The sequence below is a fragment of the Oncorhynchus clarkii genome, chromosome 24 (genome assembly GCF_045791955.1).
Source record: "Oncorhynchus clarkii lewisi isolate Uvic-CL-2024 chromosome 24, UVic_Ocla_1.0, whole genome shotgun sequence".
Lineage (NCBI taxonomy): Eukaryota > Metazoa > Chordata > Actinopteri > Salmoniformes > Salmonidae > Oncorhynchus > Oncorhynchus clarkii.
In genome coordinates this window covers 32,141,131-32,276,351 of record NC_092170.1, presented here as the reverse complement: position 1 = coordinate 32,276,351, position 135,221 = coordinate 32,141,131, and the positions used below count along the sequence as shown (strand labels likewise).

At 45.5% G+C, this 135,221-nt stretch overlaps 1 protein-coding gene across 1 annotated transcript; it reads right to left on the bottom strand.

Moving 5' to 3' along the window:
- Nucleotides 1-13,994: 13,994 nt before the first annotated feature.
- Nucleotides 13,995-125,262, bottom strand: LOC139382474 (roundabout homolog 1-like). Its single transcript, XM_071126550.1, has 27 exons — nucleotides 125,053-125,262; nucleotides 112,167-112,287; nucleotides 109,236-109,374; nucleotides 108,942-109,069; nucleotides 94,864-94,988; nucleotides 92,578-92,749; nucleotides 89,445-89,650; nucleotides 86,996-87,077; nucleotides 86,566-86,731; nucleotides 85,983-86,149; nucleotides 84,881-85,002; nucleotides 75,363-75,594; nucleotides 72,883-73,004; nucleotides 69,092-69,263; nucleotides 65,130-65,333; nucleotides 58,312-58,338; nucleotides 52,372-52,414; nucleotides 45,627-45,781; nucleotides 40,826-41,218; nucleotides 39,854-39,970; nucleotides 35,811-35,955; nucleotides 35,249-35,503; nucleotides 34,093-34,610; nucleotides 31,730-31,894; nucleotides 15,736-16,011; nucleotides 15,353-15,561; nucleotides 13,995-15,213 (listed from the first exon to the last, which is right to left on the bottom strand). Exons 1-27 carry the CDS (start codon nucleotides 125,170-125,172, stop codon nucleotides 15,199-15,201), a joined length of 4,596 nt encoding a protein of 1,531 aa, XP_070982651.1. The 5' UTR covers nucleotides 125,173-125,262; the 3' UTR covers nucleotides 13,995-15,198.
- Nucleotides 125,263-135,221: the final 9,959 nt, after the last annotated feature.

Genomic DNA, 135,221 nt, shown 5'->3' with positions numbered 1-135,221 from the left:
GGGTTAGGGTTGAGGCTAGAGTCATGGTTGAGGGTTAGGCTTGAGTGCTAAGGCTAGGGTTGAGTGTTAGGGTTGAGACTAGAGTTAGGGTTGGGTGTTAGGGTTATGGTTGAGTGTTAGGGATAGAGTTAGGGCTGGTTGTTAGGGCTAGGGTTAGGGTTGAGGGTTAGGGCTAAGTTTTGGGTTAGGGTTGAGGCTAGAGTTAGGGTTGGGTGTTAGGGTTATGGTTGAGTGTTAGGGTTAGAGTTAGGGCTGGTAGTTAGGGCTAGGGTTAGGGTTGAGGGTTAGGGCTACGTTTTGGGTTAGTGTTGAGGCTAGAGTTAGGGTTGAGTGTTAGGGTTTAACCAACATGTGGACATGAAGCTATGGTTATTGTTAGTGTTACTACTGTAAGTACCAATCTAGGGTTAGGGTGAAGATTAGGGATAGTGCTACTTGCCGGGTCAACCCTAACCCTAGCTTCATGTCCATGTCCCGGTTCAACTCTAACCCTAGCTCCATGTCCATATCCTGGTTCAACCCTAACCATAGATTCATGTCCATGTCCCGGTTCAACCCTAACCCTAGCTTCATGTCCATGTCCCGGTTCAACCCTAACCCTAGCTTCATGTCCAGGTCCCGGTTCAACCCTAACCCTAGCTTCATGTCCCTGCCCCAGTTCAACCTAACCATAGCCTCAACTACAGGTTGACACAGGAGTGAAAATGTATTTCTGTCCCGTCTTGTCCTGTAAAATCTTTCTCGTACTGCCCCAATCCTGCAACAATTCTATAAACCAACAACTTTTCTGTCCTGTCCTGATAAAAATCACTCCACTCCAGAAATACCTTCTCCATTAGCTGCTTGTCTCTGCCTGCCCCCCTACCTGCACTCTGCTGCATGTGTGAGTTTCCATAGCAACGGCTCCGTTTTGGGCTGCTCTAGAGATGAGATGGGAGAGCGAACTGTTAGCTTGCTCTTAGCTAGCTACTTTTCATTGCCCTGCCAGCTGATAAAGACCTAAATAGTGAAGACTGAAAGATATGTGCTACAGTTGGAAGGAGGGCCAGGGGAGAAAAACATTCAAAACAATATGTCCTATCAAAACTGCTTAAAACAAACAAAAATATGAATTATTCCTGTTCTACCCGTTCCTGTGGACTTTTAATCCTGTCCCGTCCTGTCCAGAACTTGACTATTCAATTTCACTCCCATTCCTGCAGGAACCCCGCAAGACCTGTTCCCGTGTCAACCTCAAGCCTGATCCTAACCCCAACCCTAACCCCAAACTCAACCTTAACCCCAACCTTAACCCTAAGGTTAAGCAGCAGCTATGCAAAATTACCTGTGTGTAAAATAGACAATCCCGAGCATGCACAGAAGCTTTGGTTATTTAGCTATTGGGAATAGGCATCCAAAGCATTCGGCAAGCAGCCAATCACCCAAAAAATACATTTCCCTGATACAAATATATATTTTTATATAACAAAAATTATTTTACGTTTACACAATTCCAAAATATGTTTACCTTACATTTTTTTTAACCCATATTAAAAATAGAAGTTTAACTAATCAAATGTATTATTTACCATTTATTGGGGTAGGAAGTAAGCACATGACACCAGGATACCATGAAGTCCAACAGTGGTACTGTTTCTAACAGCATCGACTATTGACGTTGACATATCACACTAATGACTCACCCAAGGGCTGTTACCCACCCAGAGAAATGAAGACCTGTGTTCACCTGCAATGTGATGCTTGTCTTTCCTGTTCCCCAACACGATGGTCCTGAGGCAATGCAGATGATCTTAACACAATACATGATCTGTGAGTTGTTTTCTAAGAGTGTGGTGGTAATTGTCTGATGTGTCATATTGAAATGGATATAGGAGATATTCACAAGCCCAGGTTAAAATGCATTAATTACAGTTGACACTACGTAACAGTGAATAGAGCTTTGCGTGCTGAGCCCCCCAGTGAAAAATGAGATGACAAAGAAGGTAATTTCCTCTTTCTGTCAAGCTGGTGTGTAATTGTGTGTGGTACAGATAGTAGGTGAATGGGCAGGGGAGGGTCTACCGTAGCCCTCTCCCTCTATGCTCACTATGACAGACTTTAATTCAGCCTAATTATACAGATGGATTGAAATATACAGAAAGACAGGAAATCACTCCATTTAAGCCAACTTGATTAAAAGTTGGAGACCACTCCATGGACCGCTGGGAAGGAACTGGGAGGAGTCCTCTTTTACAGATAGGAACAGGACCATTACTACACAGCCGACTGCATGACACAAAAAAACAACAATGATGTGGTACTAGTGAGGGAGACGGTTAAAGCTCTCTATGGCCTCAGACCTGAGACAGGAGGTTGAGTCTCTCTATGGCCTCAGACCTGAGACAGGAGGTTGAGTCTCTCTATGGCCTCAGACCTGAGACAGGAGGTTGAATCTCTCTATGGCCTTAGAGTTGAGACAGGAGGTTGAGTCTCTCTATGGCCTCAAGAGTTGAGACAGAGGAGAAACCAGACTGTTGGTGCCGGAAGACATATCACTTTTCTCCCACAACAGATTCCTTGTGGTTCCAATCTCACAGCCCACTAATGAAGATAGATCAATGCTATAAATTTACTGACATTAACACAAGAGGCATACAAACCCATCTGCTCTATTGTCTCAGTGCCATGATCTTTTACGCACATTTTGGCCAAAGGCCGGGATTCAGTCCAAGACGCATTGTTATTTACCTTTATTTAATTAATCAGGGAATCACCATTGAGACCAGTGTCTCTTTTACAAGGGAGCCCTGCATATACAATTTGATGAAATACCTCAAACATCTAATACAATATAAAACAAACAAGTTACAGCACAACACATATTGCACAGACACACATTCATGTTCACAATATACATAAAACACAGTCAACTAAAACAAAGACATTGTTCATTATAAGAATCCTCTGTCTGCTGCCTGAACTGCCCCTAGGGACACTAACTCATCTATTCTAAATGTATTGTCGAGGTCAACTAAAGGCTGACTTATCTAACTCTGTAGAAACCAAAGGAGTCTCAAGAGTTAACCAACCCTGTGAACAGGTTTGATAATTAGTCATTTTAAATCTTAACAGTGAAGTTAGGTACGTCGGAAGCTTGTGGAGCAGGACTTTGTAAACAATAAGAGCGTAATGATGTGACCGACGTGACTTCAAAGAGGTCCAGCCAACCTTTTGGTAAAGAATACAGTGATAAATAATGAAACTGTCTCCTGTCATAAAACGAAGGGCGCTATGAAAAACATCATCCATGGGGTTAAGAGTAGAGGCAGCTGAACTTTGATAAATAGTATCACCAAAATCAAGACCAGGTAGAAGGGTTGAATGCACAATTATAGAGCAATGGACAGAAGACAATGTGCATTTTAGAGGCATTTTTCCAGACGTTCGCAGAGTTTACATTCAAAGCACATTGCCAGACAATACGACCTCACTAATGCTCTTGTGGCTGAATGGATGTAAGTCCCCACAGCAATGTTCCAACATCTAGTGGAAAGCCTTCCCATTAGAGTGGAGGCTGTTAAAGCAGCAAGGGGGACCAACTCCAAGATTTTGTAATGAGAGAGAGAGAGAGAGAGAGAGAGAGAGAGAGAGAGAGAGAGAGAGAGAGAGAGAGAGAGAGAGAGAGAGAGAGAGAGAGAGAGGCGCAGAATGAAAAGGGCAAAGCATTTGTCACCCTCTTCTGCAGGAACATGAGGGGACAAAACATATCATTAATCTCTTGACATTTCAATATTGTATTAACCTTTCTAGTGGAAATACTGGCCCTCATTGGTGTTTTTCGATATAAGGTCTGGACATTGTCTGAAATACAATGCAGTCTGTTAGTGCACATCCTTCAGTCATTGATAATAGGCTATTGTACTGCCCTAAGCAATTATACACATGTTCCGCATTACCTTAGGTTACCATACAGACAGACATCACATGAAAGGAAAAATGAGAGAGAGAATAACAATGCTACTCTGAAGTAGTTCAGAATTATGAATTATGCCCCAACTAGTAAAATAAGTATGTGACGAAAAAGCAGTGGGGGAAAAGCTGTGAGCATTGACAGCCATTTTACATACAGAGAAAACATCTCCAAGGCCAAACAAAGCGTGCAGTGGCTGTGTCTATTCTCCCTGTCAGTCACCAACCTGTCAGAGAGACAAGAGAGATATTTGCACATTGTTACAACACTGTGTATAGCCATTTTATTATCTATTTCACTTGCTCTTGCAATGTAAGCATATGTTTCCCATGCCATTAATGCCCCTCGAATTGAATTGAATTGAGAGAGAGAGAGAGAGAGAGAGAGAGAGAGAGAGACAGAGAGACAGAGAGACAGAGAGACAGAGAGACAGAGAGACAGAGAGACAGAGAGAGGGAAGACGGGGAGATAGAGAGGGGGGTGAGCTCGTGGGCTCCTGAGTTCTTCTGCAAAAAATATAGAGTTATAGTTGGATAAATGTAGATCAACTAGAATTTCACAAGGACTTATACAGGATACTAACCTCAACATTAAAACCTTCAATCCAAATCAGAATTCCAGGCCTAAAAACTTGATTTTGGACAAAATTACCTGAATGGACTATTACTACCAAGAACTATCATTAAAAAACTTCTAACAAACCAACCTGAATGGACTATTACTACCAAGAACTATCATTAAAAAACTTCTAACAAACCAACCTGAATGGACTATTACTACCAAGAACTATCATTAAAAAACTTCTAACAAACCAACCTGAATGGACTATTACTACCAAGAACTATCATTAAAAAACTTCTAACAAACCAACCTGAATGGACTATTACTACCAAGAACTATCATTAAAAAACTTCTAACAAACCAACCTGAATGGACTATTACTACCAAGAACTATCATTAAAAAACTTCTAACAAACCAACCTGAATGGACTATTACTACCAAGAACTATCATTAAAAAACTTCTAACAAACCAACCTGAATGGACTATTACTACCAAGAACTATCATTAAAAAACTTCTAACAAACCAACCTGAATGGACTATTACTACCAAGAACTATCATTAAAAAACTTCTAACAAACCAACCTGAATGGACTATTACTACCAAGAACTATCATTAAAAAACTTCTAACAAACCAACCTGAATGGACTATTACTACCAAGAACTATCATTAAAAAACTTCAAACAAAATAAAACCTGCAGAAGAAACAAAGCGGAACCTGGAAAAACCATCCAACACAAACTGAGTAATATTCATTCTGAAGCTACTTCTGAAGCCAAAAAGTAAAATACAATAATTGTAAACTAATCTACCAAACTGGAGACAGTATTTGCTGACTGCTACAAAGAGGGATAACCTAATTTTCCACACAGACCATCCCTTATCATGGAACAGTGCTATAAGAGCACATTACCCCTATGTCAAGAGAGAGAGGGTATTGGCCCAGAGTGGAACCTCACAATACTAGACACTGAGGAAATTGAAACAACATCTGTCAACGTGTACAAGTCTGGGTCAGTAATGGTGCAGGGCATCCTCATGCAGTTCCAGCAGGACTTTTACAGCATCAAAGAGAGAGCTCAGCAGGAAAAGCTCTCTCCCTGTGACCATTCCCCCATCCCGAGTGAGTCTGATCCCACCTCTTCAAACTGTCCTGCAGTTAAAAATCATACAATGTGATTTTCTCGATTTTTGTTTTAGATTCCTTCTCTCACAGTTGATGTGTACCTATGATAAAAATTACAGACCTCTACATGCTTTGTAAGTAGGAAAACCTGCAAAATCAGCAGTGCATCAAATACTTGTTCTCCCCACTGTATATAATCAAATAAAATCTTAGAATCAACTATTAAAGACTAACAAAACCCACAGGAGTGTACAGTTACATTGACTGAACTACAGGACAAAACAAACCCTCCAACTCAAAAAGGCCTTTGGGGTTGATGGTATCCTAAATGAAATGATAAAATATACAGACCACAAATTCCAATTGGTTATACTTAAACTCTTTAACCTCATCCTCAGCTCTGGCATCTTCCCCAATATTTGGAACCAAGGACGGATCACCCCAATCCACAAAAGTGGAGACATATTTGACCCCAATAACTACCGGAGGATATGCATCAGCAGCAACTGTCACGTTCTGACCTTTATTTCCTTTGTTTTGTATTTATTTAGTATGGTCAGGGCGTGAGTTGGGTGGGTAGTCTATGTTTGTTTTTCTATGTTTTGGGGTATTTCTATGTTTCGGCCTAGTATGGTTCTCAATCAGAGGCAGGTGTCATTAGTTGTCTCTGATTGAGAATCATACTTAGGTAGCCTGGGTTTCACTGTGTGTTTGTGGGTGATTGTTCCTGTCTCTGTGTTTTGCACCAGACAGGGCTGTTTTTGGTTTTCCACGTTTATTGTTTTGTAGTGTTCGTGTTTATCTTTTGTTATTAAACATGAATCAAAGAACCCACGCTGCATTTTGGTCCGCCTCTCCTTCACCACTAGAGAACCGTTACAGCAACCTTGGGAAAATCCTTGACATTATCATTAGCAGCAGACTCGTACATTTCCTCAGCGAAAACAATGTACTGAGCAAATGTCAAATTGGCTTTTTACCAAATTACCGTATGACAGACCACGTATTCACCCTGCACACCCTAATTGACAAACAAACAAACCAAAACAAAGGCAAAGTCTTTTCACGCTTTGTTGATTTCAAAAAAGCTTTTGACTCAATTTGGCATGAGGGTCTGCTATACAGATTGATGGAAAGTGGTGTTGGGGTAAAAACGTATGATATTATAAAATCCTTGTACACAAACAACAAGTGTGCAGTTAAAACTGGCAAAAGACACACATTTCTTTCCACAGGGCCGTGGGGTGAAACAGGGATGCAGCTTAAGCTCCACCCTATTCAACATACATATCAATGAATTGGCGAGGGCACTAGAATAGTCTGCTGCACCATGATAGTAAATCTCAGTAAGACAAAAATAATAGTGTTCCAAAAAAAGTCCAGTTGCCAGGACCACAAATACAAATTCCATCTAGACACTGCTGCCCTAGAGCACACAAAAACTATACATACCTCAGCCTAAACATCAGAATCACAGGTAACTTTCATAAAGCTGTAAGCGATCTGAGAGATAAGGCAAGAAGGGCATTCTATGCCATCAAAAGGAACATAAAATTCAACATACCAATTAGGATCTGGCTAAAAATACTTGAATCATTTACAGAACCCTATTGCCCTTTGTGGTTGTGGGGTCTGGGGTCCACTCACAAACCAATAATTCACAAAATGGGACAAACACCAAATTGAGACTTGAGAATTCTGCAAAAAGATCCCCTGTATGCAGAGCAGAATTAGGTCGATAACCGCTAATTATCAAAATCCAGAAAAGAGCTGTGAAATTATTCAGCCACCTAAAAGGAATCGATTCCCAAACCTTCCATAACAAAGCCATCACTTACAGAGAAATTAAACTTTTTCTACCCCTGCCTGTCCTGACCTTGAACCTGCCCACCTGACCCTGACCCTGAGCCTGCCTGTCGTCTTGTACCTTTGCCCTTGTTGCTATAATAAACTGTTGCTTTGACACGGTCTGCATCTGGGTCTTACCTTACCTCCTGTCAAACGTATGACCTTATTAGAGACACACATTTCTCTCAGATTACACAGACCCACAAAGAATTTGAAAACAAATGTAATTTTGATAAACTCCCATATCTTTTGGGTGAATAGATACTGCCATAAGAAAACGCCATTGTAAATACAACCCATACAGTTATTTCCCCTCATTTTCACATCATTAAACACTGCATACAGACATAATATGACATTAGAAATGATTTTGGAACTTTTGTGAGCATAATGTTTACTGTCCATTTTTTAGTGCATATTTCACTTGTGTTTATTATCTATTTCTCTGGCTTTGGCAATGTAAACACATGTTTCCCATGCCAATATATCCCCTTACATTGAAAATGAGAGAGAGAGTGGGGGAGGGGGTGGCACATTGGAGGTGATATGTGGGGAGGAGTAGAGGCAGGGGAAGAGTAGTACCCCCACCTCTCTGAATCCTTTAACACCTCTGCTGCCCACTCACCCCTGCCTTCACCTCCCATCCATCAGTGCCTGACATTCACATCCCCACCGCCTCTCCCAGGTCGTCTGACTGAGGAAACACTAACTGAGACCTATTATGTAGCCACACAGCACTCAGCATTAAGACCTACCAGACCTTCTGTCATCATTGTGCTACATCTCCCTGATTGCTTGTGTCAAGGTCTCGCTAGGCACGTTTGACAATGTTGTTACAAAAACAGAGCATTTTCAATGGCTTGATTGTATGTTTGCTTTGGACATTCCTAACCCGGAAGAATCGTACGGGTTCAAGGGTTACTTTAATTCTAGCACTACGACAATACCTACCTACCAGCTGTATGTACAGTCATTAAAGTTAAATGATGTATTGACATTAATTTATTTAGTTATTCAGGGAGGAACAGTCTCTACTTGCTGATTCATCCCTATTCTAAAATAACTTTTAGAACAGTTTTTATTCTGTTGCCAAAGCTACAGGGAGAGTTAAGAAAAAGTTGAGTCCACAAAAAGATGATATAGCGGTTGTCAATCCATTGAAGTGTAGGTCGGTACATCTAGATCTTGGCAGCAGACTGTTGGTGCAGTTAGTCTGACTAATCACTTCATATGATGTCCGGTTGGTAAAAGAGAGGCAGTTTATAACATGAATATTGATGGAAGGTGTACCCATGACTCACTGGGACTTTAATAGTAAGGGTGACGTCAGCCTATAGATGCAGCGAGACAGCAGGGGGATAGCAGAGAAAGAGCTGAGAGAGAGAAGATTCTTTGGGCTGAGGACGGGCCAGGGAGGCTATATAACTCTGGGTTAATTGTGCGGACCCCGTGGGCACTAAATAAGGATGGTTAGAATGACTGGCTAAGTGACAAATGGATGTACAAATTACTGAGATTACTTCAGTTATTAAAAAAACTGTGAGCTGGCCCTCTTCCAGAATCACCCTCTCAGTTACATGAAGGAAACTGCCAACTGATGGCTATCTTTTACAATTACTCAAACTCTACTTTCAAAAGTTAAGTTGAAATATTCTTCAGTGTGTAAATCCATAACAACATCGATGAGGAGACAGGTGTGTGAAGGCAAACCCATTTCTATGAGCTCTGATTGATTAGCTTGCGAAGCAGCCACTGAGACTGGGGCGTGCCCTCCAGCTGCATGGTGAAAGGTTGTGTATGAATACTGCTAAAATCTGTCTAAACAGTGTGCACATGTGATGGATCCCTCCCTGGCATGGTGGTGGAGGGTGGAAGGAAGAATGGAGGAAGAGTTGTCAGACAGCATACAGCTGTTCAGCTAATTACCTAGCAGGTTGGGAACGAGGTTAATGAAGCAGTTTGTAAACGAAAAACAGAAAGATCTCCTGAATTTACACAAAGGAAATGACTTTCTCATTAGTGGAATTAGTTGGGGAGCGACAGGTCTCAAATATCTCCTAGTAAAACATTTTGGGGAAATGTGTAAACAAAAAGTTTAACTTTTAAAAGTTTAAAAGGTAGCTAAATATTAAAAAGTACCACAAGAGGAAGATCATCATTTCATGGGATGTGTGCATCTTCTTGTATTCTGACAAGAGTCCATCGTAGAGAGAGCTGGGTCCTGGGCCCAGTTTTTCAAAAATGATCTACCTGGATTTTAGATAGGATAGGATTACATGCATATAAATAAAACAAATAGAATGGACAAATCATTGTCTTGATTGGTTATATTAATTCTACACCTTTTGAAAGACTGGGTCCTGAATATCAATCCTGATCCCTCTCCACCAGCAGACAGATAGTATACAGAGCCTATCTCCTGGTTAACAAACATCTCCTCACAATTCAGTTGGAACTAGCTCATCTGATTCACCTATTCAAAAAAGATGATTATTAGTTACCAGTTGAATCAGGTGAGCTAGCTGTGAAATCGTTCAAATACATGGAATGTCTGGGGGTCCCAGGTTTGAAAACCCCTGTACGAACTCATAATGCCCAAGCAGGATGTATGAATGCTCTGGCCTGCCTCATCTTATAACCTTCTGCATATTCAAGTCCTTATGGGGGGGTCTGGTCTGCATTGTAACCCGGCCCAGTCAGCCTGTACGTGTATCTATCTGTCTAATGGGCTCCCAAGTGGCACAGCAACCTAAGGCACTGCAACTCAGTGCTAGAGGTGTCACTACAGATCCTGGTTCGATCCGGGGCTGTATCATACCGGCCATGATCGGGAGTCCCATAGGGCAGCGCACAATTGGCCCAGTCGTCCGGGTTAGGGGAGGGTTTGGCCCAGCATCGTCCGGGTTAGGGGAGGGTTTGGCCCAGCGTCGTCCGGGTTAGGGAAGGGTTTGGCCCAGCGTCGTCCGGGTTAGGGGAGGGTTTGGCCCAGCGTCGTCCGGGTTAGGGGAGGGTTTGGCCCAGCGTCGTCCGGGTTAGGGGAGGGTTTGGCCAAGCGTCGTCCGGGTTAGGGGAGGGTTTGGCCCAGCGTCGTCCGGGTTAGGGGAGGGTTTGGCCCAGCGTCGTCCGGGTTAGGGGAGGGTTTGGCCAAGCGTCATCCGGGTTAGGGGAGGGTTTGGCCCATGTCGTCCGGGTTAGGGGAGGGTTTGGCCCAGCGTCGTCCGGGTTAGGGGAGGGTTTGGCCAAGCGTCGTCCGGGTTAGGGGAGGGTTTGGCCGGGGTAGGCCGTCACTGTAAACTAAGAATGTGTTCTTAACTGACTTGCCTATTTAAATAAAGGTTCAATAAAATGTCAGTAATCACTTGCATCTCATTGAGAGGTGTGGACACACCCCTCCCTCCTTCCCTCTGCTCTTTAGAATGACGGATGATGGCATAAGGGATGCTCTCCCCCGCTCAAAATGTGTTCTCGTATAGAAAGGTGCTTATTAGGGAACACCTGGGGGAATGGTGGTGGAGTGGCCGGCTCAGAGCACAGACTACAAGGGAGGAGGAGGAGCAGGAAGAGGGGAAATATATTGGAGACCACCACAATACTACAGTACCTTACTGACTTTAAATGTTCATATTGTTGTTAAATAATATAGTTAGAAAACAGTAATATTTTTGGGGACATGTTGAATACATATTGGCCTAGAAAAGTTCCATTAAGCCCACTGAGCAGTGCATTTAGAATAGACAGCAGACTCCTGCTTTGGACTGATTTTGTGCTGTTTAATTATTTCTATGGTTATGTTCATACTATTAATTGTGCACATCTTACCATTGTATTAAGACCTGTACATTTAACTGTCAGTCTGTTGGAGATAGCTGTAGAATCCACTTCTCTCTCTGATCGGTTTCTATTAGGAGTTTCAGAGGCCTCCCCCAGCAGAGGTGTGCGGTACTGATTATTCGCTTATGAAAACACAACTTCCATCCAATTCTGCCTAGCCCAGAAGGGAGCATGATAACGGGACATGAGTCCTTATCAATTCAGTGAATTGTTTTTAAATTACCCCAGACAGAGAAAGCGGTCCTCACAGGAGTCCCAACTGTGAGGTTATGGCCACTGTGCGATCAGAGAGAAGCTAGGTTTAGGTTCAATAAACTGGAACAAATGCATTTCCCTCTCCAATTAGGCTAAACCACTATCCAGAGTCACACTATGGAGACACTGGCATCTTTCATCTTCATGGACACTTTGTTTAGCTAAGTCAGCAGCTAAAGCAAGTGATGGGGAGATGAGACTAGTCAGCTTCAATGGGAAGGCTACTACTGTCTGTAGGCACTTAACCTCATAAAAGCACTTTGGCTCCATACGCCTAAATGAAAACAATCTAAGCTTGTCAATAAGCTTCGCTCAATATAGGTTTATTACATGTCATAAGAAAAGAGATATCGTGATTAATGGAATGGAATCATGGAATTGGCATGGTATGTCTCATATTTTATATTATTATGTTGTAAGATTATTATCTTGTTTTGTTCTATGTTTTTGATAGTTTCACATTCACATTAGCATATTGCCTGAGTGGGGTTGGGATCCTACAATATATTGCGGGTCAGGGTGGTGTTCTGATTCTACAGTATATTGTGGGTCAGGGTGGTGTTCTGATTCTACAATATATTGTGGGTCAGGGTGGTGTTCTGATTCTACAATATATTGTGGGTCAGGGTGGTGTTCTGATCCTACAGTATATTGTGGTTCAGGGTGGTGTTCTGATTCTACAGTATATTGTGGGTCAGGGTGGTGTTCTGATCCTACAGTATATTGTGGTTCAGGGTGGTGTTCTGATTCTACAGTATATTGTGGGTCAGGGTGGTGTTCTGATTCTACAATATATTGTGGGTCAGGGTGGTGTTCTGATCCTACAGTATATTGTGGGTCAGGGTGGTGTTCTGATCCTACAGTATATTGTGGTTCAGGGTGGTGTTCTGATTCTACAGTATATTGTGGGTCAGGGTGGTGTTCTGATCCTACAGTATATTGTGGGTCAGGGTGGTGTTCTGATCCTACAGTATATTGTGGGTCAGGGTGGTGTTCTGATCCTACAGTATATTGTGGGTCAGGGTGGTGTTCTGATCCTACAGTATATTGTGGGTCAGGGTGGTGTTCTGATCCTACGGTATATTGTGGGTCCGGGTGGTGTTCTGATCCTACAGTATATTGTGGGTCAGGGTGGTGTTCTGATCCTACAGTATATTGTGGGTCAGGGTGGTGTTCTGATCCTACAGTATATTGTGGGTCAAGGTGGTGTTCTGATCCTACAGTATATTGTGGGTCAGGGTGGTGTTCTGATCCTACAGTGTATTGTAGCCTTTGAGGCAAGTGAAGGGGTTAAACCAAGGCCTCATACCTTTTATAGGGTTAATAAATTGTGTTATGATAAACTGTAAAGTTTCCTCTTTAGGAGACCTCTGTGTGTGTGATAACACCTGTTTTGAGTGTTGTGCCCTTCAGACACTATCAGAAGGTGGAAACCTCCTACGCTCAGACTCCTCCTGTCTGGGCCCCACCTGGCTATCTGAGGTTCTGAGAATACGACCGGTTTTCTGAAAACACAAGGCTGCCGCAGGCCTGATGAAAACAGCCACCTGTCAGAAGATGCTTAGTCTCGTTCACCTTGTTATGACCCTATACTTGTGATGAAAGGTCAAGTTTCGGTCAAACCCACTTCTGAGCTTTTAATTGCTGACAAGATGGTTGCTGCTGTCAGGGGGAAGTTAGATTTATTAAAATGTTGTTGCCAGGGAAACTCACGCAAGGGGGACTGGGGAGGCTATATGAGTTACAGGATATCTTAGACATTTTACAGAACCTGGGGAGAGCTACCATATACTGTATTCTGTACCAACTTTCTGCCTACAATTGTATTACTAAAGGATCATTTTAATACTTAAACAAAGATGATGTTTCATTTCTATTACTAATGTATGTTTGATAATTATATAGACCTGATTATCTGTTGAAGAAATTGACCAACACAAGGAAGACTCGAATGGATTTCAATTGCTTTTTCATTATTTCATGATGAAAATGTCAATACAAGTAGTGTCATCTGTCAGAATATTATTTTCCTATTAATTTGATGAATAGTGTTGTATGCTATGGTTCCTCTCTAAGTTTCTTCCTAGGTTTTGGGCCTTTCTAGGGAGTTTTTCCTAGCCAACGTGCTTCAACACCTGCATTGCTTGCTGTTTGGGGTTTTAGGCTGGGTTTCTGTACAGCACTTTGAGATATCAGCTGATGTACGAAGGGCTTTATAAATACATTTGATTTGATTTAGGAGTAGCAGACCCAGGCGTCACACACACTTCAAATATCAACCAAAATGCCTGAGCTCTGATCTTCAAATGTAGCCAGGAGAGCTTCAGCGAGAGAGAGGCCCCAGGGGACACCCTAGGGGACACCCTAGGGGACATGCAGTCCCCCCATGTCCTTCTGATATCAGAAAAAAAGGAGGGAGCGCTAACAGTTTGAACATTTTTTATTCATAAAGTTATTTAGCTTTTTGCTTTACGAAACAAATGTTTGCAGATGTCCTACGAATAAACAACAGAACCCTCTCTCCTCAGAGAAGGGATCCACCGACCAAACCCTTCTCTGGAAAAGAGACTCTCCTTGTCCAATCACGGCCTCTCCAGATTCACAAGGTGTCGCCCATTTTCTGTATGTTACATTCTTTTAAGTGCATTAGTAGACAATGTCACCGCTTGAATTAATGTGCAATGGCTGGAACTACGGTCAATTCAAAAAGACATTTACATTGCTGCTATGAACCACAATAACTGTCTGTGTTGAAGGCCCTCACATGAGCTAGCATCAGAATCTGAAATGAGCCAATCGTGACACAGGAAGTCTCCTTTCAATCCACGCCCATCATAAACAGACTATCACCTTTACCAACATCATCATCATCATCATCTTCGTCATCATCAGGATTAACAAGACTCTTTTGTCATACCTGTATTCCTCCAGTAAGACAAAAAGGTTAATAGATAAAATGGCTTAAAATAAAGTTTAGTGATTGTGCTTTTAAAACCAAAGTAAAACAAATAAACATTGACACAAAAAAATAACAGTGCATTAGAAAAAGAACAATCCCAAAGTGGCACTTTCTTGGGACAGCTAAATAATATAGCGATTTACAACATGGATGGAAAATGATAAAATAATTAAATTTACGGGCATAATAAAATAATAATTCACAAAATAAAACAATGAACACAAAGAAAACAAAGTACCACGATGGACGCTATACAAAAGGACATTATGTGTACAGGTATATTTACAAGACTCATCTCATTACAGTAACACCTGGCTGTAAGGTCAAGGCTTCCCACAGTGCTTGCTGAGACAAGCCAAGTCGATCTTGTCAATACTTGGAGTCCACTGTTACTCCCTATTGCCTTGGAATAAAACATTACATACTACTGGGTATTTTGCTTGGCATTTTTTTTTCTTGTTTAAAATGGACATAGAAAACGATAAACTAGAAAAACAATTGGTATTTTTTCCAGATGTATTGAAACACAATTGATGTACAGTATTTTTCAGCAAACATGATGGTGAGATACTGAGATATTTAAAAGGGGCAGAGGAACGGTCACAGCATTCCTCTTCTTGGAAACTTAATTCTGGACAGTACTTCCTGTTCAACCTCGTCTAGTACTTCAGCTCTCCACCATCTGGGGAAAGACACAACAAAACAGACATTTCAGCAAGCATACAAATATACACACAGCATGTAATCTAAGCCATTGCTCAGTAACCTACCAATACTAAATCTGCGGTAACACCGAGTTAGCCAGTCGGCAAGTGTTGTACCTCTAAGTCATCGTCTCCTGGCTGGAAGGCTCCCAAGGTGTTGAGGCCCATGTCGTTAGGGTTCCTGCGGGCCCCTGCCCCCCCCTCTCCTCTCCGCCGCCCCCCTGAGCCCCGGGAGGACATAGAGCTGGGGGATCTGGGGTCAATGTCTCGGGGACTGTGGACCGTGGGGAAGGAGGGGCGGCTGTAGGGCAGGATGTCCTCTGGCCCTGGGACAAAAGAGGAGAGAAGACACACTGAGAACTCATGTCCTTCAACACAATACATACAGCTATTCACAATCTAAAGTTGCACTGTCAGAGCGGCATGTCTACAGAGCAGAAAGAACAATATGCTGCTAGGTTAAATGTCATTAGTTCCATGTCCCTAGGTGTTCTCTGTACCTGGGTGTTGGCGTGCCTTGGTGCTGCCCCCCTCCTGTTTGTTCCCTTTCCCTGTGCGAGGGTTTTTCTGTCTGTCCTGGGTCTCCCGGCGCTCTGAGGAGCTGGTACGGGGGTCTGATCCCTCCCGTGGCCGGTACCCTCCTCCTGAGCCCCCTCTCCTGTCCCTGCCCTCGCCTGCCTTGGGGGACATCACCCCCCGGGTCTCCAGGGCTGTCTTGGAGGGGTGTGTGGGGGACTTGAGCCCCGCTGGAGGGGGGATGGGAGGGGGGGGCAGATCTGGAAGATAAAGACAGGAAGAGGAGGACATTAGATACTCAGTTCAAAACTCATGTTAGGGTGTGTGATGTAAGAGACATGAGTCAATATGCTCTGGATTAGAGCCTAGCCATTAGAGCCTAGCCATTAGAGCCATAAGAGCCATTAGAGCCTAGCCATTAGAGCCTAGCCATTAGAGCCTAGCCATTGGAGCCTAGCCATTAGAGCCTAGCCATTAGAGCCTAGCCATTAGAGCCTAGCCATTAGAGCCGTTAGAGCCATACGAGCTATTAGAGCCTAGCCATTAGAGTCTAGCCATTAGAGCCTAGCCATTAGAGCCTAGCCATTAGAGCCTAGCCATTAGAGCTGTTAGAGCCATAAGAGCTATCAGAGCCTAGCCATTAGAGCCTAGCCATTAGAGCCTAGCCATTGGAGCCTAGCCATTAGAGCCTAGCCATTAGAGCCTAGCCATTAGAGCCTAGCCATTAGAGCCGTTAGAGCCATAAGAGCTATTAGAGCCTAGCCATTAGAGTCTAGCCATTAGAGCCTAGCCATTAGAGCCTAGCCATTAGAGCCTAGCCATTAGAGCTGTTAGAGCCATAAGAGCTATTAGAGCCTAGCCATTAGAGCCTAGCCATTAGAGCCTAGCCATTAGAGCCTAGCCATTAGAGCCTAGCCATTAGATTCTAGCCATTAGAGCCTAGCCATTAGAGCCGTTAGAGCCATAAGAGCCATTAGAGCCTAGCCATTAGAGCCTAGCCATTAGAGCCTAGCCATTAGAGCCGTTAGAGCCATAAGAGCCATTAGAGACTACCCATTAGAGCTACCAAATAACATAATGTACATTAACGATCACTCAGTTGTTTTGCACCTGCAAGGTGAGACCAAAAAAAGCTATACTATGTTCACACAACCTGACCAAGTGGAAGTACTCTGGAATTTACTGTGTTTACACAACCTGACCAAGTGGAAGTACTCTGGAATTTACTGTGTTTACACAACCTGGCTGAGTGGAAGTACTCTGGAATTTACTGTGTTTACACAACCTGACCAAGTGGAAGTACTCTGGAATTTACTGTGTTTACACAACCTGGCTGAGCGGAAGTACTCTGGAATTTACTGTGTTTACACAACCTGGCTGAGTGGAAGTACTCTGGAATTTACTGTGTTTACACAACCTGGCTGAATGGAAGTACTCTGGAATTTACTGTGTTTACACAACCTGGCTGAGCGGAAGTACTCTGGAATTTACTGTGTACACACAACCTGACCAAGTGGAAGTACTCTGGAATTTACTGTGTTTACACAACCTGGCTGAATGGAAGTACTCTGGAATTTACTGTGTTTACACAACCTGGCTGAGCGGAAGTACTCTGGAATTTACTGTGTACACACAACCTGACCAAGTGGAAGTACTCTGATATTTACTGTGTTTACACAACCTGGCTGAATGGAAGTACTCTGGAATTTACTGTGTTTACACAACCTGGCTGAGCGGAAGTACTCTGGAATTTACTGTGTTTACACAACCTGGCTGAGTGGAAGTACTCTGGAATTTACTGTGTACACACAACCTGGCTGAGTGGAAGTACTCTGGAATTTACTGTGTTTACACAACCTGACCAAGTGGAAGTACTCTGGAATTTACTGTGTTTACACAACCTGACCAAGTGGAAGTACTCTGGAATTTACTGTGTTTACACAACCTGGCTGAATGGAAGTACTCTGGAATTTACTGTGTTTACACAACCTGACCAAGTGTAAGTACTCTGGAATTTACTGTGTTTACACAACCTGGCTGAGTGGAAGTACTCTGGAATTTACTGTGTACACACAACCTGGCTGAATGGAAGTACTCTGGAATTTACTGTGTTTACACAACCTGGCTGAGCGGAAGTACTCTGGAATTTACTGTGTTTACACAACCTGGCTGAGTGGAAGTACTCTGGAATTTACTGTGTTTACACAACCTGGCTGAGTGGAAGTACTCTGGAATTTACTGTGTTTACACAACCTGACCAAGTGGAAGTACTCTGGAATTTACTGTGTTTACACAACCTGGCTGAGTGGAAGTACTCTGGAATTTACTGTGTTTACACAACCTGGCTGAGTGGAAGTACTCTGGAATTGACTGTGTTTACACAACCTGGCTGAGCGGAAGTACTCTGGAATTTACTGTGTACACACAACCTGGCCAAGTAGAAGTGGAAGGACTCTGGACTATAGTGTGTACACACAGCCAGGCCAAGTGGAAGTACTCTGGACTGAGACGACAGAGAGGGGAGATAGTGTGGAGATAAGGTGGAATAGCAGGAAGAGAGGGATAAATGGAATATGGAGGAAGGGAGAGAGTAGTGAAGGGAGAGAGATGAGAGAGAGGAGAGGAAGGGGAGATAGAGGTGAAGCAGACATGGGAGATAAAGTAGACAGAGGAGAGAAGGAGGAGAAAGAGAGATGGAGGAGAAAGAGAGAGATGGAGGAGAGAGAGAGCTGGAGGAAAGAGAGTGGGAGGAGAAAGAGAGAGATGGAGGAGACAGAGAGAGATGGGGAGAGAGAGAGATGGAGGAGAGAGAGAGAGATATGGAGGAGAGAGAGAGATATGGAGGAGAGAGAGAGAGAGAGAGAGAGATGGAGGAGAGAGAGATGGAGGAGAGAGAGAGAGAGAGGAGAGAGAGAGATGGAGGAGAGAGAGAGAGAGATGGAGGAGAGAGAGATGGAGGAGAGAGAGAGAGATGGAGGAGAGAGAGAGATGGAGGAGAGAGAGAGATGGAGGAGGGAGATGGAGATGGAGGAGAGAGAGAGAGATGGAGGAGAGATGGAGATGGAGGAGAGAGAGATGGAGGAGAGAGAGATGGAGGAGAGAGAGAGATGGAGGAGAGAGAGAGATAAAGGAGAGAGAGAGATGGAGGAGAGAGAGAGAGATGGAGGAGAGAGAGAGAGATGGAGGAAAAAGAGAGAGATGGAGGAGAGAGAGATGGAGGAGAAAGAGAGATGGAGGAGAGAGAGAGATGGAGGAGAGAGAGATGGAGGAGAGAGAGAGAGAGATGGAGGAGAGAGAGATGGAGGAGAGAGAGAGATGGGGGAGTGAGATGGAGATGGACGAGAGAGATGGAGATGGAGGAGAGAGAGAGAGATGGAGGAGAGAGATGGAGATGGAGGAGAGAGAGATGGAGGAGAGAGAGAGAGATGGAGGAGAGAGAGATGGAGAGAGAGAGAGATGGAGGAGAGAGAGAGAGATGGAGGAGAGAGAGAGAGATGGAGGAGAAGAGAGAGAGATGGAGGAGAAAGAGAGATGGAGGAGAGAGAGAGCGATGGAGGAGAGAGAGAGAGATGGAGGAGAGAGAGAGATGGAGGAGAGAGAGATGGAGGAGAGAGAGAGATAGAGGAGAGAGAGAGAGATGGAGGAGAGCGTGACGATCAGCAGCTGGCTTTCTGACCTGCTCCACTTCCCCTGTCGATGAATCAATGTCTGTCCTTGAGCTATTATTCATATGAGCCTGACTGGTGGGCTGCCTGAGTGCTCAAACATCTAGACACACACAGACACACACAGACACACCCACCCGTCCAAGCAAAACAAGCTGCCTGAGAAAAGCCTTGTCTGCGTTGCTTTCGATCGATGGCTTTTCATCTTTTAATCAGCCTCCCAGTTGAGTGACGGGTCAGCTCTGTCGGCCGGCACGGCCCATAATCCACACAGGATAACAAAGTTAATAAACATAGCAATCAGCCATTCCCGCCGCTCACTTCCAGCATCTCAACACCGCTCACACCTACCATCCCATTGCTGCTCACACCGAATACTGTTCACAGTCAGCATCCCAATGTCGCTCACACCCAGCATCCCAATGTCGCTCACACCCAGCACCCCGATGCTGATTAGACCCAGCTTCCCAATGTCGCTCACACCCAGCATCCCGATGCTGATTACACCCAGCATCACAATGCCGCTCACACCCAGCATCCTGATGCTGATTAGACCCAGCATCACAATGCCGCTCACACCCAGCATCCTGATGCTGATTACACCCAGCTTCCCAATGTCGCTCACACCCAGCATCCCGATGCTGATTACACCCAGCTTCCCAATGTCTCTCATACCCAGCATCCCGATGCTGATTACACCCAGCATCTCAATGCTGCTCACACCCAGCATCCCAATGCCTATTACACCCAGCATCCCTATGCCGCTCACACCCAGCATCCCAATGCCTATTACACCCAGCACCCCTATGCTGCTCACCGCCAGCATCCCAATGCCTATTACACCCAGCATCCCTATGCCGCTCATACCCAGCATCCCAGTGCCTATTACACCCAGCATCCCTATGCCGCTCACACACAGCATCCTGCTGCTGATTATACCCAGCATCCCATGCCTATTACACCCAGCATCCCAATGCCTATTACCCCCAGCATCCCGATGCTGATTACACCCAGCATCCCTATGCCATTACACCCAGCATCCCTATGCCACTCTCACCCAGCATCCCAATGCCTATTACACCCAGCATCCCAATGTCTATTACACCTAGCATCCCTATGCCACTCACAAATAAATAAACGTAACACACACACACACACCCAGCATCCCAAAGTCCATCATGTTTTCCACCACTATTCCACTGTGTATGCTGTGAGCTGAATCACACTGTAGGAACTTTTTACATACTCGGGGTCTAAAGGTGTTGCCATTGCGTTTTTACTATGGAGCTTTGGTTGAATCAGGAAGGTCTAATACACACATCTCCAAACGAGCTTCAACGCCATACAACTCTCCTTCCATGGCCTCCAACTGCTCTTCAACGCTAGTAAAACTAAATGAACGCTCTTCAACTGATTGCTGCCCGCACCCGCACACACCCGACTAGCTTCACTACTCTGGACGTGTATATATATGTGGACAACTACAAATACCTAGGTGTCTGGCTAGACTGTAAACTCCTTCCAGACTCATATTAATCATCTCCAATCCAAAATTAAATCTAGAATCAGTTTCCTATTTCGCAACAAAGCCTCCTTCACTCATGCTGCCAAACATACCCTCGTAAAACTGACTATCCTGCTGATCCAAAGCCAACACCTCGTTTGGCCACCGTTCCTTCCAGTTCTCTGCTGCCAATGACTAGAACGAATTGCAAAAATCACTGAAGTTGGAAACTTATATCTCCCTCACTAACTTCAAGCGTCAGCTGTCAGAGCAGCTTACCGATCGCTGCAGCTGTACACAGCCCATCTGTAAATAGCCCATCTGTAAATAGCCCATCTGTAAATAGCCCATCCAACCAACTACCTACCTCATCCCCATATGTGTTTTTGTTTTTCTGCTCTTTTGCACACCAGTATTTCTATTTGCACATCCTCATCTGCACATCTATCACTCCAGTGTTAATGCTAAACTGAAATTACTTCACCATTATTGGCCTATTTATTTATCCTTACTTCATTTGCACACACTGTATACAGATTTTCCTATTTCCTAGTGTTTGTTTATCCCATGTGTAACTCTGTTGTTGTTTGTGTGGCACTGCTTTGCTTTATCTTGGCCAGGTCGCAGATGTAAATGAGAACTTGTTCTCAACTATCCTACCTGGTTAAATAAAGGTGAACTAAAAATAAAATAAAAAAACAACACACCTCCTGAATACACATTGGGTCAGTCGATATCATACGGCAGAAAGTGTCTGCAGTTTCTTTTATGTCTCCCTGCCTCCTACCTCAGTCAGGATCCGATCAATGCCACTTTCTGTGAGATATAGCCCCCTACAGGAGGAGGAGGAGAGGAGAGGACAGCCAGGCAGATTTATGGACACATGGAGGTGAGGACAAAAACCTCTTTTAAGACTTAAAAAACTCTCAGCTCAGAGTAGGTTTTAGGATGACATTAAGACACTGCTCACACAAGCTCTGAGGCAGGAGTAAAATCAACTCATAAAAGTTTAACTCAGCTGGTAATCATGATCGAAGTACCACAAAGGAAAGATAGTGATGACGCTCAATGACTTGCAAATGATGGGGAATAACAAATCCCGATGAGGCATCCACAGCTGTGAACACTATAGCACGTGAGACAACCACAGAGAAAGTGACTTTACATCAAATGTTGCAATGCTCAAAAAGTTGGATAAAATCTTTGCCTGACACGATCACTTTGCCTAATAATTGATTAATATGTTGGCATGTATAACCTTTTTTAACCAATGTGATAGGTTAAGGCTTGCTAGGACAGAACTGATCCGGCTGCACTGAGTTGTGAAGTGTGAGGTGCCCTTGAGGCCAACAATAGCAGGAGATTGTATTACTGTAGATGATATCTGGAAATGTGCATGTACACCCTGGCCAATCTACAGTAGCTAGTCCCAATTATTCCTTGTGCTCTGATATCTACTTCACTGATTTCTGCTCTTGTAAAAGCCTGGGTTTTCTGCACTTATTACCTAAAATGTATCAATTGAAAGTGTGGGTTCACAGCTCCATTTCAGATGTGCTGGTCATTACTGAAATGTGGTTAGGAAAGAGTGTTTTGAACACTGATATTAACCTTAAACTTTTTTGGCAAGACAGATCTTCCAAAGGTTGTGGAGTGGCAATCTTTACCAAGGATCACCTTCAGTGTTCGGTTGTCTCCACCAAGTCTGTCCCCAAACAATTTGATTAGCTGGTTATAAGCATTACACTTTCAAATAGCTCTTTGTTGACTATTGCTGGGTGTTATCGTCTACCATCAGCACTGGCTTGTACCTTAAATGCCCTAAGCTCTCTCCTGGCCCCTTACACTAAGTCTGAATTTGTCCTGCTAGGTGATCTAAACTGGGACATGCTTAAACCACCTGACCAAGTCCTAAAGCAATGGGACTCCCTAAATCTTTCTCAGACTTTTACCAATCCCACAAGGTATGACTCCAAACACCCAGAAAAAGCTAAACTCCTTGATGTTATTCTCACAAATAATCCTGATAGGTATCAGTCTGGTGTTTTCTGTAACGACCTTAGTGATCACTGTTTTACAGCCTGTGTTCGTAAGGATTGCTCATTGAAATGATCTGTCCTGATTTGTCATAGACGCTTGCTTAAAATCTTTAATGAGCAACTCTTTCTTCGTTACCTGACCTCTGTAAATTGATATAGAATCAGCTTGTCGAAGACGCTTCAACTTTGTTTTGATATTTTCTGTGGTATTGTTAACAAACACGACCCCATAAAGAAAAATATAATTAAAAACAGGTTCAGCCCCTGGTTCGACCGTGATCTGGCAGAGTTACTCAAGAATTGCATTTGGTGAAAGGCTCAGCACATGCATACTCAAGCTGACTGGCTCACATTCAAGAAAATGAGAAATAAGCGCACTCAGGCTATCCGGAAGGCCAAAGTTATTTTAAGGAGCAGTTCTCTCTCTGTGGGTCTAACCCCAAGAAGTTCTGTAAAACGATTAACTTCTTGGTGACAGGGAGGCAGTATTGAGCAGCTTGGATGAATAAGGTGCCCAGAGTAAACTGCCTGCTACTCTGTCCCAGATGCTAATATATTATTATTATTATGCTACATATTATTAGTAGTATTGGATATAAAACACTCTGAAGTTTCTAAAACTGTTTGAATGATGAGTGTAACTGAACTCATATGGCAGGCGAAAACCTGAGAAAAATCCAACCAGGAAGTGGGAAATCTGAGGATTGTAGTTTTTTTTAACTCAGACCCTATTGTAGATACAGTGGGATGTTGGTTATGTTGCACTTCCTAAGGCTTCCACTAGATGTCAACAGTCTTTAGAACGTTGTTTGAGGATTCTACTGTGAGGTGGGACATATTCAATCAATCCCTATACCAGTCTGCTGTTCCCACATGCTTCAAGAGGGCCACCATTGTTCCTGTTCCCAAGAAAGCTAAGGTAACTGAGCTAAATGACTACCGCCCCGTAGCACTCACATCCGTCATCATGAAGTGCTTTGAGAGACTAGTCAAGGACCATATCACCTCCACCCTACCTGACACCCTAGACCCACTCCAATTTGCTTACCGCCCAAATAGGTCCACAGACGATGCAATCTCAACCACACTGCACACTGCCCTAACCCATCTGGACAAGAGGAATACCTATGTGAGAATGCTGTTCATCGACTACAGCTCGGCATTCAACACCATAGTACCCTCCAAGCTCGTCATCAAGCTCGAGACCCTGGGTCTCGACCCCGCCCTGTGCAACTGGGTACTGGACTTCCTGACGGGCCGCCCCCAGGTGGTGAGGGTAGGCAACAACATCTCCTCCCCGCTGATCCTCAACACTGGGGCCCCACAAGGTTGCGTTCTGAGCCCTCTCCTGTACTCCCTGTTCACCCACGACTGCGTGGCCACGCACGCCTCCAACTCAATCATCAAGTTTGCGGACGACACAACAGTGGTAGGCTTGATTACCAACAACGATGAGACGGCCTACAGGGAGGAGGTGAGGGCCCTCGGAGTGTGGTGTCAGGAAAACAACCTCACACTCAACGTCAACAAAACTAAGGAGATGATTGTGGACTTCAGGAAACAGCAGAGGGAACACCCCCCTATCCACATCGATGGAACAGTAGTGGAGAGGGTAGCAAGTTTTAAGTTCCTCGGCATACACATCACAGACAAACTGAATTGGTCCACTCACACAGACAGCATCGTGAAGAAGGCGCAGCAGCGCCTCTTCAACCTCAGGAGGCTGAAGAAATTCGGCTTGTCACCAAAAGCACTCACAAACTTCTACAGATGCACAATCGAGAGCATCCTGGCGGGCTGTATCACCGCCTGGTATGGCAACTGCACCGCCCTCAACCGTAAGGCTCTCCAGAGGGTAGTGAGGTCTGCACAACGCATCACCGGGGGCAAACTACCTGCCCTCCAGGACACCTACACCACCCGATGTCACAGGAAGGCCATAAAGATCATCAAGGACATCAACCACCCGAGCCACTGCCTGTTCACCCCGCTATCATCCAGAAGGCGAGGTCAGTACAGGTGCATCAAAGCTGGGACCGAGAGACTGAAAAACAGCTTCTATCTCAAGGCCATCAGACTGTTAAACAGCCACCACTAACACTGAGTGGCTGCTGCCAACACACTGACACTGACTCAACTCCAGCCACTTTAATAATGGGAATTGATGGGAAATGATGTAAATATATCACTAGCCACTTTAAACAATGCTACCTTATATAAATGTTACTTACCCTACATTATTCATCTCATACGCATACGTATATACTGTACTCTATATCATCGACGGTATCCTTATGTAATACATGTATCACTAGCCACTTTATACTATACTATGCCACTTTGTTTACATACTCATCTCATTTGTACATACTGTACCCGATACCATCTACTGTATCTTGCCTATGCTGCTCTGTACCATCACTCATTCATATATCCTTATGTACATATTCTTTATCCCCTTACACTGTGTACAAGACAGTAGTTTTGGAATTGTTAGTTAGATTACTTGTTATTACTGCATTGTCGGAACTAGAAGCACAAGCATTTCGCTACACTCGCATTAACATCTGCTAACCATGTGTATGTGACAAATTAAATTTGATTTGATTTGATTTGATTTGAATGAGAGAGGAATGAGCCAGGTGTCTGGCAGATTGCCCCAGGCTCTGAGGCACAGTCACAAGAGAGTTAGCTCTCGTTACATTGCTTTTCTACAGACATAGGAATTCTCCGGTTGGAACATTATTGAAGATTTATGATAAAAACATCCTAAAGATTGATTCTATACTTAGTTTGACAAGTTTCTACGGGCTGTATCGGAACTTTTTGTCCGACGTTCGGCTGGACATGAACGCGCTTTTGGATTTGTTTACCAAACACCCTAACAAAAGAAGCTATTTGCACATAATTGATGGACATTATTGAACAAAACAAACATTTATTGTGGAACTGTGATTCCTGTGAGTGCGTTCTGATGAAGATCATTAAAGGTAAGTGAATATTTATAATGCTATTTCTGACTTATGTCGACCACCCAATATGGCGGATATCTTTTGGGCTGCTTAGTTGTCTGAACGCTGTACTCAGATTATTGCATGGTTTGCTTTTTCCATAAAGTTTAAAAAAAATCTGACACAGTGGTTGCATTAGGGAGAAGTACATCTCCAATTTCATGTATAAACTGTTGTATTCTCATAAACATTTATAATGATTATTTCTGTAAATAGATGTGGCTCTCTGCACAATCACTGCATGTTTTAGAACTACTGAACGTAACGTGCCAATGTAAAATTAGATTTTTTTGATATAAATATGCACTTTATCGAACAAAACATACATGTATTGTGTAACATTAAGTCCTATGAGTGTCATCTGATGAAGATCATCAAAGGTTAGTGATTAATTTGACCTCTATTTGTGCTTTTTGTGACTCAGACACTGTGGCTGGATTAACAAGAATTGTATCTTTAAAATGGTGTAAAATACTTGTATGCTTGAGGAATTTTAATTATGAGATTTTTGTTGTTTTGAATTTGGCACCATGCACTTTCACTGGCTGTTGACGAGGTGGGACGGTACCGTCCCAAATATCCCAGAGAGGTTAAAGACCTGGACAGTAAACCCTCCTCCTCACATCTGCCCATGTCCCTTAATGTTGATTATGTGGTTGTTGCTAACAAGGAGCATATGGCTGAGCTCTTTAATCACCACTTCATTAAGTCAGGATTCCTATTTGACTCAGCCATGTCTCCTTGCATTTCAACATTTCCTCATCTCCCACCCCTTCTATTGCGTCTAGCCCCGATTCTCCTCCCTCTCTTTCCCCTGCCCCGCTACAAAGTTTCTCTGTGCAGGTGTAACGGATGTGAAACGGCTAGTTTAGTTAGCGGTGCGCACTAAATAGCGTTTCAATCTGTGACGTCACTTGCTCTGAGACCTTGAAGTAGTGGTTCCCCTTGCTCTGCACGGGCCGCGGCTTTTGTGGAGCGATGGGTAACGATGCTTCGCGGGTGACTGTTGTTGATGTGTGCAGAGGTTCCCTGGTTCGCGCCCGGGTATGGGCGAGGGGACGATCTAAAGTTATACTGTTACATTGGTGCCGTGACCCGGATCACTGGTTGCTGCGGAAAAGGAGGAAGGTCAAAAGGGGGGTGAGTGTAACGGATGTGAACCGGCTAGCTTAGTTAGCAGTGCGCGCTAAATAGCGTTTCAATCTGTGACGTCACTTGCTCTGAGACCTTGAAGTAGTGGTTCCCCTTGCTCTACAAGGGCCGCGGCTTTTGTGGAGCGATGGGTAACGATGCTTCGCGGGTGACTGTTGTTGATGTGTGCAGAGGTTCCCTGGTTCGCGCCCGGGTATGGGCGAGGGGACGATCTAAAGTTATACTGTTACATTGGTGCCGTGACCCGGATCACTGGTTGCTGCGGAAAAGGAGGAAGGTCAAAAGGGGGGTGAGTGTAACGGATGTGAACCGGCTAGCTTAGTTAGCAGTGCGCGCTAAATAGCGTTTCAATCTGTGACGTCACTTGCTCTGAGACCTTGAAGTAGTGGTTCCCCTTGCTCTACAAGGGCCGCAGCTTTTGTGGAGCGATGGGTAACGATGCTTCGCGGGTGACTGTTGTTGATGTGTGCAGAGAGTCCCTGGTTCGCGCCCGGGTATGGGCGAGGGGACGGTCTAAAGTTATACTGTTACACAGACGGTCACTGTGTCCGAGGTGCTTAAAACCTCTCTGGGATAGGCGTACCGCTAGCGACCCACCTCGACAACATCTGATGAAATTGCAGAGCACCAAATTCAAAATACAGAAATAGTCATAATAAACATTCATAAAAGATACAAGTGTTATACATCAGCTTAAAGATTAACTTCTTGTTAATCCAGCAGCTGTGTCATATTTCAAAATGGCTTTACGGCGAAAGCATGCCATGGGATTATCTGAGGACAGCTCCCCGCTTACAAAAGCATACAAACATTTTCCAGCCAAGTAGAGGAGTCACAAAAGTTAGAAATAGGGATAAAATGAATCACTTACCTTTGATGATCTTCATCTGGTTGCAGTCACAAGAGTCCTAGCTACACAATAAATGTTTGTTTTGTTCATTAAAGTCCCTCTTTATATCCCAAAAACTCTGTTTTGTTGGCGCGTTTTGTTCAGTAATCCACTGGCTCAAAGCTGGTCAAAACATGCAGATGAATACATCCTAATAGTACCGGTAAAGTTCGTAGAAATATGTCAAACGATGTTTATAATTAATCCTCAGGTTGTCAATTGTCTAAATAATTGATAATATTTCAACCGGACAATAGCGTATTCAATAGAAAGGAAAAACAACGAAGGGTGCGCACTTAGTCACGCGCAAAACCAGCACTGCATGCTTCCGCAGTCCACTGACCAAAAAGTCTCATTCTTTCTAATTTTTCAGAAAACAAGCCTGAAACAATGTCTAAAGACTGTTGACATCTAGTGAATCCATAGGAACTGCAATCTGGGTCCTAAACCCATTAGATACCGTATAGGCATTCAATTGAAAAGCATCCGCATCAAGAAAATTCCACTTCCTGGATGGATTTTCCTCAGGTTTTCGCCTGCCATATCAGTGTTGTTATTCTCACAGACATCATTTGAACAGTTTTGGAAACTTTAGAGTGTTTTCTCTCCAATACTACCAATTATATGCATATCCTAGCTTCTGGGCCCGAGTAACAGGCAGTTTACTTTGGGCACCTCACTCATCCAAACTTCTGAATACGGCCCCCTATCCCTAAAAGGTTTTAAAGAGAGACTCAACGATGGCTCAGTTAGTAAGAGAATACACCACCAAGTATGTAGATTTATTTCCCACATTGGACGCCTATACAGATGTATGGATACATGTGTTTGCTAAATTAAGATTTTAGCAAAGACGGAATGGAAAGGGTTAACTTGAGTGTGGAAGTTAAAACAGGCATTACACCAGCATGTGAACCACATGGGGAAATAACCTCAAACCTGGTCATCTCACCATCCACTGAGTAAACAGGACTAAATGAGAATCAAAGAGGGGGAATGGGGGGGGGGGGGGGGGGTGGAGAGTGGAGAGAGGGGGTTTGGTCCACTTGTACCCCTTTCTTTTAATTCCCCTGCTAACTGATGCTTCTGGGTATTTATGGCTGTCCTGTCCTGGGTGGATTACTGCTCTCGCTTTGACCTCCAATGCAATGGACAGCAGGGGGACACAGCTAGCAGGGGGGGGGGGAGGCAATCATCATACTACTATGGAAATAAATACATGAAGATACATCAACCTCTCTCCTCACGTCACCTCTCTCCTCCCCGTCACCTGTCTCCTCCCCGTCACCTGTCTCCTCCCCGTCACCTCTCTCCTCCCCGTCACCTCTCTCCTCCCCGTCACCTCTCTCCTCCCCGTCTCCTCTCTCCTCCCCGTCACCTCTCTCCTCCCCGTCACCTCTCTCCTCCCCGTCACCTCTCTCTTCCCCGTCGCCTCTCTCGTCCCCGTCACCTCTCTCCTCCCCATCACCTCTCTCCTCCCCGTTACCTGTCTCCTCCCCGTCACCTCTCTCCTCCCCGTCACCTCTCTCCTTCCCGTCTCCTCTCTCCTCCCCGTCACCTCTCTCCTCCCCGTCACCTCTCTCCTCCCCGTCACCTCTCTCTTCCCCGTCGCCTCTCTCGTCCCCGTCACATCTCTCCTCCCCGTCACCTCTCTCATCAACGTCACCTCTCTCCTCCCCGTTATCTCTCTCTTCCCCGTTACCTCTCTCTTCACCGTCATCTCTCTCCTCCCCGTCACCTCTCTCCTCCCCATCACCTCTCTCCTCCCCGTCACCTCTCTCCTCCCCGTTACCTCTCTCTTACCAGTCACCTCTCTTCCCCGTCACCTCTCTCTTCCCCGTCACCTCTCTCTTCCCCGTCACCTCTCTCTTCCCCGTCATCTCTATCCTCCCATCACCTGTCTCCTCCCCCATCACCTGTCTCCTCCCCCATCACCTCTCTCCTCCCCATCACCTCTCTCCTCCCCATCACCTAGCTCCTCCCCATCACCTATCTCCTCCCCATCACCTCCCCATCACCTCTCCCCTCCCCATCACCTCTCCCCTCCCCATCACCTCTCTCTTCCCCATCACCTCTCTCCTCCCCCATCACATCTCTTCTCCCCCATCACCTCTCTCCTCCCCCGTCACCTCTCTCCTCCCCCGTCACCTCTCTCCTCCCCCGTCACCTCTCTCCTCCCGTCAACTCTCTCCCTCCCCTGTCACCTCTCTCCCTCCACTATCCTCTCTCTCCTCCCCATCACCTCTCTCCTCCCCATCATCTCTCTCCTCCCTATCACCTCTCTCCTCCCTATCACCTCTCTGTCACTCACCCAGCCCCCCACTACAGTGCAATCAATATATTCAGATGGAATACAATCAGCGACCAGACCAGACTGGGGCTGGAGAACTGTCTTGTCTCCTCTCCTCCTCACTCCTCTCAGACACACATAGGGAACAAAGATTGGGAGTGAGGGAGGAGGGAGGGAGAGGAGATGGAGGGAGCTGCAAGAGAGCAGAGTGAGGGATGGAGAGTTTACTTCAAAGGGAGGGGATGGGGTGGAAGGCAGGATGAAGGGATGAAGGGAGAAGGGGTAGGATTTGGTGCAGTGATAGCTGGTCTGGCTCAGAGTGGGGCTGGATATTAAATCTGCCTGTCAAGTGCTTCCAACACACAAGGACACCTCACAAATGCACACATATGCACACACACACACCTACACGGACGCATCCATTCACACACACACACACACACACACACACACACACAAACAATGCATAGACACACACAACAACACGCATCCATTCACACACACACACACACACACACACACACACACACACACACACACACACACACACACACACACACACACACACACACACACACACACACACACACACACAAACACACACACACACACACACAATCCCAGAGGAAAACAGAACTAAAACTAAACACATAGGCCACAAATAAAGCAACAATAAATACCCTTAAAGTTGACAACCTTCATTTTGACAAGGATAAGCATATTCCCGGTGCTGTGCGTTGTTACTCTGTAGTTAGCCTCTGCTTTGTTTATTCCTGGCTTCTGGAGTGGAGGCCAGGGGGCCACTTCAATAAGAGCCAGAGCACCTGGGGTAATTTCATTAGTGGCTGGCTGGAGTGGAAGACATTCCAGTTTCAGCAGCAGGAGAACGGGCTGGAACTGGACAGTAGTCCCCTGAGACAGGCCCCCTCCACACCCCTACCATCTAGGCTGCTCTGCTCAGCACCACCACAGATTGGAAGTGATCTCACACACACAAGGGGAAGATGATTAAAAGCTCTGACTTATGACACACTCACACTCAGTCCTGGACACTGTCTCAGGCAGGCACCATGCCATACATCACATGGGTGGGGCTGGGTACTGAGATATGACAGTATTAGTGGACTAGATTACAAATGGATCCATGGTACAACTGCAGTCCTCATTATGAGGTATTACAGAATTAGTGGACTAGTTTACAAATGGACCCATGGTACAACTCCAGTCCTCATTATGAGGTATTACAGATTTAGTGGACTAGTTTATAAATGGATCCATGGCACAACTCCAGTCCTCATTATGAGGTATTACAGATTTAGTGGACTAGTTTACAAATGGATCCATGGTACAACTCCAGTCCTCATTATGATATTCCACCTCGTACAGTACTTTAGTGATTAATAAGCAGAGTGTGGTTCTGTACTGTACCTTCAGGGTAGGCCTCTCGTCGCTGGAGCCCTGGGTGGCCCGCTGCAGGGTGCTGTTTCTGCTTCTTAGGAGGCCTCTTCTGCATGTTGGCCGTGCTCATGTTGCTGTCTGTGGACAGGGGGCTGCCAGGACGGTGGCCTGAAGGGGTCATTTGATACTTTCGTCCTGAAGGAAAATACACATTTGGTAAGGTACATGAAACCATGAAAAGGTTTCCCCTCTGTCAGTGGGCTTTCAGAATAAGAGATTCATAAACATGAGATATCAGTTTCATAAACTAGAGATATCAGTTTAAGCTAGAGATATCAGTTTAAGATAGAGATATCAGTTCAAACTGGAGAAATCAGTTTAAGCTGGATATATCAATTTAAGATAGAGATATCAGTTTAAGATAGAGATATCAGGTTAAGTTAGAGATATCAGTTTAAGCTAGAGATATCTGTTTAAGATAGAGATATCAGTTCAGCTAGATATATCAGTTTAAGCTAGAGATATCAGTTTAAGCTAGAGATATTACTTTAAGATAGAGATATCAGTTTAAGCTAGAGATATCAGTTTGAGCTAGATATATCAGTTTAAGCTAGAGATATCAGTTTTAGCTAGAGAAGCTAGAGATATCAGTTTAAGTTAGAGATATCCATTTAAGATAGAGGTATCAGTTTAAGCTAGAGATATCCGTTTAAGATAGAGATATCAGTTTAAACCAGAGATATCAGTTTAAGATAGAGATAACAGTTTAAGCTAGATATATCAGTTTAAGATAGAGATATTAGTTTAACCTAGAGATATCAGTTTAAGATAGAGATATCCGTTTAAAATAGAGATATCAGTTTAAGCTAGAGATATCAGTTTAAGCTAGAGATATCCGTTTAAACTAGAGATATCAGTTTAAGCTAGAGATATCAGTTTAAGATAGAGATATCTGTTTAAACTAGAGATATCAGTTTAAGATAGAGATATCAGTTTAAGATAGAGATATCAGTTTAAGCTAGAGATATCAGTTTAAACTAGAGATATCAGTTTAAGCTAGAGATATCCGTTTAAGCTAGAGATATCAGTTTAAGATAGAGATATCCGTTTAAGATAGAGATATCAGTTTAAGCTAGAGATATCCGTTTAAGCTAGAGATATCAGTTTAAGATAGAGATATCCGTTTAAGATAGAGATATCCGTTTAAGATAGAGATATCAGTTTAAGATAGAGATATCAGTTTAAGCTAGAGTTATCCGTTTAAGATAGAGATATCAGTTTAAGCTAGAGATATCTGTTTAAGATAGAGATATCAGTTGAAGCTAGAGATATCCGTTTAAAATAGAGATATCAGTATAAGCTAGAGATATCCGTTTAAGATAGAGATATCAGTTTAAGTTAGAGATATCAGATTAAGATAGAGATATCAGTTTAAGCTAGAGTTATCCGTTTAAGATAGAGATATCAGTTTAAGCTAGAGATATCTGTTTAAGATAGAGATATCAGTTGAAGCTAGAGATATCCGTTTAAAATAGAGATATCAGTATAAGCTAGAGATATCCGTTTAAGATAGAGATATCAGTTTAAGCTAGAGATATCCGTTTAAGATAGGGATATCAGTTTAAGAAAGAGACATCCGTTTAAGATAGAGATATCCTTTTAAGATAGAGATATCTGTTTTGTATTGGCTGCGTCTCAATCCACCACGTCCTCCAGTGTCATACTTCCGCATCTGCGGTGAAGGTGCAGTGTTTGTCAGATCATGAAACATCCTGAAAATCAGTCTTCTCACGAAAACGTCTGTAGTGTCCGAACAGCGTTCAAACTATTCTGACTATTCTATGGAAAGGGGAGACTCTCACGAACACGATGGTGTTCTCCATTTGGCTCTACAACCCCCACAAGTGTCAAGTGACTCGTCTGAAGGTAATCATGTTTTTTTTTTTTATGGAAGTTTGAAGGTAGTTTTGTGCATACCGTAAACATGGGTTAAATATGTGTAAATAAATATATACAGTATACTGTATTTTTAATTTCTCTTAGATTTAGGACAGACACTTCAAAACCTTGTTTCTTATGATTTTGTTTTTCACTGTCCATTTTGACATTTATGAATTTGTAGTTCAATGCATTTCCATTGGCTTTAGTAGTAAAGGCCAAAATCAATATTTTATCCCCCCAAAAATGTATACCTAAAGGGGCCCTCAAATAAAAAATAAAAGAGCTAAATGATCCATAGTATGACCATCATACCGTATATCAATACCATTTGTCAGCTTAGCACCCACCCTCTTCTAACGTCTTAGACTCTAAGGAATTAAGGTGCTCATTATCTTGTATTCTCTTCTTCTTGATAAAGTGACGTTATATTAGTGAGGAACAGATGTGCTTACCTCCGGGGCCTCCCTCCTGGCCTTGCGTGGGGTTGGTGTACTTGGCCACCTTCAGGCCTGCGTACTCTGCAGCAGACGCGACTGCCTGGGCAAAGTCGGCATCTGTGAAGAAGGATCCGTCTGAGGAGCTGACAGCGCTGGAGCGCCCTGACGAGGCGTTATCCTCCTCGGATGCCGAACCCCAGCCGTTGATCATGGATCCCGTCACAGAGCTCTCCAGGTCCCCCATACTGGAGGCTGGCGTCTGCTCCAGGCCCCGCAACAGCAGCCTCCTGGGGTGCATCTGCTGGGGGTGGTGGGGGTGGTGGGGGTGGTGAGGGTGGGTGTGGTGGTGGTGCACCTTAGCCACCTCCGCGTCTGTCTCGTCCCCTTCCTCCTCCTCCTCCTCCTCCTCCTCTTCCTCCAACATCTCCCCCTCTTCCTCCATGCCGTCTGTGTCCAGGGACATGGGGCTGGAGATGTAGCCGTAGGTGTGTGAGGGGGAGAGGGGCCGGGGAGGGGGGCTCACTGCATGGCGTCTGAAACAGCAGGAGACATGTTCTTAATGTAGGGTATGAGAAATCAATTATATAAATCAATTATAAAATATGATTGCATTTTTTTGCAGAGACTATTGAAATCATTACTACAGTGGGTATCACCCATTTATTGTCTTACAAAGTGGGAATAAAATATATTTAGTATCGTTTTTTGTCAACGATCAAAACAAAAGATGAATGAAAGATAAATCAATAGTACACCTTGAATAAATGAGTACTAACAATATACTTCAGAAACAGCTCTTTGCATGACTTTAGTGCCTTGCTCCATAAAGGATACATGTTTTGATATATTCTGATTCTTTATACTTGATTCTGTATATGTTTCACTCTGTCATTTAGGTCTAACTGAACTCATTTATGGGGTGAATACTTACGCAACGACCATATTTTTATTTTATTGTACATTTATAGAATGTTCTTTTCACTTTAACATTATGGAGTATCTTGTGTAGATCAATGACCCCGAAAAAAAATCACATTTAAATATATTTCATTCCCACTTTGTAACACAATAGACTGTTAAAATATCTAAGGGGGAGGGTGAATACTTATGATACCCACTGTATATCAGCCAATCAGAGTCTATTTTAATCCAGAATAACACCTCCCAGTACCTGCGCTCGTGTCCAGAGCCAATGCTGTCTGCAGTGTCTTGGAGCATGGGTTGCAGCTCATCCTGGGGCGAGGGGGTGAGGGTGGCTGTGGACTGGTGGCTGTAGGACACCGCGGCGGGGGACGAGGCAGCCCCTCTGACAGGTGGAGTGGGACCCCTCTCCATCTCCTCCTCCTCCCCTTCCTCCTCTTCCAGTTCATCTGGCTGCAGGTACATGCGGGAGGGGGGCAGGGAGCACTGCATGTCTGGGTCATAGCTGTCAACACAGTGAAACACGCTGATTAGTTGGATGTCACTCAACGTGACAATAACATTCATAGCTGGAACAATGTCGCTAGTATATAGTCATGTTGTGCTTCTACCAAGGTAAAGGAAAAGGTTTGACATGAACCTAGCATTGATACACAATAGAACAAAAATGCTTAGGACAAATCTAACACTGTTTCAGTAAATGAAAGGAAAGGGTCGAGTGGCAGGGAGGTGTGTGTGTGTGTGTGTGTGTGTGTGTGTGTGTGTGTGTGTGTGTGTGTGTGTGTGTGTGTGTGTGTGTAGACATGTCCCACCTCTCGTCCATAGACAGGGAGTACTCCTCCATGTTGCGGCAGGGAGGTGGGTTAACTGGGGGAGGAGGCAGAAGGTCAGCCCAGTTCATTGCACTCTGTTTGGGTAGTTTGGGGGTGCGCACTCCCTTCTTTTGACCTTGACTCCCTGGAAAAACATGAACAAAGAACTCCTTCAGTCAGAAACATGCAGACACACATCCCCACTCCCACATCCTCCTCTGTCTCACAACCATCTACATAGTTGAATAATGTTAAATCAGCAGTGAAATTAATACATCGACAGCAGATAATAGAATAGGAACAAACAGGGCTAATTACAGCGTGGGATTTACACAGATAAAAAATGGTATAATTTTACACGAGAGCATGTCAGCTAATGGCAACCCCTTACTTTATGGACGTTGCGAAAATGCACCACGCACATTATCTCTCAATGTGTAATTAATGCCAGCCATGCCATCAAAAACACAGTCATTTTTCAACTAATGTTCACCATTGCCAAGAGAAAATAGAAAAACGTGAAAAAAAGCAGAAAACATCAGAGGCCAATTAACAGCAGCCAATTAGAATGGGAAACCAATGAGCTGTGAGCTCAGCGAGCACAGAGGGCTGCTCTTTAATGAGCTGAACTTCATATACAATATCAGAATGGATCCTGGGCGTTATGGAGGCAGTGTTGCATTCCCTCTGGAATGTGTGTGTCATTAGTCCTTGTCCAGAAACAAACACTGCAGCTCTGATGAGATTATCCTCCTCTTTGCCGGAATGAAGGGGACGGTAATTAATGTTTTTTTACAAAAAAATGTGTGACTAGCTCACACGACAGAAAAACACTCACAAACAAGGTATTTCATTTTCTGTTAACAACCCATGGGATTGAATTTTGCTCACACACACTTCAACTTCAGCATATGTGGACACACACATACTGGAATACTGACACTTACTGGAAAACTGACACTTACTGGAAAACTAACACAGACTGGAAAACTGACACTTACTGGAAAACTAACACAGACTGGAAAACTGACACAGACTAGAAAACTGACACAGACTGGAAAACTGACACAGACTGGAAAACTGACACTTACTGGAAAACTGACACTTACTGGAAAAACTAACACAGACTGGAAAACTGACACTTACTGGAAAAACTAACACAGACTGGAAAACTGACACAGATTGGAAAACGGACACTTACTGGAAAACTGACACTTACTGGAAAACTAACACAGACTGGAAAACTGACACAGACTGGAAAACTGACACTTACTGGAAAACTAACACAGACTGGAAAACTGACACTTACTGGAAAACTGACACTTACTGGAAAACTAACACAGACTGGAAAACTGACACAGACTGGAAAACTGACACTTACTGGAAAACTAACACAGACTGGAAAACTGACACAGACTGGAAAACTGACACTTACTGGAAAACTAACACAGACTGGAAAACTGACACTTACTGGAAAAACTAACACCGACTGGAAAACTGACACTTACTGGAAAACTGACACAGACTGGAAAACTGACACAGACTGGAAAACTAACACAGACTGGAAAACTGACACAGACTGGAAAACTGACACAGACTGGAAAACTGACACAGACTGGAAAACTGACACTTACTGGAAAACTAACACAGACTGGAAAACTGACACTTACTGGAAAACTGACACTTACTGGAAAACTAACACAGACTGGAAAACTGACACAGACTGGAAAACTGACACTTACTGGAAAACTAACACAGACTGGAAAACTGACACAGACTGGAAAACTGACACTTACTGGAAAACTAACACAGACTGGAAAACTGACACTTACTGGAAAAACTAACACAGACTGGAAAACTGACACTTACTGGAAAACTGACACAGACTGGAAAACTAACACAGACTGGAAAACTGACACAGACTGGAAAACTGACACTTACTGGAAAACTAACACAGACTGGAAAACTGACACAGACTGGAAAACTGACACTTACTGGAAAACTAACACAGACTGGAAAACTGACACTTACTGGAAAAACTAACACAGACTGGAAAACTGACACTTACTGGAAAACTGACACTTACTGGAAAAACTAACACAGACTGGAAAACTGACACTTACTGGAAAACTGACACAGACTGGAAAACTAACACAGACTGGAAAACTGACACAGACTGGAAAACTGACACTTACTGGAAAACTAACACAGACTGGAAAACTGACACAGACTGGAAAACTGACACTTACTGGTAAACTAACACATACTGGAACACTGACACTTACTGGAAAAACTAACACAGACTGGAAAACTGACACTTACTGGAAAACTGACACAGACTGGAAAACTGACACAGACTGGAAAACTGACACTTACTGGAAAACTAACACAGACTGGAAAACTGACACTTACTGGAAAACTGACACTTACTGGAAAACTGACACTTACTGGAAAACTGACACAGACTGGAAAACTGACACAGACTGGAAAACTGACACTTACTGGAAAACTAACACAGACTGGAAAACTGACACTTACTGGAAAAACTAACACAGACTGGAAAACTGACACTTACTGGAAAACTGACACTTACTGGAAAAACTAACACAGACTGGAAAACTGACACTTACTGGAAAACTGACACAGACTGGAAAACTAACACAGACTGGAAAACTGACACAGACTGGAAAACTGACACTTACTGGAAAACTAACACAGACTGGAAAACTGACACAGACTGGAAAACTGACACTTACTGGTAAACTAACACATACTGGAACACTGACACTTACTGGAAAAACTAACACAGACTGGAAAACTGACACTTACTGGAAAACTGACACAGACTGGAAAACTGACACAGACTGGAAAACTGACACTTACTGGAAAACTAACACAGACTGGAAAACTGACACTTACTGGAAAACTGACACTTACTGGAAAACTGACACTTACTGGAAAACTGACACAGACTGGAAAACTGACACAGTTTGGAAAACTGACACTTACTGGAAACACACACAGACTGGAAATTCACAGACTGGAAATTCACAGACTGGGAACACACAGAATGGGAACACACAGAATGGTAACACACGGAATGGGAACACACAGAATGGGAACACACAGAATGGGAACACACAGAATGGGAACAAACAGAATGGGAACAAACAGAATGGGAACACACATAATGGGAACACACAGAATGGGAACACACAGAATGGTAACACACAGAATGGGAACAAACAGAAAAGGGAACAAACAGAATGGGAACAAACAGAATGGGAACACACAGAATGGGAACACACAGAATGGGAACAAACCGAATGGGAACACACAGAATGGGAACACACAGAATGGGAACACACAGAATGGGAACACACAGAATGGGAACACAGAATGGGAACAAACAGAATGGGAACAAACAGAATGGGAACAAACAGAATGGGAACACACAGAATGGGAACACACAGAATGGGAACACACAGAATGGGAACACAGAATGGGAACACACAGAATGGGAACACACAGAATGGGAACACACAGAATGGGAACACACAGAATGGGAACAAACAGAATGGGAACACACAGAATGGGAACAAACAGAATGGGAACAAACAGAATGGGAACACACAGAATGGGAACACACAGAATGGGAACACACAGAATGGGAACACACAGAATGGGAACTGAAACCGGACGTTTCTTTTCTCTTTCTTTGTGTTCTCCATTTTCCCTCCACTGAAGGCTGCTTTTCATTCCTCTTCAAGAGACTGACATGGAAATTAATCAAAATTACCATTTTAAAGCATCATGCATTATTAGTCCCACTATGATTTATTGCTTTTGAGGAAAATAATGATTTAGAAATGGAGCTTCTGGGTTGAAAGTGATTAAGTGGTTTTATAGAAATAATAATGAACTGGAAACAACAACAACAAGAGCGATTGACTGAACATCCAGGCAGTAAAACACCAGCCATCTGGCTGTGGATCTGATAACCCCTGTCTACCCCTGTCCCCCCTCCTTCCCCCCTCTCTCACCAGAGGTGCTGCTGCTGCCACGGTCAGAGCTGTTGTAGGATCCCCCTGTGTGGGCCTCGTGGGCCTGGTTATAGAGGATGGTGGTAGCCATGGGACTGTCCCCTCCTCTATAGTGGTCTGGTAGGGGAGAGGAGGAGGATGGTAAGCATGATGAAGGTGGGTCGCAGGGTAGCATACACTACATTATTGCATTAGAAAAGTACAGATAGCTTATGAAAATGAATGACAGAAGGGGACATTATGATATCAAAAGATGCATAGAGACTGTTTGAGTTTTAACTGACTAATGATCACAGTTAGGCTAACATAAGTGCTAACATTGTAACAACACATCTAAATAATGATCTTAACCAGCGATGTGTTTAAATGTGTGTCATACACCTCTAATAAGTTTAAATGTAATTTTAAACTGTCACAACAAACAAAAACATGATGTTGTCTTCCTAATAGTGCTGAAAGAGAAGACATGCAATTTCTGTTCCACACAAGAGACCATGACCAAACTGAAAACAGTGTTACTAAAGCAGCAGCTCTTTCCTGCAGGTAAGAACAAGGTGACGACACTTTAGATCAGTGCCTGTCAGTTCCAACAGAAATGTTTCTTTCTCCTTCAGATACCTGACACCTGGAGAAAATCCTCACACCTGTTGCAACGTGACTTTACCCATGAAGAACAACCCAGACTGAAAAGACAGAAACTGACCCAGAATGTAGAGCAGAGATTATATATGAACACAGAGAGGAAAGAGGAGCTAAGTAAATGCATAACAGACAATGAGAGAGAGACTGATGATGGTCTCTATCAATATGACTGAATGTGGGGCAGCAGGGAAGCGAGTGAAAAAAGGAACATTCTTCAGCATGGTGGGTCCATCCACAGAGATAAAGGGAAAGAGAGAAGGGAAAAAAGAAAGATGGAAGGCGGCTATGTTTTGACCTCCTAACCTCCACCGATTCCCACCACACACTCACCCTTGTTTAGCTTGTTCTGCTCCATGATGTTATACTGGTGGAGCTGTGAGGTCATTTCCTGTTGCTTCTGCAGCTGAACCGGGGTGGGTTTCCAGCCGTGTTTCTCGTTCATCTCCCCTCCCCCTCCTCCTCCTCTCCCTCTGTCTCTGTCTGTGTTGATGTTGTTGCCCAGGATAGACGACTGGATGAGCTGTGTGGTGGCGTACGGGGTGGGCTGTCCCCCTGGTCCACCCGGCCCAACGAAGCGTCCGTCCTTCAGGTTGGGGCTGTTGAAGGTCTTCATCTCATTGATCTTGTTGGAGAGGTCCACGTCTCCGTACACTCCTCCCTCCGGCACCATCAGGTTGGTCTGTTTGCTCTCCATCTGGTTGTTATAGTTGGCGATGCAGTCGGCTGGATAACATGGGGAGCGGGTGCAGGGTGCAGGGCTTAGTCAAAGACCGGACTAGATTCTATAGCTAGGTTCAGAAGAAGAGGTTTGCCAAGTGCACGAACGGCACGAATGGCATTGTATTCAGTTGTATTCACTGGCATCACATTCCAATAAAAAATAAGATGAAAAGATTAACATTTCAGAATGACACAGAAATAAATCAGCCCGAGTCATTTGTACCTTTCAACAGATCACTGTGCCTTCAGTCTAGACATATATATATATATATATATATATATATATATATATATATATATATATATATATATATATATATATATATATATATATACATATATATATTTCAGTGCAAACTACAGTTCATTATGTCAGATATCCCCATCTGGTTCAGTTGACTGGAGCTTTATTACACTTCCCTGTCCTTCTGTCTCAATAATGCCTCCGTCTTATCCACAGCTCAACGTGGGTGGCGTGTCTATCCTCCCTGTCAGGCGCCAGGCGAGGAGGCTTTGCTCATTGAGAAGGACAGTGGAACATGTCTGTATCAGAAGGTTGGAGGGAAGCGTGCAGCAAAGAACAAAGCTCCACTGTCAGATCCAATGTTCTCTGGCTCATAAAATATTCAAATCCTCCAGCAGATCTGAGAGACAGCCTTGCGGTAAATATCAAGGACGGCTGTAGGTGGAACAACCGAGCGCACGTGAGCCTCACATTTCCAAGAAGCGAGGGATATCTGAGGCACTTCAGAGGCACTTGTGGAGAAAGGGCCTCTATGTGGTAGATAAAGGGACATTAACTCGTATCCCTCGGCTCCGTCACCTAGCCGCTGATCCTGTTAAACCTTCACAGGGTTTAGGTTGGCCACACAAAGCAGCCAGCACCAGGCATGCTCCTTAACGTCTTATACTGGGGATGAGTGAGAAGTGATTTTAGCATATTACCCCTTCTCAAACAAACTCACACAATGTTAGGGAAATGTAAAACACAGCAAGGAATGGAAAATTGGATTAGGTTTTCTCTTGTTGACTGTCATGGATAACTTTAGAAGTTGGGTATGTATTTGATGGGTACAGTGTTTCTTTGTCCTTGAGTAAGATGCTTAACCCAGCGGTAGCACAGCACTTAGTACAACACTACATCTACTACAATAAGAGAGTGGATAAGATGCTTAACCCAGCAGTAGCACAGCACTTAGTACAACACTACATCTACTACAATAAGAGAGTGGGTAAGATGCTTAACCCAGCAGTAGCACAGCACTTAGTACAACACTACATCTACTACAATAAGAGAGTGGGTAAGATGCTTAACCCAGCAGTAGCACAGCATTTAGTACAACACTACATCTACTACAATAAGAGAGTGCGTAAGGCTGTTTGAGGAGACGGTTGAAGCCAACAATGTAAATGAATCAATGAGTGGGTAGGCAATACTACTGTAGTATGTGTCACATGTTCAAACGACTGTCCTGTATACCCACGTCTCTTTTACTTTAGTTCAACTTCTAAGCCTACTGTATGTCAAAGGGAGGTTCAGGCCTGGGGTCGGGTCCAAGGCTTCTAGTTAAGTCCTACCTATGTGTGTGTAACCTCAAATCCCTTGTCCCATACCTCTCCCCTCTCTGACAGTTGTTGGTCCTTTATCTCTGTACAGTGTGGAAACTTTGCTCTTTCGATGTGTGTGTGTGTGTGTGTGTGTGTGTGTGCCCATCGGACTTCAGAGCCAAACTCACTCTGTATTGTTTATAGAAAGTACTGCTGACTGAGAGGCCACCTGGGTGTGTACCATAACTCCCTCTCTGTCTCCATCACTGTCCATCATCTCGTCTGCTCTCTCTCCTTTCCTCCCCACTCCCTCGCTCTTTCTCTCTTCCTTTATCTCTGTTTATGCTACTTATCCTCCCCCATCGTTCTTTTTCCTCCCCATTCCCTTTCTTTCTATGCACTCTTCCAGGTACCCCCCCCCCCTCTCTCCACCCATCTCTCCATCCAGTGTTGGCTGCAGTCTGCAGTCCTGCCCTGACCTCAACCATTGCTCCACATTTCTTAAATAACTGAGCACTTAGTGGGAATGACATTATTGGCTATAACAACAGTATGGAAATTAGCAGAGCAATTCGATTTGCAGCAGAGTAAACCAATAAGGACCTTCCAGGGCACTCCTTTTATTTCCTGCCTAAAACAACCCTGCTTTAACCTGAAATAAATCAAACACACACACTACTCCTACTCCTAAGCCACATATCCCAGGTTTTTCTTCTAGAGACCTCTCAAGGAGAGAGGTATAGAGAGACTCCAGGGAGCTAACCCAGATATGAGATTTCACTTCTCTCTGTTTTCTACCAAATAGATCCGCTTGTTTTGATGATTCTTATCTATGCTTGGTTTTGAGAGCATGTGCGTGAGTCATGCAACCTGGATATCTGAGGAGGCACAAAGTCTGTGAGAATGGCTGGGTGGTGGTCCTGAGGAGGCTAGGCCTCATGACCCTGAAATATGTTTATTTGTATGCATATCTAAGCATACCTCTGTCTGTATCCTCCAGGTAGTTCTTAAAAAATATATATATTATTAAATATGCTTCACTTTATCTCTGCTAGAATCTGGGTAAAATATTTTTCAATATATTTAGTTATTGCTTGCTTTTCTGAAGTCTTCTAACCTTGTTATGAGATTGGGAACCTATCTGGGCTAAAGACAACTTTTAACAAGGCTAGTAGTACTACAAAGAAAAAACTAACACAAAATAAATTAATAATAATATATACAGTACCAGTCAACATTTTGGACACACTTACTCATTCAAGGGTTTTAATGTATTTGCAACATGTTCTACATTGTAGAATAATAGTGAAGACATAAACACTATGAAATAACACATGGAATCATGTAGTAACCAAAAAATATAGTTGATTTTTCAAAGTAGCCATCGTTTGTCTTGATAACAGCATTGCACTCTTGACATTCTCTCAACCAGCTTCACCTGGAGTGCTTTTACAACAGTCTTGAAGGAGTTCCCACATGTACTGAGCACTTGTTGGCTGCTTTTCCTTCACTCTGCGGTCCAAACCATCTCAATTTGGTTGAGGTTAGGTGATTGTGGAGGTCAGGTCATCTGATGCAGTATTCCATCACTCTCCTTATTGGTCAAATAGCAATTACACCGCCTGGAGGTGTGCTGGGTCATTGTCCTGTTGAAAAACAAATGATAGTCCCAATAGTCTCAAACCAGATGGGATGGCGTATTGCCACAGAATGCTGTGGTAGCCATGCTGATTAAGTGTGCCTTGAATTTGAAATAAATGACAGACAGTGTCACCAGCAAAGCACCATCAAACCTTCTCCTCCATGCTGAGTTCATCTATTCACCTACTCTGCGTCTCACAAAGACACAACGGTTGGAACCAAAAATCACAAATTTGGACTCCAGACCAAAGGACCGAGTTCCACTGGTCTAATATCCATTGCTTGTGTTTCTTGACCCAAGAAAGTATCTTCTTCTTATTGGAATCTTTCAGTAGTGTTTTTTTGCAGACGTTTGACCATGAAGGCCTGATTCAAGCAGTCTCCTCTGAACAGTTGATGTTGAGATTTGTCTGTTACTTGAATTCTTTGAAGCATTTATTTGGGCTGCAATTTCTGAGGTTGGTACCTCTAATGGTCTTCCAATCCTTTTGGCGGTCCACATGAGAGCCAGTTTCATCATAGCGCTCAATGGTTTTTGCGACAGCACTTGAAGAAACTTCAAAAGTTCTTGAAGTTTCCGGATTGACTGACTTTCATGTCTTAAAGCAACGATGGACTGTTTCTCTTTGCCTATTTGAGCTGTTCTTGCCATATTATGGACTTGGTCTTTTACCAAATAGGGCCATCTTCTATATACCAGCCGTACCTTGTCACAACACAACTGATTGGCTCAAACGCATTAAGAAGGAATAAAATTGCACAAATTAACTTTTAACAAGACACACCTGTTAAATTAAATGCATTCCAGGTGACTACCCCATGAAGCTGGTTGAGAGAATTCCAAGAGTGTGCAAAGCTGTCATCAAGGCAAAGGGTGGCTACTTCGAAGAGTTTCAAATATATAATATATTTTGATTTGTTTAACACTTTATTGGTTATTGCATGATTCCATATGTGTTATTTCATAGTTTTGATGTCTTCACTATAATTCTACAATGTAGAATATAGTAAAAATAAAGAAAAACCCTTGAATAAGTAAGTGTGTCCAAACTTTTTACTGGTATTATTATTATTATTACTATTTAAAAAAAAATAACATGACAAACCTGAGGCGGCACGTGCCCCTGTGCCCCCTCTGGGCATGATGCCTCAGAGTTATTTTGATAACTGTTTTAGTCCAGTTTATGTTTGGGTGTGTTGTTCCAGTGCGTAGCGTACTCACCTGGGCGGCTGTATGTAGCCAGGTTGCTGTCACTGTTGCCCTGTCCTGCGGTGCAGCAGTTCATGCTACAGTCATTGTGATTGGAGCAGGAGTTGGGCCACGTATCAGCCAACCAGGGCTGGGTAGCAGACTCCCCAATGTTCAGCAAACCTGGCCTGGAAGGATGGGGCACATAACAGTCAACACTGACTAACAATGGAACATGCTGCCCCACTGTAACACAGGTTTTAGGCAGATCGATGGGGATTCAGTCAATACTAAATTATTATTTTGAAATTGTCACACTTCCCTATGGCTAGGTCCTAGGCTGTTGTTTTATAGAAAATATCACTCCCTCTCCTTCTCTCTCTCTCTCTCTCTCTCTCTCTCTCTCACCTTTCTCTCCCTGCTCCATTGGCCTTGGATGCGTATTAGAGGAGAGCTCAGCTAAATAGATTATGTGCGCTTGACTTGTCCATGGCCAATGACACTGTTTCACTGAGCCCTCGTGAGCATTAGCGATCCGCTCGGATTAGAAAGCCAGATAGAATTCACTCCCGGCATGCACCACAAACGCTCCGCCAGTAGATTCCATGGTGTCACAGAACATCTTTATCATCCTTTAAAGTTTAGTATAAATACACAACTACAGTCAAGGACTGAAAGTACTGAACAGAACGGAGATCAAAGGAGGTCATGGACATCTCAACTTTCCCACTACATGCTTCAGAAGAGGAGTACAGTAGGATATCCATCTCCTGTCCTGGATTCTATCTCCTTTACACCGTCTGAACAGACTACCATCTCACTACTGTCTGAACAGACTACCATCTCACTACTGTCTGAACAGACTACCATCTCACTACTGTCTGAACAGACTACCATCTCTCTACTGTCTGAACAGACTACCAGCTCTCTGCTGTCTGAACAGACTACCATCTCTCTATTGTCTGAACAGACTACCATCTCACTACTGTCTGAACAGACTACCATCTCTCTACTGTCTGAACAGACTACCATCTCACTACTGTCTGAACAGACTACCATCTCACTACTGTCTGAACAGACTACCATCTCTTTACTGTCTGAACAGACTACCAGCTCTCTGCTCGTTAGGGCTGTCCCCGACAAAAAAAAATCTTTGGCGATCGAAAGTCGTCTCTTCTTTCGACCAATCGATTGCTTAAATTTTTTAAATGTGTCATTTTCCATATATAGACACACCCTATGGGTTTTAATAAAATTAACTATATGCATTGAGCTTGTCTGATGCTTTAAGCTTACGGTTTGATGCCTCAAGAGGGCACCAGAGATGTAGATAACCAGACAAAAAAACTTAACCTGACCCAACTATTCTCCTCCAACTCCGGCTGGCTTTCACAGATTCTGCAAAATCAAATCAAATCAAATTGTATTGGTCACATACACATGGTTAGCAGATGTTATTGCGAGTGTAGCAAAATGCTTGTGTTTCTAGTTCTGACAGTGCAGTAATATCTAACAAGTAATCTAACAATTCTACAACAACTCCCTAATACACACAAATCTAAAGGGATGGAATAATAAGAATATGTACATATAAATATATGGATGAGCGATGTCCGAGCAGTATAGGCAAGGTGCAAAAGATGGTATAAAAATACAGTATAGACAGTGGGGAGAACAAGTATTTGATACACTGCCGATTTTGCAGGTTTTCCTACTTACAAAGCCTGTAGAGGTCTGTAATTCTTATCATAGGTACACTTCAATTGTGAGAGACGGAATCTAAAAGAAAAATCCAAAAATCACATTGTATGATTTTTAAGTAATTAATTTGCATTTTATTGCATGACATAAGTATTTGATCACCTACCAACCAGTAAGAATTCCGGCTCTCACAGACCTGTTAGTATTTCTTTAAGAAGCCCTCTGGTTCTCCACTCATTACCTGTATTAACTGCACCTGTTTTAACTCTTTACCTGTATAAAAAACACCTGTCCACACACTCAATAAAACAGACTCCAACCTCTCCACAATGGCCAAGACCAGAGAGCTGTGTAAGGACATCAGGGGGAAAATTGTAGGCCTGGGATGGGCCACAGGACAATAGGCAAGCAGCTTGGTGAGAAGGCAACAACTGTTGGCACAATTATTAGAAAATGGAAGAAGTTCAATATGACGGTCAATCACCCTCGGTCTGTTGCTCCATGCAAGATCTCACCTCGTGGGGCATCAATGATCATGAGGAAGGTGAAGGATCAGCCCAGAACTACACGGCAGGACCTGGTCAATGACCTGAAGAGAGTTGGGATCACAGTCTCAAAGACAACCATTAGTAACACACTACCCCGTCATGGATTAAAATCCTGCAGCGCACGCAAGGTCCCCCTGCTCAAGACAGCGCATGTCCAGGTCCGTCTGAAGTTTGCCAATGACCATCTGGATGATCCAGAGGAGGAATGGGAGAAGGTCATGTGGTCTGATGAGACAAAAATAGAGCTTTTTGGTCTAAACTCCACTCGCCGTGTTTGGAGGAAGAAGAAGGACGAGTACAACCCCAAGAACACCATCCCAACCTTGAAGCATGGAGGTGGAAACATCATTCTTTGGGGATGCTTTTCTGCAAAGGGGACAGGACGACTGCACCCTATTGAGGGGAGGATGTATGGGGCCATGTATCGCAAATTCCTGGCCAACAACCTCCTTCCCTCAGTAAGAGCATTGAAGATGGGTCGTGGCTGGGTCTTCCAGCATGATAACAACCTGAAACACACAGCCAGAGCAACTAAGGAGTGGCTCCGTAAGAAGCATCTCAAGGTCCTGGAGTGGCCTAGCCAGTCTCCAGACCTGAACCCAATAGAAAATCTTTGGAGGGAGCTGAAAGTCCGTATTTCCCAGCGACAGCCCCGAAACCTGAAGGATCTGGAGACGGTCTGTATGGAGGAGTGGGCCAAAATCCCTGCTGCAGTGTGTGCAAACCTGGTCAAGAACTACAGCAAACGTATGATCTCTGTAATTGCAAACAAAGGTTTCTGTACCAAATATTAAGTTCTGCATTTCTGATGTATCAAATACTTATGTCATGCAATAAAATGCAAATGAATTACTTAAAAATCATACAATATGATTTTCTGGATTTTTGTTTTAGTGTACCTATGATAAAAAATTACAGACCCCTACATGCTTTGTAAGTAGGAAAACCTGCAAAATCGGCAGTGTATCAAATACTTGTTCTCCTCACTGTACTATGAGATGAGTAATGGAAGATATGTAAACATTATTAAAGTAGCATTTTTAAAGTGACTAGTATCTATTTATTAAAATAGCCAAGGATTTCAAGTCTGCATGTAGGCAGCAGCCTCTCTGTGTTAGTGACGGCTGTTTAACAGTCTGATGGCCTTGAAATAGAAGCAATTTTTCAGTCTCTACATTTGAACCGATCTGCGTGCCAGGTATGGTCTTCGCATGCACATTTTTATGAAAGAGTTTAATTTAATTTAGAATAACGTCTTCATATCTCAAAATTACTGTCATGTGGTTAATATATATTATATCTACATGTAAATGAAAATGACACAAACCTAAAAAGTATATTCTATTGCCAACTATATAAAATCATTGCAGCCTGCAGGTAGAAAATATCCTGATAAAAATAAATATCCTATGAATCATATTGGCTACACATGGCCTGTCTGCAACAAACTTGAAACATTATATCAACTTTGGGTCCAGCCCGAAGATTGTGCAAGCAAACTTGCAACATTGTATAAAAAATTCTGGGCTCTCAGAGTTTCCCTGTCAGTGAGCTTGGGACAGACACAGCTGTAGGCTATTTGCACGCAAGGGATAAGAAGCAGTGCTTGACTTGGGCAGGATCTCACCAGAGCTGAGTTCCAGCACCTCAAATGTTCTACTGCTTGGGCTCCTGTTCTTCTCATAGAATATTAGCTCAAAAGTATTGTGGAGCACCTGGACGTAAACATAAACAGCACCAACACCCACAATGAGTACCGGAACCTATTTCAGTCCATGTCAAGATAAGAAGCCTATTTAATGACATTTCCACTGGATCAGAGTATGACATTTTTCCCTTTCACGCTGAGTGGTTATCGAAACGGAGAGATAGAAAGATTTTTCAAATACATCGAGGAACTATTGTAATTCTCAATTTATGTAAAAATAGACTTTGTTTGCTTGCTGTTTCAGGTGAAGAAAACATCACTTTGTGCAAAGCTGCCATCAAGGCAAAGGGTGGCTACTTTAAAGAATCTCAAATATAAAATATATTGTGATTTGTTTAACACTTTTTTGGTTACTTCATGGTTCCATATGTGTTATTTCATTGTTTTGATGTCTTCACTATTATTCTACAACATAGAAAATAGTACAAATAAAGAAAAAGCCTTTTGACCGGTAGTGTATATATATTTGCGCACACACACACACACACACACACACACACACACACACACACACACACACACACACACACACACACACATACATACATACATACATACATACATACATACATACATACATACATACATACATACATACATACATACATACATACATACCTACATACATACATACATACATATACATATATGTATATATATGTTACTGCTCAACTAAAACAACAGCCTAACTAAAACAACAGCCTAACTAAAACAACAGCCTAACTAAAACAACAGCCCAACTAAAACAACAGCCCAACTAAAACAACAGCCTATCTAAAACAACAGCCTAACTAAAACAACAGCCTAACTAAAACAACAGCCTAACTAAAACAACAGCCTAACTAAAACAACAGCCTAACTAAAACAACAGCCTAACTAAAACAACAGCCTAACTAAAACAACAGCCTAACTAAAACAACAGCCTAACTAAAACAACAGCCTATCTAAAACAACAGCCTAACTAAAACAACAGCCCAACTAAAACAACAGCCTATCTAAAACAACAGCCTAACTAAAACAACAGCCTAACTAAAACAACAGCCTAACTAAAACAACAGCCTATCTAAAACAACAGCCTAACGACCAAACAATCAAACAATCGACCAGTCGACTAATTGGGGTCAGCCCTACTTCTCGTCCACACTTCCACATCATGAACCCAGGGCTGACATTTTACATTTGAAGCAGCCGGACTAAATAGCCTTATAATTCTCATGAAATGGGGTGATTTATTAGAGCCCAAAGGCTATACTAGCACAACATCACAAAAGCCTTTACCTGTTATTTCTCTCCCATCACTACCACTTGAACAATCACACTTGTCAGACATTCGCATTGTGCTGAGTTTTTTTCCCCATTTCCTATTCAGATGACTTAGTCTCCGCTTACAGTCTCCACATTCATTTTGCGTAGTGAACACATTTGTCTTGGAGAGACAAATACAATCTCAAAATGGCTCCTCAATCATCTGAGTGGTTCAGAGAATGGACATTGTCGTTGAGCAGAGCTCCCATGTTCAGGCTGTAGACCTGACTCAATCACAGAGCAGGGTAATAACATGATTGTATAGATAGACACATAACGGCTATAGAACAATAGGCAACCATAGAGATACCTTTAGCACAAAGAGGGGACAATACCAAAACACTGCTTTAATTCAAACAAGTCTGAAGATACACTGCCATCAACGTGGGTTCTAGATGATTGAGGAGACTATAACATCAGTGTCTGAATGTATGAGTGTCTCAGTACGCGTGACTAGTAGGTAGTCTGGAAAACAACACATAGGCTACTGGTTACTGTCACACCCTCTCCTGTATCAATCCTCCCATCTATTTACATAGGGCCCTCCATTCTAAAGAGTAGGGTGTGTGCAAACTCAACTATCGTCATCTCTGTGTATGTTAGAGATGATGCTATGGCACAGCCTTGTGGCCAGACATGGTGCTCTTCTCTGTGGGATGAGGAGGTATCAAAGTGCTTTCTGCACCTCCTTCCCGTCTCCTCCGCTCCCATCCTCTATTCTCTTCTCCCTCCCCTCTGCTCTCCTCCCTTCTTTTCCACCCCCTTACCTCTCCTCCTCTCCCCTCTGCTCCTCTCTCTCCCCTCTCCTCTCCTCCTCTCCCCTCTACTCCTCTCCCTCCCCTCTGCTCTCCTCCCTTCTTTTCCACCCCCTTTCCTCACCTCCTCTCCCCTCTGCTCCTCTTCTCCCCTCTGCTCTCCTCCCTTCTTTTCCACCCCCTTTCCTCTCCTCCTCTCCCCTCTGCTCCTCTCTCTCCCCTCTCCTCTACTCCTCTCCCTCCCCTCTGCTCTCCTCCCTTCTTTTCCACCCCCTCCATCTCCTCTCCTCCTCTCCCCTCTCCCTCCCCTCTGCTCTCCTCCCTTCTTTTCCACCCCCTCCATCTCCTCTCCTCCTCTCCCCTCTGCTCCTCTCCCTCCCCTCTTCTCTCCTCCTTCTTTTCCTTCCCCTCCCTCCCACTCCCTCCCTCCCTCCTCTCTTTCCCTTCCCTGCCCTTTCCTCTCCTTCCCATTTCCTTCCTCCTCTCACTCCCCTCTCCTCTCCTCCCTTCACTTCCCCTCTCCTCTCCTCTCCACCTCTGCCTGTGCTGTAAGCTTTATGAAGTAAAAGCCCTCCCCCTAGTGCCCTTCAGAGGAAGGTACACCTTCCCTCACATTCTACCATGTACCCACTCCTCACCAAATGTCCATCTGTCTCTTGGAATATGATACTATGATATTTTATTTGATGTCTCATATTCATACAGAAGAGCTTAATATACATGTAGATAACACCCCTCTCATAGTAGACATGTATTCTTACCTTCCAGCACTGCTGACAGCCTCTCCCCCTCTCTGGTATGCCACTGAGAACAGAGAAAATGTACAGACATGAACACCATTATCACAATCGTCATCAGAGTAACAGGCTTATCAAAACACAATAACATGGACTGTGGAGTGTGTTTGGCTCTCCTGTAAGCCTGTGTTTGCATGTGTGCGGTGTGCGGTATTTTTGATAGTGTGCGTGCATGTTTACGCATGTATGTGTGTGTGTACTACACCCTGTGTGTAGATCGATGGAGACTGAGTCACTGTGTGTGTGTGTGTGTGTGTGTGTGTGTGTGTGTGTGTGTGTGTGTGTGTGTGTGTGTGTGTGTGTGTGTGTGTGTGTGTGTGTGTGAAAGGCTTAGGGGGCTGCACAGTGCTTTGGTCTCCTGCCATGGCTGGCGTGTGTTTGAAGCTCAGCACGCTGGAAGTTGGACTCTTTCAAGGAGCTTTAAGCTGCAGGTGTGAAGGAGAGATAAACTCCAACTTTAATTACAATCTCTTCTCTGAGGAAGGGGTGGGAGGGTTTTTGGGCTGGCTGGCTGGCTGGCTGAGTACAGTAGTACAGTACTTTGGCTTTCTATCACTGGGACCTCAGGACATACATGGCTCACTAAGATTAATTTGTGAATTTATACTCCCATCAAAACATGACAGATGGAGTTTTTTTAAACTCTGAATTCCTTTGGTCATGGTTTTGTGAAGACTCATAACTTCATGGGTGAGGAAATACAGCGCTTTTATACTGAGAGAATGTTTTGCAATGTTAGGCTTGTTGTTTTGTCCTCTCAAGGTCTGACCCTTTCTCTCGTTCCTCAGATCCGGGGAGGAAAGCTGATGATAACCAATGCCAGAAAAGGCGACGCTGGGAAGTATGTGTGTGTCGGGACCAATATGGTGGGAGAGAGGGAGAGTGAGATCGCTGGGCTCACTGTGCTCGGTAAGTAATCTTCCCCACAGTCTCTGCCTCTCGCTCTCTCGCTCTCTCTCGCAGTGCATGCTGGGAGTTTTTGGGAGTTTGAGTGTTTGGTGTGGTGCGCTCTGTCCTAACCTTTTTCTGGATTCTGTCTTGGTCTTTTCTTAAAATGTTTATTTTCTATGGTGGAGGGTTAATGCACTATTTGTTTCAGCGGTATCCACAGATTTTTTCAAAATTAGAGTGGAAGAGGACAGTTAGTTTCCTGGGGTTTGGAAGGTGTGGTGTGCGCGATGGCTTCTCAGCCTAGCGCGGAGTAGATGCTGTCATTACGGCATGAATTCAGGTGTGTTCCTGAGAATGGAGTTAAGGTGGAGGAGGTTCTGCTCGCAGTCGGTGAACAGGTAGGAGCTGAATTTATACATTCTGCTTGTGTTCATGAAAAGACATTGGGTTGGTAGGCCAATTGCTAGTAAAATACTTGTAAGGGTTGTGTTGGTGTCAATTTCGCCTCTTTCTACCCCTTTGACAAGGGTGGTAGTTGCACATTTGCCTCAGTTTATTACGGATGATCAAATCAGGAAAGAGCTGAGTCGTTTTGGTAAGTTTGCTAGCGGTTTTTGTGTACCGTCGGCAGGTTTTCAGGCGGCTGCTCTTACGCATGTTGTTTCATTCCGGAGGCAAGTGTTTATGTTTCTGAATAACAATGAGCAACAGCTAAATGTGCATTTTAAAGTCAGGCATGGGGAGGGGCTCTACGCAGGGGTTGCCAGCACAGATAGTCTACGGTGCTTTGAGTGTGGGGATTTGGGGCATAAGAGCTTTGCGTGCCCACATAAGGTCATAGACAAGGTGAGGGTACAAGCGCCAGTGGGGGAAATCGAGGTCAACGTGCAAGGGGCAATGAGACACAGACTCAGAGGCTGGGCCTAGTCATGCCAGGGATGATGGTGTAGATGAGCCTGGGCCTAGTCATGCCAGAGATGGTCGGGTAGCTGAGGCTGGGCCTAGTCATGCTATGGATGGTGGTGTAGATGAGGCTGGGACTATTCAGGCTTGAGATGGTGGTGTAGATGAGGCTGGGTCTAGTCATGTTATGGGTGGTGGTGTATATGAGGCTGGGCCTAGTCAGGCTACAGATGGTGGTGTAGATGAGGCTGGGTCTAGTCAGGTTATAGATGGTGGTGTAGATGAGGCTGGGCCTAGTCAGGCTACAGATGGTGGTGTAGATGAAGCTGGGTCTAGTCAGGTTATGCTAGTGGATGAGGAGAGTATAGTGGGGAAGTGTAAGAGACTGGGGGGAGGAGGAGGGTGTCAAGCAGAAAGGAAAAATGGGGAGAAAAAATAAGTTGGGAGGGGAGGGGCTGCTGTGGTCAAAGTCCCCAAGGAACCTTTGCCTGGTACTGGGGGGAGGCCCTGACCAGAGAGGAAGGGCAGGTGGTCAGGATGGGAGATGGAGATGAGGAGGAAAGTGAGTCTGAAGAAGAGGATGATGAGGAGCCTAGAAAGTTTGTAAGATCAGTACAACATGCTATGAAAAATGAGGGGCATGGTGTCCTCTCACCCAGGAAATGGTTTAGGTTGGAAGTGGGTCAAAACAGTGCGTGAAGGTCAACCTTCAGACACTGTTTAGATGTATTTTTTCCTTCCTGGCACTGGGGCTTTTTGAGCTTTGCTATTTGTCTCTTTCTTTGCTGGCTTTTCTCCCACTTCTTATGGAGACTCTTCGGGTAGGCTCGCTCAATATAAATGTCGCCAGAGATGCGGGAAAAACAAGTTTGTTGGGTGAATATGTAAAACCAAAAAAAGTACAGGTGTTGTTTCTGCAGGAGACACAGTGATGTGGTGAATGAAGTCGATTTGGGGCTCTGGTGGAAAGGTGTTGAATTTGAAATGGGACAAATTCTATTGCAGGGGTGGCAGTCCTTTTTGTACCGGGTCTGTCTGTAAAAATTTGCTGTGTAGGTGTGTAGGGGTAGGCTGCTTGTTGTAAAAGCAGAAATTAACAACATGGGTTTTGTCTTTATAAATGTGTATGCACCTAACACAGGGAGAGAAAGAGGGGTTCTATTTGGGAGTCTTAGACAGGAACTCTCACAGGTAGCGCTTGAGGAGACGCTGGTGGTCGGCGAGGACTGGAACTGTACAATGGATTTTACGAAAGACAGAAATGGGGAAGAGCCTCATTCAGTGTCAGTGGGAGTGTTAAGGGACATCATTAATCAGTTCAACCTAGTGGATGTTTGGAGAACTAAACATCCCAACACAAGACAGTATACATTTTTACAAGTCCAGGAATCAGAGCAATGGGCTGTTGGTACCATTCTCTCGGTGGGGTTTTTGGATCATCACATAACCATGGATCAGCTGTCTATTTCACCAGGGCCTCGGCAGGCATCCTATTGGAAGTTTAATGTGAAGCTCTTACTAGATGCTACTTTGTGCTCAGGTTTCCAGACTTTTTGGGAAAGGTGGGGGCAGCGAAGAGAGGATTATGAGTCTCTCAGTCAATGGTAGGATGTGGGGAAAGTCCAAACAGTTTACAGCTCTCTTAGAGGCTAGGAGAGAATTGGGGGAACTAGAGCATTGTATCAGTGATGTGGAGGTAGAGCTGGTGGGGCAAGGCAATGTAGGCCTCCAGACTAATTTAGCTGAATTACGTAGGGACCTGGGCAGGTTTTTCCCAGATTTTTCTTTTTTACCTTTATTTAACTAAGCAAGTCAGTTGAGAACAAATTCTTATTTTCAATGACGGCCTAGGAACACTGGGTTAACTGCCTGAAAGACAGAGTGGTGAAGACAACTTGTTCTTAATCAGGGACATGGTGGACTTGTCAAGAGGTTTTAATGTGAACTTTGGACTGGTCTCTTTAGATCAAGAGAAGGCTTTTGATAGAGTGGACCATGAGTATCTGTTTAATGTGATTTCTGGTGTGGGTTTGGGGAAATGTTTTTTACTTTGTGAAGATGTTGCATGCTGGGGCGTCATGTATGGTCAAGTTGGGAGGGGGGCTCAGTAGGCCTGTCTCGGGGCAGTTATATACACAAGCCATTGAGCCTTTTTTTGGCCTGCTACGCAGGAGACTGCAGGGAGTGTGCTGGACCGGTATGGGTGTGGTGACAGGCATAGCAGTGTCAGCGTATGCAGATGAAGTTTCTGTGATGGTCAGGGATGGAGCCTATCTTCCACAGTCCAGCCATTCATTTGAGATCGGTTCAGTCGGCCAACCTGCAGAGGCAGCTGATGGCAGCGGGTTTACAAAGGCTGAGTGACATGCGACTGCTGAGAGAGGAGGGGTGGAGAACCCCGGAAGTCCTGGCACAACAGGAATAATGTCTCTTAGGTTGCTGGAGAGATTCCTGGAGGAGGTCCAGGAGGCACTGTGTGAGCCGGTAAGGGGGTGTTTGAGCGACCAAAGAGGGAGGGGCCACCAATATTGCAGAGACTGGAGACTGGCAAGGGGGTCTGGAGGACTTGTTCGATTTTAACACTCCGAGCCTGGGGAAGTTTGAGGGGGTGGGATTTAAAGTCCTCTACAACCTCTGCATTGAACATTAGGAGCCTAACAGGAGTGAAGGCACATCAGTGGCAGGGGGTATGTGGGGCGGAGAGTATGGTGGGTTGGGGAAGATGTTTTGGAAATATGTTTGTAGAAGTGGCAAGGTTTTTTGGATATTGTGATGTGTGTTTTTGTATCGTGGGGTACAGGGAAAGGTGAGTATGGTACATGTATGCTGTACAGGATATATTTTGGTGTTTTATTTTAAGGGGGGATGAGATTTTAATGAAATTAGAATGTTTCATTAAAGAAAGACAAAAAGTCTCTCACTCTCTCTCTCGCTCTCCCCCTCCTGTTGAGAGAGAGAAAGTCTACATTTGGCATCTGTATATAGGGCATTCAGGAATTCCACAACAAAAACCATGTAGTGCCTCTCAAATCTGCATCTATTGGAAGATTAGCACTGACAACATCCTGCCTTTTCCTTCAGCGTCATGGCAGCTTCTAGGATTGTAAACTTCAACAAGCAGAAACTCTAACCTCAAGCATTAAGGAACTGGCCCAAAACTAACCAGCTGACTCAATAGGTTTCACCTGAAAGAGTTCCAGCAGTTCAGAACAGAGGACTGAAACACTCAAACTATTAGACGTGATCCTAGGGCCCGAAGCTGATGAGGAGGAGAAAAACAACACGCAGTTTAGATACAGCCTCTGCTCTGCACAGATGGGATTAGTCACCATAACCACAAGCCTCACATAACTCCCCCTCTCTCTCTCTCTTCTTCTCTCTCTTCTCTCCTCTCACTCTCTTTTGCTCTCTCTCTGATTTACAAGGATGAGCACAGGTGTTGTGACACAAGTGCCAACTACACATGCATCTCGGTGGGGGAGAGAGATAGAAAGAGAGAGAGAGAGAGTGAATGAGTGAGAAGAGAGATAGAAAGAGAGGGAGAGCGAGAGAGAGAATAGAGAAAGAGAGAGAGATAAACACACAGAAAGAGAGAGAGAGAGAGAGAGAGAGAGATAAAGAGAGTGCTCTGTTATGTCCGTGTCAGTCCAGTTCACATCTACCCTCAGTCGCTCCTTTCTCCCTGTCCACAGCTCTGTCTAATCGGTCCGTGTGACTGGAGAAGTGTCATCATCCTAAATGCCATCAGAGGCAGAGAGGCGGGCAGCAGCAGCCCTTTGATCAAGTCCCCGCCAGTTGTAACAGTTTCGTGGATGGCACGGCTCGCTCCTCTTTAAGTGCTTACCTCTGAACGCACTGCCTGCACCAGTTGGTAAAACATCTCTGTTATAGTTCTTTAAACCTGACACCACACTGCTCCCTTTCTTGTGGCTTAGTATTTTTAACTAAAGAGTGTCTCTTCCGACTGACTGAGCAGAATGACTGCTGGAGCTGTTCAGGACATCACTGTGTGACTCAGTGTGTGCAGTCTTGTATTGAAAGGCAGACTGTTATGAGATTTTATAGAGAAGGTGCTATGAAATTAAATCAAGAGTTATCAGGAGTGTTTACCTGTAGGAGTGAAGGTAAAGGATGGCACTGTAGGTTGAAGCAGAGGCCCAAGAAAGAGGAAAGAGAGAGAAAAACACCATTAATATAAAATAGCAACATGTGAATTCCTCTTGAATCAAATGAGATACACACAACAGGGCTCTCTTCATTGTGTTTGTAACAAAACTAACTTGAAGGAGACAAACCTTAACTTTGCTGGAGTATTGAAACACATCATCCTGAGATGTTTTGAAACATGACATGCTGTGTTGTAACATTACTTGTCCAACACCTTGCCAGGGACTAAGAGCTCTACCGGAAAAGGTTGAACATGTTGGTGATTCAAGTCTTGTTTAGTGCAGGATTAGTTACCTTCTCTTTTGGTGCCATTTCCTCTCTCTAAATCTTCTAACACCACTACAATGTTTCAAATCCTGACTAGTACAGAATTAGATCTGAGTATTTTAATGTATATACAGTATGTATCTGATCATTGGCCAATTTAACCCATTTTGGAGGCATTGTTAAGCACCGTGCTCAATCCATCAGCAGTAACCGGCAGCACATATTAAACATTAAACATTTGTGGGAATGGGTTGGTCTCACCATTGAACGTAATTTTGCCCGACGGTTTTGATGTCCGTTCATCATGATCCATTACACCTCATATCACAACAAGCTGCTTAATACTCATATGGAAGTGTACCATTCCATCTTCAAACAAGATAGGAGGAGATTAAAACCCAACTTCAAATTAGTTCAATGACTCAATTTTCTCTATCTTTGCTTATCCTCTTATAAAATGTATTTGGTTGGATTATTATTATTATTTATATATTAAAAAAATGTCATTCATTTTTATTAAGTACATGTTAGTTGTTGTTTTTGCTGTTGCCAATTTCAATTCACCCCAGAATAATTGAATATCCCTTTGAATATGGTGAAGTTATTAATTATACTATTGATAGTGTATCAACACACCAGTCACTACAAAGTTAAAGGCATCCTTCCTAACTCAGTTGCCGGAGAATAAGGAAACCGCTCAGAGATTTCACCATGAGGCCAATGGTGACTTTAAAACAATTACAGAGTTGAATGGCTGTGATAGGAGCAAAATGGGGATGGATCAACAACATTTGAGTTACTCTGACAATGTAAAAATCTGTCTTTCCACCCCTGAGCAAGGCAGTTAACCCACTGTTCCCAACCTTGGGTTAAATGTGGAAGACATATTTCAGTTGAATGCATTCAATTGTACAACTGACTAGGTATCACAGAGTGAAAAGAAGGAAGCCTCTACAGAAAAATATTCCAAAACTGGCATCTTGTTAGCATAGAAGGCACTATAGTAATACTGCAAAAAATTGGCAAAACAAACAACTTTTTGTCCTGAATACAAATTGTTACATTTGGGGCAAATCCAACACAACACATTACTGAGTACCACTCTCCACATAGTGGTGGCTGGATCATGTTATGGGTATGCTTGTAATCGTGGAGGACTGGGGAGTTGTTCAGGATGAAAAATAAATAAATTGGAGATAAGCACAGGCAAAATCCTAGAAGAAATTCTGGTTCAGTCTGCTTTCCACCAGACACTGGGAGATGAATTCACCTTTCAGCAGGATAATAACCTAAAACATAAGGCCAAATCTACACTGGAGTTGCTTACCAAGAAGACAGTGAATGTTCCTGAGTGACTGAGTTACAGTTTTGCCTTAAATCTACTGGTTGTCTAGCAATGATCAACAATCAATTTGACAGAGCTGGAATAATTGTGAAAATAATAAATGGGCAAATATTGCACAATCCAGGTGTGGAAAGCTCTTAGAAACTTACCCAGAAAGACTCACAGCTGTAATCACTGCCAAAGATGCTTCTACAGAGTATTGAGTCAGGGGTGTGAATACTTACTTTTGTAATTAGATATTTCTGCATTTAATTTTCAACAAATTTGCTAAAATGTCTAAAAACATATTTTCACTTTGTCATTATGGGGCTTTGTGTGTAGATGAGTGAGAAATGTTTTATCCATTTTGAATTCAGGCTGTAACAAAACAACATGTGGAATAGGTATGAAGGGGTATGAATACTTTCTGAAGGCACAGTAGCTATCACTGATGTACAGCGGTCCTCACCTCTTCAGCTCCTTTTATTTATGTAAACACAACCTTTCAAATGTCCCTTTAATGCCGCAATTATTTCCTCTTGTTTGGAATCCTGCTCTTTTCCCCTTGAAGCTCAGAGCAGCTGAATAGATTGGTCCGTTTGGAATCTTTTATCTGTTTGCGTTTCGACTTTGAAGAGGAGAGAGATTGACACTTGGCATGCAAGGTGCTCGTGAGAAATATTAACATGATTGAAATCAATCAAATAACCACAGAGACAAGAGACCATCACAGACAATTTATTCACTGGCTGGATGAGACATCTTGGTGGTGTTACTAATGTCACACAGACCCACCAGACCCACGCACACACCCAAGAACAAACACAGGCGCACACGAGCACGCGCACACGCACACACACACACACCTATATCTCCTCTTCCAATTCTCCACAACTCCAATTCAACCCACTTCACACTGAGTGCAGCTTGTTGCTTCATGTGGTTGCAATTATCCTCTTCTTCTCTTCTCAAAACATTCTTGGTTACCAGTTCCAACAAAGACCATGGCCTCTTGTGGTTTTAAAGAGCAAAAAGAGGGGGTTGAGAGAGAGAGAGAAAGACATATTTGCCTGCTGTGCCCACATGAGCTCAGAGAGTTACAGAGTTAATGTGAGGAAACACTGATGCACTGCTCGGCTAATCTGGAAGAAGGAAGGGCTCCTTAAAGGTGTGTGGAGCCAACCTCATCCTCTACAGTAGCCTCTCTCTCTACCAACCTCAGCCTCTACAGTAGCATCTCTCTCTACCAACCTCAGCCTCTACAGTAGCATCTCTCTCTACCAACCTCAGCCTCTACAGTAGCCTCTCTCTCTACCAACCTCAGCCTCTACAGTAGCCTCTCTCTCTCTCTACCAACCTCAGCCTCTACAGCAGCCTCTCTCTACCAACCTCAGCCTCTACAGGAGCCTCTCTATCTACCAACCCCAGCCTCTAAAGCAGCTTCTCTCTCTACCAAACTCAGCCTCTACAGCAGCCTCTCTCTCTCTCTCTCTCTCTACCAACCTCAGCCTCTACAGCAGCCTCTCTCTCTACCAATCTCAACCTCTACAGGAGCCTCTCTCTCTACCAACCTCAGCCTCTACAGCAGCCTCTCTCTCTACCGACCTCAGACTCTACAGCAGCCTCTCTCTCTACCAATCTCAGCCTCTACAGTAGCCTCTCTCTCTCTACCAACCTCAGCCTCTACAGTAGCCTCTCTCTCTACCAACCTCAGCCTCTACAGCAGCCTCTCTCTCTACCAATCTCAGCCTCTACAGTAGCCTCTCTCTCTACCAACCTCAGCCTCTACAGTAGCCCCTTTCTCTCTACCAATCTCAGCCTCTACATTAGCCTCTGTCTCTACCAACCTCAGTCTCTACAGTAGCTTCTCTCTCTCTACCAACCTCAGCCTCTACAGTAGCCTCTCTCTCTACCAACCTCAGCCTCTACAGTAGCTTCTCTCTCTCCCAACCCCAGCCTCTACAGTAGCTTCTCTCTCTCTACCAACCTCAGCCTCTACAGTAGCCTCTCTCTCTACCAACTTCAGCCTCTACAGTAGCCTCTCTCTCTACCAACCTCAGCCTCTACAGTAGCATCTCTCTCTACCAACCTCAGCCTCTACAGTAGCATATCTCTGTGTACCAACCTCAGCCTCTACAGTAGCCCCTCTCTCTCTCCCAACCTCAGCTCCTACAGTAGCCCCTCTCTCTCTCTCTCTCTCCCAACCTCAGCCTCCACAGTAGCCCCTCTCTCCCTCTACCAACCTCAGCCTCTACATTAGCCTCTCTCTCTACCAACCTCAGTCTCTACAGTAGCTTCTCTCTCTCTACCAACCTCAGTCTCTACAGTAGCCCCTCTCTCTCTCTACCAACCTCAGCCTCTACATTAGCCTCTCTCTCTACCAACCTCAGCCTCTACAGTAGCCCCTCTCTCTCTCCCAACCTCAGCTTCTACAGTAGCCCCTCTCTCTCTCTCCCAACCTCAGCCTCTACAGTAGCCCCTCTCTCTCTCCCAATCTCAGCCTCTACAGTAGTCTCTCTCTCTCCAGCCTCAGCCTCTACAGTAGCCTCTCTCTCTACCAACTTCAGCCTCTACAGTAGCCTCTCTCTCTACCAACCTCAGCCTCTACAGTAGCCTCTCTCTCTACTAACCTCAGTCTCTACAGTAGCATATCTCTGTGTACCAACCTCAGCCTCTACAGTAGCCCCTCTCTCTCTCCCAACCTCCTCTCCTACAGTAGCCCCTCTCTCTCTCTCCCAACCTCAGCCTCTACAGTAGCCACTCTCTCTCTCTACCAACCTCAGCCTCTACATTAGCCTCTCTCTCTACCAAACTCAGTCTCTACAGTAGCTTCTCTCTCTCTACCAACCTCAGCCTCTACAGTAGCTTCTCTCTCTCCCAACCCCAGCCTCTACAGTAGCTTCTCTCTCTCTACCAACCTCAGCCTCTACAGTAGCCTCTCTCTCTACCAACTTCAGCCTCTACAGTAGCCTCTCTCTCTCCCAACCTCAGCCTCTACAGTAGCCCCTCTCTCTCTCCCAACCTCAGCTCCTACAGTAGCCCCTCTCTCTCTCTCCCAACCTCAGCCTCTACAGTAGCCCCTCTCTCTCTCCCAACCTCAGCTCCTACAGTAGCCCCTCTCTCTCTCTCCCAACCTTAGCCTCTACAGTAGCCCCTCTCTCTCTCCCAATCTCAGCCTCTACAGTAGTCTCTCTCTCTCCAGCCTCAGTCTCTACAGTAGCCTCTCTCTCTCCAGCCTCCGGGCACAGCAGATTACTGTTCTCACCAAGTCTTCAGAGGTCCTACTGTGTGGCTACAAGTTCCGCTCTGACTGCCCTTTGATATCAGTGACTTTACACCTGAGTACCCGGCAACAGATATTCTACAGTAACATAAACTAATGAAAATGCTATTGTTTTCTTTGAAAAAAGGCATCTTTATATTCTAATTCTAACAACCAAAATATTATTTTTGTGAAAGCATATATTGAATATATGTATTACACTGTCAGAACGTTGCAGTCAAAATGACTGCTCATTGGCTGAAACTGATGACCCTTGAGGTCAGGCTGTTCTTGTATTAAAAGCCTTGTATGTGGGCATAACATGTGGGCACTGATTTATTTTTAACACACCACACAATCCTTTCCCATGAAGATGACCAACCCTGGGACCTCATCATCTGTCTCACCATAGCAACACAGAGCAGAACTTAATCACACTACTGTAGCACACAATGCAGTCAGCATCCAACATATACACAGAGACCTTAATCCTTATGCAAATCAAGGCCTCTGCTGTAAGTAGAGTAACTCCAGTATGTTCACTATAAACCCATATTAATGTTCAACTATGATAGAGCTCCAAGGTATGAACCACCAAGGCCAGAAACAAAGGTTTTCCAAAGCAAGGACAGAGTTTCTAGATGAATCCAGGTTTCCATGACTCCCAATAGGCAGAGTATCAGTATGACAGAGATCGATTCAGACTTAAACCAGTATATTGTCCGTGTCTCTATGTTGAATGGTGGACCTCTCCTGACCCTGGCAGTCAACAGTGTACCTGAGCCCAGCAGAAGGAGGTAGGGGTTTGGGGAGGGTATGGGGCAGGCAGCAGCTGCATCGCCTGCAGCCAGCCACATATTAAACCAGGCAGCACAGAAATGTGAGCCTTTATATCCTTCAACTATTATGGGCAGAGGTTTGGCATGTACTGAACCCTGTCAGGTAAACAGGTAAACCCACTGCAGGTGAGGTAAGCCTTGTCCTCTCCTAGAGAGCACAGAGCATTGGATAGAGAATGAAAAACACAGTGGTATGGTAAGGAATCTCATGCAAAAGTATGGCACAATGTTTCAAACTCTAACAGTCATTTGCATCAAAGGCTTTCACTGAAAACTATTATAAAAGTATACTTCAAGCTTAACATTTTTTAGTTTCTCCTTGATTTATGCTCGTCGTAGCAGATTGTTCTGTCTTCCCAGACACATTCAGGTGGGAACTGCTAACAGAAACTGGTGGGACCGGAAGATGCACTTCAAAAGAAGAACTACACACACAAAAACACCCTGGCAGGATCAGAGAGAGGGAAATATGAAACAGAACAGAACGACATCACTGCAGGAGACAGGTCCATTTTTTACCTGCAGATGTTCAAGGGCTTTTAACTTTCTCAAAGTACTAGGGACTATTTTCAGATGATAGACCTCACCTCAACTCAAATGGCACTGTATGATGCAAGACTTTCATATGAGAGGAGGGATTCCTGAGGGGATGGAGGGGACTGAGGGATTTCTGGGGGGACGGAGGGGATGGAGGGGACTGAGGGATTTCTGGGGGGACGGAGGGGATGGATGGATTGATGGGTGGGACGGAGGGATTGCTGGGGGGACTGAGGAGATGGAGGAGACGGAGGGATGGATGGATTGATGGGTGGGACGGAGGGATTACTGGGGAGACGGAGGGGATGGAGGGCTGCAATTGAGAGCTCAGATGAGAGTCCCTACATGGATGGAGTACTAGTAGGAATCACACAATGCCCCTTAATCACTGATACAAGACAAGCTATTCTATTATTCATCCTATTAACTATTCCATTTGGTGTTTGTTAACCTGATCCTAGATCAGTGCTTGAGGACACTTTGAGCACGTGATTCCAGTGTGCTGCCATTAGATGAGGCATGTTGTACTGACCCTTGCGGATGCCTGCGTAGTTAGTGCTGAGGCCACTCCTCTTCTTACGCTGTCGGTAGAGCCAGATACTGAACACCATGAGGATGATCCAACAGGCCGCTCCTATCCCTGCTATGAAGGCCGGCTGCTTCACCACCTCACTGATCTGCTGGGACAGGGTGTTCTCTGGCTCCAACACACCCTCCGTCATACGCCCCGATGAGTCTACAGGGGGAGAGAGGATGGAATTTGAGAAGGGTGAAATAGAGGTGGAGGATGAGGAAGTGAGAGGTAAGAGGAGAGGAGAGGAGAGGAGAGGAGAGGAGAGGAGAGGAGAGGAGAGGAGAGGAGAGGAGAGGATGGGATGGTGGAGGGTGAGGAGGTGAGAGGTGAGAGGTGAGAGGTGAGAAGAGGAGAGGAGAGGAGAGGATGGTGGAGGGTGAGGAGGTGAGAGGAGAGGGGTAGAGAGGATGGGATGGTGGAGGGTGAGGAGGTGAGAGGAGAGGGGTAGAGAGGATGGGATGGTGGAGGGGGAGGAGGTGAGAGGTGAGAGGGCAGGAATAGGAAAGGGTAAGAGAAAAAAGAAGGGGAGAGAAGGGTGAGGAGAGGGGTACAGGGTGAGGAGAGGGGTACAGGGTGAGGAGAGGGGTACAGAGTGAGGAGAGGGGTACAGGATGAGGAGAGGGGTAAAGGATGAGGAGAGGGGTACAGGGTGAGGAGAGGGGTACAGGGTGAGGAGAGGGGTACAGGGTGAGGAGAGGGGTACAGGGTGAGGAGAGGGGTACAGGATGAGGAGAGGGGTACAGGGTGAGGAGAGGGGTACAGAGTGAGGAGAGGGGTACAGGGTGAGGAGAGGGGTACAGGGTGAGGAGAGGGGTACAGGGTGAGGAGAGGGGTACAGGGTGAGGAGAGGGGTACAGGGTGAGGAGAGGGGTACAGGGTGAGGAGAGGGGTACAGGGTGAGGAGAGGGGTACAGAGTGAGGAGAGGGGTACAGAGTGAGGAGAGGGGTACAGAGTGAGGAGAGGGGTACAGGGTGAGGAGAGGGGTACAGGGTGAGGAGAGGGGTACAGGGTGAGGAGAGGGGTACAGGATGAGGCGAGGGGTACATGGTGAGGAGAGGGGTACAGAGTGAGGAGAGGGGTACAGAGTGAGGAGAGGGGTACAGAGTGAGGAGAGGGGTACAGGGTGAGGAGAGGGGTACAGGGTGAGGAGAGGGGTACAGGGTGAGGAGATGAGAGGAAGAGGAAAGAGACAGTGATGGAATGGGGATAAAAGGCAGAGAGGGGACAGTAAGAGATGGTGAAGATGCAAAGAATGGATTAGGAGGAATGAAGGGAGACGGTCAGGAATGACAGGGCGAGAGCAGGTCGAGTGTCAGAGGCGGAACGTGCACAGGAAAGAACAAGGGAGGAAAGAACAAGGGAGGAAAAAGGGAGAAAATGGGAAGCAGTAAAGAAAGGAGAAAGAGAAGAAAGGGCATGTTATTGTTAACATGATCATTTTAAAATGTTTATTTAACCTTTATTGAACCAGGCAAGTCAGTTAAGAGCAACTTCTTATTTACAATAACAGCCTCCCCCGGCCAAACCCGGACGACGCCGCCCTATGGGACTCCCAATCACTGCCGGTTGTGATACACCCTGGGATCAAACCAGGGTCTGCAGTGACACCTCTAGCACTGAGATGCAGTGCCTTAGACCGCTGCAAAACTTCAGAACGAGTGGAAAAGCCTGAAACGGGGAAAGATATGAAGGAGGGGGTAGAAAAAGCTAAATGAAGTCAGCAAAGGGCAGAAATATGAACGTTCTCTTTTCTTCGGACACAAAAGACTTCTTTCTTCTCTGCAGATGAGTGTACGGCTGGGCTTGGGCTGTGGAGCTGCAGAGATGGAGCGGGCTCGCTGCATTATAAAAGGCTTTCAGAACCGAGCCCAGAACGGAGCCCAGTCAACAATAGAAGATGAATAGACAAAAGGTCTCAACCCAGGAGATTTAAACCTGATCTATTCGTATCAGAGTTGAACCAGGAAGCACACTACCTGGAATGTTCCACACACCCAGGAAGACATAAAGAAGTATGACTACACACTGAGCAATATTCTATGAGTTATTATTACACCGAATGAGGTCACAGTAGTACTAATATAAACATAGTACTAGTCATTAGCACACTATAGCACTTGAATGTGCAACTTGGGTATGTCTTTCTGTTGCTACTTCTGTACTACTCAAAATGAGCCGTCAGAACAAGTGATCACACTACAAAGGCCTGTTTTCTTCATGTGTCTAGTCTCTCTGTGTTTCTCTCCCATGCCTCACATGAAAGAGTGCTCATTTGTCTCCCCTAAGCAATTTCTTCATGTTCAACTTGGTTTCTAACTTTCTTCATCTCTTTTTTCTCTCTCTCTTGTTTTATGTTGCAACCACTTTAATATTTACAGACTCACTCTGTCAGAGGCAAACGGATCTCCCAAAGATTCTCTCCCTCTCCCTCTCCCTCCCTCCCTCCCTCCCTCCCTCCCTCCCTCCCTCCCTCCCTCCCTCCCTCCCTCCCTCCCTCCCTCCCTCCCTCCCTCCCTCCCTCCCTCCCTCTCTCCCTCTCTCCCTCTCTCCCTCTCCCTCTCCCTCTCCCTCTCTCTCTCTCTCTCTCTCTCTCTCTCTCTCTCTCCCTCTCCCTCTCCCTCTCTCTCTCATCTCTCCTCCCCCATCACTATGTGGATTTAATGCCTGTTTCTCTGAGGAGGGAAGCAGAGTACGAATGTGACTAAACAATCCTCAGGGACTTTACAGGTATCTGGGCTGCTGTGCCATGACACAAACAAGCCCAAAGTGTGACAAATGCATTAGGGTGAAGCGCTGGTCCCGCAGGCGCGTTTCTACACTCAACAGGCGCCGATGGAAGTCCTCAAGTGAAAGAAATTGTATCAGTCACAGCTTCCTGCTTCTCCATGCCCATCACAGCCCACTTTAACACACACAGACACACAGCTGCCCCTCTACCAAGCACTCTGCACTGCTGTTTCATGTTGTTATCATTTATTCCTCCTTTACCGTGAGCAGATTTGTGGCAGCTCAGATCTGTGGAGTATTCTAACGTAGGACCTTAAATAGCCTGGGCTATAAGAGGGAAGACTGTATTATATTCATCCCATGTAGCTATAATGGATCCTGTGTAAGGATGTAAAGGCAGGACTGACTGGCGTCCAGTACCGTGATCTTGACAGGCAAGTTAATAAAAGGTTAAATAAAAACATGCCATCTCAAAACACACACTTGTGCTAAAGTTCCTGGTTGATTGCTCTTCTTAAACACTAGAACATTGCCTCCTTGAATGGAGAACAGAACGGAGCAGAGCAGATCACAGCAGGGTGGGGCGGCCAAGCAGGAATCTCATGTAACGTTTCGTCACAATGTCAATCAGGTGAAAACCGTTGAGGCTGTACACTGACAGAGTGGTAAACACGGCATTAAAATAGATGATCATTATGAGTGTCACTGTCAGTCAGGTGAAAACCGTTGAGGCTGTACACTGACAGAGTGCTAAACACGTCATTATGATCACTATGAGTGTCACTGTCAGTCATGCTCATCAAGGATTGTATATGAGGGCTGACGTGGATATAATTGGTACGGTAATCAATTACACATCTAACCACTGTTCTGGACAGAACAGGAGAGCAGGCAGGGGCACGAAGGAATGGAACGATATAATACTCCATTCATATGACAACTGAAAACGTGGATTAGTGTGCTCTTCAGACTGAGATTAAAGGGAAGTTAATACTACAAAATGTCCATTGACTATATTCCAGCCGTTGCGGTTGAAGAAGGTGGGGAACGAATCCACGCTGTACGAAGTTAACAAGTGAGGACACATAGAAGAAGGACATGTCCCTCCTCTTCCTCCTCTTCCACCCGAGGAGGAATAATCATACTGGGAACTCCTGCAGAGAATTGCAGACCAGAGTTCTCCTCCACTCACCTATCTGGAAGAAGGTGACGTCAGACTTGACCCCTTGGCCTGCCCCAGTGCTGGCTGCGACCTCCACACTATAACGGATCCCTGGAGCCAGGATGGGGATCAGCAAGGAGAAGGTAGAGCCGTCCACCGTACGGTTGATATGGTATCTGCTCTCATTCCCCAAACACCAGATCTGACAGGACAGAGGAAGAGAAGACCTTATAACTGTGTTCTGATGGTGGTGTGACAAGTATGTCAAGTTTCTGGTTGATGCTAAAGCAACATTTCAGCATACAGTGCAGATTGAACTATTCCACCCTAGTATTCCACATATAAAAACACTGGGACACATTTTTCTGTTTTTTGGGGTGTGTTCCACACAGAGTCAGTACTATCTGTGGTAGCCATAACCCCCTGCCTCAGTGAGTGAACCCTAACCCCATGAAAAACAAAGTGTGGATTAGTAATCACCTCCATAATCCTACTGCAGCAGCAGCTCAGGGCTGGCAGCAACTCACAAGGAGGAGAGAGGGCTCTCTCAGGTTAACTCAATCCAGGGCTGTCTCAGGCTAACTCAAGCCAGGGATTTCTCTAGCTAACTCAACCCAGGGCTCTCTCAGGCTAACGCAATCCAGGGCTCTCTCAGGCTAACTCAATCCAGGGTCACACAGAGCTTCATACATTCACCTCAGCGTGAGGGTGGCTAACCCCAACATCTATAACCTGGCTAACCCCAACACCTGAACCTGGCTAACCCCAACATCAAGAACCTGGCTAACCCCAACATCATGAACCTGGCTAACCCCAACATCATGAACCTGGCTAACCCCAACATCATGAACCTGGCTAACCCCAACATCTTTAACCTGGCTAACCCCAACATCATGAACCTGGCTAACCCCAACATCTTTAACCTGGCTAACCCCAAAATCTTTAACCTGGCTAACCCCAACATCATGAACCTGGCTAACCCCAACATCTTGAACCTGGCTAACCCCAACATCTTTAACCTGGCAAACCCCAACATCTTTAACCTGGCAAACCCCAACATCTTGAACCTGGCTAACCCCAACATCTTGAACCTGGCTAACCCCAACATCATGAACCTGGCTAACCCCAACATCTTGAACCTGGCTAACCCCAACATCCAACACCCCCCTCCCATAAGATAACAACCCTCACACGCAGACCTGGTTTTGAGGTTTGTTTGTGTGTGTGTTTGTGTTTGTGTGTGTGTGTGTGTGAGTGTGTGAGTGTGTGAGTGTGTGAGTGTGTGAGTGTGTGAGTGTGTGAGTGTGTGAGTGAGTGAGTGAGTGAGTGAGTGAGTGAGTGAGTGAGTGAGTAGGTAGGTAGGTAGGTAGGTATTGGAAAGCCCCAGAAGCCTGTGTGGCTGTTTGAGGAATTGCGGTTGGAAGAAGTGCCGCTAGGGACGAGACGCAGTAATGACCGAGGAACGCTCCTCGCGTCGGATTTAACAACCATGAAATTACTCTAAACCGTATCGCCAGAAAACATTTACCTGGAAAATGAACAGTGGCTTAACAGACTGTGCAGTATCTCCCCTTCCATCACTAAACTACATTCCCTGTGACAAAAAAACCCTTTCCAATTAAAATGGCCGTCCTCACACAGCATGTTATATGAGGAGTGTGCTGGCCGCAGAGAGGGTGCAATAAAAAGCATACTCATGTGTGGACACAGAGAGGAGGGTGTGTGGAGGAGAGGGCAGAGAGAGGAGGAGAGGGCAGAGAGAGGAGGGTGTGGAGGAGAAGGCAGAGAGAGGAGGGTGTGGAGGAGAAGGCAGAGAGAGGAGTGTTTGTGGAGGAGATGGCAGAGAGAGGAGGGTGTGTGGAGGTGAGGGAAGAGAGAGGAGGAGAGGGCAGAGAGAGGAGGGTGTGGAGGAGAGGGCAGAGAGAGGAGGAGAGGGCAGAGGGAGGAGGGTGTGGAGGAGAGTGCAGAGAGAGGAGGGTGTATGGAGGAGAGGGATGTATGGATATAGTGTAAGGATATAATGTATGGATATATAATACGCAAATAATGTATGGATCAGATTATGGCTGTAATGTATGGATATAATGTAAGTATATAATGCATGGATATAATGTATGGATGTAAAGTATGGATTTAATGTATAGCTTTAATACAGGGCTATAATGTATGGATACAATCTTTGGCTATAATGTAGGGCTATAATGTATGGATCCAATGTATGTATATAATGTAAGGATATAATGTATGGTTATAATGCATGGTTACAATGACTGGATATAATGTATGCCAATAATGTATGGATCAGTTTATGGCTTTAACATATTGATTTAATGTATGGCTATACTGTATGTCTATAATGTATGGCTTTAATGTAGGGCTATAATGTATGGATACAATCTTTGGCTATAATGTATGGATCCAATGTAAGGATATAATGGATGCAATGCATGGATATAATATATGGCTGTAATGCAGGGATAAAATATATGGATACAATGTATGGATATAATGTAAGGATATAATGTATGGCAATAATGCATGGCTGTTATAATGTATGGGTACAATGTATGGATACAATGTATGCCTATTATGTATGAATACATTGTATGGCTATGCTGTATTGGTATATTGCATGGTTAGAATGTATGTCTGCAATGTATGGTAAAATGTATGGCTATAATGTATGGGTATAACGTATGGCTATAATATAGGGCTATAATGTATGGCTATAATGTATGGCTGTATAGATAATACATCAGGTAGTCTAGACCTTGAGTAGCCTACTACTGAATAATAATAATCTACTAAGGCCCTCAAATTGAAATCTGGACCTGGAAGCCATCCACTGGGCACACTCTGGTTGAATCAATGCTGTTTCCACGTCATTTCAATGAAATTATGTTGAATCAATCTGGAAGAGACGTTGAAATTACATCTGTGCCCAGTGGGCAATTCCCCTGCCTCCCCCCTCCCATTTTTCAGAAAACCAGCAGGCTTTGGACCTCGTAGGGTAAGAGTTGAATTCCCCTGCACTAAGGAATAGAGAGAGCCTTCCAGGACAACTCAGACATTGTATACATCTATCTAGTCCACAAGATGACACTGTTTCACAACCATTTCCAACCGCCAACACACAGTAACATCCTACTGTCACTTCTACACCTGAGATCACTAGGCACAAAGGAAGAAGATAACCTCTACCTATGTATCATACCATTACATATTATCATCATACCATTATCATACCGTCTGTATCTCCTTTGTCTCACTCTGTGCTACAAATATTTACATGGTGCTACAGTAGATATACCCTACAGACCAACATGTTGTTATAGTAGATATATCCTACAGACCAACAAGTTGTTATAGTAGATATATCCTACAGACCAACAAGTTGTTATAGTAGATATATCCTACAGACCAACATGTTGCTATAGTAGATATATCCTACAGATCAACAAGTTGTTATAGTAGATATATCCTACAGACCAACAAGTTGTTATAGTAGATATATCCTACAGATCAACAAGATGTTATAGTAGATATATCCTACAGATCAACAAGTTTTTATAGTAGATATATCCCACAGACCAACATGTTGTTATAGTAGATATATCCTACAGACCAACATGTTGTTATAGTAGTTATATCCTATAGATCAACATGTTGTTATAGTAGATATATCCTACAGACCAACATGTTGTTATAGTAGATATATCCTACCTACACTACCTTAGTACACTACTGTACCCCAGTACACTACCTTTGACCACTCTCAGAGTATGTAGGGGGAATTTGGGAGGCCCTGACAGTGTTCTCACCTTGTACTCCTGGACCACCCCATTCTGCTCCTCCTCTGGAGGCGGTTGCCAGGAGACCACAATGGCGGTCCCATTGTCCCCGCTCTCTGAGACGGTAACCCCACGAGGGGCTGCACTGGGAGCTGGGGACAGACAGATGGACACAATAACACGTTAATGTAATACACCATCAACAGTAACACACACTGTCTGCTCTCTCCTCACTTCTACTGCTGTCATAAATGGATCCTATCCAGAAGAGAACAGAAATAACAGAGTCACGGACTGTCTCTATTCACTAGGTGTCTGTACTAAAATGACTGTTTTTCTTTGTTCAGAGAAAGTATTTGAGGAAATAAAAGAACATCACAGTTTTCTCAAACAAGGAGAACGATGATTACAATGTTTACGCTTGGAGGGGTGTGTGTTGATTCTACACTGATGAGCATAACTAAAGTGATTTAATCATGACAACACACAGCATAACACTCTTAATCTCGTTCTGATTCACTGTAATGAAATCACGCATTTCTGGGAGTGAGGGCATCGTGTTTGAACTCTGAAAACAATTAGCAACAGAATTAGCCACAAAAGCAACAGGGAGAAATGAAAACACACACCCACACACACATTTTGGCAAACTATCTTTATTTCAGTCAGCTCCTCTCTCATTCATTCCACATGACTATCATGATGCTTCACTCTGGGATGCAACCAAACCCCGGAAGATTTCCACAATCAAACAATCACAACCTATCAACAAAGATATTTGTTAGATATTACTTGGTAGATGTTACTGCACTGCCGGAGCTAGAAGCACAAACATTTTCGCTACACTCGCAATAACTGCGTGTCTGCTAATCACGTGTATGTGACCAATACAATTTGATTTGATTTGATTAGCACAGCACTGATTTGAAAGTAGCATTTGGGTTCACCCACCTCTGGGTATCACAGGACGTTTTCAAACAGTACAACATCTGGCCATAACACGCAGAAAACACCACAGGACATAATATGATCCTTTAATCGCAACGTCTGCTGGGAACAGCTGTTGTTCTCACACACATGCAGAGTCGCAAAGGTCACAGACAAACTCGGGACACAGGACAGGTTGTTTGGTTTGGGAGTGTTTGTTGTTAAGTTACAAGTGGTTGCCTGTTTGCCACTGGTTCTGTATAGGTCCAGTGAGAGAGTGGTTCTGTATAAGTCCAGTGAGGGAGTGGTTCTGTATAGGTCCAGTGAGAGAGTGGTCCTGTATAGGTCCAGTGAGAGACTGTTCCTGTATAGGTCCAGTGAGAGAGTGGTCCTGTATAGGTCCAGTGAGAGACTGTTCCTGTATAGGTCCAGTGAGAGAGTGGTTCTGTATAGGTCCAGTGAGAGAGTGGTTCTGTATAGGTCCAGTGAGAGAGTGGTCCTGTATAGGTCCAGTGAGAGAGTGGTCCAGTATAGGTCCAGTGAGAGACTGTTACTGTATAGGTCCAGTGAGAGAGTGGTTCTGTATAGGTCCAGTGAGAGAGTGGTCCTGTATAGGTCCAGTGAGAGAGTGGTCCTGTATAGGTCCAGTGAGAGACTGTTCCTGTATAGGTCCAGTGAGAGAGTGGTTCTGTATAGGTCCAGTGAGAGAGTGGTCCTGTATAGGTCCAGTGAGAGAGTGGTCCTGTATAGGTCCAGTGAGAGAGTGGTCCTGTATAGGTCCAGTGAGAGAGTGGTTCTGTATAGGTCCAGTGAGAGAGTGGTCCTGTATAGGTCCAGTGAGAGAGTGGTCCTGTATAGGTCCAGTGACTGAGTGGTCCTGTATAGGTCCAGTGAGAGAGTGGTCCTGTATAGGTCCAGTGAGAGACTGTTCCTGTATAGGTCCAGTGAGAGAGTGGTTCTGTATAGGTCCAGTGAGAGAGTGGTCCTGTATAGGTCCAGTGAGAGAGTGGTTCTGTATAGGTCCAGTGGGAGAGTGGTCCTGTATAGGTCCAGTGAGAGAGTGGTCCTGTATAGGTCCAGTGACTGAGTGGTCCTGTATAGGTCCAGTGAGAGAGTGGTCCTGTATAGGTCCAGTGACAGAGTGGTCCTGTATAGGTCCAGTGAGAGAGTGGTCCTGTATAGGTCCAGTGAGAGAGTGGTCCTGTATAGGTCCTGTGAGAGAGTGGTCCTGTATAGGTCCAGTGACAGAGTGGTCCTGTATAGGTCCAGTGACAGAGTGGTCCTGTATAGGTCCAGTGAGAGAGTGGTCCTGTATAGGTCCAGTGAGAGAGTGGTCCTGTATAGGTCCAGTGACAGAGTGGTCCTGTATAGGTCCAGTGAGAGAGTGGTCCTGTATAGGTCCAGTGAGAGAGTGGTTCTGTATAGGTCCTGTGAGAGAGTGGTCTGGTGGTGAACTGCTAGGAAACCCAGGTGCTAATGAGTCCTACCACTAATCACATGGACTGGCAATTCTTCACAAGCTGCTCTCCAAAGACAAACACATACACACACAAACACACACACGGACAGACATGTCCACCCACCTTCCTCCAGAGTCTTGGCTATCTTGACCTCACTGTCTGTTCCCTGGAACTCGTTGAAGAAGGGGCGAACTTTGAACTCGTAGGTGACTCCCTTCCTGAGCTGGGGTACCACAGTACTGTCCTCCCCTGGGGTTCTCACCTCAAACACAGTCCAGTCACTCCTCTGATGCCCCTCTGGAGAGGTTCGGTACATCACCTTATAACCCTGGATGTACTGAGACTGCTGCTCCACCTAGTGGCCAGGGGAGAAGACAACACACACACACATATACACACACACACAGACACACTGGTCAGCTTGACTCTATTTAGGTGCTCTGAGTTACTCTACAGTGGAAAGTCTCTCTTCATCATTCTGGAACTCATTATCAATAGACAGTTCATTTGTTGCTTTAGGCCAGTTTAACTAACGTGGCTGTCCCTGGCTGGCTGGCTGGCTGGCTGGCTGGCTGGCTGGCTGGCTAGTGGGGACCGGAGTGCTAACTCATCAAATGGCCCATCCACCCATCTATCCCTCCATCCCTCCGTCTGTGTGTGGCCAGTGGAGCGGATCCATTTGGAGCTTCAGCGATATGTGGAACCCGCAATGCACCATGAGATCATAGCCCAGAGGTTCCTGAGAGTCTGGTCCTGGTTAGAGGGGGCTAGAAAAGGGCGCCCAGAACAGCCCGGCCATTTTCTTCCTGACTTACTGAGAACTGTAGTCTAGAATCAGGGTGACAGTGCCGCCTCTCATACTAACTGACATACACACATCAGGGGACAGGACAGGCTGAAGGTACAGAGAGAGACTTGATGACAAACATCATATTGTATATTGGTAAAGGTGAATATTGATTTAGAAATGTTCTGGACAGTCAGTCACAGTCAGTCACAGTCACAGGCAGTTAGTCATTTAAAGTCAGTTACAGTCAGTTATAGTCAGTCACAGTCAGTCATAGTCAGTCACAGTCAGTTACAGTCAGTCACAGTTACAGTCAGTCACAGTCAGTCACAGTCAGTCACAGTCACAGTCAGTTAGCCATTTAAAGTCAGTCACAGTCAGTCACAGTCAGTCACAGTCAGTTATAGCCAGGTATAGTCAGTCACAGTCAGTCACAGTCACAGGCAGTTAGTCATTTAAAGTCAGTTACAGTCAGTTATAGTCAGTCACAGTCAGTCAAAGTCAGTCACAGTCAGTTACAGTCAGTCACAGTCAGTCACAGTCAGTCGCAGTCACAGTCAGTTAGCAATTTAAAGTCAGTCACAGTCAGTCACAGTCAGTTATAGCCAGTTATAGTCAGTCACAGTCAGTTATAGTCAGTCACAGTCAGTCAAAGTCAGTCACAGTCATTCATAGTCATTAATAGTCAGTTATAGTTGGTCACAGTCAGTTAAAGTCAGTTATAGCCAGTTATAGTCAGTCACAGTCAGTCAGAGTCAGTCATAGTCAGTCACAGTCAGTTATAGTCAGTCACAGTCAGTCACAGTCAGTCATAGTCAGTTACAGTCAGTCATAGTCAGTCACAGTCAGTCACAGTCAGTCACAGGCAGTTATAGTCAGTCACAGTCAGTCATAGTCAGTTACAGTCAGTTAAAGTCAGTTATAGTCAGTTATAGTCAGTCACAGTCAGTCACAGTCAGTTAAAGTCAGTCATAGTCAGTCACAGTCAGTCATAGTCAGTCACAGTCAGTCATAGTCAGTCACAGTCACTTATAGTCAGTCACAGTCAGTCATAGTCAGTCACAGTCAGTTAAAGTCATTTATAGTCAGTTATAGTCAGTCACAGTCAGTCAAAGTCAGGCACAGTCAGTCACAGTCAGTCACAGTCAGTCACAGTCAGTCACAGTCAGTCACAGTCAGTTATAGTCAGTTATAGTCAGTTATAGTCAGTCACAGTCAGTCACAGTCAGTCATAGTCAGTCATAGTCAGTCACAGTCAGTCATAGTCCGTCATAGTCAGCTACAGTCAGTCATAGTCAGTCATAGTCAGTCACAGTCAGTTATAGTCAGTTACAGTCAGTCACAGTCAGTCACAGTCAGTTACAGTCAGTTATAGTCATTCACAGTCAGTTATAGTCAGTCACAGTCAGTTGTAGTCAGTCACAGTCAGTTGTAGTCAGTCAGTCAGTCACAGTCAGTTATAGCCAGTTATAGTCATTCACAGTCAGTTATAGTCAGTCACAGTCAGTCACAGTCACAGTCAGTTAGCCATTTAAAGTCAGTCACAGTCAGTCACAGTCAGTCACAGTCAGTCACAGTCAGTTATAGCCAGTTATAGTCAGTCACAGTCAGTCACAGTCACAGGCAGTTAGTCATTTAAAGTCAGTTACAGTCAGTTATAGTCAGTCACAGTCAGTCAAAGTCAGTCACAGTCAGTTACAGTCAGTCACAGTCAGTCACAGTCAGTCACAGTCACAGTCAGTTGCCATTTAAAGTCAGTCACAGTCAGTCAGAGTCAGTCATAGTCAGTCACAGTCAGTCATAGTCAGTTACAGTCAGTCATAGTCAGTCACAGTCAGTCACAGTCAGTCACAGGCAGTTATAGTCAGTCACAGTCAGTCATAGTCAGTTACAGTCAGTTAAAGTCAGTTATAGTCAGTTATAGTCAGTCACAGTCAGTCACAGTCAGTTAAAGTCAGTCACAGTCAGTCACAGTCAGTCACAGTCAGTCACAGTCAGTTACAGTCAGTTACAGTTAGTCATAGTCAGTCACAGTCAGTCACAGTCAGTTAAAGTCAGTTATAGTCAGTCACAGTCACTTATAGTCAGTCACAGTCAGTCATAGTCAGTCACAGTCAGTTACAGTCAGTCACAGTCAGTCACAGTCAGTCATAGTCAGTTACAGTCAGTTAAAGTCATTTATAGTCAGTAATAGTCAGTCACAGTCAGTCAAAGTCAGTCACAGTCAGTCACAGTCAGTCACAGTCAGTCACAGTCAGTCATAGTCAGTTGTAGTCAGTCACAGTCAGTTATAGTCTGTTATAGTCAGTTATAGTCAGTCACAGTCAGTCACAGTCAGTCACAGTCAGTCACAGTCAGTCATAGTCAGTCACAGTCAGTCATAGTCCGTCATAGTCAGCTACAGTCAGTCATAGTCAGTCATAGTCAGTCACAGTCAGTTATAGTCCGTCATAGTCAGTCACAGTCAGTTGTAGTCAGTCACAGTCAGTTGTAGTCAGTCAGTCAGTCACAGTCAGTTATAGCCAGTTATAGTCATTCACAGTCAGTTATAGTCATTCACAGTCAGTTATAGTCAGTCACAGTCAGTTATAGTCAGTCACAGTCAGTTATAGTCAGTCACAGTCAGTTAAAGTCAGTCACAGTCAGTTATAGTCATTCACAGTCAGTTATAGTCAGTCACAGTCAGTTATAGTCAGTCACAGTCAGTTATAGTCAGTCACAGTCAGTTAAAGTCAGTCACAGTCAGTTAAAGTCAGTTATAGTCAGTCACAGTCACTTATAGTCAGTCACAGTCAGTCATAGTCAGTCACAGTCAGTCACAGTCAGTCACAGTCAGTCATAGTCAGTTACAGTCAGTTAAAGTCATTTATAGTCAGTTATAGTCAGTCACAGTCAGTCAAAGTCAGTCACAGTCAGTCACAGTCAGTCACAGTCAGTCACAGTCAGTCACAGTCAGTTGTAGTCAGTCACAGTCAGTTATAGTCAGTTATAGTCAGTCACAGTCAGTCAACAGTCAGTCACAGTCAGTCACAGTCAGTCATAGTCAGTCACAGTCAGTCATAGTCCGTCATAGTCAGCTACAGTCAGTCATAGTCAGTCATAGTCAGTCACAGTCAGTTATAGTCCGTCATAGTCAGTTACAGTCAGTCACAGTCAGTCACAGTCAGTTACAGTCAGTTATAGTCATTCACAGTCAGTTATAGTCAGTCACAGCCAGTTATAGTCAGTCACAGTCAGTTATAGTCAGTCACAGTCAGTTAAAGTCAGTCACAGTCAGTTAAAGTCAGTTATAGCCAGTTACAGTCAGTTACAGTCAGTTAAAGTCAGTTAAAGTCCGTTATAGTCAGTTACAGTCAGTTAAAGTCAGTTATAGTCAGTTATAGTCAGTCACAGTCAGTCACAGTCAGTTAAAGTCAGTCACAGTCAGTTAAAGTCCGTTATAGTCAGTTACAGTCAGTTAAAGTCAGTTATAGTCAGTTATAGTCAGTCACAGTCAGTCACAGTCAGTTAAAGTCAGTCACAGTCAGTCACAGTCAGTCACAGTCAGTCATAGTCAGTTACAGTCAGTTAAAGTCATTTATAGTCAGTTATAGTCAGTCACAGTCAGTCAAAGTCAGTCACAGTCAGTCACAGTCAGTCACAGTCAGTCACAGTCAGTCACAGTCAGTCACAGTCAGTCATAGTCAGTTGTAGTCAGTCACAGTCAGTTATAGTCAGTTATAGTCAGTCACAGTCAGTCAACAGTCAGTCACAGTCAGTCACAGTCAGTCATAGTCAGTCACAGTCAGTCATAGTCCGTCATAGTCAGCTACAGTCAGTCATAGTCAGTCATAGTCAGTCACAGTCAGTTATAGTCCGTCATAGTCAGTTACAGTCAGTCACAGTCAGTCACAGTCAGTTACAGTCAGTTATAGTCATTCACAGTCAGTTATAGTCAGTCACAGTCAGTTATAGTCAGTCACAGTCAGTTATAGTCAGTCACAGTCAGTTAAAGTCAGTCACAGTCAGTTAAAGTCAGTTATAGCCAGTTACAGTCAGTTACAGTCAGTTAAAGTCAGTTAAAGTCCGTTATAGTCAGTCACAGTCAGTTACAGTCAGTCACAGTCAGTTAAAGTCAGTTATAGCCAGTTACAGTCAGTTAAAGTCAGTTATAGCCAGTTACAGTCAGTTAAAGTCAGTTATTGCTGATGACGTGTTAGCGAACTTGACATCATCAATTAATTTGCTTCTATTGAATGTATGAATTTTACAAAACAACCTATCGGTGTGAACTAGAGGATACTGTACTGTAGTGTAGTGTACTGTACTATACTGTAGTGTACTGTAATGTACTGTAATGTACTCTAGTGTACTGTACTATACTGTAGTGTGCTGTACTGTAGTGTACTGTAATGTACTGTACTATACTGTAATGTACTGCACTGTAGTGTACCATACTGTACTGTAGTGTACTGTACTGTAATGTACTCTAGTGTACTATTACTGCATTGTCGGAACTAGAAGCACAAGCATTTCGCTACACTCGCATTAACATCTGCTAACCATGTGTATGTGACAAATAAAATTTGATTTGATTTGATTTAGTGTACTGTACTGTACTGTAGTGTACTGTAGTGTACTGCCCTATACTGTAGTGTACTGTAATGTACTGTACTGTAATGTACTCTAGTGTACTGTACTATACTGTAGTGTACTGTACTGTAATGTACTCTAGTGTACTGTACTATACTGTAGTGTACTGTACTGGACTGTAATGTAATGTACTGTAGTGTACTGTACTATACTTTAGTGTAGTGTACTGTAGTGTACTGTACTGTAATGTACTGTAGTGTACTGTACTCTACTGTTGTGTACTGTAATGTACTGTACTGTACTCTAGTGTACTCTACTATACTGTTGTGTACTATACTGTACTGTACCATAGTTTACTGTACTATAGTGTACTGTACTCTAGTGCACTGTAATTTAGTGTAGTGTACTGTACTCTAGCGTATTTTACTGTACTGTACTCCAGTGCACTGTACTGTACTGTAGTGTACTCTAGTGCACTGTAGTGTACTCTAGTGTAGTGTAGTGTATTATCATCCCTGTGTAAGGCAGGCAGAACTGGCTTATAAAGTTTTAGATATTTCTTTTTTATCCCTCCTATAAAATGTGCTGTCAGCTCAGGTGGTCTTCATTAGGCTCAGAAATGTGCAAGCTTTAAGCAGAAACACATAGGAACAACATACAAGCCAGAAACTGCCATGAGGTTGGATTTAACCCCCCAAAAAAGATCAAACCACGGCCATGTAAAGAGTGCATGTAAATACAATGTAAAGTTGTTAGTGACTAATGGTGGAAAATCTAGTTGGTAACTGGCACCAGGCTGTAAGACAGGGTAACTGGGCATCAGGCCGTCAGACAGGGTAACTGGGCATCAGGCCGTCAGACAGAGTAACTGGGCATCAGGCCGTCAGACAGAGTAACTGGGTACCAGGCCGTCAGACAGGGTAACTGGGCATCAGGCCGTCAGACAGGGTAACTGGGCATCAGGCCGTCAGACAGGGTAACTGGGCATCAGGCCGTCAGACAGGGTAACTGGGCATCAGGCCGTCAGACAGAGTAACTGGGCACCAGGCCGTCAGACAGGGTAACTGGGTACCAGGCCGTCAGACAGGGTAACTGGGCATCAGGCCGTCAGACAGGGTAACTGGGCATCAGGCCGTCAGACAGAGTAACTGGGCATCAGGCCGTCAGACAGGGTAACTGGGCATCAGGCCGTCAGACAGGGTAACTGGGCATCAGGCCGTCAGACAGGGTAACTGGGCATCAGGCCGTCAGACAGAGTAACTGGGCATTAGGCCGTCAGACAGGGTAACTGGGCATCAGGCCGTCAGACAGGGTAACTGGGCATCAGGCCGTCAGACAGGGTAACTGTGCATCAGGCCGTCAGACAGAGTAACTGGGTACCAGGCCATCAGACAGAGTAACTGGGCATCAGACATGGTAACTGGGAGACGGCTGTCAGACATGGAGACGGGCTGTCAGACATGGTAACTGGGAGACGGCTGTCAGACATGGTAACTAGGAGACGGCTGTCAGACATGGTAACTGGGAGACGGCTGTCAGACATGGTAACTAGGAGACGGCTGTCGAACATGGTAACTGGGAGACGGCTGTCAGACATGGTAACTGGGAGACGGCTGTCAGACATGGTAACTGGGAGACGGGCTGTCAGACATGGAGACGGGCAGTCAGACATGGTAACTGGGAGACGGCTGTCAGACATGGTAACTGGGAGACGGCTGTCAGACATGGTAACTGGGAGACGGGCTGTCAGACATGGTAACTGGGAGACGGCTGTCAGACATGGTAACTGGGAGACGGCTGAAAGACATGGTAACTGGGAGACGGGCTGTCAGACATGGAGACGGGCTGTCAGACATGGTAACTGGGAGACGGCTGTCAGACATGGTAACTGGGAGACGGCTGTCAGACATGGTAACTGGGAGACGGGCTGTCAGACATGGTAACTGGGAGACGGCTGTCAGACATGGTAACTGGGAGACGGCTGTCAGACATGGTAACTGGGAGACGGCTGTCAGACATGGTAACTGGGAGACGGGCTGTCAGACATGGTAACTGGGAGACGGGCTGTCAGACATGGTAACTGGGAGACGGCTGTCAGACATGTTAACTGGGAGATGGCTGTCAGACATGGTAACTGGGAGACGGCTGTCAGACATGGAGACGAGCTGTCAGACATGGTAACTGGGAGACGGCTGTCAGACATGGAGACGAGCTGTCAGACATGGTAACTGGGAGACGGGCTGTCAGACATGGTAACTGGGAGACGGGCTGTCAGACATGGAGACGGGCTGTCAGACATGGTAACTGGGAGACGGCTGTCAGATATGGTAACTGGGAGACGGCTGTCAGACATGGTAACTGGGAGACAGGCTGTCAGACATGGTAACTGGGAGACGGGCTGTCAGACATGGAGACGGGCTGTCAGACATGGTAACTGGGAGACGGCTGTCAGACATGGTAACTGGGAGACGGCTGTCAGACATGGTAACTGGGAGACGGGCAGTCAGACATGGTAACTGGGAGACGGGCTGTCAGACATGGAGACGGGCTGTCAGACATGGTAACTGGGAGATGGCTATCAGACATGGTAACTGGGAGACGGCTGTCAGACATGGTAACTGGGAGACGGCCTGTCAGACATGGAGACGGGCTGTCAGACATGGTAACTGGGAGACGGCTGTCAGACATGGTAACTGGGAGACGGCTTTCAGACATGGTAACTGGGAGACGGCTGTCAGACATGGTAACTGGGAGACGGCTGTCAGACATGGTAACTGGGAGACGGGCTGTCAGACATGGTAACTGTGAGACGGGCTGTCAGACATGGAGATGGGCTGTCAGACATGGTAACTGGGAGAAGGGCTGTCAGACATGGTAACTGGGAGACGGCCTGTCAGACATGGAGACGGGCTGTCAGACATGGTAACTGGGAGATGGCTATCAGACATGGTAACTGGGAGACGGCTGTCAGACATGGTAACTGGGAGACGGCCTGTCAGACATGGAGACGGGCTGTCAGACATGGTAACTGGGAGACGGCTGTCAGACATGGTAACTGGGAGACGGCTTTCAGACATGGTAACTGGGAGACGGCTGTCAGACATGGTAACTGGGAGACGGCTGTCAGACATGGTAACTGGGAGACGGGCTGTCAGACATGGTAACTGTGAGACGGGCTGTCAGACATGGAGATGGGCTGTCAGACATGGTAACTGGGAGAAGGGCTGTCAGACATGGTAACTGGGAGAAGGGCTGTCAGACATGGTAACTGGGAGACGGGCTGTCAGACATGGTAACTGTGAGACGGGCTGTCAGACATGGAGATGGGCTGTCAGACATGGTAACTGGGAGAAGGGCTGCCAGACATGGTAACTGGGAGACGGCTGTCAGACATGGTAACTGGGAGACGGCTGTGAGACATGGTAACTTTGAGACGCCCGTTTATAGAATACACTATGTCTGATGCAACTAGTGAGGTGTACAGTTATACTGTTCTTCTCTTCAGCCCAACAGAATATAGAATAGATAGAGATGGAGCCAGTGTTTAATAAGATATCCACTATCTTACAGCAGAGACTTCCTAATACCTCTTCTAGCTGCCCTTTAACCTCTCCAGCTCCTTTATTCTCGTCTTTTCTCCTTCTCCCCCATCTCTCCTACCACATCTACAACCTCCCCCCCTCTCCTACCACATCTACAACATCCACCCTCTCCTACCACATCTACAACCTCCCCCCCTCTCCTAACACATCTACAACCTCCCCCCCCTCTCCTACCACACCTACAACCTCCCCCCCTCTCCTACCACATCTGCAACCTCCCCCCCCTTTCCTACCACATCTGCAACATCCCCCCTCTCCTACCACATATTCAACCTCCCCCGCTCCTACCACATCTACAACCCCCCCCTCCTACCAAATCTACAACCTCCCCCCCTCCTACCAGACAGACAGACAGACCTACAGCAGCAGTGCTGGCCAGTGTGACTGGCCCTGACCAGATGGACAGAGTTTTGACAGGGTTTCAGTCTGTTCTCTGTTTTCTGTCTCTGCAGTGCCGTGTCCGTCCTCTACAGGACGCTAGGACATTAGCACTGCTGAGTGGCCAAACAAATCGACCGTGAGCCCTGAGCGCTCCAGACCTTGCCACTCCACATGGTGACTTTGGAGCAAAAAAAATCCTTGCTAAAACATACAAAATACACAATAGGTATCAAATGAATACATAAACCATATGCATACAGTACATGAAGCCCTGTTTTGAAGCAGAGATAACCACTCACCGTCCACTGCACTCTGACAGAGGAGGAGGAGAGGATGGTGGGGTTGTGAAGGTGGATGACCACCTCTCCTAACTCCCTCTGGATCTGACGGTGGTCCACTCCCTGACTGGTGGGGGAGATATCTGCACACACACACACACACACACACACACACACACACACACACACACACACAGTAAGAACAGCAGAGGTTTAGACAGGGACAAGGTCTAGACAGGGACAAGGTCTAGACAGGGACAAGGTCCAGACAGGGACAGAGTCTAGACAGGGATAAGGTCTAGACAGGGACAGGGTCTAGACAGGACAAGGTCTAGACAGGGACAAGGTCTAGACAGGGACAAGGTCTAGACAGGACAAGGTCTAGACAGGACAAGGTCTAGACAGGGACAAGGTCTAGACAGGGACAGAGTCTAGACAGGGATAAGGTCTAGACAGGGACAAGGTCTAGACAGGGACAAGGTCTAGACAGGGACAGAGTCTAGACAGGGATAAGGTCTAGACAGGGACAAGGTCTAGACAGGGACAAGGTCTAGACAGGGACAAGGTCTAGACAGGACAAGGTCTAGACAGGGACAAGGTCTAGACAGGGACAGAGTCTAGACAGGGATAAGGTCTAGACAGGGACAAGGTCTAGACAGGGACAAGGTCTAGACAGGGACAGAGTCTAGACAGGGATAAGGTCTAGACAGGGACAAGGTCTAGACAGGGACAAGGTCTAGACAGGGACAAGGTCTAGACAGGGATAAGGTCTAGACAGGGACAGAGTCTAGACAGGGTCTAGACAGGACAAGGTCTAGACAGGACAAGGTCTAGACAGGACAAGGTCCAGACAGGGACAGAGTCTAGACAGGGACAAGGTCCAGACAGGGACAGAGTCTAGACAGGGATAAGGTCTAGACAGGGACAAGGTCTAGACAGGGATAAGGTCTAGACAGGGACAAGGTCTAGACAGGGACAAGGTCTAGACAGGGATAAGGTCTAGACAGGGATAAGGTCTAGACAGGGATAAGGTCTAGACAGGGACAAGATCTAGACAGGGCAAGGTCTAGACAGGGGCTTAAAGAGGCCTATTTGAAGGCATTAAGAGAGAGCAGAGACCCACCTTGTGTTTTGACGGTGTCAGTGATGGGGCTGGGGTCACTCAGGCCGTAGGCGTTAGCAGCTCGGACCAGGAAGAGATAGACAGCACTGGCCTTCAGGCCCTTCAGTACATACGACTCAGTCTTCACATGTTCTGCCAGGGTCTGCCAGCTGCTGCCTGACGCATGACTAGGAGAGAAGACAGAACAGGATGTTACACCAGGTTTAAAGTTCATACACACACTCAGACTGTAGGCATTGTAGATATGCAGTAGTAAATTAGTGGTCTAAGGGCACACACTTAATGTGTTGTGAAATCTGTTGTGAAAATGTATGTAATGTTTTTAATTGTATATAACTGCCTGGCAGGAACTAATGGAGATCTATAATACACCCCAGGAAGAGTAGCTGCTGCCTTGGCAGGAACTAATGGGGATCCATGATAAACCCCAGGAAGAGTAGCTGCTGCCTTGGCAAGAACTCATGGGGATCCATAATAAACCCCAGGAAGAGTAGCTGCTGCCTTGGCTGAAACTAATGGGGATCCTTAATAATTACAAATACTCTGTGACATCACTTTATTTACTTTGGTCCTATCCTCTTACCTGAAGGCCTCTATGATGTAGGAGGTGGGCGTGGCTCCTGTGAGGTTGGGCTTCCAAGACAGGGTGACAGAGGTGCGGGTGACGTCAGTGACCTCAGGTTTGGAGGGGGCACTGGGGATCAGGTTGGGGTCAGTGGGTCTGGCCGGCAGCACTGGAACACCAAACTCTGAAAATGAGGAGAGAGGAGAGTATCATGAGATGTTTAAATCTAAATGAATACTTTATCAGTAATGCCTGACTATGGAAATGTCTCTCACGTGAAGGCATACTAAGCACATTCACAAACACACAGACTCGCGCACACCTTCACACGCACACTCCCTGTGGTGGTGCCAACACAACAACAAAAAATTACATTCTGAATGTGTTTAATTCAATGTCATTATGGAATGAAGCCACAGTGACAGTAGGCAGCAGCCCACTGGCTTACCTTGAACCTCCAGGTAGGCTTTCCACGAGGCCTCGCCACTGGGAGTGGAGGCGGTGCATGTGTAGATGCCTGTGTCACCCATCTGTAAGACAGAAGAAAAGAGGGCAGGAAGGGACTAGATTAGTGATCGCTCTGGGTTCTATCTGGTCATGGTCTGTCATCAGTGAAATAGGACTAAAATAGTGCTGCTTCCTCCCCATCCTCTCTCTCTCTCTCTCTCTCTCTCTCTCTCTCTCTCTCTCTCTCTCTCTCCGCTTCTCTCTGCTCATTGTCATGCTGGTGTGGTCCCTAGCAGCCAGCCGTCAATGCCTGGTTATCTCACTATTACCTCTCCCTCTAGAAAGTGGAAAAGCAGCTGGGATGGCCAAGTGGCAGGATTGTACCAGTCAAATTGGAAAGATTTCCACAAGAGCACAGACTAATTGGAGACCTCCTCTCCTCTCCCCCTCCGTATCCCCCTCCCCTCATCTCCCTGTCCCCCCAGGGACAGGACTGCTTTATAGAACAGATGCGGTGACACTCTCTAGTGGTGTGTGAGTGTGGGAGTGTGGGTCTCAGTGTGTGAGAGAGGGAGTGTGTGTGTCCTGTAAAATGCCTCCAGGTAGGGTCCATCTTAAGTTCAACCTGACAGGTAAGACAGACCAAACTCCTTAAAAATACATTAAATCCTCATCACAAAACTAATAGCTATACTAATATCTTTCCTAATAGCTATACTAAAAGCTAAACTAATAGCTATACTAATAGCATTACTATTAGCTATACTAATAGCTAAGCTAATAGCTAAACTAATACCTATATTAATAGCTAAACTAATAGCTAAGCTAATAACTATACTAATAGCTAAGCTAATAGCTAAACTAATAGCTAAAGTAATAGCTATACTAATAGCTATACTAATGTTACATCAATGAGAAGAAAAAACCTCACACGTCAAAGACACTGTAAAACATAAATGACATGTTCATGTAAATTGTTTTAGGTAAGGTTTGGGTCGAAAACACATCACACTGTTTCCCATTCACCACAGCCCTGTCACCACACAAAGCACGCCTGCAGTCATCACAACACACACACAGACATCGCAACAGTCTGACGAGAACTCGGACCCCTTGACGCCTCCATCTGGAGAACGCGTCGGCACCCCCCTCGTCTCTCCCTGAGAGTGTGTTCTGCTTCCCTCAACTCCCTGTCACACTCAGAGGGTTGAGTGACAGGACAAGAGTGTGTGTGTGACTTCGAAGACTCCACTTCAAAATCCCTGACAGCTGATTGACAGCTCACTGAGGAGAGGAGAGGGCTGGCTGGGCGCTAGGAGGGAACTGATCACATGCTTTATTTACTGATCGAGCAGCGGGAGTTATTCTGCCAGCCAGCCAGCCAGCCAGCCAGCCAGCCAGCCGTATAGACGGGTATACAGGACAGCTGTGAAGTTGATTTGGGGGAATGGGTTATTAATGTCTCGGCTAATGGAAGAGCTTTAATTGGAAATGTAAACATGTGACGGAGGTCAATTTGGAAGTCTTCAAATAGTCAAACTGTCCTCCAAATAGAAAGAGAATTCCATGAAATTATGTTTTTATTTCCATATATTAGGATAATGGGGCATATGTTTTGACAGCCAACTGCCTCAGTAAGATATTCCATGTGAGCTGGTCCACTACAGTAGACCTACATGTTGCTCTGTAGATCAGACAGTCCTGTAGTATAAAGGCTTCATACACAGTCCGCCTGCAGTCTGATGTATTTTCTCAGTACTAGTACTCTGAACCAAAAAATAAATTAATACATTGTTTTATGTTTATGCTTTGAAAAGCTTGGAGTGAAAAGCTCCCATGTGTTTATACAGTAAAAAAATTAGAGTTTATTTGTGTGTGTGTGTGTGTGTGTATATATGTTTGAGTGTATTTAAATGTGTATGTGTGTGTCATTGTGTGTGTGTGTGCATATGTTTGAGTGTGTTTAAATGTGTGTGTGTGTGTGTATAAGTTTGAGTGTGAGTGTGTATATGTTTGAGTGTGTTTAAATGTGTGTGTATATGTTTGAGTGTGTTTAAATGTGTACGTGTGTGTCAGTGTGAGTGTGTATATATTTGAGTGTGTTTAAATGTGTGTTTGTGTCAATTTGTGTGTGTGCATATGTTTGAGTGTGTTTAAATGTGTGTGTGTCAGTGGGTGTGTATATGTTTGAGTGTGTTTAAATGTGTGTGTGTGTGTGTGTGTGTGTGTGTATGTTTGACTGTGTTTAAATGTGTGTGTGTGTGTCAGTGTGTGTGTCTGTGTATGTTTGAGTGCCTTTAAATATGTGTGTGTGTGTGTGTCAGTGTGTGTGTATGTGTGTGTATATGTTTGAGTGTGTTTAAATGTGTGTGTGTGTGTCAGTGTGTGTGTCTGTGTATGTTTGAGTGTCTTTAAATGTGTGTGTGTGTGTGCCAGTGTGTGTGTGTTACCTTGGCGTAGCGGATCTGCAGTGCGCCCGTGTCCAGCTGTTTGACCCGGGAGTCATGAGTGGACACCAACACACCGTCCTTCCTCCACAGGAGGGTGGGGGTGGGGTTACCCGTTGCTAGGCAACTCAGGACCACCGTCCCGTCCACAGACACTGTCTGATTGGTTGGACCCTGGCGGACAACTGGAGGTGGGCGATCCGACACAACTAGAGAGAGAGAAAGAGAGAGCAAGAGAGAGCGAGAGAGAGAGCGAGAGAGAGAGAGAGAGAGAGGGAGAGGGAGAGAGAGGAGAGAGAGAGACATGGAGACAGGGGGAGTTAGAGACTGTGTGAATAAGAGGGAGAGAATATAATTGAGATGTTTGGGATGAGTTTGACCACAGAGTGAAGAAAAAGCAGCCAACAAGTGCTCAGCATATGTGGGAACTCCTTCAAGTCTGTTGGAAAAGCATTCCAGGTGACACTGGTTGAGAGAATGCCAAGTGTGTACAAAGCTGTCATAAAGACAAAGGGTGGCTACTTTGAAGAATAAAATATATATATACCAATAATATATATACCATACTTTTATGGTTGTTACATGATTCCGTGTCATTTCATAGTTTTCATGTCTTCACTATTATTCTTCAATGTAGAAAATAATAAAAATAAAGAAAAACTGTTAAATGAGTAGGTGTCCAAACTTTTTGACTGGTACTGTATAAGGTTGAATATAGAAAGAGCGAAAGAACATAACAATGAATAATATTGAGTGAAATTGAAGAAAAGAGAAGAAAAAGAAAGGTGTGCAGAGAAACACACAAAAGGCAGAGAAGAGAGAGAAAGTCACAAACACAAGGCAGCTGTGTGGTATTTGAAGAGAGTGAAGCTAGCGAAGGTAGATGGAGAGAGAGAGACAGAGACAATGAAATCCAATTTTCACAACTGGAAGTGATTTTCTAATCATTCAGCAGCAGGAGTTGACCTTAGCCAAACAAATGTGGTGTAATTCAAATAAAACAGGCTACGAAACAAGTCCTCTTCCTGCAGCTCCAGACTCCTGGCTGCCAGTGGAGACATGGACACCTACAGCACCCTCAGAACATGGGAAAAAAAACTTTTAAATACCTAGCAGACAAAGTTCTTACCGTGGAGAATTTTCCCTCCCTCCTCCTCATCCTCCTCTCTGGTCGTTCACCAGTCGACACACACAGATTTAATTAAATGTGCTTCATTAAATCTCCATTATGTAGATTACCACTGAAGCTGTTATCATTAATGATGTTAATACTGCTATTGATAACCAATTTTGCCAGCGCTGCTGATTTAGTCAGAAGCATGAGGTTGTTTAGTTCAACGACAGGCACTTAAATGAATAGCAAATCCATTATAAAATGGGATACACATACAGAGCGTAGGACACACGTACGCCTGTATATTTACACACACATGCAGTGTAGTATATTACATGTGAGACTGGCTCTTTGGTGCTGGTGCTGGTGCTGGTGTAATTACTAAAACATTGTCATTGTGACCTGTAATTACCAGATCTGCCCGCAGAGGAAGAGGCCTGCTCCTTTAATAACTGGTATTATCTCCTCCTTCTACCATCTAACAGGCCCTGCCAAACCACAGAGAGAGGGAGAGGGGAAAGAGAGAGGGGGGAGAGAGAGAGAGAGGGGGAGAGAGAGAGGGGGGGGAGAGGGAGAGAGAGAGAGAGAGAGAGAGAGAGAGAGAGAGAGAGAGAGGGGAGAGAGAGAGAGACAGAGACAGAGAGGGGGAGAGAGAGAGAGAGAGAGAGAGAGAGAGAGAGAGAGATGGAGTGCAAAGGAGAGAGATGGGGGGAGAGGGAGGGGGAGAGGGAGAGGGGGGATGAGAGCGAGAGCAGGCCCAGCCACAAAGGTCAAGGGAGGAGGTGCTAAATAACGAGGCCTGTCTGGAGAGAGAAGATTGAACCTAGGTGAGAGGTGTCTGGAGAGAGAAGATTGAACCTAGGTGAGAGGTGTCTGGAGAGAGAAGATTGAACCTAGGTGAGAGGTGTCTGGCGAGAGAAGATTGAACCTAGGTGAGAGGTGTCTGGTTAGAGAGGGTTGAATCTAGGTGAGAGGTGTCTGGTTAGAGAGGGTTGAATCTAGGTGAGAGGATTCTGGTTAGAGAGATTGAACCTAGGTGAGAGGTGTCTGGAGAGAGAAGATTGAACCTAGGTGACAGGTGTCTGGAGAGAGAAGATTGAACCTAGATGAGAGGTGTCTATGAGAGAGAATATTGAACCTAGGTGAGAGGTGGCTGGCGAGAGAAGATTGAACCTAGGTGAGAGGTGTCTGGTTAGAGAGGGTTGAATCTAGGTGAGAGGTGTCTGGTTAGAGAGATTGAATCTAGGTGAGAGGATTCTGGTTAGAGAGATTGAACCTAGGTGAGAGGTGTCTGGTTAGAGAGGGTTGAATCTAGGTGAGAGGATTCTGGTTAGAGAGATTGAACCTAGGTGAGAGGTGTCTGGTTAGAGAGATTGAATCTAGGTGAGAGTTAAACAAAATTGTAGTCACCGGAGAGACTGAGTAAATCGCTAAGTCACTCTGGGACTAGAGCCAAGGTCACTAGAGCCAAGGTCACTACACTACCAGGCTGGCTGCATTGACTGAGTGATTAGAGGTCTGAACCAGGTCTCATCACAAAGTCAGATCCCTCCACCAGCAGGCTAGTCTGTTAATGAGAGGAGACTCCCAGAGGAGGCACCAGCCAGCGTGAATGTTACACTGCCAGGAGCCAACAGCCCAAAGCCAAGAGGCAAGCCAGGCTCCTGGAGAAGACGAGGCACCACACAGTCTCCACCTCTGACAGGAGCACAGTCTGGCCAAAACTCTACAGACCTCAATACTCACATAAGACGCTTAAATATAGCACAAGTATATTATTATGTATTTATTCAAATCCCTACATGTCATGTGCCATGGTGTGACAATACCACCAATATGTATCCAAGATCTAATTCTGGGAGTCCCTGATTGGCGGAACCCCTCCTACTGAAGACTAGGCCATTCATTTTGTAACAATTATTTTCACAACTTGTCTCAAGAATACTCCATGATAATCAAAACCACATTTCTTTCACTGCAATTTTTTGTTCTCTGTGATTGGCTCTCTGGGCCGTCACTCACCGTCAGTCACCTCCAGCAGGGCCTTGGTGATGACAGAGCCAGCGATGTTGAGGGCCTGGCAGCTGTAGTAGCCCACGTCTGAGCGCTCTGCATCTGTGATAGTCAGGTCCCCCGTCTGGGAGACAGAGACGCGGCTAGAGGGCTGGGGGGGCTGGTAGGAGAAGAGCAGGTTCTAGAGGGTGGAGAGGAGTGAAGACAGGACAGATGAATACAGAGAAGAGAGCAGACATATATAGACATATATATACATATATAGACATACATAGACATATATAGACATATATAGACATATATAGAGTTGGCGCCCCCCCTTGGGTTGTGCCGTGGAGGAGATCTTTGTGGGCTATACTCGGCCTTGTCTCAGGATGGTAAGTTGGTGGTTGAAGATATCCCTCTAGTGGTGTGGGGGCTGTGCTTTGGCAAAGTGGGTGGGGTTATATCCTTCCTGTTTGGCCCTGTCCGGGGGTATCATTGGATGGGGCCACAGTGTCTCCTGACCCCTCTTGTCTCAGCCTCCAGTATTTATGCTGCAGTAGTTTATGTGTCGGGGGGCTAGGGTCAGTCTGTTATATCTGGAGTACTTCTCCTGTCTTAATTCCTGTGTGAATTTAAGTATGCTCTCTCTAATTCTCTCTCTCTCTTTCTCTCTGAGGACCCGAGCCCTAGGACCATGCCTCGGGACTACCTGGCATGATGACTCCTTGCTGTCCCCAGTCCACCTGGCCATGCTGCTGCTCCAGTTTCAACTGTTCTGCATGCGGCTATGGAACCCTGACCTGTTCACTGGACGTGCTACCTGCCCCAGACCTGCTGTTTTCAACTCTCTAGAGACAGCAGGAGTGGTAGAGATACTCTTAATGATCGGCTATGAAAAGCCAACTGACATTTACTCCTGAGGTGTTGACTTGCTGCACCCTCGACAACTACTGTGATTATTATTATTTGACCATGCTGGTCATTTATGAACATTTGAACATCTTGGCTATGTTCTGTTATAATCTCCACCCGGCACAGCCGAACGAGGACTGGCCACCCCTCAGAGCCTGGTTCCTCTCTAGGTTTCTTCCTAGGTTTTGGCCTTTCTAGGGAGTTTTTCCTAGCAACCGTGCTTCTACACCTGCATTGCTTGCAGGTAGGCTGGGTTTCTGTACAGCACTTTGAGATATCAGCTGATGTACGAAGGACTATATAAATACATTTGATTTGATTTGATTAGCCAGAGAAGAGAGAAGACAGGTAGACAGAGAAGAGAGAAGACAGATATAGACAGAGAAGAGAGAAGACAGACATAGACAGAGAAGAGAGAAGACAGATATAGACAGAGAAGAGAGAAGACATATAGACAGAGAAGAGAGAAGACAGGACAGATATTGACAGAGAAGAGAGAAGACAGGGCAGATAAAGAGAGAAAAGAGAAGACAGGGCAGATATAGACAGAGAAGAGAGAAGACAGGGCAGATATAGACAGATCAGATATAGACAGAGAAGAGAGAAGACAGGGCAGATATAGACAGAGAAGAGAGAAGACAGGGCAGATATAGACAGATCAGATATAGACAGAGAAGAGAGAAGACAGGGCAGATATAAAGAGAGAAGACAGGGCAGATAGACAGAGAAGAGAGAAGACAGGGCAGATATAGACAGATCAGATATAGACAGAGAAGAGAGAAGACAGGGCAGATATAGACAGATCAGATATAGACAGAGAAGAGAGAAGACAGGGCAGATATAGACAGAGAAGAGAGAAGACAGGGCAGATATAGACAGATCAGATATAGACAGAGAAGAGAGAAGACAGGGCAGATATAGACAGATCAGATATAGACAGAGAAGAGAGGAGACAGGGCAGATATAGACAGATCAGATATAGACAGAGAAGAGAGGAGACAGGGCAGATATAAAGAGAGAAGACAGGGCAGATATAGACAGAGAAGACAGGGCAGATATAGACAGATCAGATATAGACAGAGAAGAGAGGAGACAGGGCAGATATAGACAGATCAGATATAGACAGTAGGCTATGGAAGACCATAAGGGTAGGAGAATGGAATGGTCCAATTGGAGCATCAGTTTGAAGGTCAGTGATGTTCACTGATTTTATGGCTGGTTTTATAGGTGTAATCATAAAATGTCTATAAATCATATAGGACTATCATAAAAAAATAATGAAGACTATGATATAACTATGATTTACTACTTATTTGTATTTCATTTTTGTTCCATAAGCATTCCTCAACATCTCATGTTGGGTTCCTGGTGTACTGTAGGTCCCCCAGAGCCTCTCACCTGGCTGCCCTCTCTCTGCCAGAAGATAGCAGGTTGAGGGTTTCCTGTTGCCTCACACTGGAAGGTGACGGTCCTCCCCACCGCCACCACCTGGTTCCTGGGCCGCACCACAAACACAGGGGGCACTAGGGGACAGGCAGCGGGCTGTTAACTAACACACTGACACAGCATCGCATAATAACATCAGACAGTGATATTAGATATTAGATATTAGATATTAGAAAACAAAGGAATTTGAATGTAACAGTTATGGTCTCTGTATTCAGGCGGTCTCTGTTTAGAGTAGACTTTGGGCGTTGCTGGTGCGTGGACAGAAGATTATTCAAAACTGAAAGTCAGTCCATTCCATAATGCAGGCTGTGTAGTGTATATATTAACAGTTTAATGAATAGAGAAAACAGGAGTGTGAACCCCTGTGGGTGTCTGCATTAGCATGGGCAAGGACACAGACCAAAAACATTTACATGGAAATGGGGGATAAATGAGCCATCTGTCCAAGCTGACACCCTCCAATAGGAGCATCCAGGACCAGGCCCAGCCAGGATGCATATCCATGCATCTTAATGACAAACTGTTTCAGAGTGAAGCGCTATGTCACCGCCCAATGTCACACACAGAGCCCTGCAGTGACACCGGGCCTCACTGTGCTAATAGGCCTGTGTGGAGGGACACAGCCTGAATGCTGAGGGCCACCGGCTGGGCGATTTACACCTTCATCTCAGAGGACAGCGGGTGCGTACGCCTGGAGAATACAGTATTACTACGCCCCAGACATCTTAACGCTGATACGGGCCAGGTATCACATACATAAAAGCAATCTGCAGCCTGTCACTCCGCATACAGACACAATTTGTCCACAGGTAAGATGGGATATTTGGTAATGCATAAAGCAACACAACAAGGGGGGGGGGGGGGGGGGGGTAGTATAATGAAATGATTTGGTTTTACCTTGGATTACTCAGACCATAGAGCAGATTGTTACCCATTAATGTCCCTTTGTCACTGAAACAAGAGTGCTGATTGGTGGGAGGAGGGTGATGGGAGGAGGATGGAGGGGGTGGTGCTGTGACAGCTTCCTGTTTCTGTCATGGCGTCAGGGTGAATAGGTGACAGGTAACATTTCAACTTACCAGACACAACTAAAAGGAAACAGAAAGACAACAGAACAACACACAAGGCAAAAGATGAATAAATAAATCATAAACAACACCATGAAATACAATAACATGATTAGGAAGGAAGGCAACAATAGGATTTTCCATGGGTAAAAAATAATCATGTCATTGTTACTGAATGAATATGAGACATGTGGGGCCAGTCCAGCGGGAACTGAAGCACATTGATGACTCATTACATATGTCCAAATAATGCAGAAAACCAATGAATAGCAACAACAAACACGTAGTACATCCATACACTTCCAACAGTATTCTCTGCATGACGTTGTTCCAAGACTCAGTGTTTACCCATGTTTCCTCAAGAGCACATATTAAAAGAAACATCAACAACTAAACAAATACATAATTTTAAGAAAATCAAAACAAGAGGTTGAAAAGTGATTATTCTCCAACCAGGTTGAAAGAAGATGAAGGTGAGCCTCTCCTCTCCTCTCCTCTCCTCTCCTCTCCTTTCCTCTATCTCTTGACTAATGAGGTTTTAGTCTCCTGAGGACAAGCCCCTCTCCAACCTCTAAGGGTACAGCCATGCATATGGACCACCATGCCATAAAACCACAAGGTGAATGTTAACTGTCACTCTCTGTCCATAAATCTTCCCCAGCCAATCAGTCACCTTATCTAATCTGTCTGCCTCAATGGCTCCCACAGAAACATAAACGCTGTCACTCAGAGTAATGACCCTCCCCTCGCCCCTCCCCCCACTTATCACAGACTTTAAATGCAGATTAGGCTCACTTCAAAAGGTGTGTATCTGTGTGTCGTACCAAGAAGAAATCTCTCTCTCTCTCTCTCTCTCACACACGCACGCACGCACAAACACACACACACACACGCACAACTCCCCACACACACACCTCCCCACACACACACCTCGCTACAGACACCTCCCCACACCAACCTCCCAACAGACACCTACCTACACCAACATCCCTACAGACCCATCCCCACAGACACCTCTCTACAGACACCTCTCTACAGACACCTCCCTACAGACACCTCCTTACAGACACCTCCCTACAGACACCTCCCTACAGACACTTCCCTACAGACACCTCCTTACAGACACCTCTCTACAGACACCTCCCTACAGACATCTCCCTACAGACACCTCCCTACAAACACCTCTATACAGACACCTCCCTACAGACACCTCCCTACAGACATCTCCCTACAAACACCTCTATACAGACACCTCCCTACACCTCACTGACACCTCCCTACATACACACTTCCATTCATGTGTATTTAAGCCTTTAACGAGGTAACCCTACCTCTGACATGCTGCTGTGATCACAGTGGTGGACCTTGGAACCTGGGGAGAGGTCAGCTCTATACCTGTCTGGAACCTGGGGGGAGAGGTCAGCTCTATACCTGTCTGGAACCTGGGGGGAGAGGTCAGCTCTAAACCTGTCTGGAACCTGGGGGGAGAGGCCAGCTCGAAACCTGTCTGGAACCTGGGGGGAGAGGTCAGCTCTAAACATGTCTGGAACCTGAGGGGAGAGGTCAGCTGTCAACCTTTCTGGAACCTGGGGGGAGAGGTCAGCTCTAAACCTGCCTGGAACCTGTGGGGAGAGGTCAGCTCTAAATCTGTCTGGGTCAAAACTGTGTGGGGGCTAAAATGGCACGTAGCGCTGGGGCTGGAGTGTATGTGTGTTTGTGTCTGTGTCAGGCTCTATCTGTGATCTTATCAGAGGGAGTGGGGGGACCATGTAGCCCTCTGCCCACTGGGGGGTATTATGTGTGCCAGGGCCCCTGTAGAGTGGTTCATAGGGACTGGAGCAAGGCTGCTGCCGTTCATAAGATCATATTAGCACTGGGAGAGAAAAGCATGCTAAGGCTTTAGTCTGGTTAATCGGAGCTCCCATTGTGTCTGTTAGCGTGTGTTATAAACTCAGTAACAAAAAAAAATCCTCTCACTGTCCGCTGCGTTTATTTTCAGCAAATTTAACATGTGTAAATATTGGTATGAACATAACAAGATTCAACAACTGAGGCATAAACTGAACAAGTTCCACAGACATGTGACTAACAGAAATGGAATAATGTGTCCCTGAACAAAAGTAACAGTCAGTATCTGGTGTGGCCACCAGCTGCATTAAGTACTGCAGTGCATCTCCTCCTCATGGACTGCACCAGACTTGCCAGTTCTTGCTGTGAGATGTTACCCCACTCTTCCACCAAGGCACCTGCAAGTTCCCAGAAAATTCTGGGGGGAATGGCCCTAGCCCTCACCCTCAGATCCAACAGGTCCCAGACGTGCTCAATGGGATTGAGATCTGGGTTCTTCGCTGGCCATGGCAGAACACTGACATTCCTGTCTTGCAGGAAATCACACACGAGCAGTATGGCTGGTGGCATTGTCATGCTGGAGGGCCATGTCAGGATGAGCCTGCAGGAAGGGTACCACATGAGGTAGGAGGATGTCTTCCCTGTAACGCACAGTGTTGAGATAGCCTGCAATGACAACAAGCTCAGCCTCATGATGCTGTGACACAACGCCCCAGACCATGACGGACCCTCCACCTTCAAGTTGATCCAGCTCCAGAGTACAGGCCTCGGTGTAACGCTCATTCCTTCATCGATAAACACGAATCCGACCATCACCCCTGGTGAGACAAAACCGCCACTCATCAGTGAAGAGCACTTTTTTCCAGGAGTTTGTGCCCATGGTGACGTTGTTGCCGGTGTTGTCTAGTGAGGACCTGCCTTACAACAGGTCTGAGCACTGATGGAGGGATTGTGCGTTCCTGGTGTAACTCGGGCAGTTGTTGTTGCCATCGTCTACCTGTCCCACAGGTGTAATGTTCGGATGTACCGATCCTGTGCAGGTGCTGTAACACGTGGTCTGCCACTGCGAGGGCGATCAGCTGTCCATCCGGTCTCCCTGTAGCGCTGTCTTAGGCATCTCACAGTACGGACATTGCAATTTATTGCCCTGGCCACATCTGCAGTCCTCATGCCTCCTTGCAGCATGCCTAACTCACGTTCACACAGATGAGCAGGGACCCTGGTCATCTTTCTTTTCTGTTTTTCAGCTAGTAGAAAGGCCTCTTTAGTGTCCTACATTTTCATAACTGTGACCTTAATTGCCTAACGTCTGTAAGCTGTTAGTGTCTTAACGACCGTTCCACAGGTGCATGTTCATGAATTGTTTAAGGGTTCATTGAACAAGCATGGGAAACAGTGTTTAAACCCTTTACAATGAAGATCTGTGAAGTTATTTGGATTTTCACAAATTATCTTTGAAAGACAGGGTCCTGAAAAAGGGACATTTATTTTTTTGTTGAGTTTATATATGTGTGTGTGCGTGTGTTTGTATGTGTTAGCGTGTATTTATATGTGTGTTTGTGTGTGTGTGTGTGTGTGTGTGTGTGTGTGTGTGTGTGTGTGTGTGTGCGCGCGCACGTGTGTGTGTGTGTGTGTGTGTGTGTGTGTCTGTGTTAGCGTGTGTGTAGATCTGTAAATGCTTTTTCACTAGCCGATTAGACCTGTCCTAATCCTCCACAACAAGGCCATAAGCATGCTGTATGTACATTGGCAGGCTGTAACCATCACAAGGCTGTACAGGATTATTATGGAAAACATAAATGAATCCTTCTATTTGGTTACATTTGTAACATGATAAAGATTGATATGCTGTTGATATTTATATGTAGGAGATGTGGAAAGCAGCAATACGAGTCCTGAATGTGTGTGGCCTGGCTTCTAACAGCTTATTCTGGTTCTAATGTATAGTACTCTTCATGACTGACTACAGAGGGCTTCCTTGATTAATATGACAACAGCTAATGAAGAGAAGCCTCTGCTGTGCACATTGGAGTGGCTAGATGATGTAGGTTCCCTTGCTAACTCTCTCCAGTTGTTTAGGCAGCGCTTGTATTTCTCATTCCAGTCCCTTTCCATGGGTTGTTAGTCAAACCACTCTAGGGGCTTCCACTCCAGTCCCTTTCCATGGGTTGTTAGTCAAACCACTCTAGGGGCTTCCACTCCAGTCCCTGTCCATGGGTTGTTAGTCAAACCACTCTAGGAGCTTCCACTCCAGTCCCTTTCCATGGGTTATTAGTCAAACCACTCTAGGAGCTTCCACTCCAGTCCCTTTCCATGCGTTATTAGTCAAACCACTCTAGGGGCTTCTACTCCAGTCCCTTTCCATGGGTTATTGGTCAAACCACTCTAGGGGCTTCCACTCCACAAATAATTCACAAGTTATGGCAAAATGACCTGCATTATTTTACTGGTTATTAATATATTCCCAATATATTCCTAATATATATTCCCAGGATGTCTGTAGTTTTATATCACCTTTATTTAACCAAGCCCATGGTGTGGCCATTCATGTGTTTCTTACGTCAATAAATGGAATATTTGACTGAACGTGTTTATAAGTTCAGAGGAGGTGTTACAGACAGGCAAACACATGTGAAAACAATAATTCACTGATTAAGTTAGTAATGAGAGCAGAGCAGTGAGAAATAAAAATATCCCCTGGCACACGGTACAATGCTGACATTGTTCACTGAGGATCTGGCCATGAGAGTTGTGAAGAACAAAAACACTATCTGTCCTTTCTGGAATGAATGAGCCAAACAAACCAGCATATCACTATTTTAAGATTTCACTTTAGAGTCATGATAAATGAGTATAATACTTTTGATTCAACCAAAAATGATTCCAATGAATATACTGCTCACATAACATATTGTAATCAATAAAATATCGAATCATGTTTCCAGCTACAGGTCGCAATACTGTGACGCTGTGAACTTTCCTTCTCGATCCAAGCCCGATCTAAACCTGATCCAAGCCCGATCTAAACCCGATCCAAGCCCGATCTAAACCCGATCCAAGCCCGATCCAAGAACTTAAATGGGGCTTCAGTACCCTCATCTGGGAGTTACTGGCAGAGCTTTGAATTCTTAGAATATTGACATTAATTCCAAATACGAGCAGAATATCTAATTTACTCCAGTGTAGCCAACAATTCTCTACCACTGAAATTACATTAAACCAGTGGCAAGTGTCTAAGAAATCTTACTCAACGCATTAGCAGCCTTCCTGTCCTGAATGTTTTTGTAAATAAACATGTTATTTGTGCCTTAATCTCTCCCTTTGGGTTCCTTCCCTCCATCCTGTCATCCCCTGTGATCTGACAAGACACTCATAATAATTTTTAAATCGATAACACATATGACAGATCAGTCATTTAATGTGCTTGCTCTCCTGACAAGCATCAGACCGGAAGCAAATATGACATGACAAAATCCTTTCTCCTTCTCCTTCTCCCTCTCCCCATCCCCCTCCTCCTCTACCTCCCTAGCTAGAGGAGGTAAACACTTTCTTTAGTTATTAAGTGGCACAAAGTCTTTGATGATGCACTCTATATACTGTGAGATGCCCCACCTCATCCTTCATGCTTCTTCTAATACAGGGTCTCACCTCATCCCTCATGCTTCCTCTAATACAGGGTCTCACCTCATCCTGCATGCTTCCTCTAATACAGGGTCTCACCTCAACACTCATGCTTCCTCTAATACAGGGTCTCACCTCATCCCTCATGCTTCCTCTAATACAGGGTCTCACCTCATCCTGCATGCTTCCTCTAATACAGGGTCTCACCTCATCCCTCATGCTTCCTCTAATACAGGGTCTCCCCTCATCCCTCATGCTTCCTCTAATACAGGGTCTCACCTCATCCTGCATACTTCCTCTAATACAGGCATAGCATGGGTGATGAAACACTGCTGTTCATTAATACATTTTTTGGGGAAAATGGGTCAAATTCAGCCTGATCCTGTAATTCTGAATGGTGTGTTGGGGACAGAGTGTATTGTGGTTCTTACTTTTAACCCTGCTGTTAAGTCACAGGTACAGCTCCTGGTAGGAACATTAACAAACATCAATGCTGTTCTCTTTAATTAGCTAGGCCTTCATCAGAGAGGCAGCGCAAGCAGGAAAGTCAACCAGAGAGGTGGATGTATTGATGAAGTTATTGATGGATGTCAGTGTTGTGTTCGAGACCAGGTAAAGCGAGACCGATTCAAGACCAAGACCGGAGTAAATTGGGTCCGTGTCAAGACCAAGACAAGAGGAGGGGGGGGGGGGCGAGACTGAGTCAAGACCGGGACCAGAGGAGGGGGGGAAGGGGGGGGGAGCGAGACTGAGTCAAGACCGGGACCAGAGGAGGGGGGGGGGGGGGGGGGGGGGGGGGGGGGCGAGACTGAGTCAAGACCAAGACAAGAGGAGGAGGGGGGGGGGGGGACTGAGTCAAGACCGGGACCAGAGGAGGGGGGGGGGGAGACTGAGTCAAGACCGGGACCAGAGGAGGGGGGGGGGGAGACTGAGTCAAGACCAAGACAAGAGGGGGGCGAGACCGAGTCAAGACCGAGGCAAGAGGAGGGGGGGGGGGGGGGGGGGGGGGGCGAGACCGAGTCAAGACCGAGGCAAGAGGAGGGGGGGTGGGGGCGAGACCGAGTCAAGACCGAGGCAAGAGGAGGGGGGGGTGGGGGGAGACTGAGTCAAGACCGGGACCAGAGGAGGGGGGTGGGGGGGGGGGCGAGACTGAGTCAAGACCAAGACAAGAGGGGGGCGAGACCGAGTCAAGACCGAGGCAAGAGGAGGGGGGGGGGGGGGGGGGGGCGTGACCGAGTCAAGACCGAGGCAAGAGGAGGGGGGGTGGGGGGGGAGACTGAGTCAAGACCGGGACCAGAGGAGGGGGGGGTGAGACTGAGTCAAGACCAAGACAAGAGGAGGGGGGGGGGGGGGGGGGGGGGGGGGGAGACTGAGTCAAGACCGGGACCAGAGGAGGGGGGGGGGGGGGGGGGGCGAGACTGAGTCAAGACCAAGACAAGAGGAGGGGGGGGGGGGGGGGGGGGGGCGAGACTGAGTCAAGACCGGACCAGAGGAGGGGGGGGGGGGGGGGGGGCGAGACTGAGTCAAGACCGGGACCAGAGGAGGAGGGGGGGGCGAGACTGAGTCAAGACCGGGACCAGAGGGGGGCGAGACCGAGTCAAGACCGAGGCAAGAGGAGGGGGGGGGGGGGGGGGGGGGGCGAGACTGAGTCAAGACCGAGGCAAGAGGAGGGGGGGTGGGGGCGAGACCGAGTCAAGACCGAGGCAAGAGGAGGGGGGGGTGGGGGGGGAGACTGAGTCAAGACCGGGACCAGAGGGGGGGGGGGGGGGGGCGAGACTGAGTCAAGACCAAGACAAGAGGAGGGGGGGGGTGGGGGGGGGGGGGCGAGACTGAGTCAAGACCGGGACCAGAGGAGGGGGGGAGACTGAGTCAAGACCGGGACCAGAGGAGGGGGGGGGGGGGGCGAGACTGAGTCAAGACCGGGACCAGAGGAGGTTGGGGGGGGAGACTGAGTCAAGACCGGGACCAGAGGAGGGGGGGGGGGGGGGGGGGGGCGAGACTGAGTCAAGACCAAGACAAGAGGGGGGCGAGACCGAGTCAAGACCGAGGCAAGAGGAGGGGGGGGGGGGGGGCGAGACCGAGTCAAGACCAAGACAAGAGGAGGGGGGGGGGTGGGCGAGACTGAGTCAAGACCGAGGCAAGGGGGGGGGGGGGGGGAGTTGGACACCGGGAGGGGGACAAGGCATCTGACACCGAGTCAAGATCGAGAATGGAAGGGGGAGACCGAGTCAAGACCGATACCAGAACAATGCGAGTCCAATTCAAGACCATGGGAACACACAGTTACTCACGGGAAGGAGAAAAAACAACGCTCCTTACTATACTTAACACATGGTACAAGTGAATAAACTGAGGAAAAAAAACTCAACAAGCAACATGAAAAATAATCCCGCACAAACCTAAGCGTCGAAACAGGGGTAAATATACACACAGAAATGAAAGCAAACGAAAACCAGGTGTGAAAGACCCAAAGAGAAAACAAATAGAAAAGGAAAAATGGATCGGTGATGGCTAGTAGGCCAGCGACGCCGACCGCCGAGCACCGCCCGAACAAGGAGAGGAACCACCTTCGGTGGAAGCCGTGACACCGGGGTAGGCTGTAATTGTAAATAAGAATTTGTTCAATTGACTTGCCTAGTTAAATAAAGGTTAAATAAATCAAAATAAATAAAATATGGATGCAGTTCAAGGCATGAATAATATAATTCACCAATACATTTCTTGGTATTCCAAAAAATATTGCCATCAGGTTGTAAATCACAATTTCAGTTTCAATGAGTCAATATTCTGGACAAAAACAGACGAATGTAAATAAGGCTGGGATTGTCAATATAATCAGACTAACCAAGGCAATGATCACAAATCAGTCATAACGTGGCTAATAGGCAAGCATATGTATTTATGTAGCAAACTAAAAACACAGGATCTAACATTATCTAGATAGCTAGCTAGCTAGCTGCTAGGAGGATGTCATACTATTGGAGGACTGGGTGAGTGACTGACTTTTTCCCCTCATATCATTTTTTTGGTGGCTATACACAGCTAGCAAGTGTCATTTGGTTAGTTAGCAAGGACTTGAACGACTGTTATCAAGTTAGGATATCTCTTGCATTTGCAACAATTCTCAAAAAATAATAGTTATTCAAGATCACTCAAGAAAACATGCAAACAGCCTAACCAGCTCTGCTACGGCAAGCAAAATGGTCAGAGTGAGGTGTGTTTGGAATTATCTAGCTAGCAAGCTAGCCAACTTTAGCCAGTTATCTTGGGTGCTTGGTTTGGACAAGCATGCATTGGCAGACAAGCTGCAGAAGGATGAGGGGCCTACAATTCCCTATTGTTTATCCGTGTAATTTTGACAGCCAACAAGCTGAACAAGTCTGAGTGGGTTTATCTAATGTTCCTTCATTAGATTTTAGCTCATCTTGCTCTGGTTAGCATTAGTTGTTGATCTTGTTGTTGTTGATGTGTATAACTGAGTGAGAGAGAGCCTACATTTTCATGGTTGTTTGATCAATAGGAAGGTAAAGTTCCCAAATGTAAGAGGACTCCTGTGGTGTTTACATATTTGTAGAAATCCAATCAGGTGTATTTTGTGGCTTTTGGTAAATGCGTTCTAGTGATCTAGAGGCGCACTGTTGCAACGGCCTGTAATCACAAGGTCCAGTTCAAAGTGAGTGATGGCAGGGCCTACTGCCTGTAAACACAAGGTCCAGTTCAAAGTGAGTGATGGCAGGGCCTACTGCCTGTAATCACACAGTCCAGTTCAAAGTGAGAGATGGCAGGGCCTACTGCCTGTAAACACATGGTCCAGTTCAAAGTGAGTGATGGCAGGGCCTACTGCCTGCAATCACATGGTCCAGTTCAAAGTGAGTGATGGCAGGGCCTACTGCCTGTAATCACACAGTGCAGTTCAAAGTGAGTGATGGCAGGGCCTACTGCCTGTAAACACAAGGTCCAGTTCAAAGTGAGTAATGGCAATCACAAGGTCCAGTTTAAAGTGAGTGATGGCAGGGCCTACTGCCTGTAATCACATGGTCCAGTTCAAAGTGAGTGATGGCAGGGCCTACTGCCTGTAATCACACAGTCCAGTTCAAAGTGAGTGATGGCAGGCCCTACTGCCTGTAAACACAAGGTCCAGTTCAAAGTGAGTGATGGCAGGGCCTACTGCCTGTAAACACATGGTCCAGTTCAAAGTGAGTGATGGCAGGGCCTACTGCCTGCAATCACATGATCCAGTTCAAAGTGAGTGATGGCAGGACCTACTGCCTGTAATCACACAGTCCAGTTCAAAGTGAGTGATGGCAGGGCCTACTGCGTGTAAACACATGGTCCAGTTCAAAGTGAGTGATGGCAGGGCCTACTGCCTGCAATCACACGGTCCAGTTCAAAGTGAGTGATGGCAGGGCCTACTGCCTGTAATCACACAGTCCAGTTCAAAGTGAGTGATGGCAGGGCCTACTGCCTGCAATCACATGGTCCAGTTCAAAGTGAGTGATGGCAGGGCCCACTGCCTGTAATCACACAGTCCAGTTCAAAGTGAGTGATGGCAGGGCCTACTGCCTGTAAACACAAGGTCCAGTTCAAAGTGAGTAATGGCAATCACAAGGTCCAGTTTAAAGTGAGTGATGGCAGGGCCTACTGTCTGTAATCACATGGTCCAGTTCAATGTGAGTGATGGCAGGGCCTACTGCCTGTAAAACACATGGTCCAGTTCAAAGTGAGTGATGGCAGGGCCTACTGCCTGTAATCACACAGTCCAGTTCGAAGTGAGTGATGGCAGGGCCTACTGCCTGTAATCACACAGTCCAGTTCAAAGTGAGTGATGGCAGGGCCTACTGCCTGTAATCACACAGTCCAGTTCAAAGTGAGTGAAGGCAGGGCCTACTGCCTGTAATCACACAGTCCAGTTCAAAGTGAGTGATGGCAGGGCCTACTGCCTGTAAACACACAGTCCAGTTCAAAGTGAGTGATGGCAGGGCCTACTGCCTGTAATCACATGGTCCAGTTCAAAGTGAGTGAAGGCAGGGCCTACTGCCTGTAAACACACAGTCCAGTTCAAAGTGAGTGATGGCAGGGCCTACTGCCTGTAAACACAAGGTCCAGTTCAAAGTGAGTGATGGCAGGGCCTACTGCCTGTAATCACAAGGTCCAGTTCAAAGTGAGTGATGGCAGGGCCTACTGCCTGTAAACACATGGTCCAGTTCAAAGTGAGTAATGGCAGGGCCTACTGCCTGTAAACACACAGTCCAGTTCAAAGTGAGTGATGGCAGGGCCTACTGCCTGTAAACACATGGCCCAGTTCAAAGTGAGTGATGGCAGGGGCCTACTGCCTGTAAACACACAGTCCAGTTCAAAGTGAGTGATGGCAGGGCCTACTGCCTGTAAACACAAGGTCCAGTTCAAAGTGAGTGATGGCAGGGCCTACTGCCTGTAAACACACAGTCCACTTCAAAGTGAGTGATGGCAGGGCCTACTGCCTGTAAACACAAGGTCCAGTTCAAAGTGAGTGATGGCAGGGCCTACTGCCTGTAAACACACAGTCCAGTTCAAAGTGAGTGATGGCAGGGCCTACTGCCTGTAAACACATGGTCCAGTTCAAAGTGAGTGATGGCAGGGCCTACTGCCTGTAAACACATGGTCCAGTTTAAAGTGAGTGATGGCAGGGCCTACTGCCTGTAAACACACAGTCCAGGTCAAAGTGAGTGATGGCAGGACCTAATGCCTGTAAACACACAGTCCAGTTCAAAGTGAGTGATGTTAGGACCTACTGCCTGTAAACACATGGTCCAGTTTAAAGTGAGTGATGGCAGGGCCTACTGCCTGTAAACACACAGTCCAGGTCAAAGTGAGTGATGGCAGGACCTACTGCCTGTAAACACACAGTCCAGTTCAAAGTGAGTGATGTTAGGACCTACTGCCTGTAAACACATGGTCCAGTTCAAAGTGAGTGATGGCAGGGCCTACTGCCTGTAAACACACAGTCCAGGTCAAAGTGAGTGATGGCAGGGCCTACTGCCTGTAAACACACAGTCCAGTTCAAAGTGAGTGATGGCAGGGCCTACTGCCTGTAAACACACAGTCCAGTTCAAAGTGAGTGATGGCAGGACCTACTGCCTGTAAACACACAGTCCAGGTCAAAGTGAGTGATGGCAGGACCTACTGCCTGTAAACACATGGTCCAGTTCAAAATGAGTGATGGCAGGACCTACTGCCTGTAAACACACAGTCCAGGTCAAAGTGAGTGATGGCAGGACCTACTGCCTGTAAACACATGGTCCAGTTCAAAGTGAGTGATGGCAGGGGCCTACTGCCTGTAATCACACAGTCCAGTTCAAAGTGAGTGATGGCAGGTCTGTGTGGCAAAAGGCTTGTTTGAATAAAGGTCTACTGTATCTCTCATTGGCTATTTGTATTAGTATTGTTTTTCTTGATGAAGTTATTACTGGATATATTGATAAAGTTTTCAACACATCACTGGCCTGTGTAGTGCAGAAATAAATAATTGCAGAGAACAAACATGTGAAGATTGGGTTCTGTATTAGTACTGAGAGGGGGTGGTGGTGTCGGGGTGATGGGGGATTTTTTGTCCCATCTCTTCATAGCTCTCGAGGACTGCTGGGAATACAATTTTACACTCTGACCTCACAACACAAACCTCTACTACCCAAACCCCCCCACCATCCTCCCATCTACCTCGTCCTAGCTCAATTCCCATCTCGCTCTGCTCCAGTGGTGACTCACTTCAGCCACAAAAATATACACCTCCCTACCCTGCTAACCCCATCCCCTGTGCACTGAACCACCTTCTATCCCCCTCCTTCCCTCTGCTCCCCAATATTCACATTAACCTGCTGCTAAATGACCCCAGTGTTCCACCTGCGTGGCTCCCAGGAGGTTTAAGGGTTGGGGGGATCCAGGCCCCCTTGTTCTACTGAATGACTCCTTTCTACTCTGTGACCAGCTGCTTTCTGTTCTCACTGTGTTAGTAGGATGTACAATGGAGAGAGACACACAGAAACTCCACACTGGCCTGCCACTGATACAGCATCTTAAACATGACCAGAGAGCTGCCTCTAAAGGAATGTCCTCGCTCCTATGGATGCCGTGAATGGAATTGATTATCATTGAGCTCCCATGTGTAAAGTGTAAGATCCTCTATGGATTTTCAGATTGCCTTTATTAGAAATCAATAAGCTAATTGTTAAAGAATGGGTGAAAGTAATAACTTTTCAGGCTCAAGCATTGAGTGTTATAATTGCATTGAGGTTGAGCTAAATTACGTCTAAAGTGCCATAACTCACCGTAACCCATATAACTAGAGAGACTGAAACATCTGGAAGAATCAGCATACCTTTCAGCAATAGAGGCTCGACAACAGGACCACCATACCGAACAATGTACAGGACTGAGCAAGTTAACTGGTGCGTTGACCTTCGTTAACCTGCACAGTATTTTAATAGATTAAGTAACAGAGTTGTGTGGTCTTACCGTGGACGGTGAGGGTGGCCGACGCCTCCGCCCTGCCCACCATGTTCTCTGCCATGCAGGTGTAAGAACCCACGTCTGCAGAGGTCAGACGACGGATCTTCAGGGTGTGGTCCTCACGGATCTCATATCTGGAATATTCACAGGGAATCGGTCAAACACGCACGCGCACACACACCACATACCTGACAGTATGTGCTGATCATCAGACAGACAAAAGGGAGCAAGGCATCAAATAGAAAGAGAGAAAGGGATTGTGTTAAAGAGGGCCAGAAGATGAGTCATACAGTACAGTACCTTCCCTTGGGCAGGTCTCCGTCCTCTTTCCTCCAGCGGACGGTGGGAACTGGGTCGCCCCGGGCCTCACACCTGAACTCCACGCTCTGGTCCACCAGCACCACCTGGCTGCCGGGACGCTTCACAAAGCTGGGTCGCTCTGCAGAGAGAGATGACACAGCACAGGACTATACAGTAAAAAGTCTACAGCATGTCAGTACACTGTATCTGCATTTACACAGGATAGAATAGTATAGCATAGTATATCATAGCACAGTATATCATATCATATCAGTATATCATATCATAGCATAGAATAGTATAGCATAGTATATCATAGCATAGTATATCATATCATATCAGTATATCATATCATATCATATCATAGCATAGAATAGTAGAGCATAGTATAGCATAGCATAGTATAGTATAACATATCATTTGATTGCATCGTATATCACATCACAGCATAGTATAGTATAGTTCAGCATATTATATTATACCATAGCATAGTAGAGCATAGCATAGTATAGTATAGCACAGAATAGTATTGCATAGTATATCATAGCATAGTATATCATATCATAGCATAGTATATCATAGTATAGTATAGCATAGCATAGCATATAATAGCATATTATATCATTACATTATATATTACATAATATAGCATAGTATAGTATATCATAGCATAGTATAGCATAGCATAGTTCAGCATACTATAGCATATCATAGCATAGTATAGCATAACATAGCATGCTATATCAAAGCATAGTATAGCATAGCATAGGATATCACGGTATAGTATATCATAGTATATCATATCATAGCATAGTATAATATATCATAGCATAGCATAGTATATCACAGCATAGCATAGTATAGCATAGCATAGTTCAGCCTATCATAGTATATCATAGCATAGTATAGCATAGCATAGCATAGCATGGTCTATCATAGCATAGTCTATCACAGCAGAGTATAGTACAGCATAGTACATCTTTAGCACTTTATGGGGATTGAACTATCCTGCCGATCAGTCATATTGTAGCAGAGTCTCAGTGCTAACATTAGCAGTGTGTTTTAGTAATCATAGTAATCACAGCTACCCTCGTTGCCCGTTGTCCTGATTATCTGAGAGGTCCTGTAAAATCCTGCTGTTGCAGTCCTTTCCCCTAACCTTCCAGCAGGGATTGAAATAAAAATGAATGTTGGAAAAAGCTTCTGAAATGAAAACAGATAGCCATCTAACCACCCCTGCCCCCTCAGGTCCAGTTCAGCTACCTCTCCCTTTCCCTCCCCAGCCTCTATCCCCTCAGCAGAGACACACATCAACACACAGAGCTTATCCATGGGGAACATGTAGCAGATTTCCTAATACCCTTAATCACCTTCTCCTCCAACATTTGTTTTTTAATATGTCCCAAGGCTCAACAATTGCAGCTCAATAGTTTGACCTCCCTTTTCTCAACTCTCTACCCTTTCTTCTCTCTCCTCTCTCTCCCCTTTCTCCTATTTGTTCTCTCACCCCTCCCTCCTCTCTGCTCTCGCCCTCCTCACATCCCCCCACTCTCCCTCCCCTCCCTCCTCACATTCCCCCTCCTCATGCCCCCCCCCCCCCTCTCTCTCTCCCTCCCCTCTCTCCTCACATCCCCTTCAGTTTTGGCTTGAAAAAGTCCTCAGTAAGTGTCTGGGGCTGTCTTGAGTTGTTCTGTTGTGTTGTTTAATCAAATAGGCAAAGCCATAAGTATGGTCTGAACTCTTTGAAGTCATTTCGATATATAATAATGACTCTTAGGTGGGAAAGAAGAATATGTGTATGTTAGCGTGGGCCCTGTTGGAGGGGACGATGAGAGGCCTAGTCGGACAGGAAGTAGAGGAAGTGAAGAGGACAGTCAGAAGTTCAGCCGACTGAAGTTAATACAGAGTACTATACTGAGACTATAAACGGAGAGCTGTGGGGTCAAAGGTCAGTCATGGTGGAATGTGGCACAGCTGGCCAGAGGAGAGGTGCTGAGGTCAGGTGGGTGGGTGGGGGGGGTCAGTAGAGGGGAAAAGGGGGGTCATTAGAGATGTGTGGGGCTCCTGGGGGAGAAAAGGGGGTCAGGGGGCTCCTGGGGCAGTTCATGGTTAACTGAAGGCTATGTCACACTCCTCTTGAATGGGTCGATGACACCCTTTAGTCTCCTTGGAGACACACACAAAACAAAACATCTGGACCCTCTTCACTGTACACAAACACACAGAGAGAGAGATAGGGAGAGAGACAGAGAGAGAGAGAGAGAGAGAGAGAGAGAGAGAGAGAGAGAGAGAGAGAGAGAGAGAGAGAGAGACAGAGAGAGAGAGAGAGAGAGATAGAGATAGAGAGAGAGAGGCAGAGAGACAGAGAGAGAGAGAGGGGGGCAGAGAGACAGAGAGAGAGAGAGACAGAGAGAGAGAGAGAGAGAGAGAGAGAGAGGCAGAGAGACAGAGAGAGAGAGAGAGACATAGAGAGAGAGAGAGAGAGAGAAAGAGAGAGACAGAGAGAGAGAGAGAGAGAGAGAGAGAGAGAGAGAGAGAGACAGACAGAGAGAGAGAGCGAGGCAGAGAGAGAGAGAGAGAGAGAGAGAGACAGACAGAGAGAGAGAGAGAGTTAGAGAGAGAGAGAGAGACAAAGAGACAGAGAGAGAGAGAGAGAAAGAGAGAGAGAGAGAGAGAGAGAGAGAGAGAGAGAGAGAGAGAGAGAAACTGTGAGGAAGGTGAGAGGGGGAGAGAGAGACAGAGACAGAGAGAGAGAGAGAGAGAGAGAGAGAGAGAGAGAGAGAGCGAGAGAGAGAGAGAGAGGCAGAGAGACAGAGAGCGAGAGAGAGAGAGAGAGAGAGACAGAGAGAGAGAGAGAGAGAGAGAGAGAGAGAGAGAGAGAGAGAGAGAGAGAGAGAGAGAGAGAGAGAAACTGTGAGGAAGGTTGCTTACCGAGCACAGTGAGCTCAGCGATCTCACTCTCCCTCTCTCCCACCATATTGGTCCCGACACACACATACTTCCCAGCGTCGCCTTTTCTGGCATTGGTTATCATCAGCTTTCCTCCCCGGATCTGAGGAACGAGAGAAAGGGTCAGACCTTGAGAGGACAAAACAACAAGCCTAACATTGCAAAACATTCTCTCAGTATAAAAGCGCTGTATTTCCTCACCCATGAAGTTATGAGTCTTCACAAAACCATGACCAAAGGAATTCAGAGTTTAAAAAAACTCCATCTGTCATGTTTTGATGGGAGTATAAACTCACAAATTAATCTTAGTGAGCCATGTATGTCCTGAGGTCCCAGTGATAGAAAGCCAAAGTACTGTACTACTGTACTAACTGCGGTACCTATCCAACCATTCTATGCTATTCTCATTCAACCTGTGGCTTGTACGGCTTTATCAGACAGTCTGTTCCTGCTCAGGGCTTGCCTGGCCAAACATCCCTTCCCCAAACCTAGAAAGCCACAGTTCCCTGAGGGAACACCTGAGGCAGGGAAGAGTGGAAGCATTACTCCAGCCACAAATTACTTCCAGCAATCTCCCCAACCGTACTGAGAAGAAGAAAACTGAGCTTTTACTTGAGTATTTTCTCATGCATACATACAGACACATACTAACACATGCATACATACAGACACATACTAACACATGCATACATACAGACACACATACTAACACATGCATACATACATACACATACTAACACATGCATACATACAGACACATACTAACACATGCATACATACAGACACATACTAACACATGCATACATACAGACACACATACTAACACATGCATACATACATACACATACTAACACATGCATACATACAGAGACACATACTAACACATGCATACATAAAGACACACATACTAACACATGCATACATACAAAGACACATACTAACACATGCATACATACAAAGACACATACTAACACATGCATACATACAGACACACATACTAACACATGCATACATACAGACACACATACTAACACATGCATACATACAGACACACATACTAACACATGCATACATACAAAGACACATACTAACACATGCATACATACAGACACACATACTAACACATGCATACATACAAAGACACATACTAACACATGCATACATACAAAGACACATACTAACACATTCATACATACAAAGACACATACTAACACATGCATACATACAGACACACATACTAACACATGCATACATAAAGAGACACATACTAACACATGCATACATACAGACACATACTAACACATGCATACATACAGACACATACTAACACATGCATACATACAGACACATACTAACACATGCATACATACATACACATACTAACACATGCATACATACAGAGACACATACTAACACATGCATACATACAGACACATACTAACACATGCATACATACAGACACATACTAACACATGCATACATACAGACACATACTAACACATGCATACATACAAAGACACATACTAACACATGCATACATACAGACACATACTAACACATGCATACATACAGAGACAAATACTAACACATGCATACACCCACACACTAAAAGGTGTGTTTTGTATCCAGGAAAAGGTGGGTGTGATGGCTGTTATTTCCCAGGGATTTGATTACAGGCCAGGGGAGGTGCTTTGTTCTCAGGCACTGGGTGAGGCAGCCCGGCCCCTCTCAGGTCCTAGTCAGCTGACAGCTATGCCAGTCAGAGTAGCAGCACACAATAGCACGGGCACCACTGATCTGCCTGCTCCAAGAGGGCTTAAGGGTTTAAGGGTCACACACCTCACCCCCACCCCGAGGCCTGTAACAGACCCCTTTATTTAAAACCCACCGAGGTGTGTGTGTGTGTGTGTGTGTGTGTGTGTGTGTGTGTGTGTGTGTGTGTGTGTGTGTGTGTGTGTGTGTGTGTGTGTGTGTGTGTGTGTAGGTAGGGGAGAGTTGAAGGGGGTAGCCCCAAAAAGCATTGCAAAAGAGCCCCAAACCTTCTGCCTTTCACTGGCTGTCTTCAGTCAAACACACTCCTACACATGTATCAACTTCATGACACACTATGCAACGTCTCACAAAATCTAATTAACTGTGGTCTGCATGTGAAGGAATGGGGCCTCACTTTTATTATCCCACTAGCCTAATTAAGAGTGACACCTTGTTCAGGAGCAAAACAATCCACATGAAGTCTGCTAGGTAGGGGAACGACAGGTTCTAAGAACAGGGGAGTATAGAAATAGAATGTCAGAAGGTTCTCAGTGGAACAACACATCTGTGGTGTGCAGCCTAACAGCTTATCTGGGAGGAGCAGAGACACGGAGAGGTAGTCTAATTGCCACAACTAATAAATCCCCCTACAAACAAAAAACCCTCCACTCTCGCTCCTCCACTTAAATAAATAGCTGTGCATCAACACTACCCATCCAACCTGACAGAGTTTGAGAGGATGTGCAGAGACGAATGGGAGAAACTCAGGCTGTAACCGAACAAAATGTGGAAGAAGTTAAGACATCTGAATACTTTCTGAAGGCACTGTAGACAGCCTACACGTAGAGAGACAGAGGAGCACTGTAGACAGCCTACACGTAGAGAGACAGAGGAGCACTGTAGACAGCCTACACGTAGAGAGACAGAGGAGCACTGTAGACAGCCTACACGTAGAGAGACAGAGGAGCACTGTAGACAGCCTACACGTAGAGAGACAGAGGAGCACTGTAGACAGCCCACACGTAGAGAGACAGAGGAGCACTGTAGACAGCCTACACGTAGAGAGACAGAGGAGCACTGTAGACAGCCTACACGTAGAGAGACAGAGGAGCACTGTAGACAGCCTACACGTAGAGAGACAGAGGAGCACTGTAGACAGCCTACACGTAGAGAGACAGAGGAGCACTGTAGACAGCCTACACGTAGAGAGACAGAGGAGCACTGTAGACAGCCTACACGTAGAGAGACAGGGGAGCACTGTAGACAGCCTACACGTAGAGAGACAGGGGAGCACTGTAGACAGCCTACACGTAGAGAGACAGAGGAGCACTGTAGACAGCCTACACGTAGAGAGACAGAGGAGCACTGTAGACAGCCTACACGTAGAGAGACAGAGGAGCACTGTAGACAGCCTACACATAGAGAGACAGAGGAGCACTGTAGACAGCCTACACGTAGAGAGACAGAGGAGCACTGTAGACAGCCTACACGTAGAGAGACAGAGGAGCACTGTAGACGTCCTACACCTAGAGAGACAGAGGAGCACTGTAGACAGCCTACACGTCGAGAGACAGAGGAGCACTGTAGACAGCCTACACGTAGAGAGACAGAGGAGCACTGTAGACAGCCTACACGTAGAGAGACAGAGGAGCACTGTAGACAGCCTACACGTAGAGAGACAGAGGAGCACTGTAGACAGCCTACACGTAGAGAGACAGAGGAGCACTGTAGACAGCCTACACATAGAGAGACAGAGGAGCACTGTAGACAGCCTACACATAGAGAGACAGAGGAGCACTGTAGACAGCCTACACGTAGAGAGACAGAGGAGCACTGTAGACAGCCTACACGTAGAGAGACAGAGGAGCACTGTAGACGTCCTACACCTAGAGAGACAGAGGAGCACTGTAGACAGCCTACACGTCGAGAGACAGAGGAGCACTGTAGACAGCCTACACGTAGAGAGACAGAGGAGCACTGTAGACAGCCTACACGTAGAGAGACAGAGGAGCACTGTAGACAGCCTACACGTAGAGAGACAGAGGAGCACTGTAGACAGCCTACACGTAGAGAGACAGAGGAGCACTGTAGACAGCCTACACATAGAGAGACAGAGGAGCACTGTAGACAGCCTACACGTAGAGAGACAGGGAGCACTGTAGACAGCCTACACGTAGAGAGACAGAGGAGCACTGTAGACAGCCTACACGTAGAGAGACAGAGGAGCACTGTAGACAGCCTACATGTAGAGAGACAGAGGAGCACTGTAGACAGCCTACACGTAGAGAGACAGAGGAGCACTGTAGACAGCCTATACGTAGAGAGACAGAGGAGCACTGTAGACAGCCTACACGTAGAGAGACAGAGGAGAGCTGTAGACGGCCTACACGTAGAGAGACAGAGGAGCACTGTAGACAGCCTACACGTAGAGAGACAGAGGAGCACTGTAGACAGCCTACACGTAGAGAGACAGAGGAGCACTGTAGACAGCCTACACGTAGAGAGACAGAGGAGCACTGTTTCACTCGCTCGGATGCTTTCTCCTGTGAGATACATTCAGCCTCTTGAAGGAAAATTATGATAGACAGAGAGACAAAATACAAATTATTTTGTATTTATTTATTTATTTTCGTACATTTTTGGGGGGAGCCTGGCTTTCCTTGGCATCCATGAACACACTCCACTGATTCCTCAGGTGTTCTGAGGCATTCTGGGGCACCTCTTGTTTGATATTCATAATAAAAACAGCTTTTAAAGAGAAGACAAGGGAAGAGATAGGAAGGGAAGAGAAGGGTCACATTGGCAGTATAGAGGACCAGGGGTTTTTAAGTGTCATTATGTTACTGTTTGAAGTATCGTTATGTTACTGTTTGTTTGAAGTATCGTTATGTTACTGTTTGTTTGAAGTATCGTTATGTTACTATTTGTTTGAAGTATCGTCATGTTACTGTTTGTTTGAAGTATCGTTATGTTACTGTTTGTTTGAAGTATCGTTATGTTACTGTTTGTTTGAAGTATCTTTATGTTTGTTTGAAGTATCGTTATGTTACTGTTTGTTTGAAGTATCGTTATGTTACTGTTTGTTTGAAGTATCGTTATGTTTGTTTGAAGTATCGTTATGTTACTGTTTGTTTGAAGTATCGTTATGTTACTGTTTGAAGTATCGTTATGTTACTGTTTGTTTGAAGTATCGTTATGTTACTGTTTGTTTGAAGTATCGTTATGTTACTGTTTGTTTGAAGTATTGTTATGTTACTGTTTGTTTGAAGTATCATTATGTTAATGTTAGTTTGAAGTATCGTTATGTTACTGTTTGTTTGAAGTATCATTATGTTAATGTTAGTTTGAAGTATCGTTATGTTACTGTTTGTTTGAAGTATCGTTATGTTACTGTTTGTTTGAAGTATCGTTATGTTACTGTTTGTTTGAAGTATCGTTATGTTTGTTTGAAGTATCGTTATGTTTGTTTGAAGTATCGTTATGTTACTGTTTGTTTGAAGTATCGTTATGTTACTGTTTGTTTGAAGTATCGTTATGTTACTGTTTGTTTGAAGTATCGTTATGTTACTGTTTGTTTGAAGTATCGTTATGTTACTGTTTGTTTGAAGTATCATTATGTTAATGTTAGTTTGAAGTATCGTTATGTTACTGTTTGTTTGAGGGAGGGCTTAACAGCTAAAGCACTGGGACACTCACAAAGGCACAAGGTCAGGTCATGTCAGACCACGTAGGGCAGAAAGAGGGAGGTGGACTGGAGATCCCATTGAGGTCCCATAGGGCCGTTGACATGAGGATCCACTCCATCAGTTTTCCCACCTCTGCGTGGAGGTGGCACTGTCCCATTCCGCTCAGGCATATTTAGAGGGCCTGGACAACAGGGGGCCTCTGGAGTGGGCCCGTGTGAATGGAGAGGCCTTCCTTTCTCTCTGCACCTTTCTTTGTCTCTGTGTATATCACCTCCACAGGAGGCTGCTGAAGGCAGAAACAATCTGACCATTATCCTGCATCACAGGGAGATGGCTCTATCCCAACACTGTCTTTTGGTAATGCTGATAGTGTGAAACCCAGACTCAGCATGCGTTGTGGCGGCATTCATGCAGCATTTCATTTTCTAGGCCGATAATCACCCTCAACTACTAAACAAAAGAGTGGGAAGACAATACAGGGCATGTCTGCAGTCTGTCCCAGTGCTGACTGATTCCCTCCATACAGCAACATCAAATTAGTTTCGCCTCAAACTGTTGAGCTGGATGCCTTTTTGTTCTGTTCCATTATAAGGCCTTCATGCCCTTGACAGACCTGTTTTGCACAGGTGTGACAAATGCCTCCATCTGCTCTCAGTGGAGTAGCGGTTTGACAAAGAAAAAGACCCTTGCTGTGTGTCTGTTTATTGACTGTGGCGGCTGTGTCACCACAACAGCCCAGTGCAGAGATCTCAGTGTGAATAGACTATAAAGCATTTCACCGCCTTGTTCACATAGCTTTCTAACATAGAGACAGGGATGGCAGGGCTAACATAGATAGGAGAAGTCAGGGGGCAGGGCTAACATAGACAGGAGGAGCCAGGGATGACAGGGCTAGCATAGACAGGAGGAGCCAGGGATGGCAGGGCTAACATAGATAGGAGGAGTCAGGGGGCAGGGCTAACATAGACAGGAGGAGCCAGGGATGGCAGGGCTAACATAGACAGGAGGAGCCAGGGATGGCAGGGCTAACAGATAGGAGGAGTCAGGAGGCAGGGATAACATAGACAGGAGGAGTCAGGGGGCAGGGATAACATAGACAGGAGGAGTCAGGGGGCAGGGATAACATAGACAGGAGGAGTCAGGGGCAGGGATAACATAGATAGGAGGAGTCAGGGGGAAGGGATAACATAGATAGGAGGAGTCAGGGGGCAGGGCTAACATAGATAGGAGGAGTCAGGGCTCTCTTCCTTTCTTCATCCTGTGATGTCTGATGTCTCTGACTCTCTGGTGTTTAATAGACTCCCACTTGTCATGTCTCCTCTTTTTAACTCACACCCATCCCGTCCCATCCTATTCCACCCCATCCCATCCCACCCCAGCCCATCCCATCCCATCCCATCCTATTCCACCCCATCCCAGCCCAGCCCATCCCATCCCATCCCATCCCATCCTATTCCACCCCATCCCAGCCCATCCCGTCCCAGCCCATCCCATCCTATTCCACCCCTTCCCACCCCAGCCCTTCCCATCCCATCCCATCCCATCCTATTCCACCCCATCCCATCCCACCCCATCCCATCCCATCCCATCCTATTCCACCCCAGCCCATCCCATCCCAGCCCATCCTATTCCACCCCAGCCCATCCCATCCCAGCCCATCCCATCCTATTCCACCCCATCCCATCCCACCCCAGCCCATCCCATCCAATCCTATTCCACCCCATCCCATCCCAGCCCATCCCATCCCATCCCATCCCATCCCATCCTATTCCACCCCATCCCAGCCCATCCCAGCCAATCCTATTCCACCCCAGCCCATCCCATCCCAGCCCATCCCATCCTATTCCACCCCACCCCATCCCATCCCATCCCATCCTATTCCACCCCATCCCAGCCCATCCCATCCCATCCCATCCCATCCTATTCCACCCCATCCCAGCCCATCCCGTCCCAGCCCATCCCATCCTATTCCACCCCTTCCCACCCCAGCCCTTCCCATCCCATCCCATCCCATCCTATTCCACCCCATCCCATCCCATCCCACCCCATCCCATCCCATCCCATCCTATTCCACCCCAGCCCATCCCATCCCAGCCCATCCTATTCCACCCCAGCCCATCCCATCCCAGCCCATCCCATCCTATTCCACCCCATCCCATCCCACCCCAGCCCATCCCATCCAATCCTATTCCACCCCATCCCATCCCAGCCCATCCCATCCCATCCCATCCCATCCTATTCCACCCCATCCCAGCCCATCCCAGCCAATCCTATTCCACCCCAGCCCATCCCATCCCAGCCCATCCCATCCTATTCCACCCCACCCCATCCCATCCCATCCCATCCTATTCCACCCCATCCCAGCCCATCCCATCCCATCCCATCCTATTCCACCCCATCCCAGCCCATCCCATCCCATCCCATCCTATTCCACCCCATCCCAGCCCATCCCATCCTATTCCACCCCATCCCAGCCCATCCCATCCCATCCCATCCCATCCTATTCCACCCCATCCCAGCCCATCCCAGCCCATCCCATCCTATTCCACCCCATCCCAGCCCATCCCAGCCCATCCTATTCCACCCCATCCCAGCCCATCCTATTCCACCCCAGCCCATCCCATCCCAGCCCATTCCAAGATGGCGTAGCAGTCAGACGTGTGTTTGTCTTGCCCCTGCTAATAGTCTGTAAATAGTCTGTTTTTCGTTGCTTTCTATTCTGCCCTTGAGTTGCGTTCTCATGCAAAACTAGACAGATAGCTAACAACTAAGTCTTCAATAAAACTCCCAAGGCGTGACTTTTCTTGAATGAATATATTGAAAACGTTTATGTTGTGAAACTGCAAAATACAGAAAATAATATACTTTAGTATTCAATTCAAATCGACCTTGTAGATGAACATTAAACCTTTCAAGTTGAAGTTGCATGAAAATACAAAGCACGTGCCAAGGTACCATGCATCTGGCATGATGCCAAACCATGTAGCTAATTGTTACTCATATGGTAATTGGCTAACTCCTTTCATTACTCTAATAATGTACAACCATATCTGTACAATAACAAAGCATATTGCACTAGAAACAGTAACAAATCTACAGTATTGTATATTTTACAATTCGTTTGCATGATGCATTACTACATTTGCACACACTGTATATAGATTTTCCTATTTTGTTATTGACTGTACATTTGTTTATCCCATGTGTAACTCTATGTTGTTGTTTTTGTCACACTGCTTTGCCAGGTCGCAGTTGTAAATGAGAACTTGTTCTCAACCGGCATACATGGTTATATAAAGGTCAAATTAAACATAAAAATAAAATAAAAAATCCCATCCCAGCCGTTCCAACAAGTCCACGTAGAGTGCTGGAGTTCTTTGAAGAGCCTCCTCAGCTGTTATCCACATCCACATGCATGTCCTCCCGTCACCTCTCATCTCTTCCCTGTCCCAGCCCATCTTCCCTCTGGCCCAGCCTCAGCTCTAATGCCATACCACTGACACAGCCACTCTGACGGGCATACAGCACAGGGCATCACGCTGCTTTCGATTGGCATTCACAGATCAGCCCGCCCATTCACCCGTCCGTCAGCACAGTCCGTTACACGTGGATGGCCCTGGTTTATGTGTAGAGCCGTTTTAAGTGTCCATGTGGGACCAGTCATTCTGTGAGGAAGGGACACATCCCACACAGCACTGTTAAATCTCTCCCTAACCAGACGGTTGTTGTGTGCTGTCATTCCCTCCCAAGGCCCAGCTCTGCAGAATTCAGGCTATGGACATCACCAGTCAAATACTGGTTTACAATGAAATTTCACAGACCACTGCAGATAATGACACACACAACACAGAGAGGATGTTATTGTGGAAATAGCATATAAACAGCAGGGCTAGCAAAATGTGTTCTGTTTCAACAGAGTGAAACCTCATTATGGGAAAGGCCATGTGTATGATCACTGGGCAGTTAGACACACTGGGCAGTTAGACACACCTATGATCACTGGGCAGTTAGACACACCTATGATCCCTGGGCAGTTTGACACACCTATGATCAGTGGACAGTTAGACACACTGGGCAGTTAGACACACCTACGATCAGTGGACAGTTAGACACACCTACGATCACTGGGCAGTTAGACACACCTACGATCACTGGGCAGTTAGACACACCTACGATCACTGGGCTGTTAGACACACCTACGATCACTGGGCAGTTAGACACACCTGCTCTGCTCTGTCCTCAAACCACCTCTCTAGAGCCATTGATTGATGAGGGTATTGTTTCCATGCTGATGAACAGTGTGTGTGTGTCTGTGTGTGTGTGTGTGTGTGTGTGTGTGTGTGTGTGTGTGTGTGTGTGTGTGTGTGTGTGTGTGTGTGAGCGTGTGTGAGCGTTTGTGTGTGTATGTGTGTGTGTGTGTGTCAGCCTGACTGAGCCTGAGAGTAAGGGTGTAGCTGGGACAGGGTCAGGGGAGGGGCATTATGGGCGAGGTGTCTTTGAGTGAAGCAACCCTGATGACAGGAGAGAGCAGGCTTTGTTCTCACATAGGGAGAAATGACAGGTCCCAACAAAGTTACAGTGGCGCACACACACCCACTTACATACACACACACACACACATATAATGTTGTGCATGTGCAACCACTACCAAGAAACTAGTTCCGAGGTTGATGCAGAGGCTGTGTGCTTATCAGTAACTGCTGGCTGAATTCAGAGACAGATATGATTTGATTCAATTTCCACCAGATTATGCGCTTTCAATTATGCTGTGAAACTACCAGCCGCTTCTTTTTAGTCTTCCCCCGGTGCAGCTAGTGGGCGGCTGAGGGCGGGGGACAGGCTATCACGCTGTTTATGAGTAAGAGCTGTGATTAGGAGAACACCCTAAGGCAGTGTTCAGTCATGTCAATAGTACTGAACACATCCATGGCTGGGCGTTCTGGGTTCAGGATGAAGCTGTGTCCGCTGTCATGTCACTAGTACTGAACACATCCATGGCTGGGCGTTCTGGGCTCAGGATGAGCTGTATCAGCTGTCATATCAATAGTACTGAACACATCCATGGCTGGGCGTTCTGGGCTCAGGATGGAGCTGTATCATTTTCATGTACCATAACATGCCCAGAGAGGAGCACAGTGTCATGATAAAGTACATAGGAGGAAAATGGTTCTAATTACCGCTGGTTGTCTTTATGTAAACAGAGTTGCAGTTTGCTGTTAATTGTCCAGACCATACTGTAACGTTGGCTTACTGATCCCTTCAAGGCCTGGGGCTAATCATCCTTACTGACCCCTTCAAGGCCTGGGGCTAATCATCCTTACTGATCCCTTCAAGGCCTGGGGCTAATCATCCTTACTGATCCCTTCAAGGCCTGGGGCTAATCATCCTTACTGATCTCTTCAAGGCCTGGGGCTAATCATCCTTACTGATACCTTCAAGGCCTGGGGCTAATCATCCTTACTGATCCCTTCAAGGCCTGGGGCTAATCATCCTTACTGATCCCTTCAAGGCCTGGGGCTAATCATCCTTACTGATCTCTTCAAGGCCTGGGGCTAATCATCCTTACTGATCCCTTCAAGGCCTGGGGCTAATCATCCTTACTGATCTCTTCAAGGCCTGGAGCTAATCATCCTTACTGATCCCTTCAAGGCCTGGGGCTAATCATCCTTACTGATCTCTTCAAGGACTGGGGCTAATCATCCTTACTGATCCCTTCAAGGCCTGGGGCTAATCATCCTTACTGATTTCTTCAAGGCCTGGGGCTAATCATCCTTACTGATCCCTTCAAGGCCTGGGGCTAATCATCCTTACTGATCTCTTCAAGGCCTGGGGCTAATCATCCTTACTGATCTCTTCAAGGCCTGGGGCTAATCATCCTTACTGATCTCTTCAAGGCCTGGGGCTAATCATCCTTACTGATCCCTTCAAGGCCTGGGGCTAATCATCCTTACTGATCTCTTCAAGGCCTGGGGCTAATCATCCTTACTGATCAATTCGGGGCATGGCTAATCATCCTTACTGATCAATTCGGGCCTGGCTAATCATCCTTACTGATCAATTCGGGCCTGGCTAATCATCCTTACTAATCCCTTCAAGGCCTGGGGCTAATCATCCTTACTGATCTCTTCTGAGCCTGGCTAATCATCCTTACCGATCAATTCGGGGCCTGGCTAATCATCCTTACTAATCCCTTCGGGGCCTGGCTAATCATCCTTACTGATCTCTTCTGAGCCTGGCTAATCATCCTTACTGATCTCTTCGGGGCATGGCTAATCATCCTTACTGATCCCTTCTGGGTCTGGCTAATCATCCTAACCTATCCCTTCTGGGCATGGCTAATCATCCTTACTGATCCCTTCTGGGCCTGGATAATCATCCTTACTGATCTCTTCTGGGCCTGGCTAATCATTCTTACTGATCCCTTCTGGGCCTGGCTAATAAACCTTACTGATCCCTTCTGGGTCTGGCTAATCATCCTTACTGATCCCTTCTGGGCATGGCTAATCATCCTTACTGATCCCTTCTGGGCATGGCTAATCATCCTTGCTGATCCCTTCTGGGCCTGGCTAATCATCCTTACTGATCCCTTCTGGGCCTGGCTAATCATCCTTACTGATCCCTTCTGGTTCTGGATAATCATCCTTGCTGATCCCTTCTGGGCCTGGCTAATCATCCTTACTGATCCCTTCTGGGCCTGGCTAAATCATCAGCCTACTGGCCAAATGTCCAATGTAATGTTATTAGCAAATGGTAGACTGAAGAGTCAAACATGATTCAACATCTGATCATAACCCACGCAGACCCATGTTTTTACTCTTCTCTGTCCATCCCTAGCAGCTGACTGAAGCTCCATCCACCCTACACACTCAGCCTTTCAGAGCGAACAAACACACCATCACTTCTCCACCATGTAACTCTCTACAGGGAATGTGGTATATAGGCATATGGTGGGCCCATCAAGGTCAGCTCTCCACTGCTCTACTCACCAGCAGCAGGGAGGTGATTGATACTGCTGATCCCTTCACTACACTCTGAATTAAAACAGATGAATTGGTGGCTGGTCTTGAACGCTGAATAAATCAGATAGAGAGGGAACGTCTCCAATCCCTCAGCGCTGCGGAGACCAAATTTCCTCTTTTTCAGAAACTTTTTCATTTCATCATAGTAGTGAGTGTTTGTTCGACTGGCTGATGTTACTCAGCAGGATCCTAATCAATGTTGCTGCTTGACTAATGAACCAAGACTAATTATGAGACTCGCTCATTAAATGTTACAACAACTGCAGTTTGCTGATTTGGAGTTATAAATCATTATTGGTGAAACAACAGGGGACAAATCAATAATTGTAAGGTTAACACTGACATTAATATGGTATGAAATACTTTGATGAACATGACAGCTCAATCTCACACACAACCAGTTCCACTCACAGTGATTCGTTCATCTCTGTCATCGATGTTGGCACTGTCCTTCTTCCAGGATATGCTAGGTTCAGGATGCCCGCGAGGGGGCATACACTCTAGGACTGCAGGCTCGCCCGCTGCCACCATCACATCTGCAGGATTCTGTCTGAAGTCATCACGTAGTACTGCAGAAAGAGATGGAGAGAAACGGGTTACCGTGAGTTCAGCAGCGGCAGAGATGAGCTTTGAAACAAAAGGCATAATAACACCAAAACCAGCCACTCCAGTTAGACAGGAACGTAGATTTGACATACCTCACTCAGATGCATTGTACCATCTACAGACCACAGCACTGATCTACAGCAACAACATAATGACAAAAGGAAACCGCTACTGTGTTATCATAACCTATAATTGGGTACTGTTACCGATTCGTCACCACGTGGACATGGCCGCAGTGACCACTTCTATCAGAGGAGACTATACAGGACCAGGGATCGTCATACCACAAACGGCTGGACCACTGGCCACAGATTGGAGTGTCTTCCCCTACCCACAAGGCCTTGTTGACAATGAGATAAACATGTGTGCATCCACACATGAGCGGCTTTGACCAGTCATCTCCCCTCTTTACCACCTCACACTGTCTCTCTGTGTCAGCCTACTGAGTGTGTGAGTGACACACTTTGACCTATCATCTCCCCTCATTACCACCTCACACTGTCTCTGTGTCAGTCTAATGAGTGTGTGAGTGACACACTTTGACCTATCATCTCCCCTCATTACCACCTCACACTGTCTCTCTGTGTCAGCCTACTGAGTGTGTGAGTGACACACTTTGACCTATCATCTCCCCATTACCACCTCACACTGTCTCGCTGTGTCAGCCTACTGAGTGTGTGAGTGACACACTTTGACCTATCATCTCCCCTCATTACCACCTCACACTGTCTCTCTGTGTCAGCCTAATGAGTGTGTGAGTGACACACTTTGACCTATCATCTCCCCTCATTACCACCTCACACTGTCTCTCTGTGTCAGCCTAATGAGTGTGTGAGTGACACACTCTGACGTGGGGTATAAGAACCGCCTCCAGACACGCACATCATCCCCTCTTCATCATCGCGTCACTTTCACTTCCTGTTTATCCACACAACCCTGCCACTGACTGATGGAGCCTATGTTTGCATTACAACCCATCTACAGGTATTGCCACTTTAAACACGGCTGTTGTACAGGGTTCACAACCGGATTGGGAAGCGCTGCAATATATACCACTCCCCTCGCTGACATCAAACCCGCTCCAATAGTCAGTCAGAGATGCATTTTCCCAGTTAAAAGGCCCATTAGTGTGGGGGTGTAGGAGCTTGTGCATCCCTGTCTAATGTCTAATGGATGAGAACAACAGCGGCTGAGCTAATGTGACAGAGGGAAATGCTGTTTTAATGGGAACCAATGATACGTGAGCTGTCTCATTCATCTTGACAACAGCATGATAGTATCACAGCATCATATAAACACTACGGACATTAGAGACAGTGTCCTTTATCTAGACTTTATGAATAGAACACAAACCACATCCTATATTCTACAAAGTGCACTACTTTTGACTAGACTTGTCATCAGAAGTAGTGCACTTAGCACTCTATGAAATGTATACCCCAGTAACTCAGTCCAGTAACAATATGGAAAAGTATGTATATCACAGCAACATTGTAAAAGCTGAGAGGCAGGATGGTTGTGGGGCTGCAATCAGAGGGTCAGAACCTAGCTAAAGCCTAGCTCTGCCTCCCCAGCGGTAGTGTTGAAGATAAACTGGAGAGATTTACGAGAGGACAGAAGGTAATGAAAAACCAACAACCCTCCATCTATAGACGGCGTGCCAGTAATCACTTTCCCAGCTCGGGTGTATCTGTCTGTACACACACACACCATGCTCTCATAAACTACAGGCTGAAATTCTACTCAGCCTAAAGTATGCAGGGTCAGCACAATGTGTACCTGTGTATGATGGTCCTGGCTATGAGTTTATGAGTGTTTGTGTATGGAAAGGGAAGGGGGATACCTAGTCAGATGTCCAACTGAATGTATTCAACTGAAATGTATGTGTCTTCCACATTTAACCCCACCCCTCTGAATCCCCTCTGAGGTGCGGGGGGCTGGCTTAATGGACATCCATGTCATCGGTGCCTGGGGAACAGTGGGTTAACTGTCTTGCTCAGGGGAAGAATGACAGATTTTTAACTCGTCAGCTTGGGGATTTGATCCACCTTCCGGTTACTGGCCCAATGCTCTCAGTGGACCCTGTATGTGTCTATACTCATGTGAATGTGTGTGTACGTGTGTGTGTGTGTGTGTGTGTGTGTGTGTGTGTGTGTACGTGTGTGCGTGTGCGTGTGCATGTGCGTCTGTGTGTGTGTGTGTTTCTGAATGGTGCACCTCCCCCCCCTCCCTCCACCTACTCCCCCTGAACCTGCTCCTAGTCACCATGGTGCACCTCCCCCCCCTCCCTCCACCTACTCCCCCTGAACCTGCTTCTAGTCACCTCCTCCATCTCCGTCCGCCCCACACAGATCAAAGATAGGCTCACGCCAGGAAACATCAACTTCCTGACAGCCAACAAATTCCTGCCTAAACCCTTTAAGCACTTAATTGGCCATCGCTGAGATACCCCTCTCTCCCTCTGCCTGCTCCTTGTAGCATGAGGGAGGTGGTTTCTGTATGGCAGTGGGGAGGGGAACCCAATCCCCCTGTAGGAATTGGCTTTCAGATGGAGATATATGGGAGGTAATGGTTTCTCCAGACTTCTCTGGCTAATCAGGGGACCCTACACCTTCTCATGTACAACAGCAGAAAACTATATGACCCCCGTCACAACACAAGTCTCCACAAGACTCTAAAGCAATGGGATTTGTATATTTCTTATCTCTTGTTGGTAGTCAGAGGTGTTGTTGATGACAATATAAGCCTCCATGGAAACGCAGGTTTGCAAAAGGAATGTAAAAAATAATTGTTTGCACACAACACATATTCTAGCTTGGAAAAATACTCTTAGTCCTCCACATAGCCTAACAACACTCCAGCTGAGTTGTGAATGTGCTCATGAGCGCGGGTCAAAAGAGACAGGGTAGTCCCGCTGAGAAAAAGGAGGATATAAACATAAACATCAGCTTCACTAGAACACTGGCTCCATCTGTACAGGCAAGGCCAGCCGGATGGAAATATCCTGATCAGAGATGTTGTGTGAGTCAAAGCCTTGACAAGTGCCGCAAAATCCTCCCACTGAAAGATAACTCTTCACACTCCAACCGATAGCAAGGCTACATGAAGACAGACACTCTCCTCAGCTAGAGAACACTAGAGGAGAGGAGACTAGAGAACGGACACTAGATGAGAGGAGACCAGAGGAGAGGAGCTAGAGAACACTAGAGGAGAGGAGACTAGAGAACGGACACTAGAGGAAAGGAGACTAGAGAACACTAGAGGAGAGGAGACTAGAGAACGGACACTAGAGGAAAGGAGACTAGAGGAGACTAGAGGAGAGGAGACTAGAGAACGGGCACTAGAGGAAAGGAGACTAGAGGAGACTAGAGGAGAGGTGACTAGAGGACACTAGATGAGAGGAGACTAGAGGAGAGGAGACTAGAGAACGGACACTAGAGGAAAGGAGACTAGAGGACACTAGAGAAAAGGAGACTAGAGGACACTAGATGAGAGGAGACTAGAGGAGAGGAGACTAGAGAATACTAGAGGAGAGGAGACTAGAGAACGGACACTAGAGGAAAGGAGACTAGAGGACACGAGCTGAGAGGAGACTAGAGGAGAGGAGACTAGAGAACAGACACTAGAGGAAAGGAGACTAGAGGAGAGGAGACTAGAGAACACTAGAGGAGAGGAGACTAGAGAACGGACACTAGAGGAAAGGAGACTAGAGGAGACTAGAGGAGAGGAGACTAGAGGAGAGGAGACTAGAGAACAGACACTAGAGGAAAGGAGACTAGAGGACACTAGATGAGAGGAGACTAGAGAACATTAGAGGAGATGAGACAAGAGGAGAGGAGACTAGAGAACGGACACTAGAGGAAAGGAGACTAGAGGACACTAGATGAGAGGAGACTAGAGAACATTAGAGGAGATGAGATAAGAGGAGAGGAGACTAGAGAACGGACACTAGAGGAAAGGAGACTAGAGGACACTAGATGAGAGGAGACTAGAGGAGAGGAGACTAGAGAACACTAGATGAGAGGAGACTAGAGGACACTAGATGAGAGGAGACTAGAGGAGAGGAGACTAGAGAACACTAGAGGAGAGGAGACTAGAGAACAATAGAGTAAAGGACACTAGAGAACAGTAGAGGAGAGGAGACAAGAGAACACTAGAGGATAGAAGAAGAGAACATTAAAGGAGAGGAGATGTAGAGGAGACTAGAGAACATTAGAGAGGAGAGGAGACGTAGAGGAGACCAGATAAAACTAGAGGAGAGGAGACTAGAGAACAATAGAGGAAAGGAGACCAAAGAACACTAGAGGAGAGGAGACTACAAAACACTAGAGGAAAGGAGACTAGAGAACAGTAGAGATGAGACCTGATAACACTGGAGGAGAAGAGACTAGAGAACAGTAGAGATGAGACCTGATAACACTGGAGGAGAGGAGACTAGGATACAGTAGAGGAAAGGAGACTAGAGAACAGTAGAGATGAGACCTGATAACACTGGATGAGAGGAGACTAGGATACAGTAGAGGAAAGGAGACTAGAGAACAGTAGAGATGAGACCTGATAACACTGGAGGAGAGGAGACTAGGATACAGTAGAGGAAAGGAGACTAGAGAACAGTAGAGATGAGACCTGATAACACTAGAGGAGAGGAGACTAGGAAACAGTAGAGGAGAGGAGACTAGAGAACAGTAGAGATGAAACCTGATAACACTGGAGGAGAGGAGACTAGGATACAGTAGAGGAGAGGAGACTAGAGAACAGTAGAGATGAGACCTGATAACACTGGAGGAGACTAGGATACAGTAGAGGAGAGGAAACTAGAGAACAGTAGAGATGAGACCTGATAACACTGGAGGAGAGGAGACTAGGATAAAGTAGAGGAGAGGAGACTAGAGAACACTGGAGGAGAGGAGACTAGAAAGACTTTTAACTGGATTCTCTCTGGGTATGGAGTGAGATGAAGGGAGAGAGAGAGGGAGAGAAGGGGAGAGAGAGGAAGGCCAAAGGAGAGCTGTCATCCTCTAGTGTTTAAAACAACACAACCAAGTGACCTCCAATCCTCCTCTACATCCCTCACTCCCCCGCCTGGCTCGCTGTCCTCTCTCCTACCCCCACCTTCCCTCAACAAACACAGCTGATTACTGCACATCACACAGCGCAGCGGACAACCCTGGCAACCTGTATGGGGAGAAACATAATTGTACAAGAGAGAGGTGGAGATGGGGAAATAAATAAAGAAAGAGAAAAATGGATTAGGGACTGGAGCGAGCCTCTAACTCTTTCGCCAGAACCCCAGTTAGATCCGGAGCCTTGCCAAGAGAGGCTGGCTCTGGTTCCCTGGTCTCTCTGTGAGATCCTCTGTCCCTGTTCTGATTTGAATGGGGGGAGGGATGGCTCTGCTGTGTGCTGTCCTGTATGTTTTTGGAATAATGAGCATCCACTTCCATTCTGCCTCTCTCCCCCTCCCTCCCCCTCCCTCATTTGAGCCTACAGCTGTCTCCTATGAGATAGTGTTTCCTGGGCCATTAACAGGGAGGCCAAGCACAGTTTGAATGGGTGTGAGTGTGTATGTGTATGTGTATGTGTGTGTGTGGTGTGTGTGTGTGTTCCCTGCATGTCTTAATATGTGGGTATGGGCTAGAGTCACACAGGTCCCAGCATGAAGCCTCCTCTTTGTCCTTCCTGGCTTTTCTCACTGTGCTGCTGATGTGATGATTGGAGGGAACAGCATGCCTGTCAGTCAGACAGTGTCTTTCTAAGGGCATTGGAAGGTATTCTCTATAGCTATAAAGCATCTATAAACGACTATCTTTTTACAAAACAATATTATCCCCAATAAAATGTAAGTATTACAGAAATTGTGTGTGCTAATCAATCTACTATCTTTCCCTGTTCAGAATGGTGTAACAACATGTTTCAATTAGTTTTTGATTAAGAGAAAACTCTGATCTATCATTTTGACAAACAGCTGGCTGAGGAGAGAGAAGCCATTGGTAGGATGCTGCAAGGCTTCTGTCTGGTCTGCAGTGGGACACATCTTCACGGCTCTGCCTGGGTCTGGCTCTGCTGTAACTGTCCAGACCTGACCAATCACTCCCCAGGTTTACAGTAGCCTGCTGGGGCTGAGCACAGGCTAACTCAATTAACTATGATCATCTCCTATAGTCGAGACTCCCTTAGACAAGGTCTTCAACTAGCCCTCCCTGCTCCCCAAACTCATGGGTGCCCCGCCCACACACACACACACATACACCCACACACACTTTTTCATTCCTGGGGAAATTGAAACCAGATGCTGAAATGTCAAATTAAAATGAGATTCCCGTGCTGTGCCTGCGACATAATGAAAATGAAGACTCAATGCAGCACACAAGCCTGAACGGAAAGATCAAATGAGTATTGTTGAGAGGAAATTAAAGGGATTACAGTCAATTTCCCCAAATAATCTACACAAATATTGAAAAAAAAGTCCCATTGGGGAGCATCTCCTCAAAACAATAGTCAGAGGGAACTTGACAAACCAGAGAAGAAGAAACAATAGTCAGAGTGAACATGACTAACCACAGAAGAAGAAACAATAGTCAGAGTGAACATGACTCTAACCACAGAAGAAGAAACAATAGTCAGAAGGAATTTGACTAACCAGAGAAAAATAAACAATAGTCAGAGTGAACATGACTAACCACAGAAGAAGAAACAATGGTCAGAGTGAACATGACTAACCACAGAAGAAGAAACAATGGTCAGAGTGAACATGACTCTAACCACAGAAGAAGAAACAATAGTCAGAGTGAACATGACTAACCACAGAAGAAGAAACAATAGTCAGAGGGAACTTGACAAAACAGAGAAGAAGAAACAATGGTCAGAGTGAACATGACTAACCACAGAAGAAGAAACAATAGTCAGAGTGAACATGACTAACCAAAGAAGAAGAAACAATGGTCAGAGTGAACATGACTAACCACAGAAGAAGAAACAATGGTCAGAGTGAACATGACTAACCACAGAAGAAGAAACAATAGTCAGAGTGAACATGACTAACCACAGAAGAAGAAACAATAGTCAGAGTGAACATGACTAACCACAGAAGAAGAAACAATAGTCAGAGTGAACATGACTAACCACAGAAGAAGAAACAATAGTCAGAGTGAACATGACTAACCACAGAAGAAGAAACAATGGTCAGTGTGAACATGACTAACCACAGAAGAAGAAACAATAGTCAGAGTGAACATGACTAACCAAAGAAGAAGAAACAATGGTCAGAGTGAACATGACTAACCACAGAAGAAGAAACAATAGTCAGAGTGAACATGACTAACCACAGAAGAAGAAACAATAGTCAGAGTGAACATGACTAACCACAGAAGAAGAAACAATAGTCAGAGTGAACATGACTAACCACATAAGAAGAAACAATAGTCAGAGGGAACTTGACAAACCAGAGAAGAAGAAACAATAGTCAGAGTGAACATGACTAACCACAGAAGAAGAAACAATGGTCAGAGTGAACATGACTAACCACAGAAGAAGAAACAATAGTCAGAGTGAACATGACTAACCACAGAAGAAGAAACAATAGTCAGAGTGAACATGACTAACCACATAAGAAGAAACAATAGTCAGAGTGAACATGACTCTAACCAAAGAAGAAGAAACAAGTCAGAGTGAACATGACTAACCACAGAAGAAGAAACAATGGTCAGTGTGAACATGACTAACCACAGAAGAAGAAACAATAGTCAGAGTGAACATGACTAACCAAAGAAGAAGAAACAATGGTCAGAGTGAACATGACTAACCACAGAAGAAGAAACAATAGTCAGAGTGAACATGACTAACCACAGAAGAAGAAACAATAGTCAGAGTGAACATGACTAACCACAGAAGAAGAAACAATAGTCAGAGTGAACATGACTAACCACATAAGAAGAAACAATAGTCAGAGGGAACTTGACAAACCAGAGAAGAAGAAACAATAGTCAGAGTGAACATGACTAACCACAGAAGAAGAAACAATGGTCAGAGTGAACATGACTAACCACAGAAGAAGAAACAATAGTCAGAGTGAACATGACTAACCACAGAAGAAGAAACAATAGTCAGAGTGAACATGACTAACCACATAAGAAGAAACAATAGTCAGAGTGAACATGACTCTAACCAAAGAAGAAGAAACAAGTCAGAGTGAACATGACTAACCACAGAAGAAGAAACAATGGTCAGAGTGAACATGACTAACCACAGAAGAAGAAACAATGGTCAGAGTGAACATGACTAACCACAGAAGAAGAAACAATGGTCAGAGTGAACATGACTAACCACAGAAGAAGAAACAATAGTCAGAGTGAACATGACTAACTACAGAAGAAGAAAAAGATAGAAAGGGAAAGTATCCAAGATTGACGAGAGAGAGGAGGAAGCTTGAAGGACAGAAGTGTTTTGTTGCTTGTCCTGGAAGGGAAGTGAATGTGTTGTACTGTGCTGGTCCCTCCTCCTCTCCTCTTGTCTTTACGAGGTTAGTCTTGCTCCTGATAAAGTTAACAAATTGTCTTGATTTGGGATTGGCGGGGCTCCACAAGGCAGGGCTGTACGTCGCTGGCCAAACATGGCGGCCCATAAGTAACAGAGGGATTAGAGGTGGCGCAACAGAGAGAGGAGAGAGACTCCACAGCAAACAATGAACATCTGAACTGAGTAATCGCTTCCAGATGTGAATGCTGCTACTTTAGGCTAGGGGTGCTTTCAAAATGGAGTCTAACTAGCTAAGTCTCATGAGCTCATTCTGAAAGTGACTTCCACCCAGCATCAGCCAACCACTGCTGCTCTGATCAAAGTTTGGGCGGGGCCAGTGGCTGGGGCGGCTGTCAATCATCCTCCATCTGACGGTCTGATGAAGAGAAACAGCTAGGCAGATCGTCTAACATGATCACAGACACTGTTCAGGGAATCCTGAACATGGCCTTTCACCGATAGGCGTATTAATGGTATGTTATTACTGTCTGTCAAACAACTGCCCTGTGCCCACTGTCCTGTCATGTATCATGTGGTAGAATGTACGTTAGGATATGGGCTGAAGATAGGTAGGCCTACTGTGAGGCACCGGAAAGACAGACCACCCAGTGGAAGGCTGTGTTGCCTATCACATCCATCTCTCTCACCAGAGTGATGATTTAACCAGCAGGACGGTTCTCCACTCTCTATTTTTACCTCTCACTCACTTAATCTCCCCTCTCTCCTCCTCTTCCCCATTCATCATCACAGAACTAGCTATTTTTCCACATTATATGACTTATTCTGATCAGGGCCTAGGACAGAGATGATTACTATACCAAATGCATGTGATCCTTCTATCAATCTGATTAACAGTGCGTTTGGTTTTGTGTAATAGAAGCAGGGAGGTTGTGGACTGGGAAGGCATTGAGACTCTGCTGGTGAGTGTTGTTTAAGCTGTTAACCCAGGGCTGGCCAGTTCTCTGCTAGGCTGTGCTGTGTAGTGAGAGCTCCCATATTGAAACTCTCCATCTCCCCTCCAGCGGTACCCTATGGTTCCCACACCTCATGCTCTTTCACTCACATATATCCCTCTCTCGCCCCCTCAGCAGCTGATCCCCTTCTCTTTGCCCCCAGCTCCAACTCTCCCAACCGTTTACATCAAAGAGAGGTTCCCATCCATGGCGTGGTAAAGCCCTGATCCCCCAAACCCCAGGCTGGTGGGGCAGTGTGGATGAAGACAATTTGCCAAAGGTACAGTGTACATGTGTGTGTGCGTTTGTGTGATGTGTGTTTTAAAGCCCTCACACAGCCCCAATGCTGTCTTCTCATTCCTCTGTCTCCCTCCATCCCTCTCCCCTTTCCTCCCTCCTGACATCACCACCAGAGAGATGATATTGGACATGGCAGCTTCCTGTTTCTCTATTTCTCTCGTTCCTGTGCCATGCAGAATGGCTCTTACCATCACCACACTCACAGCA

Coding starts and splice junctions, on each gene's coding strand:
- LOC139382474 (XM_071126550.1), bottom strand. CDS start 125,172: ATGGTGGCAGCGGGCGAGCCTGCAGTCCTAGAGTGTATGCCCCCTCGC. Junction 41,219..45,626: donor GGCTACATACAGCCGCCCAG/GTGAGTACGCTA, acceptor CATGTTATCCAG/CCGACTGCATCGCCAACTAT. Junction 31,895..34,092: donor CCAGGAGGGAGGCCCCGGAG/GTAAGCACATCT, acceptor ATTTTCCTTCAG/GACGAAAGTATCAAATGACC.